Raw genomic sequence first — 144,179 nt, 5'->3', positions numbered from 1 at the left:
CCCCACTTACCTAACCGGGTGTCTGTTGTGGGGAGAGGAAGAGAAGGCGATTGTAAGCCAGTTTGATTCTCCTTAAAAGGTAGAAGAAGAAGAGTTGGTTTTTATATGCCAACTTTCTCTACCACTTAAGGAAGAATTAAACTGGCTTACAATCACCTTACCTTACCTTCCCCTCCCCACAACAGACACCCTGTGAGGTAGGTGAGGCTGAGAGAGTGTGACTAGCCCAAGGTCACCCAGCAGGCTTCATGTGGAAGAGTGGGGAAACAAATCTACTTCTCCAGATTAGCCTCCGCCACTCATGTGGAGGAGTAGGGAATCAAACCTGGTTCTCTCGATCAGAGTCCATGGCTCCAAACCACCGTGCTTAACCACTGTACCTCGCTGGCTCTCCATTGGCATATAAAACCAATTCTTCTTCTTCTTGCAGGTGGGTGAGGTTCCTCCAAATTGTCACAGGGACTGATCAGCGAGAGTCCACATTGAATGGGAGAGCATTCCACTCCTGCAGATAAGACATCTGACAATCAATCTTACTCTCCTTCCAATATCTGTTTCCTCTCAAGGTGAGCCCTCCCTAAATTGTTCTGATTTATCCACAATTCTAAATGAGCAGCACTTCAAGTGGTTTTACGTCTGCCCAGTTAAGCAGCACTGAGGACGGCTCACCGTTGGCTGGCTTGAACAGCTGGACAGATGTTGAGGCACCATTCCAAATGGGCTCCATTTCCAGGGCACATGCGGTGTTAGCCGCTGTGCAGCCGGTGGCGTTCATTGCACTAATGCTGCTCACAACTTACATGGTTGAGGGATCGATCTCTGGTGGCAGAGCATGAACCTATCCAGTGTTTGCAAGCTGAGCTGGCAGAATTGATTAACATGCTTGGTTTTAGACATCAGGAAGGCAAAATAAGTAAGGTCGGAATATAAGAGGTACATGCCATGAGTCCCTCACCATGACATATGCCCAGTACTTTTAAGAGAACCAAAGAAAGTATCTCTTTTGTAACTTAATTCATTTTTCTTTCAGGTACTCTGAGGCCATTTATGCAGGGTCAGTTTTGATGCTCGCTCAAAGCTCTTTTTTAAAATGTGACCTTTAAAATGCCTATTCACGGTCCCGACGCAAAAGGAGAAATTCCAACCCCCCACCCCCACTCGCCTGCTCCTTCGTTCCTTCCATTAGCAACCACCGTTTGCATAGCTAACGCACAGCTGTGATTTTGCATGCTTCCTTGAGGGGATTCTTCAAGACGGGGAAGGAGCAAATACAAAAGGTCGTGTTAAAGGGGCTCTTAAGAAATGCAAAGCAGGTATGCACCAGCTTCGCAGTCACTTCCTTAATGACAGTTCGTTGTGAAAAACTAAAAAAAGATATGTGGGGCACTTCAGCCTGGAACGCGCTGCTAATTACCATGCATAAATGGCCTGAGTGACTGAGACAGCTATGGGAAAGCAGTATGAGAATGGGTATGCATACACACACACACATACTCCCTTGAACAATTTCAAACAATTTTGAGCATTCACTAAAAAGCAAACATTTCATCTAGAGCTTCAGGGCACTACTTGTAGTTGGTGATGTCATTGCTGTTCAGGTGGGTAAATGGAAGACAGGGAAGCCATTGCAGAGCAGCGTAAGAATGGGCCCGTGCACAAAAAAAAATTCACCGATCAGTTGAGAACACTTCCGAGTATTCGCTAAAAAGCGAGCATTTCTTCTAGCGGTCAACAGGCAGAAACAGACTGTGGCATGGGGAGGAAGGTTGAGCTCTCCCCCCTGCCAGCACCATCTATACAAAATCAAACCTCCCTCCTGAGTTTATACTCGCCCTGTTGGAATAAACATAAAGATTGCTGTACATTCACTACCACCACCACCACCACACACACACAGGGCAAATATCAACTCGGGGCAGGGGGAACTGAGGCTGGGAAAATGGCCCATGTACCACAGCCTTGACCTTAAAGCTGAGCCTTTGAAGAAGAGAAAACATGGTGGAGATCCACAGATGGCCAAACTACATGTGATGTTGGTATTCCATGACTAGGGTTGCCAACCTCCAGGTGCTAGCTGGAGATCTGCTATTACAACTGATCTCCAGCCGACAGAGATCATTTGACCTGGAGAAAATGGCCGCTTTGGCATCGAAGTCCCTCCCCTCCCCAAACCACGTCCTCCTCAGGCTCCGTCCCAAAAACCTCCCGCCGGTGGTGAAGAGGGACCTGGCAACCCTATCCATGACTGGGCCTTCTGTATGTTGTGTAAGCCCGCTAGTAAGGGGGAAATGCTGGGACCTGAATTGGATCTTTGTTTCTTCTCCACAGAGGTTTAATGCAGCCTGGAGTGGCCGTTTTCCACCAGAAAAAAATTTGTAGTAGCAGAATTAACTCTCCAGCATCCCAAGGTTGTTACCTTGACTCCTGGTGGGGGCTTCCGTGGCCATTTTCACACTTGGATTATATGCCGGAGGGTGCATCGTGGATTGTCATCATCACCTGTTGTATTGCTTGGCTCTTAGGAAACTAGCAGTGAATGTTTCAAGTAAAGCTTGGAAGCACTGCCACCTTTTGGCAAGCCCATAGTGCTGCTCTTGCTTAAAGGGTCTTTCAGCTTGCCCCCCCAAAATTTCCTTGCAGGTTCAGGTCAAAGCCCTGTTAGCTCTGCATTCCATTTCATAGAGTAACTTACCAGATGCTTCTGGAAAGAAGAGGAAGAAGAGTTGGTTTTTGTATGCCGGCTTTCTCTACCATTTAAGGAGAATCAAACCAGCTGTCAGGACTCTGCTACAGACTATCAGGCCTGTGTTACTTCGGAGAAGAAGTTTGGTAATTGCAGGCTGTCAAGGCCAAGTGCTCAAGGCTATGTTTTCATGATAGAAAGCCTGTTTACCGTGCTCCCCTGCTGTGTCTTTGATTTGAACTGTTATCAGTGGTTACTATGGTTTCACTATGGTTTCACTTTGTCTTTCTTTGTGCCTAGAACGCTTTATTTTGTATCCCACCTGCATAGATCTCAGTAGCTTCCTTGCCTGCGTGTGCTGCAGTTGACTTCTGAAATCTGTCTTTTTTCTCCTAATAAATTAGCATTGCTTAGGATTTACCTGCCTGAGCGTGTTTGATTTTTGGGATGCTAGAGATGGACACCTGAGTTGACACCAGCTTACCATCACCTTCCCTTCCTCTCCCCACAACAGACACCTTGTGAGGTAGATGGGGCTGAGGGAGTTCAGAGACAACTGTGACTAGCCCGAGGTCTCCCAGCTGGCTTCATGTGGAAGAATGGGGAAACCAACCCGGTTCACCAGATTAGAGGCCGCCGCTCATGTGGTGGACTGGGGAATCAAACCCAGCTCTCCAGATTAGAGCCCACCATGCCTAACCACTACACCATGCTGGCTCTCCCAAACATGCATCAAAGTCATCTCCATTGACTGTTATTTCTGTCCCGTTATCGAGTACTCAGAGTTGAGATACCTCCTTGCTGGTATAGCTGATGGCCATTTTGCGTGCTGCTATCCATTTTGCATTTTTACAGACAGACAGATGGACGGACAAAGGGACAGAAAGACAGACTGCTGAATTACAAGTAATAATGAAGCTCAAGGCAATGCATTCTCTTGGACTGACTAGAGACATAGGATTCCTGTCTCATTAGGTCAAGGTACTGACCCATAGGGTGACTTCACATCATGACATTTACTAGGCAGACTATGTTTATGGGGTGGTTTGCCATTGCCTTCCAGTTGTCTACACTTTATACCCCCAGCAAGCTGGGTACTCATTTTACCAGCCTTGGAAGGATGGGAGTCTGAGTCAACCTTGAGCCGGCTACCTGAAACCGACTTCCATTGGGATCGAACTCAGGTCGTGAACAGAGCATTGACTGCAGTACTGCAGCTTACCACTCTTCGCCATGAGGCTCTTTCCTGCCTCATTACCAATGATGATTTCTCCATGCCTACTACTACCTACTAGTGCAGGGGTCTCAAAACTGCGGCTCCAGAGCCGCATGCGGCTCTTTGGCCTGTTGAGTGCGGCTCTCTGAACTTGGTTCAGAGCCCCTGCTCTTGCGCCCGCTCGAGCCGGCAGCCGGGCTGCGGAGCCGGCGCACCTGAGAGAGAGCGGGCAAGCGGAAGTGCTGTCTCTCCCCCCCCCCACTGTGGAGAATGGCCGGGTCCCCCTTTCCCTTGCCGTCAATGGTTGGGAGGCTAAAGCCTCCCCTCCAGCCGCGCGATTGCTAGGCGGGCGGCTCGACGGTTCCTGGCCCCCCACCTATCAGCTGTTGGACGGGCTTCCTTTGGTAGACCTGGCCTCCAGCTGAGTCCCATTGGGAGGCCATGTCTACCCACTGGCTTTCTTGGCGGTAGACCTGGACTCCGAGGAGGGGAAAAAGTCCCCCTTCAGAGGCCAGGTCTACCAATTGGCTTCTATGGGCCTCCGGAGGCCAGGTCTACTGCCAAGAAAGCCAATGGCCTCCCACCTGGCCTCCCAATGGGACTCAGCCAAAGGCCAGGTCTATCAATAGGCTTTTATGGCGGTAGACCAGGCCTCCAGACGAGGACTCCGGATGGGGAGGGGAAATGGCAGGGACTTACAATTTAATTTTTATCAATAAATAAGATCACTATTAAGTATATCAAGTTTTATTCAGTGTACCTATAGTTTAATTAAGACTTAAAACTTTAATTAAAGTTTATTGAGTTAATAAACAGTGTACCTACCTATATAGTTTAAGAAATTTGGTTCTCAAAAGAAATCTCAATCATTGTACTGTTGATATTTGGCTCTTTTGACTAATGAGTTTGCCGACCCCTGTACTAGTGTAATGTAGTGGTTAAGAGTAGCGGACTCTAATCTGGAGAACTGGGTTTGATTCCCTGCTCCTCCACATGAGTGGCAGACTCTAATCTGGTGAACTGGGTTGGTTTCCCCAGTCCTCCATATGAAGCCTGCTTGGTGACCTTGGGCTAGTCACAGCTCTCTTAGAGCTAACTCAGACCCATCTACCTCACAAGGTGTCTGTTGTGGGGAGAGGAAGGGAAGACAACTGTAAGCCGGTTTGAGACTCCCTAAAGGTAGAAAAAAATCAGGGTATAAAAACCAACTCTTCTTCTTCTCTCTGCACATCACACCTAATCCAATCACACCTGCTATTGTCATTTACCTGCTATTGACATTTACCTGCTATAGCCATTGGGTGTCTGAATTTACTCTCCTTTGCCTTTTGAGAATGAGCTGCTGTCAGCCAAAATCCATCCGTGATTAATGCAAAAACCTTACTGCATCGATGACTCCCGCAACTACCAGAATACAGGCAAAGAGCTGCCGAAAATGTCATCTGAAGGAAGAAAAAAAGCAAAACCAAGATGAATCTGGAGGCCCTAAGCAAATCATCTGCCAAGAAAGTTAAACAAAGAATATGAATAAGATTATTAACATTTTCTCTATGGGAGTTTGGAAACCATTTAGTCTGTTTGGAGAATTATTTTCCTGGGGCTGACATTCTCTGAATTTAATGGACTTCTCTGAAGCATTTCAAAGCACTGAGGCCATTTATGCTTGGTAATTAGCAGCGCGTTCCAGGCTGAAATGCCCCGCATATTTTTTTAAGTTCTTCATGCTGAACCGTCATTTTGGAAGTCACTGCAAAGCCAGCACATACCTGCCTTGTATTACTTAAGAGCCCCTTTAACACGACCTTTTGTATTTGCTCCACCTCCACCTCGAAGCATCCACTCAAGCAAGCATGAAGAATCACAGCCACAGGGTTACCTATGCAAACAATGATTGCTAATGGCTATGCAAACAAAGGAACAAAGGAGCAGGCGAGGGGTGTGTGGAATTTGTTTGACTTTCTCCTCTTGCATCGGGACCATGAATAGTCATTCTAAAGGTCGGATTTAAAAAATCAGCATTGAGCAAGGAGCAGATTCAACCCTTCATAAATGACTTGAGAGATCCTAGAAAGCTTGTATAAATAAATCCATTTTAACTGCATGGCCAGATGGGGACAATATGCTTGCCCCGGCCTGGCCATGGAGTTTGTTTGCATGTTAATCCTCTTTAAAAGATTTCTCCCTGACACAAATGCCATCTCTGAAGCTAAGCAGAAACATTAAGATGCACTATAGCCACCTTTGCTGTCTCTCAGAAACTGGAATCTGTCTAGACAGAGAGTTTATGGTTATGGGAAAATTCGTGTTGTAGGGGAAGCAACCACAAAGTAACAGTTAGACCTCGCCAAGTGTCAAGCTCCAGGTGGACAGATTCCAGGACTGGGGTAGAGGACAGATGAAGAACCATGCTGGATCAGACCTGTGGTCCATCTAGGTCAGTGAAGGCTAAACCTTTTAGAGACCAAGTGCCCAAACTGCAACCCAAAACCCACTTATTTATCGCAAAGTGCCAACACAGCTAGAAGTCCACATGGGGCTAGGGGTTGCCAGGTCCCTCTTTGCCACCTGCAAGAGGTTTTTGGGGCGGAGCCTGAGGATGATGGGGTTTGGGGAGGGACTTCAATGCCATAGAGTTCAATTGCCAATGCGGCCATTTTCTCCAGGTGAACTGAAATAGCAGATCTGCTACTACCTGGAGGTTGGCAACCCTGCCTGGGCGGCTGAGCGGGGGAAGGAAAGCAGCTGGAGCATAGCCCCCACCCCTTCAGTTTGGTTCTTTTTCCAACTGTTATCTTCATACGAATTTAAAATGACTGTTATGTGGGGGGGCTGATGGTGGGGACAGCCCTCTGCACGTGCTCAGAGGCACCTTCGGTTGCATGAATGAGCAGAGTGGAAACCCGAGCTAAGCGAAGGGCTTGGCTCCAGCACAAACGCCAGGCGGGCCCCCGTTCGGCCCTCACAGCCAACCCCCTGTGCTGCAGTCACCAACCAGCCCGCCCCAGATGGCCGCCCAGGCGTCCCACTCCTGGTCCAGCCCCATCCCAGCTCTGCCTCTTCCCGTCCTCGGCAGAAGGCTTGTCGTTGTCTTCACTTCCGGAGCGCGCATCCGGTGACTGCGGAGAAGGCACTGGGAAGGAGCCCTGCGCTTCCCGGAGGAGCCAGGAAGGCACTGCTGGTCCCCAGCCTCCTCAGCTGGGGGAATGAACTCAGGCAAACTCTGTGCTGGGGTGACGGCTCGCGTGCCCACAGAGAGGGCTCTGAGTGCCACCTCTGGCACGCGTGCCATAGGTTCGCCACCACTGTTCTAGGTCATTTATGCATGGGAGTTTTACCTGAGGCTCGTTGCTGGCTGGACCCACCCGCACTTTCCTGTTGGGAATCTATGCCCCAGCAGTCTCCAAGCTCAAACCAAGTCCCTGCCCCTTGAAATGCTGCTTTGTAATTGGCTTCCTTGTAGTGCTTATTGTGAAAGAAAATTACCCCCCCCCCAAACACAATTGCCATATAAAAAAGCATTTTAATTCTTACGTTACATTCAATATATGGAAGGCTGAATATGAGATTTATCTGAATTGTTTAATTAGAATATAATTGTGGGATGGATGGTAGAAATAATAAAGCTGTTATACCCAGACAAGAGTAAGGCATGTGAGTGGTAGTGTAATGCTTGATGTGTTAGGCCGAGTATGATTTTGAATGGTGTATTTATTTTGTGTATTGTGTTTGCTTTGATGTTCGTATCGATGTGGTAAGTTTACAATATTTTTTTAAAAATGTTCTGGCTGTGTTCTACTTGCCTGAGTGTTTCTGGACCAAAAGGAATTTTCCAACTTTTTTAGCAGACATTTTCTGAATGGGTGTCAGATATTATATCTGATTTTCCAATACCCTTTTCAACTAACATATTTGTGTTTTGTACCTTGTGTTGATAGCAATGGCCACCCTGAAGGAAAGTGAATCATGACAGAATGGGGAAAACCCTTTCTAGAATCCGTGCCTTGCCTTCTTCATACTGCTGAGAAGGAAAGCAACCTTTCTCTTATACATCATTGACGGCAGGTAAGCGTTATCCTCTGGTATCCAGGCAACTGGATCAGTAAATATTTCCATCTGGTACCCTATTTATTCATTCAGAAAATGGCAGGTCAAAAAAAAAATTGTTGGGTACGGTAATTCCTTTTGGTCCAGAAATGCTAAGGTAAATAGCTGGAACACAGGAAAGAGTTGACTGCCAAAATTGACTTCTGATTCGCCAACAGTTCTGAACCATTCATTAGACAAGGAAATTCACTGCTATTTGACCAAGAGATCAATCCCCCACAAAGTAAACCTCAGCTATACAGCCAGTTTCTGTAGTGTTAAATATGAAACCCAGGCTGGAAATACGGCATACATATAGCACGGCGATTCCCAATGTGCTGCCTGCGGGCGTCTTTGCACTTGTCCCTGCTTTCCATATACCCACTTTCTTCTTCCTCAAGCCATAGCCAGTCCTGGCATTCTTCCACCTAAATGTAGCAGGAGGTACTTCAGAAAAGCCCAGAAGCTATCACTGTTGTGTCTGCAGGGAACACCTATTACGAAAGGGCTGCCTCCATCTCAGGAGGATGTTTGGTTTGGGAAAGTCCTCACATTTTTGGTGACTGGGCCTAGTCCTCATGGAAGCCATATATATATATATATATATATATATATATATATATATATATATATATATATATATATATATATATATATATATATATATATATATATATATATAATTTTTATAAAGGGATACAGAAAAAATCGATTTCTGCTTCCAAGCATTACACAGTCTAGACAGTCGACTCAAAACAAAATAACATCAATCTTCCTAAACATATAACCATTGTTATACGCATTCAGTAAAGAATTTGTAGAATAATTTTCTAAACTTCTTATTTTTTAGTAAATAGTCATGGCACGCGAGTAATGGTCAAATAAAGGATGCCATTTTACCGTAAATTCATCCATTGAGTCCATTTTTAGTAGGTGAGTTAGTCTAGCCATTAGCGCAAATTCAAAGAGTTTCCTGCTCCATTCTGTAGTAGCTGGTATTGTGTTGGATTTCCTGTGTCTGGCATAGACAATTCTGGCAGCCGAAGGAGTATATTGATAAAGTTCTTTGTTAATGGAATTCACGGGGGGTGGGGGGCTATACCCAACAGCATAAATTAAGGTTCTAATCCAAAATTTACTCACAACTTTGTCTGAAGCTCTCTGTGAATTTTCTGCCAATATTTTTGGCTTTTGATGCAGGTCATGGATTGGTCTGACCATACCTACCATGGCAGCCCTCTTGTGATGACACTCACTCCTTTTCTCAAAATTCTAAAAGTGCTCTCAGGTTAAGGTTGGAGACCCTTAGACTTGAAAGAGAACATTAAATTCCATTAATTTCAGCAGGATTTAAGTGTGGTCAGATTTCTGTGGATTCATGTCCAGTCAAGACGTTTGCTACCAGTATGGAGCTTCCAAGGATACATGGGGCTCTCCCACCTATACGGACTGTTCCATTCATGACCCCGAGGGTCCTCGTGAACATGCCTTTGTGAAAGATCAGTGTTCTTCTCCAAACAAAATGAACATGGGATGTGTAAACATGCGGGAGCTCCATGTGCACATGGAAGTCCTGCATGTCTAGGTGCTGGATGTCCATTTATTTTCCTGATATTTGAAGAATACAGGAGCCAGTATTATTGGTTGATAGTACCATCTCTGACCTGGATGGCCCAAGCTAGACCAACCTTGGAAGCTAAGCAGGGTCAGTCCTGGTTAGTTCTTGGATGGGAGACCACTAAAAATGTCCAACTTGGAAGGCTTGAAGAGGGGAGTGGACATGTTCATGGAGGAGAAGGGTATTCATGGCTGCTAGTAAGAATGGATACTAGTCATGATGTATACCTATTCTCTCCAGGAGCAGAGGAGCATGCCAAATATATTAGGTACTGTGGTACACAAGTAGGACAATGCTGCTGCAGACATCTTGTTTGGGGGCTTCCTACAGCCACCTGGTTGGCCATTGTGTGAACAGACTGCTAGACTTGATGGACCTTGGTCTGATCTAGCATGGCCTCTCTTATGTTCTTATGTTCCAGGGTCACGATGCAAAGACAGGCAATGGGAAACCACCTCTGTTCATCTCTTGCCTTGAAAACCCAACAGGGTCGCTGTATGTCGGCTGCTACTTGATGGCACTTTTCACCACAACTCCATCTCAACATTTTCCTGGAAGCATTCCTGAGTCAGCAGTATGACTCCATTATTAAAAGAACTATGGTCATTGATGCAGGGGAAATTTGCGTTTGGTTTGCTGCACAGTTTTCTGCTCTGAATTCTGAAACATCATATGCATAAGGGATTCACACCCCCAATTCCAGGAGTACCTTGTGATTAATAAGGCATCTCCAGGGAATCACAGAGCTTCTGAGTCCCTCCCCCCTGAAAACACAGCCTTGTTGCATTTTACTTGGAGGGGGCGAGTCAGCTCTTGCAGGGGCTGTGTGTGCTTTTGCTGGATATTCCTCTCCATGTTGCTTCAACAGCCCCCTTCTGGGAGCTGCCTTCCAACCTTTTAAGCCTCTCTTTGGTGTCTTCCTGCAAATTTCATGAAGGTTTAATCCCCCTTTTTTGTGTGCTTTGCTTTGAGGGAAGGTGTTGGATGGGAGGGACAGACACGTGGGAGGGAGAAGCCAAAATGGGCATGGGGAGAGCAACCCCAAGTTAAGAGCTATGCAAGGAAATAGGGGGAATTTGTGTTGCTCTTGCCTTGATGAGCCTTGATGAGCAAAGCAGGATATAGGTATAGATCTTCCAAATCAATAAAAAGATCCCTCCCTCCCCTAAATTATTAAGCAATTAATAACAACTACTACAGTCTGATCTCCTCAGATCTCAGAAGCTAAGCATAGAATCATTATCAGCCCTGGTTAGTTCTCAGATGGGAGACCACCAAGGAAGTCTAGGCTACGCAGAAGCAAGCAATGGTAAACCACCTCTGAACACCTCTTGCCTTGAAAACCCCATCAGGGGTCACTATAAGTCGGCTGGGACTTGGTGGCACTTTACACATATGCACAGTATATTTCAGTTTGTGAATGGCTTTATAATGATACAGCTGGCTCATTTAAAATCAAATAATCATAGAATCATTATAAAGCCATTCACAAACTACAACCTATACATTTAAAACCTATTATGTACAAACATACACACAGAGAGAGATTTAATTTTAACTTGTACATTGTTGACCTGAGTAGCACCAACATTAATTTTCAGTTTATGTCAAATTAAAGGGTTGTCAGCTCCGGGTTGGAAAATCCCCAGAGGTTTGAACACATGAAGCTTCCTTATACTGAATCAGACCCTTGGTCCATCAAAGTCAGTATTGTCTACTCAGACTGGCAGCGGCTCTCCAGGGTCTCAAGCAGAGGTCTTTCACATCACCTACTTGCCTAGTGCCTTTAACTGGAGATGCCAGGGATTGGACCTAGGACCTTCTGCATGCCAAGCAGATGTTCTACCACTCAGCCACGGCCCCTCCCCCCAAAGTGAGGGGATGGAGCTGGGTAGGAGGGGGTATAAAGAGGGAAGGGACCTCAGCAGTGCATAACGCCACCCAGCAAAGTGGCCTTTTCCTCCAGGGGAACTGATCTTCAAGGGAACTGGTTTTTCTTTCTTTCCTAAGTGAGTTCTCCGATGGCTACTCAGGCACCTTATGCACTAGTGTTTGATTGCTGTAGGTGGCGCTCAAAACCAACATTCATATCAAGCAGCCGGGTCAATGTCTTACCTTATATATCTTGTGTGGTCTGTTTTGTGACTCTCTGAGCTGAAGCCACCATCCCTGACAGCCAAATTTCCCAGCAATCGAGGCAATGAATTCTCCTGAGACCCCCCACGACCACTGTACTTTGTCAAGCTGATGTGATAAGCAGAGGGAATGAATAGTTGCACTCCAGGCAGCTATCTGTCAGCAGACGGTAAACCTAATTAGCCCGCCTTGCCCATGAGAAGTGACTGCTTGCCCATTCACATTAAGGAGAAGGAGGTTTTCTTGGGAGGGGTAGGGGGAATCCTTCACGTTGAAGAAGAGAGAAAGTACATTTTAGCTAGACTTCTGACAATTACAATGTAGGGCGCCAGAAATAAGATAAATTAAAACCTGCTCGTACGTCGGGATGAGTTGTAGATGGTTCACAGACCCAGGGCTTCAGGCTTTGAAGGAATCAAGGAATATATGAAAATGTGGCTGGAAAGATAACCACGAATGGCATACATTTTCAGCAAGAGGCAGTGTGGTATGGGATGCCAGTGTGGTGTAGTGATTAAGAGCGGTGGTTTGGAGCGGTGGACTCTGATCTGGAGAACCAGGTTTGATTCCCCACTCCTACACATGAGTGGCGGAGGCTAATCTGGTGAACCGGGTTGGTTTCCCCACTCCTACACTCGAAGCCAGCTGGGTGACCTGGGCAAGTCACAGCTCTCTCAGCTCTACCTACCTCACAGGGTGTCTGTTGTGGGGAGGGGAAGGGAACGTGATTGTAAGCTGGTTTGATCCTTAAGTGGTTGAGAAAGTCGGCACATAAAACCCAACTCTTCTTCCTCTTCTTCAGGGTACACTCATGAACACAGGTGTGCAGGTTCTGGAACTAAGCTACCTTAAAGAGTTGGAAATCTGGGTTAAGTAAATTAACATCTGTGCTGTACTTGTTGAGCAACTCATTATTTATATCGAAAATTTGTACCTTTCCTTCGTACTAGTTTTTCCTCCAATACCTTTCCCTGTGAAGTATAATAAAATTCTGTTATTTTATTGTTGAACCCAATAAAGCCTCTGGCTTCTCAATTATCTGACGTAAAACAAAGTAGGAGATGTGGAAGAGATTTTCCCTACTCATCACATCTACATTTCAGTTACCCCCATTACAGATGGCCAGAAAGTGGTACTGCAGTTAGTATATCAGCCAGAGCCACCAATCTCCATATATCTGCTGATTTAACTTAACTGCTCCATCTGCCTGGTAGGTTATCTGCCTCCAGTCCTAATCGATTCAGCCCCAACAGGCAGCCGTGGACCACCCATCTTCTCTGAGCCTACCTCGCAGGATTGTCGTAATATTAAATTGTAATGATTCCCACGAAAGCAAGCACAAACTCCTCATAGGGAGCAGTCCTCAGCAGGTCGACTCACAAGCAAGCCCAATTTCATTCTATAGCACCTAATTCCCACGAAAGTGTGTTTTTTAAGGACCGTAACTATGTATACTGTGCCATTATACAAGAAAAACACAAGCCGCAGTAGTACAGAGGTGGAGAGATTCGCATCACACTCCACAAAGTTGTGAGCTCAGATCTTATCCGTATCACTAACTCCCTAGGCAGCCTGAGGTAAATCGTTCTCTCAGCCTCATTTCCACAACCTACGATATGGACGTAATACTACTGACCTACCTTACTGGGCTATTTTAAAGATGATGGTGCTAATATATGTGAAATACTTTAAACACTGAATGTGGTGAAGAGTACCCATTTGTGGCCCTAGTAGCGCTTTCTGTAATGTCTGAGGGGGCCTTTAATGCCAGTTCCACCTAATGACTGCAGTTCGCCACCTAATGACTGCTGCATCCTCCCATTTTCTTTCTTTTTCTTTTTCAAAAAAACTACTTATTTTAGTTTCTATAGATAAGACATAACAAGCCAAGGGAAGAAAAAACAACCCCAAATGCACCTAATTTAATGGCAACAGGTGATAACAATTTCCCTCCATATCTTTAGTTAAAATGTACGTACCAGTTCTTGCCACTCAAAGCCCCTCCGGTAGGGATGCCAGTCTCCAGGTGGGAACCCATCAGTGCAGTTTTGGGTTCCTTACTATTGCAATTTTGCACGAGGTTGTTTTGATAGCCTTCAGGCGGGACCTGGGGATTCCCTGGAATTACAGCTCATCTCCAAACTACAGAGGTCAGTTCCCCGGAGAAAATGGATGCTTTGGAGGGTGGATTCCCCCCCTTCCCCACATGTTCCAATCCTGATACAAATTGGTTCCCAGGAATTGAGTGTTTAATGAGGAACCCCCAATGCGCTTTTGTTGACAGACCACACAAAGAACACATGGACTTTGGAACATGCAAATGGTCCTTAAGCGAAATACCAGCAGGTATGAATCCCACTTTACTCCAATTCTTTCAGCTAGGGGTACCTGCTCAGATTCTGAAGATACCAGATGCCCGTTCAAGGAAGTCACATTCGGAGCAACCTGTGAGTAATTACTTGTCCAAACATTTCTGTTTTAGTCATTCTGGAAAAGTTGAAAAAAAGGCCTTCCGCCTTATAGAACAGAGCAGTTTAAAGAGCAGAGTCATTTCCTTACTTTGCAAAGAAACACACGTCCAATTAGATTTTATTTCTTCCTCGGGGTTTATTTTATTAAAGGTACTTTCTTTAGCACAGCGGCGATGCCTGCAGCAAGGGAGAGGGGGGGAAATCAATATCAGCCAGGGAGATTTTTGGTTAATTGCTCCTGGAATCCACATGAGGTCCATTTCAATGCAGACCTGAAAATCAGGGGTAAGTCCAACTCCTGTTGTGCTAGATTGTTCCGATCGGGTGACTATTCGCCTTCTCGAAAGGTCAATGGGCACAGAGGGGGAGGATATGAGCAAGGGCTGAAGAACCAAATGTAGAGAAGAGTCAAACTCTCCAAGTGAATAGTTCTGGCTATTGCTGTCAGAATAAGATAGAGAAGTCCTCTTTGGCTCTGCAGAAGGTCATGTTAAAAACCCTCGGGTAGAAGAAGAAAAAGAAGAGTTGGTTTTTATATGCCAACTTTCTCTACCACTTAAGGCAGAATCAAACCGGCTTACAATCACCTTCCCTTCCCCTCCCCACAACAGACACCCTGGGAGGTAGGTGGGGCTGAGAGAGTTCAGAGAGAACTGTGACTAGCCCAAGATTACCCAGCTGGCTTCCTGTGTAGGAGTGGGGAATCAAACCCGGTTCACCAGATTAGCCTCCGCTGCTCATGTGGAGGAGTGGGGAATCAAACCCGGTTCTCCAGATCAGACTCCACCGCTCCAAACCACCGCTCTTAACCACTACACCACGCTGGGTCAATGTCACATTTTTGAGTATCAGACTGAGGCTTTTTGATGCTACTTCTCCTTTTCTTCACCCACCCCCAAAATGGCCACTCCCTGCCATCCAGCACCTGATAGAAATGGAACCATTTAAAGAAGAAGGGGTGGTTTTATATGCCAATTTTTTCTACCTTTTAAGGAGAATCAATCCGGCTTACAATCGTCTTCCCTTCCTCTCCCCACAACAGACACCTTGTGTGATAGGTGTGGCTGAGAGAGTTCTGAGAGAACTGTGATTAGTCCAAGGTCACCCAGCTGGCTCCATGTGTAGGAGTGGGGAAACCAACCCGGTTCACCAGATTAGAGTCCACCGCTCATGTGGAGGAGCGGGGAATCGAACCCGGTTCTCCAGATTAGAGTCCACCGCTCTTAACCACTACACCACGTTGGCTGTCATTAGAACAGATTAGAACTCCAGCAAAAATACGGAAGTCGAAGAATTGTATGGGCACTATGAAGTGGTTTCATGGAAGCTTTTCTGCTTACTTTGTCTTTGTTAAGGTCCCTCCCCACAATCTGTACTGACTTGCCTTGGGGTCTTCATCCCCAAATAACACCAAGCCCTTTGTCTGGCCATGTGTGACACTCTCAGCCAATGCAACGATGGCTTAGCCCCCTTCACAGCTATGTCAGTTTTAAACATTCCCTTAGCTGGAAGGTGCTGCTGGTCTCTTCCTCAGCTGGAATGTTCCCAAACATTCTGTGACCTCAGAGCAGCTCACCCAATGGCTGCGTGGGAAGCAATTTGCCCAGCAGGGGCAACTCAGAATAATAATGATTTATTAATATGGTCACTGACCAGCAAAAGCAACCAAACAAACAACAAACAGCCACCATCGATAATAAGAAAACCACCATAACAGCTAATACTGCTGCTACAAATAATCTGAGCCTAAAAATTACATATTACGGGTTTGAATAAAATTTATATAAACAACGTATAACTTGGTGTGACCCCCTTAATGTTTTGAGTAATAAAGTATTTCTGTTACTCTTATCCTGTCAGGGTATGACGTATTTTAATAGCTGCAGCACAGAATTTAGCAGTCAAGAGTGTAAACTGTGATTTTTCATCAGTTGGGAGCTTCTTAGCCAGAAACTCATCTGGTTGGTCAGGGCGAGTGTTAAGCAAAGGGGAAAGAACCCTTGTGTGGACTTCTTGGTAGAATGAACATCTGATCAAGACACGTTCTGAAGTTTCTATATCCCCTGACCCACAAGGGCAAAGCCTTTCTGCTATAGGAACCTTCTTGTATCTTATCTGTCTATCTGTCTATCTGTCTATCTATCTATCTATCTATCTATCTATCTATCTATCTATCTATCTATCTATCTATCTATCTATCTATCTATCTATCTATCTTATTATTTCCATTTGTTACCCCGCTCTTCACGGCCAAAGCCAGGCTCAGAGCAACTTACAGAATATAAAAGTCATATTAATCAATAAAAGCATTTGAACTTTTTAAAATAGCCCTATAAAATCATAATCATTATACTAATTTACCTAGGCGCCTCTAACATACGAGTCACAATACAACAACCCAGCTAGGCAAGTAGATGGAAGGCACCAGATGGAATAAAAGGTGTTAACCACAATGGGAAGGTTAGGGAGGCCACTCTTTATATACAGGAACCGTAGCTGGCCTCAACCATAAGCCTGACGGAATAGCTCTGTTTTACAGGCCCTGCCGAACTCTTTGAGGTCCTGCAGGGCCCTGGTTTCGCTAGCGAGGCTATTCCACCAGGCAGGGGCCAGGGCAGAGAAAGCCCTGGCCCCGGTCGAGGCCAGCCGGACACTCCTTGGGCCGGGGACAACCAAAAGATTGTTATTAGCTGAACGAAGAGTCCTCCGGGGAACATACCAGGAGAGGCGGTCTTCCCTCCAATACCGACAAAGGTAAGACCCGGCACCTAGCGAGGGTGAAAGCTTTCCTATGATTGAGAAGTTCTAATTGGGAAAGATATGCTGCGGGGGAGACTATGTACCTAGATTTTTCAGGGACAACTCATTTTTCCATTTAATGGTCATTTTTCCATTTAATGTTTGGGAGAATGGAACCCAGAACGACTGATAAGCAGGGAATCTTAAACTTGAATTCTTTTTCACTTCCAGTTAGCACACACCTCTATGCCCTTGAATGGCTGAAGCCAGCCGTGAAGAAAGGGAACAAAATGTACCTACTGTCAAGGCAAAAGATGACAAACAGCAAAATAAATAAATAAACAAACAATTCATGTCACCTCTGGAACAATAATTTGCATCCTATCCACTGAAGGTCATAATAGCATATTTTACAAAAGTTATCCTTCACTATAATGTTGTGGATTGATTTGTATTAGCAACACTCAATGGGGAAAGTCCGGGAAAACAAGTGACATTGTGAGCATCACCCATAAATCACAGCCCAACAGCCCACATAACAGTATTAGATCTGACATGCAAGGGCATTATTATTTGACAATAATGCATATTTTACATGGCAGTATTTTTATAGTATTTGATAATAGTTGGCATGTAGTAGTATTTAGAGGAGCCCCGTGGCACAGAGTGTTAAGCTGCAGTACTGCAGTCAAAAGCTCTGCTCACGACCTGAGTTCGATCCCGATGGAAGTCGGTTTCAGGTAGCTGGCTCAAGGTTTACTCAGACTCCCATCCTTCCGAGGTCGATGAAATGAGTACCCGGCTTGCTGGGGGTAAAGGGAAGATGACTGGGAAAGGCACTGGCAAACCACCCCCAAACAAAGTCTGCCTTGGAAACGTTGGGATGTGACGTCACCCCATGGGTCAGGAATGACCCGGTGCTTTACTTTACCTTTAGCAGTATTTAGTGTTTAGCAATATTTTATTGCTAATATGCAACAGGAATTGGCTTTTGAAAGTTATTTAATAGATTAATTGCAATGGTACTTGGTATGTCACAATATTTGATATGGTTGGCAGCTTATGAGATTTCATTCATGTTTTGGGGGTCATTTTGAATTTTTCATCCCCACAGTTTTGATCCAAAAATCCCTGTTTTGAATCTGCTTCTCTTTTGTGCAGATCAAACCCCTGAATCTTTATCTTTGCACCGTTTTCTGTTCCTTCATAAGAACATAAGAAAGGCCCTGCTGGATCAGACCAAGGCCCAAGAAGTCCAGCAGTCTGTTCACACAGTAGCCAACCAGGTGCCTCTGGGAAGCCCACAAACAAGACGACTGCAGCACCATCCTGCCTGTGGTCCACAGCATCTAATATAATAGGCATGCTCATCTGATCCTGGAGAGAATAGGTCTGCATCATGACTAGTATCCATTTTTACTCCCCTCTTCAAGCCTTCCAAGTTGGCAGCCATCTCCACATCCTTCATGCTCATTTTCTCCATAGTATGCTGGCAATTATGACATTTGTATAATGTACAAATAAACATAGGAGCTGTTTGAGGCCAGTGTGGTACAGAGGTCAGCATGTTGGTCTGGGACCTGAAAGACCCAGGTTCAAATCCCCACCCATCCATGATGCTCACTGGGGGACCTTTCAGCCAGTCACAGTCTGTCAGTCTAACCTACCTCACAGGGTTATTGTGAGGATAAAATAGGAAAGGGGAAACCATGTACCCAACCTTGCAATTTTATTGTGAGGGTTATTGTGAGGATAAAATAGGAGGGTTATTGTGAGGATAAAATAAGAAAGGGGAAATCATGTACCCAACCTTGCAATTTTTTAAAAAGTGCTTGACAGTCATGTACAATGCCATATACATTGTGTATTACAAGCATACACAGAACAAATTAATGTACAGAACCCACAATGAAGTGCATGACCATAAATGCATATACTGTACAAGGAAACAAAATGGGGGATATTTATCCATCCTTATCACATTTCACAACTGCAAAAGTTAAAACATTCCAGAGAAACCAGCAAACCCAATGCCTTTAAATTTGAATTTTATTGTAAAATTCAATGTTTTATCTTTTGGATTTTCAGCTGGTGTGTGTTAAGTGCCGTCAAGTCACTTCTGACTCATGGCGACCCTATGACTCAAAGTCCTCCAGAACGTCCTACCATTAACAGCCTTGCTCAGGTCTTGCAAACTGAGGGCCATGGCTTCCTTTATAGAGTCAACCCATCTCTTGTTGGGTCTTCCTCTTTTCCTGCTGCCTTCCACTTTTCCTAGCATGATTGTCTTTTCCAGTGGCCCTTGTCTTCTCATAATGTGACCAAAGTACAATAACTTCAGTTTAGTCATGTTAGCTTCTAGGGACAGTTCAGGATTGATTTGATCTAGAACCCAGTTATTTGTCTTTTTGGCAGTCTACAGTATCTGTAACTCTCTCTTCCAACACCACATTTCAAAGGAATCTACTTTCTTCCTGTCAGCTGGCGCAACGTGTAGTTTTTGTCTCCAGTCTAAAGAGACTCTGCGATTGACTACCAATACCTCCTTGGGATCCGTCTGCAGGCTGCCTTGGCAGTACATCCCCAGATGAATCTCCCTCAAGGTGTTTAACACAAGACAAGCGTAGGGCCCTACTGAGACATAAAAAACATATTTAGATTGTCAGGGTATTATTAATAGACCGGGCACTGAAGACAACCTTCTATGGCTTTTTATATTTGTTGTTCCCTTAAGAGTCAGAATAAAGGAATGTTATGAAGACAGATGAAACGGCTCAACATTAGATTGCACACCACAGACTGGTGAAGAAATTTTTGCTAGAATGGTCCTGGAAGCATTCTGCTATTAACTTTGTTCATGGCTCATTGAAAGGTTTGCAAGACTGATACCAAAAAAATAAAAGCCTGACTTTGGAAAAAGTCAATTATGTGCCTACGGTGGCTTTTAAAGCTGTAAATCATGGCATGAGTCATGGACATCCTTATTATTTAGGTATTTAGAGCCTGCTTATCTCCCCCATGGGGACACGGTTCTTCCCTCTTCCACTTTATCCTTATAACAACAACCCTGTGAGAGCCAGCGTGGTATAGTGGTGAAGAGCGGTGGTTTGGAGTGGTGGACTCTGATCTGGAGATCTGGGTTTGATTCCCCACTCCTCCACATGAGTGGCGGATGCTAATCTGATGAAACAGGTTGGTTTCTCCACTCCTCCACATGAAGCCAGCTGGGTGACCTTGGGCTAGTCACACCCTCTCAGCCTCACCTATTCACAGGGTACCTGTGGGGAGGGGAAGGGAAGGTGATTGTAAGCCGGTTTGATTCTTCCTTAAGTGGTAGAGAAAGTAAGCATATAAAAACCAACTCCTCCTCCTCCTCCTCCTCCTCCTCCTCCTCTTCCTCTTCTTCTTCTTCTTCTTCTTCTTCTTCTTCTTCTTCTTCTTCTTCTTCTTCTTCTTCTTCTTCTTCTTCTTCTTCTTCTTCTTCCAAAGAGATAATGAATGACCCAAACTCACCCAAGCGAGCTTCCATGATAGAGCGGGGATTGGTTCACCCATACTCTAACAAGTACATCACACCGAGTGTCATGCTGGAAATCCTTGGAATTTGCCTTACCACTTAGCATTCTCAAGGCGCTTCATATGTAATACTGCCTTGATGCAGTCCCTCAAAACAGCCATGCAAGGTAGGCCAGCACTGTGACACCCATCTTGCAGATGGGTGGACTGAGGGCTTGTCTAAGGCCACCTAATGAGTTTGTGGCAGAGATTAGATGTGAACCAGGGACCTTAAAAGCTACTAGACTATCATTGCCATTCTAAGCTGGACAGCTTTAGGGTTGTCGACATCCTGGTGGGGCCTGGAGATCTTCCAGAATTACAACTGATTTCCAGATTACAGTTTCCCCTGGAGAAAATGACTGCTTTGGAAGGCGGACTCTATGGCATTAAACCAGGTTTAATGCCATAGAGTCCCTTCCCTCCCTAGACCTTGCCCTCCCTAAATTCCACCCCCAAATCTTCTAAAACTTCCCAACCCAGAGTCTGCAACCTGTATTTGCCCACTGACTCCACTGAAAGGTGTAACTCTGTTCAGAATTCCCTGTACATCAGTCCACTGGGAAAGCTGCACAATTTTTTTTCTCCACTCACCCTCCAATTTGCTTCACAATGAGATTCACAATGGGCCGGGCTTCCCACTTATATCATAAAAACATAAGAAAGGCCCTGCTGGATCAGACCAAGGCCCATCAAGTCCAGCAGTCTGCTCACACAGTGGCCTACCGGTTGCCTCTAGGAAGCCCCCAAACAAGACGACAGCAGCAGCACCATCCTGCCTGTGTTCCACCACACCCAAAATAATAGGCACGTTCCTCTGATACGGTTGAGAATAGGTATGCATCATGACTAGTAGCCATGGATAGCCCTCTCCTCCATGAATATGTCCACTCCCCTCTTTAAGCCTTCCTAGTTTGCAGCCATCACCACATCCTGAGGCAGGGAATTCCACAGTTTAACCCCTCATTTAACCCATGCATTTTCTGGTAGAAGAAGTGAGCTGTGGCTCACGAAAGCTCATCCCCCACCAGGAAATATTTTTGTTAGTCTTTAAGGTGCTACTGGACTCTTGCCCTTTTCTACTACTGCAGACAGACTAACACGGTGACCCACCGTGAATCATCTTCTTCTAAAGCCAGCCTCTTTAAATGGAAACTACAAGACGACAAGTTTCAAGAGACGGCTTATTTTTTACATCTTTTTTATTTTTATTGTATTTATTTTTTTTTTTTTGCCGGGAGGGGCAGATCCGTGTGCCACGTCGGGCCGGTTCATCCTCCCCTTCTCCCCCCTCCCCGGTCCCGCCTGCAATGATATTCAGCGCAGAGCCGCTCGGCCTCCTCGGGTCATTCCCCTCGAAGGCCTGCAGGGGGCGCGGCAGAGCTCCCCCTTTAAGACCGCGCTCTCGCTCCGCCGCCAGGACGCCGCGGCGCTCGTGCAGAAGCGCTGCGAAAAGCCCCCCTTTCCTCCGCATCCTGCAGCAGCGCCTCCGCCGCCGGGGGGGTTGGAGAAGGACACCCCCCCGCACACACACACACACACACACACACACACACACACACACACACACACACACAAATGGCTCCGCTCAGGACGCGCCTCTGACCGGGCAGGAAAGAGCCAGGGCAACCGGCTCTTTGCAAGAGCCGCGGATCTGGGGAGGCTTCGGGAGGAGCCCGCCGGCGGAGAGGTGAGTCGGCAGCCCTTGGCGGGGGGTGCATGGCATTGCATGGCATTGCATTGCAAAGAATTCGCAGTGGGTCGCCGTGTTAGTCTGTCTGCAGTAGTAGAATAGGGCAAGAGTCCAGTAGCACCTTCAAGACTAACCAGAATATTTTCTGGCAGGGGATGAGCTTGGCAAGAGTCCAGTAGCACCAAGACTAACAAGAATATTTTCTGGCAAGGGATGAGCTTGGCAAGAGTCCAGTAGCACCTTCAAGACTAACAAGAATATTTTCTGGCAGGGGATGAGCTTGGCAAGAGTCCAGTAGCACCTTCAAGACTAACAAGAATATTTTCTGGTAGGGGATGAGCTTGGCAAGAGTCCAGTAGCACCTTCAAGACTAACAAGAATATTTTCTGGCAGGGGATGAGCTTGGCAAGAGTCCAGTAGCACCTTCAAGACTAACAAGAATATTTTCTGGTAGGGGATGAGCTTGGCAAGAGTCCAGTAGCACCTTCAAGACTAACAAGAATATTTTCTGGCCACAGGCTCACGAAAGCTCCTACCCTACCAGAAAATATTCTTGTTAGTCTTTAAGGTGCTACTGGACTCTGGCCCTTTTCTACTATTGCACTGCAAGCGAGAGGAGGAGAGATGCCCTTGGATCGCCTGCTGGGATTTGCAGGGAGGGAGGCGGGCAGGCGCTTCCCGGGCTTCCCTCCGCCTGGGTGGCTCTTTGCAAGGGAACGGGGGTGGGGGGGAGGGGCAGGGGGAGGGGGGCGCGTGGGGTTGGGCGCCCCCCCCCAAGGTGGGGCGTGTTCATGCAAGGGGTTGACCCCCCCCCACCTGCTGCTCGCCCGACTTCGTGCTCAGCGCTTCGGGGCTCTGCATTTCGAGAAGGGGGTGGCATGTGCTGGGTGGGATGCTTGCACAGCCCAGCCGGCTTTTTGCCCCCAGCGGCGGGGGTGTGCGGGCTGCGATGAAACGCGTGAACCCATGAAGCTGCCTTCTACTGAATCAGACCCTTGGGTCCATCAAAGTCAATATTGTCTACCCATACCGGCAGCGGCTCTCCAGGGTCTCAGGCAGGGGTCTTTCACATCACCTACTTGCCTGGTCCCTTTAACTGGAGATGCCAGGGATTGAACCTGGGACCTTCTGCATGTCAAGCAGGTGCTCTACCATTGAGCCACTGCTCCTCCCCAAAAGGGGAGGCAACCTCTCTCTCTTGGGAAGGGAGGCCTTAGGGTGGGATGAACACATGAAGCTGCCTTATATTGAATCAGACCCTTGGTCTATCAAAGTCAGTATTGCGTGCTCGGACTGGCAGCCGCTCTCCAGGGTCTCAGGCAGGGGTCTTTCACACCACCTACGTGCCTAGGCCCTTTAGCTGGAGATGCCAGGGATTGAACCTGGGACCTTCTGCATGTCGAGCAGATGCTCTGCCACTGAGCCACGGCCCCTCCCCATGTGGGGGAGGAAATCCCTCTGCAGGCGCTCAGAGACACACTTGTTTTGTTCGTTTCACTGTACGCGTTTCTCAGGGCAACCCTAAAGAGAGTTCCTATGGTCTAAGGCCATTCATTTCTTTTCTTCCCCCCTCAAGATATTTTATTAATTTTTTAACAAGAAAAACAACAACACATACATTTACAATCACACAGCTTCTATTCCTTCGGGGAATAGATTTCTTCTTACATCTAATACCTCTTATAAGATTATTTCAGTGTTATACAATATACTTAATAAATCTTGTATCTATATAACCTAATCATTATCTGTATTATCACTATTTATGAAATTTTAATCTATTCTTTCCATTTAACATATTCAAAATAACATTGCCATTTCTTCCGTGTTTCTTCCATTGGCTTTTCTTTCATCATGTTGGTTAATCTGGCCATCACCACAAATTCTTCCATTTTCTGTTGCCACTTTTCCAAATCAGGAATGTCCTCTAGTTTCCAAAGACCTGCCAATATTAATCTGGCCGCCGTTGTCAAGTATCCAAATAGTTCTTTATGGTTACTTTGCAGATTCTCTGGTTCCATCCCTAACAACATAATTTCTGGACTCAAAGGGAATTTGATTTTGAGAATTTTCTGCATTTCTTGATGTATTTGTATCCAAAACGTCTTGACCTTTTTGCATGACCACCACATATGAAAATAAGTTCCATCTTTATCTTTACATTTCCAGCAACGGCCATCATAAGATTCATCCAACTTTTTAATGTCCATTGGAGTAATATACCATCTAAAGGCCTTTCTTTTCAATGGGTTTAGACTGGCATATCTGTGCTTAGGATGGCAATGTCTGCTGATGAAGCCCGGACACATTTATTTATTTGTGTTCTTCCTTCCATCAGCTCAGTACAGTGGGATTAATCCTCCCTTCCCTCATTTTATCCTCAAAATAACTGGAGATACTGGAGCAGATATTAAAGAGATCAGTAGGTGAGCATCTGAAGGGCAACTTGGTGATCCGAGGAAGTCAGTATGGATTTATCCCCAACAGGTCCTGCCAGACCAACCTTGTTTCCTTCTTTGATCGAGCATCAAGCTTACTGGATCGAGGGAAGGTGGTTGATGTTGTTTACCTGGATTTCAGGAAGGCTTTTGACAAAGTTCCCCATGATGATCTGATGGGTAAACTAGAGGACTGTGGACTGGACCCTAGGATAGTTAGGTGGACAGAGAACTGGTGGCAGAATCACACTCAAAGAGTAGTTGCTAATGGCATTTCATCTGAATGGAAAGAGGTGTCCAGAGGGGTGCCACAGGGTTCAGTTCTGGGCCCGGTACTTTTCAATATTTTTTATAAATAATCCGGATGAGGGTGTGGAGGGACTACTCATTAAATTTGCCGATGGCACCAAATTGGGAGGAGCAGCGAACACACCAGAAGATACATAATTCAACGAGATCTGAACACACTGGAAAAGTGGGCAGGTGTGAACAGGATGCAATTCAACAAGGATAAGTGCCGAGTTCTACATCTGGGTAACAGAAATGAAGGACATGCATACTGGATGGGGGATACACCTCTGGGCAGCAGTGTGTGTGAACAAGGTCTTGGGGTGCTGGTGGACTGTAAATTAAATATGAGCAGCCAGTGTGATGCAGCGACAAAAAAAAGCTAATGCGATCTTGGGGTGCATCAACAGAGGCATGACATCCAAATTGCAAGATGTCATTGTTCCGCTGTACACTGCATTGGTCAGGCCGCACCTGGAGTATTGTGTGCAGTTCTGGAGGGCCCACTTCGAAAAGGATGTGGACAGAATGGAGCGGGGACAGAGGAGAGCGACGAGGATGATCAGGGGCCTGAAGACCAAGCCCTATGAGGAAAGGCAGAGGGAGTTGGGAATGTTTCGTCTGGAAAAGAGGAGGTTGAGGGAGGACATGATTGCTCTCTTTCAGTAATTTAAAGGGCTGTCCCATAGAGGAGGGCAGGGAGCTGTTCCTGTTGGCAGCAGAGGTTAGGACTCGCAATAATGGGTTTAAATTGATGGCTGATCTTAGGGGGAAATTGTTTACAGTAAGAGTTGTTCGGTAGTGGAATCAGCTACCTTGGGACTTGGTGAACTCCCCCTCACTGGCAGTCTTTAAGCAGAGGCTGGACAAGCACTTGTCAGGGATGCTCTAGGCTGATCCTGCATTGTGCAGGGGGTTGGACTAGATGGCCTGCATGGCCCCTTCCAACCCTATGATTCTAACCCTGGGAGGTAGGTCAAGCTTGAAGACTGAGAGAAAAGTGATGGCCCAAAATGAACTTGGTGCCAGTCTGAATCAGGGTCCCTCGCTAAAAAGAAACCCAGTTAGGGGCTCTATATACAGAACTTCCATCTCCCATGACTTTTGGCATTTATTTTGTTATTGTTCCTGTATATTATATTATTCCCGAGAAACAGATCAGGAGAGCTTTAGCTGCAACTGTGACATCAGTAGTTAGATTAATGAGGTTTTTATACCACGAGCGATTATTAGAGATATGGGCTGTGTAATCTCCCTTTCAGGTGTGAGTATAAATCAAAGCCAGTGGGTTTCTTGGTTTTAAAAAAGTTATAAACAAATGGAACCATCATAAAACAAAAAACAGAGTGGAGAGGCTGTGGCTCAGTGGTAGAGCATCTGCTTGGCATTCAGAAGGTCCCAGGTTCAATCCCCGGCATCTCCAGTTCAAGGGACTAGGCAAGTAGGTGATGCGAAAGACCTCTCTCTGCCTGAGACCCCAGAGAACCGCTGAGCAGACAATACTGACTTTGATGGACCAAGGGTCTGATTCATTATAAGGCAGCTTCATGTGTTCATGGGAAATCACTGTTACTCAGTTGATCACAATATTCAGTTTTGGATTTTTAACACTCTTTGGACCGAAAAAGGGATTTTTTTCCCCCAATAGTTTGCCATAGTGGTTTGTTACCTTATTTCTTACAGTTGCTGGTCATCACAATATAATTGAAACTAGGGTTGCCAGGTCCCTCCTGACCACCAGCAGGGGATGGGGGGTAGGGTTGCCAGATCCAGGTTAGGAAACCCCTGGAGATTTGGGGATGGAGCTTGGGGAGGGACCTCAGTTGGGCACAGTGCCACAGAGTTCAACCTCCAAAGCATTCATTTTCTCCAGGGGAACTGATCTCTAGTCTGGAGATGATCTGTAATTCTGGGGGATCCCGAGGTCCCACCTGGAGGCTGGCGTCCCTAATTGAAATGTACAAAAAGGAAGCAGAACATTTTGCATTATAAGGGTTAATCCGACTGTCTTTTACAATTATTTTTCTCACCACAGTCCCTGCCAGATGTGACTTCTCTTCATGTAGGTCCCATGATCTCCAGCATAGTCTTTTCACCAGTCAGAAAGTTGATTGGAGTCAACCCAAAGTGTACCAAACCTTTCAAAGAAACAAATCAAAAAAGAGACCTGGGAAGTTTAATATTCCTAATTTAAATGACCCCTTAAACAGTTTGCAGGGATGATTCTGGAACATTTGTGATGAATTTGACTTCCTCGGGAGGTGGTGAGCTCTCCTTCCCTGGAGGTTTTTAAGCAGAGGCTAGATGGCCATCTGTCAGCAAGGCTGATTCTATGACCTTAGGCAGTTCAAGAGAGGGAGGGCACCTTGGCCATCTTCTGGGCATGGAGTAGGGGTCACTGGGGGTGTGGAGGGGGGAGGTAGTTGTGAATCTCCTGCATTGTGCAGGGGGTTGGACTAGATGACCCTGGTGGTCCCTTCCAACTCTATGATTCTATTCTAATCTTGTCTGCTGGCTGGAACCGAGGATGGTTTTCTGCATGGAATGAACATATCTGGGTCTGACTACTGCATTCATGATGGCATAATCAGGTCACCCATCTAGGGAGCCAAGTGCAGAGAAAGATAATTCTCCCTGGGGATATTATAAAAGAACTGCCTTCAGATGGATGATACGATAATTTCTCCATGGTTTACAATAGATTGAGAGGACATGTAAGTGAGAAAGCTGGTGTATCTGTCTGTAAGGGCGGGACTTGGAAACAAACTCCATGCAATAGCATTTATTAGGGCCAGATGTTACAAAAACATCCAAGTAACTTCAAGGATTCGAAACATCTAGCATCAAATTCCCACTCTGCTTTTTCCGCCTCTCTGGTTGACCTTGGAATTATCTTGCTTTCTCAGTGTACTTCGCAGGGTTGTTCTGATGCTAAAATGGAGGAAAGCAGGCCTGTTAGAGTTGCCAGCTCTAGATTGGGACATTCGTGGAGATTTGGGGGTGAAGCCTAGGGAGGGCAAGGTTGGGGAGGGGAGAGACCTCCCCAGCATATAATAATATATTTTTAAAAATTATATTCCGCTCTCCTTTTGACAAAGCAGGGCTCAGGGTGGCTTACAACAAAAATAAAGCAAATCTTCAATAACAACAGGTAACAAACTATAAAATGCTAGTGGTTAAGAGCGGTGGTTTGGAGTGGCCATCTAACCTCTTCCTAAAAACCTCCAGGGAAGGAGAGCTTACCACTCCCGAGGAAGCCTGTTCCACTGAGGAACCACTCTAACTGTTAGAAAATTCTTCCTAATGTCTAGACGGAAACTCTTTTGATTTAATTTCAACCCGTTGGTTCTGGTCCGACCTTGAGCAACAGAAAACAACTCGGCACCCTCTTCTATATGACAACCCTTCAAGTACTTGAACATGGTTATCATATCCCCTCTCAGTCTTCTCCTCTTCAGGCTAAACATACCCAGCTCCTTCAACCTTTCCTCATAGGACTTGGTCTCCAGGCCCCTCACCATCTTTGTTGCCCTCCTCTGGACACGTTCCAGCTTGTCTACATCTTTCTGAAATTGTGGTGCCCAAAACTGAACACAGTACTCTAGTTGAGGTCTAACCAGAGCAGAGTAAAGCGATACCATTGCTTCACGTGATCTGGACACTATACTTCTGTTGATGCAGCCCAAGACCGCATTTGCCTTTTTAGTTACAGCATCACACTGCTGACTCATGTTCAGCGTTTGGTCTACTAAGACCCCAAGATCCTTTTCACACACACTACTGCTCAAACAAGTCTCCCCCATCCTATAATGATGCATTTGATTTTTCCTACCTAAATGCAGAACTTTACATTTGTCTTCGTTGAAGTGTATTTTATTATTGGTTCTTGTAGGTTATCCGGGCTGTGTAACCGTGGTCTTGGAATTTTCTTTCCTGACGTTTCGCCAGCAACTGTGGCAGGCATCTTCAGAGTAGTAACACTGAAGGACAGTGTCTCTCCCGGATAACCTACAAGAACCAATGAACTCTGACCGTGAAAGCCTTCGACAATATTTTGTATTTTATTAGTTCTAGCCCATTTCTCCAGCCTGTCAAGATCATCCTGCATCTTGGCTCTGTCTTCTACCGTATTTGCTACCCCTCCCAATTTAGTATCATCTGCAAATTTAATAAGCATCCCTTCTATTCTTTCATCCAAATCATTTATAAAGATGTTGAACAACACAGGGCCCAGCACAGATCCCTGAGGAACTCCACTAGTCACTTCTCTCCAAGTGGATGAAGAACCATTAACTAGCACTCTTTGGGAACGATCTGTCAACCAGTTGCAGATCCATCTAACAATAATAGGATCTAACCCACATTTTCCCAATTTGTCAACTAGAATACTACGTGGAACCTTATCAAAAGTCTTACTGAAATCTAGATAAACTATGTCTACAGCATTCCCCTGATCCAGCAAGGTAGTAACTTTCTCAAAAAAGGAGATAAGATTAGTCTTGAGAAACCCATGCTGGCTCTTAGTGATCAGATCCATCCTTTCTAAATGCTCAAGGGAGGACTGTTTGATGATTTGTTCGAACACTTTTCCTGGTATAGAAGTCAAGTTGATGGGTCGGTAGTTACCCGGATCCTCCTTTTTCCCCTTCTTGAAGATGGGGACAACATTTGCCCCCCTCTAATCTTCTGGCACCTCACCTGTTTGGCAAGACTTTTCAAAAATAATGGACAGAGGTTCCGAAATTACATCTGCAAGTTCTTTGAGTACCCTTGGGTGCAATTCATTTGGCCCAGAGGATTATGTTTCATTTAAAGAAACCAGGTGTTTGTGCACTACCCCGATGCCAGTTCTAGGCTGCAAATCCCTTCCCTCATCACATGAAGAGGGGTGAGAGCCAGGTGTGCTGCCCAGAGTTCCTTGGAGGGAGGGTGGATAAAAATGTACTATATACAACAGCTCGATCTTGATAGAAGCTAAGCAGGATCGGCTCTGGGCTCTGATTGGATGAGAGACCAACATCTTCATTATCTTCAAGTACTTGAAGGGCTGTCATATAGAGGAGGTGCTGAGTTGTTTTCTGTTGCTCCAAAGGTCAGACCAGAACCAACGGGATAAAATTAAATCAGAAGAGTTTCCATCTACACATTAGGAATAATTTTCTAACAGTTAGAGTGGTTCCTCAGTGGAACGGGCTTCCTCGGGAGGTGGTAAGCTCTCCTTCCCTGGAGGTTTTTAAGAAGAGGTTAGATGGCTATCTGTCAGCAATGCTGATTCTATTACCTTAGGCAAATCATGAGAGGGAGGGCATCGTGGCCATCTTCTGGGCATGGAATAGGGGTCACTGGGGTGTGTGAGGAGGAGGTAGTTGTGAATGTCCTGCATTGTGCAGGGGGTTGGACTAGATGACCCTGGTGGTCCCTTCCAACTCTATGATTCTATGAAGTCCAGGGTAGCTACAGAGAGGCTGCCAATGGCAAATCACTGCTGCTCGTCTCTTGCCTTGAAAACCCCATAAGCCGGCTGCAACTTTATGGCCCTTTCCACCCACCAAATAAAATGACCACTCTCTTCCCGTTTGCAAGCAGGAATTCGCTTTTGTTTAGTTAGATCAGAAATAGCAGTTAAATAAGGAAAATGACCCTCTTGCCAACTTGTGGATGGGGCACTGGAATGGAGAAAGCACAATATCTTCTGTCTTTCCACCCCAGCGTCTTTGGGAGCAGGGGATGGACCCGAAACAGCTGACTAGTGCAGCAGAAGGCATTTGCTGGAAACCTGTGAATGTCAAGGCTGATGGAGAATGTTCTGTGCAATTGTTTGTCAGATTGGGAACCAAAATAGCCCTGCTACAAATTATTTTTTAAGTGACTTGCTTTTGACAAAGCCGCAAGTGGGATTTTATTGCATTGGAAAATCAGATGATAATTGTGTGCTGTTTGGGCATGAATTCCTTGAACATCTGCCGGTTGGGCGGACAGCTTAATGAATTGCCATATTGCTTTGCTAAATATTTGGAGAAGATGAGTTGGGTTTTATGGCTAGTCGCAGTCCAGACCTTGCAGCTCAGTAGACCAAGACTTTAGATCCAAAGAGCTATTTTTGGTCCTCCCAAACCAGATTTAAAAACAACAACATCAAACCTGACTTGCAGACTCTCCCACGTCAGCTCACAGACTGCTTTTGAAAGCCCGGGTAAAGAAGTTCATTACGTAGATTAGGGATGCTTTCAAAATGCTCTTTTTCTAAATTTCTTCTTGGATTTGGGAGCTTTCACATTACCTGGCCTTGTTTTCAAAGTGAAATCAGCACCTTTATTGTTTATTTTCATTTCTGAATTTTGCACATAACTGCGCATGAGTGTGTGGCTGCAGCTTTCCATTCCAGCATGGTGGTGTGGTTAAGAGCAGTGGTTTAGAGCAGCGGACTCTGATTTAGAGAACCGGGTTTGATTCCCCACTCCTCCACATGATCGGCAGAGGCTAATCTGGAGAACCGGGTTGGTTTCCCCACTGCTACACATGAAGTCAGCTGGGTGACCTTGGGCTAGTCACAGCTCTCTTAGAGCTCTCTCAGCCCCACCTACCTCACAGGGTGTCTTGTGGGGAGGGGAAGGGAAGGTGATTGTAAGCTGGTTTGATTCTCCCTTAAGTGGCAGAGAAAGTCAGCATATAAAAACCAACTCCTTCTTCTTCTTCTTCCTCTTCCTCCTTCGCATTGCCTACCCCATGGTGCCAATGTGCATGAGGGCGTCTGTAAAATGCATCCATAAAACACAACAACAACGACGAAACTGAATCTTGGCGTGATTGTGTGCGGCAGTATCTTGCGCATCACACGGCGCTCATGAGCAGAGCAGTGAAGCAAAAGGAACCTTGAAGCCGTCCTGCATTATGATCAGATTGAGATTGCCTGTCATTGTAGTGTTTTAAAGCACGCAAGCCTCGGTAGCACAGAGGGAAGAGAAAGGATGCAAACGAAAGGATGAAACTGAACATGCTGCAAACTGCGCGTGCTAGAATTAAATTTAGAAATTCTCCCGGGTAACGTGGAATTTAGAAGGCTTGGAAAGCAGCACAGCATAACATTCTGAAACAAAAGTTGAATTATTACTTTATTATTTTGCATTTACTTCATTTACATCCCACTTTTCTCTCCAGGCAAGCCCCAAAGCAAACAGCGTCTTCCCCTCTATGAGGTCGACTAGGCTGAGAGTGTGACCCAGGTCACCCAGCGTGCTTCCAAGGCAGAATGAGGGTTCAATCAAACCACTACACTTGCTGGCTCTCAAATGGGGTAGGAGCAATCTGCTCATCCATCCTAGTGCGGTATATGGTGGCGAGCTCCCCCTCACTGGCAGTCTTCAAGCAGCAACTGGACGAACACTTGTCAGGGATGCTTTGGGCTGATCCTGCGTTGTGTGGAGTTTGGACTAGATGGCCTGTATGGCCCCTTCCAACTCTATGATTTTATGTGTATTTGGGGGATCCTGGCCTTGTATTTAAATGGTTCATATGAAGGTGACGGCCGCCAACTTAGAAGGCTTTAAAAAGGAAATGGACAAATTCATGGAGGAATGGGGCTATCAATGGCTACTAGTCACACAAGCCTCGATATGCGACCTTCTCTACCTTTTAAGGAGAATCAAACCAGCTTACAATCTCCTTCCCCTTCTCCTCCCCACAACAGACACCTTGTGAGGTAGGTGGGGCTGAGAGAGTTCAGAGAGAGCTGTGACTAGCCCAAGGTCTCCCAGGTGGTGTCATGTGGAGGAGTGGGGAAACCAACCCAGTTGACCAGGTTAGAGTCCGCCGCTCATGTGGAGGGGTGGGGAATCAAACCCACTTCTCAAGATTAGAGTCCACCGCTCCTAACCACCACCCCACACTGGCTGTCACAATGGCTGCTCGTCCTGATGGACATATGCCAGTACCAGAGGCTGAATGCTTCTTTATATCAGTTGCTGGGGAGCACAGGCAGGAGGATGCTGTTGCAGTCGTCCAGCTTGTGGGCTTCCTAGAGGCGACTGGTCAGAGGCAGGTTGCCGATTCTGTTGTTGCCGGGTTTTCCTTTGTCTCAAGGGCTAAAATCTGCCCGCTTGTCTGTAGCACGCTGTTGAGAAAGAAGGGCAAGGGACCTAGCAACCATTCAGCTTCTCTGCGCTGTGGATAAGAACTCCTCCGCCAAACTGAAGTGCCTTCAAGCGGTGGAAGCGAACTTCTTGTGCCTTGTGAAATACCAAGACGCATTACCGGCCTCGTTTAATCCATCGCTCCGCTTGTTAGGCAGGGTTGCTCAGAAGAGCTTTCCGAGGAGTTTTTAGCATGCCGTTTTTTGAATAGGGAAAGTGTCACCGTGCGTACGTTCCAAACCGGAGTTGCTTTTCAAATGCGGCCCGCTGAGTAATCAAGGGGGTTACCGTAATCTGCAAGGAGTTGAGTCTCTGCAAAGGCGTTAATGGGTAGCTTGTTCGTGAGATGCAGGAATATAAAAACGTATCAAAAAGAAATGGCTTCAAGGCCGGCGAGGAGTGCGAATAATTGAAAAACTCTCTGCTGGGTAAGGTAAAAAGCACAGTACAACGTTTTTTGTAAATAGCATTATAAATGAAACGTTACGAAATGGTGTGTGTGTGAAAGAGAGAGAGAGAGATGGGCTGAGCTATTTGCTAAATTTGGGTTGCCAGCCTCCAGATAGGGCCTGGAGATTTCCTGGAATTACAACTGATCTCCAGACCACAGACCCCCTGGAGGAAACGGCTTCTTTGCAGGGTGGACTCTATGGAGGGGCCGTGGCTCAGTGGTAGAGCCTCTGCTTGGCATGCAGAAGGTCCCAGGTTCAATCCCCGCATCTCCAGTTAAAGGGACCAGGCAAGTCGGTGATGGGAAAGACCCCTGCCTGAGACCCTGGAGAGCCGCTGCTGGTCAGAGTAGACAATACTGACTTTGATGGACCAAGGGTCTGATTCAGTATAAGGTAGCTTCATGTGTTCACTGTACCCCACTGAGGTCCCTCCCCAAACCCTGCCCAGGCTCCACCCCCAAATCTCCAGGAATTTCCCAACCTGGACTCGGTAACCGTATACCAATCACAAGTTTTTTTCCCAAACATCGAAGCACCTCATTCTGTGTGCACTAAATGAGACCAAGCTTTTCTTGCTTGCCTTTGAAAAGACCTAAAATTAACTCTCCGAAATGTACTGGAAATCCTACGTAGAGTTTTGAACACCGAAAGCTAGGTACCCAAGGTTGGGTGGAGAAGGTAAAATGATATAATAGAGAAATATTCTTTTATTGTAAGGCACTTATATCAGGGTTAGGGGGCCTGTGGCGCAGAGTGGTAAGCTGCAGTACTTAAGTCAAAAGCTCTGCTCACGACTTGAGTTCGATTCCAGCGGAAGTCGGCTTCAGGTAGCCGGCTCAAGGTCGACTGAGCCTTCCATCCTTCCAAGCTCAGTAAAACGAGTACCCAGCTCCCTGGGGGTAAAGTGTAGATGACTGGGGAAGGCAATGGCAAACCACCCCATAAACACTCTGCCTAGTAAACGTTGGGACGTGACGTCACCCCATGGTAATGACCCAGTGCTTGCACAGGGGACTACCTTTACCTTTTTTACCTCTATCAGGGTTAAAAGCATTACAGCGTGGTGTAGTGGTTAAGAGCGGTGGTTTGGAGCTGTGGAGTCTGATCTGGAGAACCGGGTTTGATTCCCCACTCCTCCACATGAAGCCAGCTGGGTGACCTTGGGCTAGTCACAGTTCTCTTAGAGCTTTCTCAGCTCCACCTACCTCACAGGGTCTCTGTTGTGAGGAGGGGAAGGGAAGGTGACTGTAAGCTGGTTTGATTCTCCCTTAAGTGGTAGAGAAAGTTGGCATATAAAAGCCAACTCTTCTTCTTCATCTTCTTTGTCTTCATCATCTTCTTCTTCTAAACCAAGGCACAATGACAACTCATAAGGTTGGTAGACGTAAACCACACACCGTACGCGTTTCAGCCTACAGGCCTTCATCAGTGGTCAAATAAAAGTCCATTGAATGCCCACACAAGTAACATACAAATGTATCACCATGTATAGATAACTTTATACAAGCCCAGGCATGCATATAGGATGTACACCAAATTTCAAATCAGAACTCCCTCTAGGTAGAATACCTGTAAGTTGTTCTACACTGGGCTGTATTTGTCTCTCACACAGAGTGGGCATACAAGTATCAACCTGGTAAAGCTGCTGTGTCCCCAGCTTTTGGTTTTTGGAGGCTGGGTTTCCTCCCCCCTTTTTTTTGTTTGTTGAGTTTTGAACTCCCCCCAGCAGCTCCGTATACAATTAATTGTTAGAGTGCCGGATGAAAACGGAAGGGACCTGATTTCGAATCCTACCACTCTAGAAGAAGAAGAGGAAGAAGATTTGGTTTTTTATACCCTGCTTTTCTCTACCAAAAGGAGACTCAAAGCAGCTTACAATCACCTCCCCCCGCCCCCCGCATAACAGACACCTTGTAGGTAGGTGGGTCTGAGAGAGTTCAGCGAGAACTGTGACTGGCCCAAGGTCACCCAGCAGGTTTCACGTGGAGGAGTGGGGAAGCAAATCCAGTTCTCCAGATTAGAATCCGGTTCTCTAGGTTAGAGTCTGCCGCTCTTAACCACTACACCACCACACACCGAAAACTAGTACTTCGAGGCTTCCCCTTGAAGTGCTAGTTTTCTCTGTGCAGGGAGTTCTTTTGAGACAACAGGGAACATCCATTCCACTCCACTGAGATGCATTCTGGAGGGGGTGAATCCATATGTATCCTGGAAACAGATCCTTTTGAGTCTGGATCGGTCATCTCTTACTCTTCTCCATCAAAAATGGAGAAGAGCAACTCTGAATCTTTGGACTGGAGATTGTTGGAGTATGGCTTGGATCCAACCCTGATATCAAAATCTGAATGAAAAGTCTTTTATAGTGTGTATGGGGGGGGCAGATGAGTGGTATACCCCTGAACTGCCTGCCCAACGGTGCAATTCCATACATGGCTACTCCTGTTTGATAATCACTGCTTTCGGTGGGTTAAGTCTGGAGTAAGTCTGCCTAGGACGGCATAGGATTTGCCAGCAGATGCCAAGCCTTTTGAAAATGATCAGTGCATAGGCCGTCCTCCTCACTGTCTCTTGGTGTTCTTTCTCCCAGGCCTGGCTTTGGAAATCACAATGACATGGTGAAGCCAAAGAGAGGACTGAGACATTTATCCTCAACTCCGGCTTGGGTAAACCCGTGAAGTTGCCTCCAGACTCCCCGGGTTCCTCACCATGGCTAAGAGCGCCGAAGTGAAGCTGGCCATCTTCGGCAGGGCAGGAGTCGGAAAGTCAGGTACGTCGGCTTTCTCCATTCCCTTTTGCGTTCCTTTCTTTGATCCTGTTTGGGGGGAAAGCATTTTTTGCAAGCGGAAGGCGATTCTAGGTGGGTGAACATCCAGATGTGATAGTGGCTGATAAAACTCTTGTGGCGTTATGTGTTCTCTGCAAGAGATGCATTCCTTTATTGGTGTACAAGGTACTAGGGGGTACTGAGTGATCTTGTGGAAACTACGTGGGTTGGGGCAGTGTCTGGACGGGAAACCTGGTAGCTCTGTATAAGCCAACACAAGGAGCCGTTCCTTTCTAAAAAGTTGGGTTGCCACTCAAGTGGATTTGGAAGTCTTGCTTTCATCCTAGACTGTGAAATGTGGTTGTGGTTACTTGGATTTGAGAGTCAAGGTGTGGGAACGGCTCTTGCTAGCCTGAACCGCTTCACACTGAAGGCCTCGGAGGACTATTTCAAACAATCCCTGATGTTAGAAACCTCTCCTCAACAAAGATACTTTGTGAAGACGAAAACTAGGCTGAAACCCTTCACCTGGTGTACGTTTTTGAGGTGCTGAGATTTTTTTTTTAATAAGGAAAATCGAACATGGAACTCTCCTACCGACACTCTGATGTGGTATAGATCAGTCATATTTACATCTCTTATACACTTTCCTGGGTATAAGCCACACTGAATATCATTGAACATAGATCTGCATAGACCTACTTTATCTTGCTTTCTGTGTAATCTACTTCTATGTACCCATGCCTGTTGAAAATCGGACTATGCCAACATCACTTGGTGATGATGATCCAAACAACCCATGGCCATTTGCCCCCTGTTGAACATCCCTGCTTTTATTCTGGTTGATCATGTGCACCCCTGAGCATCATTATTGTTTCTGTAGTGCCATTAATGTGCATGAATATTAGAAAATCCCCGCTTACCGTCCAAACGCATAATACATGCCATGCATGGGATCAAGATGTTCAGACGCTTGCTGTTTGCTAAAGCATGAAACCATCTTAATGGTGTGAATGGAGTCTGGAGAAGAGGAGGTTGAGGGGGGACTTGATTGCTCTCTTTAGATGCATGGCGATCTAAAAATATTACAGCTTCAACAAAATATGGCAGGGAGCTGTTCCTATTGGCAGCAGAGGATAGGGCACGCAATAATGGGTTTAAATTGCAGGAGGAATGGTACCAGCTGGATATTAAGGAAAACATTTTTACAGTAAGAGTTGTTCAACAGTGGAATCAGCTACCTAGGGAGTTGGTGAGCTCCCCCTCACTAGCAGTCTTTAAGCAGAGGCTGGACAAACACTTGTCAGGGATGCTCTAGGCTGATCCTGCATTAAGCAGGGGGTTGGACTAGATGGCCTCCATGGACCCTTCCAACTCTATGATTCCATTCTATTCATACTACTAGCTTGTCTTTAGCTAGTGGGAGGGAAGCTGAATGCTGAGGATTTTCAGGCAGTTACCGTGCGTCTAGAGGTTGTGAGAAGTGACTGAACTGGGTTGCGCTGAAGGATCTGCAATCTCTTGTTTCTATAAAGAAGTTGTCGGAGAAGGGGTTGAACAAACACATGCAACCTTAGACCACCAAGCCAAAGGCAGCCGCTTATTGTGGGTTAGGACTCGAAGGCCATTTATTCATGGCTGTTTCCTTGCGGTCCCCTGCTGACTAATTCAGGGCTTTGCTTGGATTATGCTTGCATTTTCCCACCGCCAGAGGTTGCCTTGCTCTCCCTGTGTATTTCTGCGCACTTTGGCCACGTTTTCTGGATTCGTGCTTAGCCAGCATCTGGAAAACGCGCGGAGATGCACGGGGAGAGCGAGGTGACCTCTGACAGTCAGAAAATGCAAGCATAGGAGAGCCAGCGTGGTGGTGTGGTTTACAGCGGTGGACTCTGATCTGGAGAACTGGGTTTGATTCCTCACTCCTCCACAGGAAGCCTGCTAGGTGACCTTGGGCCAGTCACAGTTCTCTCCGAACTCTCTCAGCCCCACCTCTCTCACAAGGTTTGTGTTGTGGGGAGGGAAAGGGAAGGCGATTGTAAGCCGCTTTGAAATTCCTTAAAGGCAGAGAAAAGCGGGGTATAAAAACCAACTCTTCTTCTTCATTATACCGTGCTGAGGTTCCTCCCCTTTCCAAACCCTGCCCTCTCCAGGCTTCACCCCCCAAATCTCCAGGAATTTCCTAACCTGGAGCTGGCAACCCAAGTCACAGCTCCTGCCTCCTGGAGGAGAGAAATCCTTCCCGCTGCCTGAAGAAAGCGGAGTGGCATGAGGCGAGCTCAGCTCTGTGGAGTGGCTTTATGTTATCTTAACCTTGGAGTGGTTTCATAAATAAATTAATAAAATATGTTCAGCGAGGTCGGCATGACTCTTTGGAACGACCCAGCTTTGCAACAATTCTCTTGAGTTATGGCGTTATCCTTTTGGACCTGAAGGGGGTATAGAGAGAAGGGCTGTGATGTTACTGTGGACGCAATAGCTCCCTGCCTACTGCTCTACATGTGAAAAACAGTTTTGAATGAATACTCTACCAATGAAGGGCCTGAGCCTGTGAGAAGGGGAACGGTGTTAGCGCAGGCATTTCCAGAAGAAGAAGAAGTTGGTTTTTTATGTGCCGATTTTCTCAGCTTACAATCACCTTCCCTTCCCCTCCCCACAACAGACACCCCGTGAGGTAGGTGGGGCTGAGAGAGTGTGACTATCCCAAGGCCACCCAGCTGGCTTCATGTGGAGGAGTGGGGAAACAAATCCAGTTCACTGGATTAGCCTCCGCCGCTCATGTGGAGGAGGGGGGAATCCAACGTGGTTCTCCAGATCAGAGACCACTGCTCCAAACCACCACTCTTAACCACTACACCATGCTGGAAAGAGTCGGTCCATGACTAACTCTCTGTAACAATACGGAGCATGTATATAGCACTTTGGAAACTGGAAATATTTTTCACAAACGTCTCCATAATTATGACACCAGTCTTGTGAGGTAGGCCAGCATTATTATCCCAGTGTTGCAGATGAGGGACTGGAGGTTGGGGGGGGGATCTCAAGGCTCCCCAACCTTTTTGAGCCTGTGAGCACCTCTGGAATTCTGACACAGGGTGGTGGGCGCAACCACAAAACGCCTGCCGTGGGAGATGGCGCCAGACAAACACACACACGAAGCCCAAGTGTAGGGCAGAAACAAGAGTAATTTAAAAAATACACTGGGAACGAGGGGTGAGAGAATTAAACCAACACTGCAGTAGCAGCTGCCATTGAAACATTTTAATAGTATACCCAGCCAATCGGGTGCCCCACCTGTCCCCACCCACTTTCTAAAAACACTTGACAGGCGTCATGATGTCAACAGGTGCTATGGTGCCCATGGGTGCCATGTTGGGGACCCCTGTTCTATCTTGTATATTTGTACGCTGTCCTTCTCCCAAGGATTACCAAGTAGCTTATATGGTTCTCCTTTCCCTATTTTCCTGGCAGAGAGGGAGCTTAAACCAAGGCCTTCCAGTTCCTTAGCCAACACGCTAGCTGTCACTCCACCCTGCCTCTCCATGAGCTGGTGGCGATGGCGTGCTTTCGACCAGAGATTTGGGGGAAAGAGGAAACCCTGCAGACCTGGAGGGAGGAAAAAACCTCATCTATCAAACTGCAGTGTCATCTTGAACAACAGCTCCTTTACTGGCAGAAGGCCTTGTCGTCCGTGATTAACAGGACATTGAATAGCTAGGCTGGATGTGTCCCCGTTCTGCCAGAGAACCTGCTGAGCTGTTGTCTGTCACAGTAGATGGGGGTCCCCGACCTTTTTGAACCCACGGGCACATTTGGGATTCTGACCCGCCATGATGGGCGCAGCAACAAAATGACTACTGTAATACATGTTTTGCAATTTATTTGAACCTTGGTTGTTACTACTGTTTTGTATAATTTTGGAGTAGCTACAATTTACTAGATAAAGGCCATGTAACCTCTGGTAACCTCTATTTCTATTCCTTGGCTCCATCATCAACCAAAAGGGAGACTGCAGCCAAGAAATCAGAAGGAGATGGAGACTGGGAAGGGAAGCCATGAAGGAGCTAGAAAAGTCTCTGACGTGTAAGGATGTGTCACTGACAACCAAGATTAAGTTAATTAATGCCATTGTATTCCCTATTACTATGTGTGGGTGTTAAAGGTGGACATTGAAGAAAGCTAATAGGAAGAAAGTAGATTCCTTTGAAAAGTGGTGTTGGAGGAGAGTGTTACAGATACCGTGGACTGCCCAAAAAACCAATCAGTGGGCTACAGATCAAATCAGGCCTGAACTGATCTTAGAAGCTAAAATGACTAAACAGAGGCTATTGTATTTTGATCACATTATGAGAAGACAAGAGTCACTAGAAAAGACACATGAACACATGAAGCTGCCATATACTGAATCAGACCCTTGGTCCATCAAAGTCAGTATTGTCTACTCAGACTGGCAGCTGCTCTCCAGGGTCTTAGGCAGAGGTCTTTCACATCACCTACTTACCTAGTCTCTTTAACTGGAGATGCCGGGGATTGAACCTGGGACCTTCTGCTTGCCAAGCAGATGCTGTACCATTGAGCCATGGCCCCTCCCAAGACAGTCATGCTAGGTAAAGTTGAGGGCAGCAGGAAAAGAGGAAGACCCAACAAGAGATGGATTGACTCAATAAAGGAAGCAACAGCCCTCAATTTGCAAGATCTGAGCAAGGCTGTTAGAGATAGGACATTGATTCACAGGGTCACCATGAGTCAGAAGCAACTTGATGGCATTTAACACACACACACACACACACGCATGCACAACCTCTGGTGAGTTGCACATTTTTTCTGTCTTAGATATCGACCAAGAATCCTCCAGCTTTCTTGTCTTCCCTTTCCGATCTCTCAGAGCTTCTTTTCCACAGGCCTGATATTCCCTTTGGGAACCGGGAGTCTCTAGCTTCTGAAATCTGCCACTGGAGAGTCTCCTTGGAGCAGTCTGGGGCCTGGGCATAATGGATGTCCTCGGCGCTCGGTCTTAGTGGGTAGTGTGGTCTGATGCGCGAGCTTCTCCCCCACCCCCTGCTCTGCTGGGTTTCACCATCAAAGGCAAAACCCTGCTTAGCTCAACGCTGTCTGAAGGAGAGCACGTCTGGCCTTCATGACACATGTGGTATAGACTGCTTGCAAACATCTTCCTTCTCTGTACTGGCCAGACAGCTAGAAATCCATGCCAAACAGTATCAGCCAAAACGTTAGCAAGAATAGGCTTGATCCACGGTAAAGAACAAAACACACACAGCAATAAATAATAGGATTGTGACTGCCAGAAGTCCCTGCCAGGGTTTTCTACTGGCTTTGCTCTTCTTTTGCTCATCCACATTAATTTCTTTTTTTGCCCTCGAGTCAGACATGGGTCTTAGACCTTCACTGATGCATCTGTCTCTCTGCAAAGTTAAAAGACACACTGGACAATCCTAAGCAGACTTAGAAGAACGGGCTTAGAAACATGGTGTCTCTCTGTTTAGGATTGCTCGGTAGGCCAAACAGTTGAATATCCTGAAGCAATTCCTCATCTTGGTGCTTCTTCCAGGCTCGGGGCAAAAGGAAAAATTGATCTTTTGAAAGGTCCGTCTGGATATGGTTTTTTTGGGAAAGGGAGTGAGCAGGAATAGTTTGTGTATCATAGAGCAGGGAGTCTTCAATCCATGGCGCTAGAGTAGGGTTGCCATTCCTGGATCTGTGGGGGTAGAGCCTGAGGGTGGTGTTTGGGAAGGGGAGGGAGCTCAGCGGCAGAAGAAGAAGAGCTGTTTTTTATATCCTGACTTTCTCTACCACTTAAGGAAGTGGCTCAAACCAGCTTACAATCACCTTCCCTTCCCCTCCCCACAACAGACACCCTGTGAGGTAGGTGGGGCTGAGAGAGCTCTAAGAGAGCTGTGACTAGCCCAAGGTCACCCTACTGGCTTCACATGTAGAACTGGGGAAACCAACCCGGTTCACCAGATTAGCCTCCGCCGCTCATGTGGAGGAGTGGGGGAATCAAACCCGTTTCTCCAGATCGGAGTCCACCGCTCCAAACCACCGCTCATAACCACTATGCCACACTGGCTGTGATGCCATAGAGATCACTCTCCAAAGCTGCCATTTTCTCTAGAGGGGCTGATCTCGGTGGTTGGGAGATCAGTTGTAATGCTGGGAGAATTCCAGGCCTCTCCCGGTGGCTGTCAGCCCTACTGTAGAGCTTGTTGCTGAGGAATGCGTGGACAGATCCCACAGGGCAGGGCAGTTTCCATAGAACTGTGTTTATTCCCTCTCTCGTAATACTGTGCTTTTCTCCCTCATAAAGAGTTCCGCAGGGCCTGCAGGACTGAGCTCTATAAAATTGTGCATAGTATGGAGAAAGTGGACAGGGAGAAGCTTTTCTCCCTCTCACATAATGCTAGAACGCGGGATCACCTGCTGAAGCTGGAGGGTGAGAGATTCCAAACAGATAAAAGGAAGTATTTCTTCAACACAACGCATAGTTAAATTGTGGAACTCCCTGCCCCAGGATGTGGTGATGGCTGCCAACTTGGAAGGCTTGAAGAGGGGAGTGGACATGTTCATGGAGGAGAAGGCTATCCATGGCTTCTAGTCAAAATGGACACTAGTCATGATGCCTACCTATTCTCTCCAGGTTCAGAGGAGCATGCCTATTATATTAGGTACACTGGAACACAGGCAGGATAATGCTGTTGTCTTGTTTGTGGGCTTCCTAGAGGCACCTGGTTGGCCTCTGTGTGAGCAAACTGCTGGATTTGATGGACCTTGATCTGATCCAGCAGGGCCTTTCTTATGTTCTTATGTTTTTGTTACAAGGTTTACCACAAGTTACGACCATTGTCAAAGGGAGAGGCACGTCTGTGAACAAGTGTTAGACATGGGCCTGAATGTCCTGATGGATTTCAACACCTGCTTTTATGCGTCCCATTTCACAGCGTTGAGTGGGAGACATAAGGAGTACCTGTGGCAAGCGCATGCATTGCACACTGGCGTGAAAGAGCCTTTAAATAGATTGAAACTCTACAATACACTCCCAAGAGTTGAGAATAATGGGGAGAGGGGGGCACAGAGAGAGAGAGAGAGAGAGAGAGAGAAACTGAATCAAGTTAATGCATTGAAGTAATTGGCTTCATTATTTAGTTAAAACATGCATTATAGCGCATGGTAGAGAACTGGCTGCGGAACCCTCTGCATTATTCACTAATTGCATGGTGTGGGTGAAAATTGCTGTTTGTTCCTCCCTTGGGCAAGTAAGTATAGACCATCCCTTAATTGATTTCTTAATTAAAGGGGATTTGCCTTTAGTGAAAGAGTGCGGCCAGTGGAGGACTCTGGGCTGGAGTGAATTTGGCGATCTCCCTCTCTTTCAGCCCTCACACGTTTTCTAATCCTTTGGCCTTCTTGAACGTCCTTAATTAATTTCGCCGTTTTGACTCGGTTCTTGGCCGCTTGTTATACAAGTGCGACATTGTTTAACAACTGTAAAGAAGCACTTTGGGTTGGCACCATTCATTCTTTGGATCTCTTGCCTTGGTCAGGAGTGCATTTAAGGAGTCTCAAAGTGGCTTAAAATCACCTTTCCTTTCTCTCCCCACAACAGACCCCTTGTGAGGTAGGTGGGGCTGAGAGAGTTCGGAGAGAACTGTGACTGGCCCAAGGTCAACCAGCAGGCTTCATGTGGAGGAGTGGGGAATTAAAGCCGGTTCTCCAGATTAGAGTCCACCGCTCTTAACCACTACACCACGCTGGCTTTCAGAGAAACCTATGTAACCTTACTGCCAAGCCCAACTGGTCGTGTTTAGGATCCCTGAAGTGAGAGAGTTGGAAATATGTATGGATTACAGATGGTTATTTTTTGTAAACTTGAAAGCTTCTATTACCTTATAGCCCACCTCCCTAAATAGGTAGGAGTTTTCTTAAGTATATTCTACCCCTCTCATTCAGCCCTCTCCTGTCATATTCTTAGTAATAGTAGCCAAATGGGGAGTTATTTCTCAGATCCTTTAAGCATCATGAAAGTTACAGAGCCCTTGAAAAATCCGCCCTAATGTCCATTTCACATGGTATAAAGTATTCAGCCCTGACCATCCTAGTTTCTATTTTTTGGGTATCTCACGTTGCTTTTTGTTCCCTCAGTTTAGATGCTGTTGTGGCTTGTTTATTTTACACCGTTTTGATTCCATTTATACACCACTGATGTGCAATCGATGCAAAAATAACGTGGAAAAATGTATAAATATCATGAGAAAAAATTGTTATTGGTATCCAGTGTTTACTTCACATGTAAAAGGTAAAGGTAAAGGTCCCCTGTGCAAGCACCGGGTCATTCCTGACCCATGGGGTGACGTCGCATCCCAACGTTTTCTAGGCAGACTTTTGTTTTACGGGGTGGTTTGCCAGTGCCTTCTCTTTACCCCCAGCAAGCTGGGTACTCATTTTACCGACCTCGGAAGGATGGAAGGCTGAGTCCACCTTGAGCCGGCTACCCGAAACCAACTTCTGTTGGGATCGAACTCAGGTCGTGAGCAGAGTTTGGACTGCAGTACTGCAGCTTTACCACTCTGCGCCACGGGGCTCTTTACTTCACATGAGGGAGAAGCAAAATTGACTTGCACCACTAGGGATGAGAAATTCATTAGCATCCTTATTCCCATTCATAAGTCACTTTTGCAAAGGTGGGGCTGCGTAACTGGGTTCCTTCTGTATTTACACTGAGCTGTTTTGAATCTCTCCCCCTCCAGCTTCAGCAGATGACCCCGCGTTTTAGTGTTATGAGAGAGGGAGATCAGGGTGGGAGCTGTTAAAATTGAGCCTTGTTCTGCCGTGCCTCCTTTCTGTCTAGCAATGATTAAGTGTTGTCAAATTGCAAGTGACTTGTGGCAGCCCCTCTTGGGGTTTTCAAGGCAAGAGATGAGCAGAGGTGGTTTGCCATTGCTTTCCTCTGCATAGCAACCCTTGTCTCCCTTGGGGGTCTCCCATCTCAATATTAACCCTGGCCACCCCTGCTGATCTTCCAGGTGCTGATGAGCTCAGGCAAGTCTGGGCTATTCAGGGTGCTTTCTTTCTGTCTCAGTTTTGCTAAACAAAGGTGCAGCCCCTTTCTATTAGGGAGTAAGATGCTAGCCTCCGAGGACTGCATATGCTCCCCTGCTTCGTAAAAACCTGATGGTTTAGTTAATTGTTATGATGGCCTGCATCATAGAATCATAGAGTTGGAAGGGACCATTAGGGTCATCTAGTCCAACCCCCTGCACAATGCAGGAAATTCACAACTACCTCCCCCCAGTGACCCCTACTCCATGCCCTGAAGATGGCCAAGATGCCCTCCCTCTCAAAACCTCTCATTATGTTGTCCTCTGAAAACTGATCTACAAATTGGTAAGTTATATTTCTTCTAATATTGTTGATAATGGTCTTTTATGCATGGCTGTTTCCCTCGCCGTCACCCCTCCAACGCCTTTGGGTCTTTGTGCTTATTATGCATGCCTTCGCTCCCCCCCTGCATTTCCCTGCGTTTTGCTCGCGTTTTCAAGGACCTGTTTTATCGCGAATTTGAAAACGCAGGGGGAGAGAGAGGCGACCTCTGACGGAAACAGCATGCATAATCAAAACAAAGACCTGAAGTCCTCGGAGGGGTGACTGCGAGGGAAACAGCCATACATGATAGTTTACTGTCAGGGCCCAGTTGTGAAGATCTGTTTGTTTCAGCAGGCTTTTTGGTGCTAGTGAATTTCCTGTAATTTTTTTGTCTCCCGTTTAACTGTTGTCCCTTTGCCTTTAGAGTCATGGTTAAAGGTTGGGCAGGACATTTTCTGAGTAAATTTTCTGAGTGTTCTGAACCTTCGGGTTTTCTGTCATCTTAGGATTGTAGGTTATTTATAGGACAGTTTCACATATGCATATATCTTTTTCTGAAATTCCCTTTTATTGGATGACTCCCGGCTGAATATGTAAACTGACTCCTTTGAAGAGGTCATTTGTAAGTTCTGTCTGTGATGTATCTTGTAAGCTGTTTCACATGCGCTAGCCGTTGTCTGGTCGCGGTTTTCCCCATTTCACTGTTGAGTCAGCACCTTTTCTCATATTACAGCAGTTGATGAAATCTTTAGGAGCCGACTGAGAGACCCAAGCAAAAGTTTGGAATCTGTGTCTGGTGCAAACTCTGCTCCCAGATCCTACTCTGACACTTTAACCCACTGGTTCCCAACCAGGGTCCGTGGACCCCCAGGGGTCCGCGAGAACTAAATTAAGGTCCGCAAAACAAAGTTATAAACCCATAATAAATTAATATTTTCAATTAAAAGTTCTCTATTATAAAATATATATATTCAAATATTATTCTAAGTTTAATGTTTAACTAACAGCTATGATTAAAGTTTATTTTCAAATTCTCGGAATTTTTATTTTGAACCTTGGGGTCCCTGCACCGAACAAAAAAGTCCTAGTGGTCCCTGGTCAAAAAAAGGTTGGGAACCACTGCTTTAACCACTACAGCACACTGGACAAAATCTGGCTTCCTAACATACCCTCACAGACGTGAAGGCAAGCAGGGTACAACCTTTTCAAATCAGCATCAGTCGCAAAGTAGCGGGTAGGAGATGCAGCGACGGTCCCTGGCCCATTACTGGTCCTAATGGTGTTATTGGGCCACGCTTGGAAAAAGACTTGTGCCAGACGGTAATACATAGGCTAACTTTATAGGGAACTGGACCACCGACCACCTGACCAGTAGAAGCCAATCAAGAACGTGGTCCAAAAGACGATTCTCAAAGAGGAGCAAGATTCTCCCCTCCCAGCTGTCATCGCTGATCACAGTTGAGTCACGTCGCTTTGATCGCAAGCTCTCTGTCTTTTCTTGGGAACAGCAGAAGTGTTTGTATGCATTTGATATGGAGCTCTCCCTGTGTTATTCTTTAACACTTCAGGAAACAGGCTGCCGCTTTAAATTTATGACACGGCCAAACCCCGATGTTTATAAATTGTCAGGTCGGTCTCTACGGAGGCGACCATTTCTCTTAGCAACTTGTCTGCTTGTGATTCAGCTGCACACAAACGTCGTCCTTCACAAAGACATCTCTTCTCCCCCATTTTTCCTGTTCTGGGTGTCCTTTTAGGTTATTTGAATCGATCGGGTTACAATAAATTCCAATTTGAGAATGTGATCGAATGTTTTCAGAAGAGGGGGGGGGACCAAGTTCTCCATTAAACGGCCTTTGCTCCAGGATGCCCTGCAGTTATTATTTTGTATTATATTTGTCTTGAAGATACTGTGATCTACAGTTAGGGTAGCCAGCCTCCAGGTGGGGCCTGGAGATCTCCTGGAATTACAACAGATCCCCAGATGACAGAGATCCGTTCTCCTGGGGAAGATGGCTGCTTTGGAGGGTGAACTCTATGGCATTTATACTTTACCGAGGTCCCTCCCCTCCCCAAACCCTGTCATCCCCAGCCTCTACCCCCAAATCTCCAAGAATTTTCTAATCTGGAGTGGGCAACCCTATTTGTGTATGTGTTAAGTGCCGTCAAGTTGCTTCTGACTCATGGCAACCCTATGGATCAATGTCCTCCAAATCATCCTATCTTTAACATTGCTGAGGTATTGCAAATTGAGGGCCGTGGCTTCCTTTATAGAGTCCATCCATCTCTTGCTGGGTCTTCCTCTTTTCCTGCTGCCTTCCACTTTTCCTAGCATGACTGTCTTTTCCAGTGACTCCTGTCGTCTCATGACGTGACCAAAATACGATAGCCTCAGTTTAGTCACTTTAGCTTCTAGGGTCAGTTCAGGCTTGATTTGATCTAGAACCCACTGATTTGTTTTTTGGGCAGTCCACGGTATCCGTAACGCTCTCCTCCAACACCACATTTCAAAGGAATCTACTTTCTTCCTATCACCTTTCATCACTGTCCAGCTTTTACACACATATATAGTAATAGGGAATATTATGGCATGAATTAACTTGATTGAACCCCACCTACAGTATATGTATATTAAGGTGCTTTCTGTGAATTCAGCACAAGAACAGAACTTCTGTATTTAAACTGCATGCTGTTCTTTTTTAAAAAAGTCTACAAGATAGTGGTAGTAACTTAGAATGCGTAAGAGAACAAAGACATCTCTGCCTAGCTCGATTTAGGAGCGTAGCCCACGGATTCATTACCTGAAGCTTTCGTTGGCGTAAGCCAGCAATTAAACAATGCTTGAATTAGGACAGGGAAAGTAAGCAGTCCCTTGATGCATCACAGCCAAACCAAAGCTTTCAGAGACTTCGAAAAACAATGGCAAAGGGGGTCAGTCACAAAAGAATGGCAGCTAGACCACCTTCTTCCGATTTTAAGGGCCAAACTAGGAAGGATGCTGAATGGATCCATGAATGGATCTGAGCTTTTTAAATGAAACAGCAGATGGGGAGGGCATTGCTCACATCAGGCGAAGAGCGAGATGAATACTTTCTCCATGTGCTTGAGAGCCAGCGTGGTGTCGTGGTTAAGAGCTGCGGACTCTAATCTGGAGAGCTGGGTTGGTTTCCCCACTCCTCCACATGAAGCCTGCTGGGTGACCTTGGGCCAGTCACAGTTCCCTCCGAACTCTTTCAGCCCCACCTGCCTCACAAGGTATCCGTTGTGGGGAGAGGAAGGGAAGGTGATTGTAAGCCACTTTGAGACTCCTTAAAAGGTAGAGAAAATCAACATATAAAAACAAACTCTTCTTTGAAGTCTCACCTAGAGAGGAAGGCCAGCTACAGCCACAGACCGCCAGGGGAGCAGCTATTAAAACACTTTTCCAAGTCCTATTCCATCTTTGACCAACAACATCAGCAACCAATGGGCTCCTGACCAAGGCAAGGGATCCAAAGAATGAACAGCGCCAACCCAAAGTGCTCTTTCAGCCCCACCTGCCTCACAAGGTGTCCGTTGTGGGGAGAGGAAGGGAAGGAGATTGTAAGCCGGTTGAAAATCGGGGTATAAAACCCAACTCCTCCTCCTCCTCCTTCAGATAGAAATTGACATATTTCCTCTGCCCCCCCAGTATTATCAGCTATGGCGAAGAGTGGGACTGTCTTTTTTCAGTCCCAGGAGCTGGGGGGTGGGGTCCCCCTCATTCAAACTAAAGCATTTCCATTGGAGCATTAGGGGGACTGGTAAGCAACTGGTCTTTCCTCAGTCGGCATGTAGTTCCAGTCCTCATTCAGGATTTCCTTCTTCCCAGGAGGTGTGAGGAGGGAGGTATTCCATCTGGCTCCACCTCCAGAAGCGGTCATTTTGGCCTTGTCTCTGCCTCCTATGGTAGCCAAAGGTCTTCACAGCCTTAAGAAGTTTGTGAAAAGGCAAAAAACTTTTGGGATATGATTTATAATGATCTAAGGTTGATAATACAACAGAATATACCTAAAACACCGGAAATGATGTTGTTAAGTATAATACCAGATTCTATAGTGACTCAGGGGTCATTTTTGATACATGCCACCACTGCTGCAAGACTGGCTTATGCAATGAAATGGAAAACTTCTGAGATACCAGACAAGACCGTTTGGATAGATAAAATGATGGAACTGGCCGAAATGGCAAAATTAACGGCATTAATAAATCGAAAAGAAAATACTGAATTTTTGGGAGAGTGGGAGGCATGGACAACATATTGTGTAACTTAACTTAAATTGGGAAATATCAAGGGATATGAATTGCTCTAATTCAAAATGTTAGGAGTAATTAAATTACCAAAGTTAAAAAATTTATTGTAGGATTGACAGATTTGGTTTATTATAATGAATTAGAACTGAATACAAAGAGAGAAACATGGATATTAAATGGACTGAGGAGGGGAGAGGGGAAGTTAAATATATGTACCTGCTTAGAGATAAGATAGAAATCTTTTATATTATGTATTTTGTAAATTGAAAAATAATTAAGATTGTAAATTAATTTGAAAATAATAATAATAATAAAAAGAAGTCTGGAGACCCCTCCCCTCCATTATGGCCTGAGTCTCAGTTGGGAACCTGCATGCCGCTAGGGTCGCCCAGTCCCTCTTCACCACCAGCAGGAGGTTTTGGGGGCAGAGCCTGAGGAGGGTGGGGTTTGGGGAGGGGAGGGACTTCCATGCCATAGAGTCCAATTGCCAAAGTGGCCATTTTCTCCAGGGGAAGTGGTCTCTATCGGCTGGAGATTAGTTGTAATAGCAGGAGATCTCCAGCTAGTACCTGGAGTTGGGCAACCCTAATTTATGCTGTTTCCCATTAATACATGCTGACCCTGAGCCAACCAGCAAATTAAACCTATTAAAGCTTGCAATCCCTCTTTCAAGCAGTGCAGAGACAACCCAGCCAACATCAAGCATAATTTTTCCTCGGTACATTAAAATAACAGCTCACAGACAACTCAAAGATTTGCACCGCTGTTAACCCGCCTGTAAATTTTTGCACAGTCTCGGGTTACGTGATATTGAATGTTAAATACTTCACCTTAGCCAATTTGTGTTGGAGCTGCAAGCCGTGTGAGGAGGTGGTAAATAACTCAGGTTTGCGTGGCTCCTCCGTCTGCTGGACCCACAGCTCCAAAGGCTATTAACAAGAGGAGAAGTATTAAGCCCCAAGGACGAAGGAAGCAGCCGATATCTATTAAACATGTGTGCGGTTTGAAGACCAAATTGCTATGGAGAGCAAGCTCAGCAGGAGATTGGATTTCCAGACCAGAGCCGGTGTACAGAAAAGCCAAAAATGTGTTGAAAACATCAGACCGGTTTTGAAAGTGCCCTAAAGGCCTCCCTGCCTGTAGGTCTCTGATTCTGTTTCCATGTGGGAACTGGACAGGAAGCCGGGCACGGAAAAGGGCAGGGGCTTGTGGCAGAAGCAAATGCCAACGTGGAAATATTTCATCAGTGGGATATGGCTGCAGAGGGCAGGAGTTGCATCAAAAGTGCCTTGCAGGATTGCGGGGGGGGGGGAGTAATGTGTAGTCTGGTGTGCCATTTCCAACAGCAGTCAATCTTTTGTGCTTTTTCCCCACGTATCTGGTACTTCCTGTTTCCAAGTTATCCTCAGAACAACCTTGTGCAGTAGGCTAGGCTGAAGAAGAAGAAGAGTTCATTATTATACCCTGATTTTCTCTACCTTTAAGGAGAATCAAACTAGGTTAATATCACCTTCCCTTCCTCTCCCTACAACAGACATCTTGTGAGGTAGGTGGGGCAGAGAGTTCAGAGAGAACTGTGTCTAGCCTAAGGTCACCCAGCAGGCTTCTTGTGTAGGAGTGGGGAATCAAACCCAGTTCTCCAGATTAGAGTCCACCGCTCTTAACCACTATACCACACTGGCTGTCTAAGGATAAGTGAACAAGTGAGTAGGCCAAAACTAACCAATAAGCTTCAAGACATTTGAGCCTAGACCTCTCCAGGGATAATGCAATATTTTAACCACTATACCATCACAGCTCTTAATGAGGTGCCTCTGGAAAGGCACCAAGTAGGAAGCTGCTGTCCTTTATTCATCCCTAAAATCTGGTATTCGCAGGTATAATTCCTCTAACCATGGAGGCTCCATTTAGCTATCATGGTGAGCAGCCACTGATAGACCTCTCCTCCGTCAATGTGCAGACTTGTTTTTGAAGCAAAGTAAATCAGTGGCTGTCATCATATGCCGTGGCAGTGGATTATTTGTTCATTTCAGTGTGTCTCTTCCAGTCTGTATCTTAATTTATTTCCTGCAATCCATCAGTAAGCCGCCGGGCTTGAAGAAAATTAAATGCTTCACACATGAGAAGACTGAAAAGGCTGGTTATATTAATGTGATTGGGGGGAGAAGAAGAAGAAGCATTGGTTTTTATATGCCAATTTTCTCTACCTTTTAAGGAGAATCAAACCAGCTTACAATCACCTTCCCTTCCTCTCCCCACAACAGACATCTTGTGAGGTAGGTGAGGCTGAGAGAGTTCAGAGAGAACTGTGACTAGCCCAGGGTCATCCAGCAGGCTGCATGTGGAGGAGTGAGGACACCAACCTGGTTGACCAGATTAGCATCTGCTGCTCATGTGTAGGAGTGGTAAATCGACTCCAGAGCCCACCGCTCTTAACCACTACAGCATGCTGGAGAAACCAACCCAGTTACCAGATTAGCCTCCGTCGCTCATGTGTAGGAGTGGGGAATCAAACCTGGTTCTCCAGATTAGAGTCCACTGCTCCTAACCACTGCACCACACTGGCTTCTGTGCACAGAAATAGAAATCAGTGATAATGTTGTTCGGCATAAACATGAACTAAGTATTGTGGTTGGAAAAGAACCCTGTTAGGCACATATGTGTTGAGTTGCTTTCACCCCTTTCCCTCACTGCCCTGAACTGGCAACAGAGTGCCAATGAAGACATTGTATGGCTACCAGCGTGGCATAGAGCCAGCGTGGTGTAGTGGTGAAGAGTGGTGGTTTGGAGTGGTGGACTCTGATCTGGAGAACTGGGTTTGATTCCCCACTCCTCCACATGAGCGGCGGACACTAATCTGGTGAACTGGGTTGGTTCCCCCATTCCTCCACATGAAGCCAGCTGGGTGACCTTGGGCTAGTCACAGCTCTCTCTGAGCTCTCTCAGCCTCACCTACCTCACAGGTATCTGTTGTGGGGGAAGGGAAGGTGATTGTAATCCGGTTTGAGTCTCCCTTAAGTGGCAGAGAAAATTGACATATAAAAACCAACTCTTCTTCTTCCTCTTCCTCCTCTTCTCCTCCTCATCCTCCTCCTCCAGAAAAATGGCCAGAACTGGCTTGTGCAGTTTGAGTCCAAGAGTTGGGGAAAATTTCATTCGTAGTAACCTGCCTATCTAACCAACAGGGTGTGTGCAGCTTGGTTGGTTTTTTTAAAAAAATATTATTATTTGCTGCTTTACAAATACACACTTCTAATAATTAAATTTGATATTAGTTGTGGATGCAGATTATGATGCTAAAGTCAAGGCCTTGCAGATAAGATGGGATGTGAAAGAAGAGAGAGAGAGAGAGAGAGAGAGAGAGAGAGAGAGAGAGAGAGAGAGAGAGAGAGAGAGAGAGAGAAATAACTCTGCCGACGTGTTCAAGGCAAGGATGCCAGGCGGAGGGGGCAGCAAAACAGAATGCATATTATAAATTTAATTGATTGGGTTACAATGCAGTTTTATAAAGAATTACACCTTCTAAGCCTGTTGACTTGTAAGCGACTGTGGTATGAGAAGTAACTGTATAGGAATTCTATTCAGGTGACTTTTTGGATCAAGTAACTGAAGAAGCTAGAAGCGCAAACGGAGTCTAATTATTATCCGGAAAGCCCGTCGTCTTGATCTGCTTCAAGCCGTAGGTCTCTGGAGACTCTTGGATCATTATATTTACCTGGCCCGCTTGGCACTTGGCACCTAAGGAGGAAGATATTTCACTTGGTTCTTTAAAGATATGGACTTTTTGATTTACCTGTTGAACCTTGTTGGTTTACCTGTTGAACTCTCGGGTTTGCCTTTACCTCTGTTGGAAGATTGGGCTCTGTGCAATTGCTTATAAAATATTGTACGACTACTTTAGTTTCTATACATTACTGTCATGTTAGATTGAAATTTGTAGTGAACATAGTATATAATATTACAATAGCCTAGTGTATTTTTTGGTTACTGTGGTATGAGAGCCAGCATGGTATAGAGCAGGGGTGTCAAACATAAGGCCCGGGGGCCAGATATGGCCCCTTGAGCAGGCTTATCCGGCCCGCGAGGCAGCCATCCTCCCAGTCCCGATCTGGGCTAGCAAGGCATGGCCCAGCCCGACCAAGTGACATTTGTGTCATATCTGGCCCTCGTAACAAATGAGATCGACATCCCTGGTATAAAGGTTAGACTAGGTAGGATCTGAGTTTGAATCGCCACTCTGCTATGGAAGCACGCTGGGTGATTTTGGGCCAGTCATTCTCTCTGAGCCTCACCTGCCTCACAGGGTTGTCGTTGTGCAGGTGAAACGGAGGAGAGGAAAACAATGCTTTGGGTCCTCAGTTGGCAATAAATGGATAAATAATGGACTTACAAAGGCATAACTCCATTTAGGATTGACTGTAAACTGGTTTGCATCGGGGCAGATTTAGCTTGAAAGACAGCTGTAGTCAGGCAGTTAACCAGAGTTGTTTAATTTTTGTTTTTTGCCCTGACCTCAATAGAAGATTCCCTCAGGACATTGTCAGTTGTTGGGGGGTGGGGGTGGAAACAGCAGGATTTAATCTTCATTCCACATGATGATAAATGTATTCCTTAAAGCACATGGATTTGATTCCTGTGTAATTCTTATTCTTCTGTCTGCAAAGCACAGCTGGAGGAATGGAAATGGAGATGAAAAGGCTAGACAAGCTCCTGGTTGTCAGCACATGCCGTGGTCAGGCTCAGTCTGGGTATTTTAAAGCACATATGGATAAAGCTGATAGTTTTGTGGCTGCAGAACTGTGGGAAAACTTGAAGCTAAGACTGTGTATTTATGTGTGTAATATATATATATATTCCCTACCTACCCGTTGCCCTGACCTGGATGGCCCAGGCTAGCCTGATCTTGTCAGATCTCAGAAGCTAAGCAGGGTTGGCCCTGGTTAGTATTTGGCTGGGAGACCACCAAGGAATACCAGGGTTGCTGTGCAGAGGAAGGCACTGGCAAACCACCTCTGTTAGTCTCTTGCCATGAAAACCCCAAAAAGGGGTCGCCATAAGTCGGCTGCGACTTGACGGCTCTTCACACACACACACACACACACACCTACCCGTTACAATCCTTCTCACAAGCCCTGCTCTCCAGGGTCAGAGGAGCATGCCTGTTATATTGTGTGTGTGAAGTGCCGTCAAGTCGCAGCCGACTTATGGTGACCCCTTTGGGGATTTTCATGGCAAGAGACTAACAGAGGTGGTTTGCCAGTGCCTTCCTCTGCACAGCAACCCTGGTCTTCCTTGGTGGTCTCCCATCCAAATACTAACCAGGGCAGACCCTGCTTAGCTTCTGGGATCTGACGAGATCAGGCTAGCCTGGGCCATCCAGGTCAGGGCGCCTGTTATATTAGGTGCTGCCTGTTATATTAGGTGCTGCCTAGAGGCACCTGGTTGGCCACTGTGTGAACAGACTGCTGGACTTGATGGGCCTTGGTCTGATCCAGTAGGGACGTTCTTATGTTCTTATGACGATTGCAGCAGCATTGTCCTGCCTGTGTTCATTTACAGCACCTGGCAGTGCCTGTTATATTAGGTGCTGTAAATGAACACAGGCAGGACAGTGCTGCTGCAGTCGTCATAAGAACGGCCCTACTGGATCAGACCAAGACCCAACAAGTCCAGCAGTCGGTTCACACAGTGGCCAACCAGGTGCCTCTAGGAAGCCCACAGACAAGACGACAGCAGCAGCATTATCCTGCCTGTGTTCCACAGCACTTAATATAATAGGCATGCTCCTCTGATACTAGAGAGAATAGGCATGCAGCATGACTAGTATCCATTTTAACTAATAGCCATGAATACCCCTTTCCTCCATGAATATGTCCACTCCCCTCTTAAAGCCCTCCAAGTCACCTTGTTTGTGGGCTTCCTAGAGGCAACCGGTTGGCCACTGTGGGAACAGACTGCTGGACTTGATGGGCCTGGGTCTGATCCAGCATGGCTTTCCTCGTATTCTTATGTTCTCTCTGTGCCCAGGGATGGTCTTGGCCTATGGGCAGCAGGGGCAGCTGCCCTGGGCCCCGTGCTGGGAAAGCGCCAATCACCCCTGGCCCCACTGCACTCTGACAGAGTGGGGGAAAGAAGAAGAGTTGGCTTTTATATCCCTTTCATAACGGGCCTCGTTTCCTTAAAGAAAGATTAGAAAATTGTTTCTCCCCCCACCCCGCCCCGAGTTCTGCGCACCCAATTTTACACGTGCTCTGTGATTGCACAGAACAGCAGGAATCCCAGAAAGATAGGGGATTATTCCCAAATACGCAGTTGTTCCTAGAAAAGGGGGGGGGGAAATGTCACATTGTAGATAGGGAGGAAAGCCTGAGGCGAATCATTGGTGCGTGGGCAGCCGCTTGCCAAAAGTACAGAGCCGAATGATGCGGTGCGGTAATTCGAGCCCAGGGTTTCAGATAGGAAAACGGGGGGGTTCAGATCCAAGGAAAGTTTTCTTCAGATTGCAGCCCAAAGCGCTGTTTTGAATTCTTCGGAAGGAAGGAGGAGGGAAAACGCTGCAAGATGATATGAGTCTGCTTGAGAATTCTTTTCCTTTGCCTCCAAAGGTCCCCGCCGGTATATCCTGGGAAATATTAATATAGCGTGTTGACTGATACGGCCGAGGGTGAGATGAAAGTTTATGATTTATGAAGATTTGCACAATAGGACAACTTTCATATTAAGAAAATTGACTAAGCAAGGAAAAAATAAGAAAAAAGTATAAATCCTGGAACAGTTATATACGAGTTCACCTTTGAGACCAACAAGATTTTCAGGGTATGCGATACCTGACAAAGGGACCTTTGACTGTCGAAAGCTCATACCCTGAATATCTTCTTGGCCTCTAAGGTGCTACTGGACTCGTATTTAGCAGTTCTGCCGCACCCCAATCCTGTTTAAGTACAATATTTCATTTATAACCATATTCACTTTCCTTGGCTGCTCTGCTAACCAAGTAACCGGGTCTGGTTTTCTTTCTTCACTGTCTTTTTGTCAGCTCTTCATTTGCCCAACTGCTTCCAACTGCCATAGAAGAAGAAGAGTTGGTTTTTATATGCCGACTTTCTCTACCACTTAAGGCAGAATCAAACCAGCTTACAGCCACCTTCCCTTTCCCTCCCCACAACAGAGAACCTACCTGTGAGGTAGGTGGGGCTGAGAGAGCTCTAACAGAGCTGTGTCTTGCCCAAGGTCACCCAGCTGGCTTCATGTGGAGGAGCGGGGGAACCAACCCGGTTCACCAGATTAGCCTCCGGCGCTCATGTGGAGGAGCGGGGAACCGAACCCGGTTCTCCCTATCAGAGTCCACCGCTCTTAACCACTACACCATGTTGGCTCTCCTGACGTCCTGTCAATGGTCGGTGCAGTTTACCACCCCAACCTTTCACCGGCAAGCCTTTGACGTTCCACACCACCTGTTTCGATCCTCGTGTCCTCTGCTGATTTTATTTCTCCTTCTTTTAACTTTAGAGCATGGTGTACAAACAAAAACCCTAATTTTTTGTCATAGGTGACACAGATCTAGATCTAGATTTATACACTGGTTTATACAAGTCAGTATTGGGGTGAATTTCTATCATTCGACTGAGGAAAGTTAATTAATATATTTATACCCCACCTTTTCTTTTGGCTCAAGTTTGAAACCTTCCTTCAATCTAAAGAGACTTCGCTCAACTTAAGTGGCTTTTCCATTGGTGAAAGAGCCACTTTCCTACGAGGAAGGGCTGAGGGACTTGAGAATGTTCCTCGTGGAGAAGAGGAGGTTGAGGAGGGACATGATCGCTCTATTGAAGTATTTGAAAGGCTATCAGAGGAGGACAGAGAGCTGTTCCTGTTTTCAGCAGAGGATAGGTCTCGTAATGATGGCAGCAGAAGATAAGATTCATAATACAGGTGAAAAGGTACCTGATGGACATTAGGGGGTTTTTTTGAGTTTTTTTTTTTTTTTTTTTTGCATCATTTGTGGAATTAGCTGCCTAGGGAGGTGGTGAGCTCCCCCTCGCTGGCAGTCTTCATGCAGCGACTGGACGAACACTTACCAGGGATGCTTTAGGCCGACCCTGCATTGAGCAGAGTTTGGACTAGATTGCCTGAATTGCCCCTTCCAATTCTATGGCCATTTATTCATGGGAGGTTTTGCCTTGGATTTGCCGCTCTCTAGATGCACGTTTTCCCAATCCGGATTCTCAAAACTCTGCACGGGGGCTTATTTTTGAGTTTTGAGAATTTGGATGGGGAAAATGTGAATCTAGAGAGCGGCAAATCCAAGGCAGAACCTCCCATGCATAAATGGTCTATGATTCTAAGTTGGAGGAAGGATTAGAGCACTGGTTCCCAACCGGGGGTCCATGGACTCCCAGGGGTCCGCAAGAACTAAATTAAGGTCCGCGAAGCAAAGTTATAAACCCATAATAAATTACTATTTTCAATTAAAAGTTCTCTATTATAAAAAATATATTCAAATATTATTCTAAGTTTAATGTTTAACTAACAGTTATGATTAAAGTTTATTTTCAAATTCTCGGAATTTTTATTTTGAACCTTGGGGTCCCTGCACCGAACAAAAAACTCCTAGTGGTCCCTGGTCAAAAAAAGGTTGGGAACCACTGGATTAGAGGGAAGAAAGGTTACTGGGAGGAGGGTTGGCTCCACGCCACCTTCTGCTCTGACAGGCAGCAGCTCTAAAGGGATCTTCGGCTGAGGTCTTTCACATCACCTCCTCCCTGCTCCTTTTCACTGTAGATGCTGTAGACCTCGGGCCTTCTGCAGGCAAAGCAGGTGCTCTTCCACTGAGGCAGATCCCCTCCAGGATTGAAGAGTTATTATCCGGGGGGCCTCTGAAAGCAGTCGGGAGGGGGGGGTGCTCAATTTTTGCGCTGCTCTTTATTCGCTCAGGGGTGCACTTTTCCGAGAGAATCTGTCCATGCGCTTCGCAGCTTCAAAGGGTTGCATTATAATCCATTAACATAGACCTTTCAGGCCCTGAAGGCTTTTATCATCCTGTGGCCTGAATCCCTTCCAGTGATTTTTCGTCGTCTTCGCAGTCCTTCAACATTACGCCCCGCTCCTGAAGGGTGAGAAATGGCTCCTTTCATGTGAGACAAAAGGCTTGTGTGACTTCCTTGGCCTGTTTGAAACGCGGCTGTTTGACACTTCAGAGGAGACATTTAGACTCTGAACAAAGGGCCTTTTTGATATTGGGGTTTTTAACACCTTAGATGACCCAGATGCCACCCTCTATTTTTTCCTTCAGACTGTCAACATGATGTAGTGTACCATTCAAACGTACCGAGTCCTCTTGCGTTGTCTTTTCACGACCCCCATGTAGCCATCTGCTGCAATAGTGGATGGTCGATATAATAAAGTACCGATAGCATAATGTATTTGCATATGTGGCTCTCCTATAGAGGATTTACCCCATTATATTTTAGATTGTCCTCTTTACACAATACCTAGGGAAAAATTCCTTTGTACGATATTAACTGGGTTAAACTTGCTTCCTGATTCCAATAAATTTGTATTTTTGTTGTCAGACACTGATTCATTTATCACTTATAGGCTGTCACTTTTTGCTTTAGCGGCAAAAAAGAGCTAAATTGGTGCCAAAAAAATGTAACCAGCTACAACTAATGGTCAGCTAGGATATACTCCAATTATACTGTATTTTATCATAATTTATATGGCATCTTGCTTTTTATTGTATAATTTTCTTGTTTCATTGTTTAATTTACTTCGTAAAGTCCTTTGGCTACCTAAAAATATTTACTTACTTACTACCTCCAAACGAGATTTTTTGTCTGGAGGGTGAGAGACCAGAGAAGAGGAGGGCAGTTATTTTTAGCGATCCGCTGGATAGTCCCAGTGAAAATTTAAACCCAAGAGCTCCATTTCAAGCCATATAACCTCCACCATCGGGCCAGAGAAAACAGATCCCGTTGTTTGATATTATAGACAAAAAGGCCCCAAAGGATGGTATTGAGTTACCAAAGAAGTCAGACACATCCGTGAGTGCTGAAGAATGATTGGATTGTGGTTTTAGAAAAAACCGTCACTAGCCTTGTGCTTATGAAATGTGTTATATAAGGGCCATCCCACATAAGAGGGAACAGAAGTGAGTGCCTCACTCAACTCCCTGCACCTGCTTTGCATGTAGAAGGTCTTGGGTTCAATCCTTGGAAGTATTTCTTCACACAACACAAAGTTAAATTGTGGAACTCCCTGCCCCAGGTGATGGCTGCCAACGTGGAAGGCTTTAAGAGGGGAGTTGACATGGAGGATAGGCTATCCATGGCTACTCGTCAAAATGAATTCTAGTTGTGATGCATGCCTGTTTTCTCCTGGATCAGAGGAGCATGCCTGTTACATTAGGTGCTGTGGAACACAGGCAGGACGATGCTGCTGCAGTCGTCTTGCTTGCGGGCTTCCTAGCAGTACCTAGTAGGCCACTTTGAGAACAGATTGCTGGACTTGATGGACCTTGGTCTGATCCAGTCAACTCCATCCTGGGGTAGTCCTAGATCCACTCATCTGACCCACTGAAGGGCACAGGTTCTAAGCCCTGGGCCAAGAGCCCTTGGCCTCCTGTCTCTGGCCACCCGCAGGGTTTTATCCCTGCAAACAGGGAGCGAAACAGAAGATCAACCCTGACCTTTAAGCAGCTGGCAAACACTTCCCCAAGAATCCCCCCTCCCTTGTATCCTGCCAGGAAAAGTAAATTAATACGTTCCCTTCATTCTCCTACACTGGAAGGTGGACATTTGGGTGGGGGGGGGGGAGAAGGTGCTCTGTCAGGGTGGGTATATGTAGCATTCAGTTTTTTTTAAAGGGGGCTTTGTGATCAGCTAGGGTTTTGGTGAAACACTACCGCTCTTGGAAATCAATATGGTGTGATTGTCCCGGCGATAAGCATGCACAAGCGCATCACGGCAGACCCTTGGCCGTCTTTGCTGTGCTGCGTGAAAGAGAGGCTTTGGCCTGGAAAATCTAAATCGATAAGGGGGCAGGTTCTCTGGAGTGCAGCCCGGTTATCTCAAATGGCTCTCCAATCTTTCAGAGACCGCCAGGCAGGAGACGGGGAAAGGGCCCCTTCGGCTGAGTGTACCGCTTGCTGTGAGATTAGATCCTTCATTTTTGCATTTGTGGAAGAGCCTCTTAAGTGGATCTTCCGATGCACAATGTGCTGGAGAAAGACACTGGCATCAGCAGGGCAGGGTTTAACCCACAAGGACAAAGGGTATCTGGGGAGGTCCTAAATAGGACCACCCCAAACATCCCCTCTTCCTTACCCACACATTAAAAACCTTGTGACTATAGTCCACTACTGCTAGGCATGTGTATAGTCCTTGAAGGTAGCCAAGGTTGCCAACTTCCAGGCCTGGAGATCTCCCGGGATTACAACTGATTTCCAGGTGACAGAGATCAGTTCCCCTGGAGAAAATGACTGCTTTGGAGGCTCCCCTTCTATGCTTTATACCCCATTGAGGTCCCTCCCCTCCCCCAGTCCTGCCCTCCTCAGGCGCCACCCTGAAAATCTCCAGGAATTTCCCAACCTCAAGTTGGCAACCCTAACGGAACCTATGTAGTTGTTCCTTTATAGTTCTGAGATTCTCACATGAATAGAATACTATTATCTCTCTTGTTTTTAAAATATCTGGGGTTCTCTAAGGGCTTATTTTTGTAAAGGTAGATTCAGGTAAAATGCTAAAAACCAACATACACATACAGCCATATTTCTTATCACTCCTTGCTGCTAAAGAAAATACCTTTTGAAGAAATATGGTGGGTTTTTTTTGTTTGTGTGATTTTAGATTCAGAATCTTTTTTCCCTGACGGAGGGAAAAGAAATTAATATTGGCTTCCTGTCCACATGGCATGATTTCCAAACATTTCCAGCAATATTTGTAACCTAATTTGAAACTGACGGACAACTGGAAAGCAAAATCCAGGTACATAGAATTTGTGTGGCCCAGGGCCATCGCCTCATTGTGGGAGGTTCGTGGTGGTGGGGGGAGCACTTTGAGGGAAAAGAAACAAGAAATGTACCCAGTGGACTATTCTTTGAGCAAGTAACTCGAGTAATAGAATTCACGCTTGGCTTCTGACCCATATTAATGTTAAAGTGCCAGTGTGTCTAGTAAAACCTGTATGAATGTTTAGAGTTTCTGTGTGTCATATATACAGTGGATAAAGTCAGATAAAGAAGATTTAGTAGGGGAGGAAGGCTTTTCATAACCCTCCAGCATCTCACAAATGAAAACAGAGACGCCTTTTTAACACCCCTAATCTCCACCCAGGTTCATGCCTCATTAGTAGGCTTGCCAACCTCCAGGTACTAGCTGGAGATCTCCTGCTATTACAACTGATCTCCAGCCGATAGAGTTCAGTTCACCAGGAGAAAATGGCCGCTTTGGCCATTGGACTCTATGGCATCAAAGTCCCTCCCCTCCCAAAACCCCGCCCTCCTCAGGCTCCGCCCCAAAAACCTCCCGCCGGTGGCGAAGAGGGACCTGGTAACCCTACTCATTAGGAATTATGTATTGCTGAAGTCTCCACTCCACAAATCATTTGCTGTAGTCCTTTGGCTACTGCACTATAGTAGTTATTCACAACTGCATTCTCCTGTGTGGAAAATACAATCCCTTTGCAAATTATTGTTGCAGCAAATCAATATTGCTGTATCCGATGATGCGTGGATGTAGCCTCCATTTCCAAGAACCCAGGGCTGCCACTCATTTAGAAGACAAGAGAATGTTTGTTCTTTGTGTTGAAGATACTCTACAAATTGTCCATCATCCTGAAGAACTTGAGGAGGGAGATGAACTCCGATGCTAGGAAACCGCATGGACAAATTGTATAATAGCCTCTCCCAAAGCAAAATCAGGACGGTGATTTACCAGTGACAACCAGAAGAAAAAACGACCATCCCTAGGAAAGACAAGCAATTGTCAAATGCATTTTTCAAATTGGTTGAACCAACTGCTAAATTCAGTACAGACGTGAGGGTGCTTAAATCCACTGAAACTGATAGACTTGCAGTCCATAGGAGCGCAAGGGCCCGTGCCGGTGTCCATGCCGCTGGCGCCCAGGCCACTTGCGCCGACAAGAGTGGCACGGATGCCAGCTTTGGGGCGCTCACACTGGCCTCCCTGCGCTGCTGTTGCAGCACTGCCCTGGGATGCCGACTCGGCCTCCCAAGAGCATCCTGACGGCGCATGGAGGGGTGCCGGCATTCCAGGGGGCATTCCAGGGGCGGAGCTTCCTTTAGGCAGATTCCTAACCCCCCCCCTTCAGGCCGGGAACACCCCCTTTGCCCTTACCTGGAGTTACACCACCTTTTTTGGTATCATATCCCTGTGGACCCCTAAGGAGCGGTTCCACGGGTCTCGCAGGTAAGGGCAAAGTGCTGGAGGGGGGGTGACTCCTCCTTTGCCACTAGCTCAGCCCTCCCCCTCAGGAATGGGCTGCTCGATTGACACATTAGAGAACACATAGGTATTTGGGTTCTGGGGACCCCATCATGTTTAACAGTCAAACACGAATTCCTGTGTGCACGGCGTTCAGTTTGGATCAAGGCTGTGGCCTTCCCCTCCTGTGCTATTTTCCCAACCTGAAACAGTCTGAGGTAAACCCACACGTTCCCTGGAACACACATGGGTTTCCCCTATGGGCCCAATAGTGCCCCCCCCCAACCATTTAAGGTTGGGAAACCAGGGTGGGGAAGGAAGACTGAAATCCACACAAGCCACTGCTAGAATTCAGTCTGGAAATTGTGCACAGGAATGGGGGAGAACCAATAACTCCCATCTGATTGCTCCATAGAGGGGGGGATTCCCAACCCTCTCTGTATACTTCGTAATGTAGGAATTAGTCATAAGTCTGTCTCTAGTTGTGGCCAAGTAGTAGAATTTCACAATCAAAGGCATGAGCCAGCATGGTGTAGTGGTTAAGAGCGGTGGTTTGGAGTGGTGGAGTCTGATCTGGAGAACCGGGTTTGATTCCCCACTCCTCCCCATGAGCGGCGGAGGCTAATCTGGTCAACTGGATTTGTTTCCCCACTCCTCCACATGAAGCCAGCTGGGTGGCCTTGGGCTAGTCATACTCAATGTAGGCCCAAACGAAATAACAGCAGAACACCACTAATAGGGTTGCCAGGTCCCTCTTCGCCTCCGGCGGGAGGTTTTGGGGGCAGGGCCTGAGGAGGGCGGGGTCTGGGGGAAGGCTGGAATCTTCCCAGCCCTGATGTGCATGCGCTCCAAGTGCTCGCACAGCGGGGCTGGGACTGGGAGGAAGGCTGCAGCCTTCCTTTCCACGTTACAAGCTTGTAGCGTGCGGGGGGAGGCTGGAGCGTTCCCAGCCCCGATGTGCGCGGCACTGCGCGCTCCAAGTGTGCGCACAGCGGGGCTGGGAGGAACGCTGCAGCCTCTCTTTCCATGCTACAATCCCGATCGGGCTTGCAGGGTGGAACAGGAGGCTGGAGCCTTCTCGGGAGTGCGGTGGGGATCGTTCCCACCTTTCTTGCCACAACCGGGCAGTTGGCAGCCCTAACCACTAATGGTTACATAAAACTCTCAGTTCAAACTTAATGACCCACAACCTGTGGCGGAGGACGTCTCTAGGATGCGCCACAGTTAATTATTACCTCTTTTGTGGCCTGTGAGGTAGTCCTTTGCATTTGGTTCGCGATGAATGATTAACTTAGAAAGGGTTGGCAGAAAGACGCGTTCCCTTCATTTAATAACTGAGAAATATTGGTTCTCTGAACACCTGGGTAATCATGTCCAACATGAGAATCTATATCCACAATGATACCAAGGTGCTTTGGATAAATGAAACCGCCTCCTGCCTTTTTCATTTTGTAGCACAGATATGAGGGGAAAAACACTTCTTTTGTCACAATAAATGCCTGCATTCGAGATCATTTGGTCATGCTCGGAGGTGTGAAAAACCCGCTGTGCTCTAGAAAACGTTATCAGAGGCGGCTAGAGCTGAGCTTGCCAAGGTTGGGCAAGTTTGAGGAGGGGAAGATCCCACCAGGAATTCTGAACCTTGGCCAGGCTCAGGGCGGGTAACATCATTTAAAATACTTCGATAATAATAAACAATAAAATTGACTATACATTCTCAGTTTTAAAACAATAAAATCGGTTAAAGTAGCCCTCGAAACTCAAATAGCCCTCAACTTGAAACCCAATCTACATATCTAATAATCAAGTCTTCCACTATGACAACCCCCCCCCCCCCCGGAGGCATCTGTCTGGCATGAGAGGATATCTGTTCATCTACCAAGGAAGGAGTCTCTTCTCAGGGATCATATCCCCTTTCCTCAGAGGGATCCCCTTGTTCCAGCTTGGCGTAGTGCTTAAGAGGGGTGGGTTGGAGCAGTGGACTCTGAGCTGGAGAACCCGGTTTGATTCCCCACTCCTCCACATGACCGGCGGAGGCTGATCTGGTGAACTGGATTTGTTTCCCCACTCCTACTCATGAAGCCAACTGGGTGACCTTCGGCTAGTCACAACTATCTTAGAATTCTCTCAGCCCCACTTGCCTCACAGGGTGACCTTGGGGTAGTCACACTCAGCCCTACGGTGTCTGTTGTGGGGAGGGGAAGGGAAGGTGATTGTAAGCCTGTTTGATTCTTCCTTAAGTGGAGGAGAAAGTCAACCTGTAAAAACCAACCCTCCTCCTCCTCCTCCTTCCACAAGGCCCTCATTATCAGTGAGTGGTGAGGAGCTGTCACCTGAGACTGGGATGCCTCTATCACATCCCTACCACTTGGTGGAGGGGCTCAGTGGGTCAGAGCACGTACCACTGCACATACCCAGTGCAAACATACCCAGTGCAAACACCTTGCATATTCAGGGTATATGTTAGGGGTAGGGATGCCAGCCTCCAAGTGGGAGCTGGGGATCCCCCAGAATTACAGCTCATCTCCAGACTGCAGAGATCAGTTCCCCTGGAGAAAATGGATGGTTCGGAGGTTGCTGTATGGCGTTGTACCCCAGCGAGGTCCCTGTCCTCCCCAGGCTCCATCCCCAAGTCTCCAGGAGTTTCCCAAACTGGATCTGGCAACCCTCCCCCCCCCCGCCGCCCCAACCCCTTCTGGTGGCCAAGGGGGACCTGGCAGTCCTAGTTCGGGGGCATCTGTGTGCTCATTTTGTTTTTCCAATGAATGGTATAGATGGAGCCCTTTCTTTCCTTCTTTACTTCTTTTCCTTCTTTAGTTTAGAAACTAAAGGTCAGTTTGGATCAGCCTGGGATTTGAAGGAAACCAATGAATAGTCATAGAGGGAAGATTTTGAGACCCCCAGAAGCACATTTCTATGCACACCCGGAAGGAAGCCCCCCTGGGATACAGTGAGACTTACTTCTGTGTCCACCTGCGTAGGATTGTTCTGTGAAAGTGTTGGATGAAGATGCTGATCCTGCCTGCCTGTTTCAGAGCATTAAAGAGTCTTCAGTGTGCCTCCTCGCAGGATTACTGTAAAGCTCTTAAAATAGAAAAGCAATTCCAGTTCCTCGCATTGGATTCTGCTGGGTCAACCGGGCCTGCTCTTTGAGAGCTACAGTTTATTTCATATCAAGAGCTGAGCGTTCAGCAAGACCTCAACAAACTTTCCAAAATGTCCATCTGGCTCAGTCTTGGTTTTCACAATCTTAGCCTAAAACCTGGAATGACTTTCTACCTGGGCCACAAAACCTCTTGAACAATGCCTAAATATGTCGATTTGGAACCTGAGATGGGCTCTTTCTGATTCATACTTTTTTCCCGTGTTCCTAACAATAGGTGGCCAGAACCTTAGCAGATAGGATCCATGATTCCTTATGTTTATTATTTATTTATTTGATTCATTTATACCCCGCCTTCCTCCCCAATGGGGACCCAAAGCTGTTTACATAAGAACATAAGAAAGGCCCTGCTGGATCAGACCAAGGTCCATCAACTCCAGCAGTCTGTTCACAAAGTGGCCAACCAGGTGCCTCTAGGAAGCCCCCAAACAAGACAACTGCAGCAGCACCATCCCGCCTGTGTTTCACAACACCTAATAGGCATGCTCCTCTGATACTAGAGAGAATAGGTATGCAGCATGACTAGTATCCATTCTAACTAATAGCCATGAATACCCCTTTCCTCCATGAATATGTCCACTACCCTCTTAAAGCCCTCCAAGCTGGCAGCCATCACCACATCCTGGGGCAGGGATCACTCTCCTCTCCTGGTATAAATCCCTTTAAAGAAAAAGAAAACAAAATCTCACCTAATTAGGGATGCCAGCTCAGGGTTGGGCAATACCTGGAGATTTTTGGGGTAGAGCCTGAGGATAGCAGGGTTTGGAGAGTGGAAGGACTTCAATACCATAGAGTCCAGTTGCCAAAGTGGCAATTTTCTCCATGGGAACTGACCGCTGTTGGTAGGCGATCAGTTGTAACAGCAGGAGAAGAGAGAGGCAGAAAAGTTGGTTTTTTATATGCCAACTTTCTCGACCACTTAAGGTAAAATCAAACCGGCTTACAATCACCTTCCCTGCCCCTCCCCACAACAGGCACCCTGTGAGGTAGGTGAGGCTGAGAGAGCTGTGACTAGCCCAAGGTCACCCACCTGGATTAATGTGGTGGAGTGGGGAATCAAACTCGGTTCTCCAGATTAAAGTCCACTACTCCAAACCACTGCTCTTAACCACAATGCCAAGCTGGCTCTCCAGCCACCACCTGGCAACCCGCTGCATTAAGCATATATGACATGTTGAGTTGCGCATTCCTGTAAACACAACTGGCTGATGTTCACCACTGTTTGTAAATAAGAGCCATGAGAAGTGAGCCTCCCTACCCGAGAGTAGGAATGAACGAACCGGTGTCTAATAGTGCCATCCTAAGCAGAGTTGCACTTTTTAAATTCATTCACTTCCGTGAGTTTAGAAGGGTGTAACTCTGATTAGGATTGCGCTGTAAGGAAGTTGCCTTCAGTCTACAAATACTGAAAGGAATCAATCAATCATCAGGGGAGGAATTGGCTCATAACCTCCCCGCCCCCCCGCATAAATGTTTTAATATATTTACCAGTAACAATGGGGTACTGTTTTTTCATCGCAGAGAAGAGATGGAGAGTGCTCTTGGTAGAGTTTGCTAAAACGATCGGCTTGACAGGAATATTGCTGAGCCCAGGCGACGTTATTGCGGTTTTTCTTCCCAGTGGCGCTCGATGAAGATGCAGACTAAACAGCTGTGCGCTCAGCATGGAGCCTCTTTAGGTACTAGCCTAAAGTGGCTCAGCATGGAGCCTCCAGGTACTAGCTGGAGATTACAACTGATCTCCAGCCGATCAAGACCAGTTCCTCTGGAGAAAACGGCCTCTTTGGCAACTGGACTCTATGGCATTGAAGTCCCTCCCCTCCCCAAACCTCAGGCTCTGACCCCAAAACCTCCCACCAGTGGCGAAGAGGGACCTGGCAGCCCTAAGCCTCCCGCACACCCTGGAGTTCGGTAGTGCTTGGATGCAGGGAGGCAGCAGCATCAGGATTCCCTGCAGCTGTGGGCCCCTTTTGCTGAACGTGTGTTGGCCATGCGTTGCTTGCCCTAGAAGCATGTGGGAATTGCTGCAGGAATAAGGCAAGACCGGTGCCAACTCTCCATGTTCTTGGTTAGGTGCTTATATATGGAGTGGACTCAGGGGGAAGCACGCAAAGCAGATGTTTGGGGGAGGGACATTCTGGGGAAGGTGTGCTGCGTTTGCTATGCAGGGTGCATGGCGAGGGTTGCCAACCTCCAGGTGGCACCTGGAGACCTCCCACTATTACACTTGATCTCCAGGTGACAGAGATCATTTCCCCTGAGAAACTGGCCACTTTGGCAATTGGGCACTATGGCATTGAAGTCCCTCCCCTCTCCAAACCACGCCCTCCTCAGGCTCTGCCCCCAAAATCTCCATGTATTTCCCAGCGCGGATTGGCATCCCCAATTAAGTGAGATTTTGTTTTCTTTCTTTTTGTTTAAAACTGGGATTTATACCAGTAAACCTGGATGCAGTTCCAGCTATCTTTTCATATGATTTCCCCCCACCCACCCTTGTGATACCAATGACACCAGTCTGTCAGCATATGGGAATTTTTAATATTTATCTTACACTCGTACAAAATAACTTCTGGCTTCAACCCAGTTCCCAGTGGACAAGAATCCACAATAAATAAAAATATCCTGTTGCAATAGTCCATTCTTGGCGATGACAGGGGCAGCTAAGGAAACAAATGCTTTTCATCCTGACCGTATTTCCATCGAACGAAGTCTCCCTGAAACAAAGGGGGCATTTCTAAGCAAAGTTAAGCATTGGATTGGTGGAAGGGGTGGGGCAGGGTTCACTCCCCACTGGAACCCGCGCTGGACTCATGGAATATGCCGGGCGCAACATCGACTGTGTTTCTGCATCACTGCTGAGAAACCCCCGGAAGTGACGCACGGTAGCGGTAGGAATCGCCAGAAATTCTGTGGCTTTACCATAGCAATTCCTAGAGCTACCCCACATCACTTCCCGGTTTCCCCTGGAAGTGAATAACAATGCAGCTGAGAAATTCCTCCTGCCACTACTCAGTGTGGTAGTGAGCAACTAGGGCTGCCAGCAGGAAGTCTAGGGTTGTCAGCTCCGGGTTGGGGAATACCTAGAGGTTTTGAGGGGGGAGCCTAAGAGTGGTGTTTGGGGGTGGGAGGGGCTTCAATAGGGGTATAACGCCATAGTTTCCACCTTCCAAAGTGGCCATTTTCTCCAGGTGAACAGATCTCTGTCGCCTGGAAATCAGTTGTAATCCCAGGAGATCTTCAGCTGCCACCTGCACGTTGGCCACCCTAGGGAGATCCGGCAGCCCTAATGGAAGTGGCAACTGTGGATTGGGTTCTAAACTATGGTTAATGCAAACCGCAATTAGGTGTGATGTCCAAACTGAGCCATTAATTTCCAACTGGAAGGGAGCTGCATTATAAATAGATCACTGATCTTAAAAAAAAAAAACATCAATTCCGAAGCAAATCCATCGGCTGAAATTTTCCAAGGCGTAAGAAGCTCTACTGGTGGCTGCCGTCCACAAAGAGCTGAAGCTGTCTCTTTCCCCAACTCTTGACGTCAGGTAGGTCGGTACGAGCTGTGGTTTACATTAATCTCTTCATGGCAGCAATCAATATGTTGTTCCATTATCTTTAATGGTCACCTGTTAAGAACAGCAAGGTTTGTTCTCAGCAGTGAGGCCATGCTTTATCTATGGGAGCCAGGCACAGCAGAATTCCACATTAGTGTTCCCCCCGCCCGAGATATTTCTTAAGTTATCAAATTGTCTCCATGATGGAGGCCGGCAGGGGACTAGATGCAGAAAGGAACAGGGATTCCCTCTCCCTCTCGTACATGTATGCATTTTTTTATTTGCGTATGCGTAGGCCCTGCTTTTCAGGTACAAATGTTCAAAGCAGCTACCAACGCATTTTCAAGTAATAAAAGTCACAATCACAGTGACACGTACCGCCGAACAGAAATAGTTAATACAAAACTCTGTATAAAAACAGCCAGTTTTCATTTGATTCATGGGAGGAGGAATAACATCCCATTGAGTCCAATCAAGGTTCAAAAGCTTTCCTAAACAGACAGTAGTGCTTACGAGTGGTGGTTTGGAGTGGTGGACTCTGATCTGGAGAACTGGGTTTGATTCCCCACTCCACATGAGCGGCGGAGGCTAATCTGGTGACCTGGGCTGGTTTCCCCACTCCTCCACAGGAAGCCAGCTGGGTGATCTTGGGCTAGTCACACTCTCTCAGCTCCACTTCTCTCATTAAGTGTCTGTTGTGGGGAGGGGAAGGGAAGGTGATTGTAAGCGGGTTTGATTCTTCCTTAAGTGACAGAAAGTCAGCATATAAAAACCAACTCTCCTTCTCTTTCTCCTCCTCCTCCTCCTTCTTCTTCTTTAACATGGATTTCCCTAGGGTTACCAAACCCTTTTCCTTGGTTTGTTGATAACCTTAGCTCACTTCCAGCCAGCTGCTGCAAGACAGGCTTTGTACCCAGTCTCTGTCTTGGCCCTTTCTGGTAGGTAATCTAGGGTTGCCAGATTCCATTGGGAGGGCTCCTGGAATTACAACTGATCTCCAGACGACAGAGACCAGTTCCCCTGGAGAAAATGGCTGCTTTGGAAGATGAAGTCTATGGTATTATTCTCCACTGAGGTCCCTCCCATCCCCAAACCCTGCCCTCCCCGAAATCTCAAGGAATTTCCCAACACAGAGTTGGCAACCCAAAGGTAACTGTTTTAAGACTGAACTGCCCCAGAGGCAAGAGGAAGAGAAGGATATGGAAGACCTTCAGCTCTTAGTCTGTTGGTTGTAGCCTGGAGTTTAGGAAGATCTGCTGGTGGAGAGAGAGAGAGAGAGAGAGAGAGAGAAAGAAACTGTGATTTCTTTGTGATATCTGCAAACGGCCCCAGAAGCTTTTTATATAGGTCAGGCTGTAGCTCATGCCTTATTCCTACTGTATAAATATTACTTATGCCCACAGGGTACGTCATGCAGTCTATTACTGTGCCAGTCCGCACTTTTCATATTGCAAACAAAACCAAACAAAAGGGGCAGAAAAAACACCTTCAAATATGTAAACAGTATTTATTCGATGATCCCGACGCATTTTGCGTCAAAACGCTTCCTCGGGGGATCAAACCTTGCTTTCAACAACTGCTCAAAAAGTTTGCCGTCTGAGAAACTTTTCGAGCTGTTGTTGAAAGCAAGGTTTGATCCCCCGAGGAAGCGTTTTGACACGAAATGCGTCGGGATCATCAAATAAATACTGATTACATATTTGAAGGTGTTTTTTCTGCACCTTTCGTTTTGTTTGGTTTACACCTTTGCTGGCGCATCCCATCTGTGCACACTTTTCGTTTAACAGAGCCTCATTAATACCCCAGGAGCGCCCTTACCTGTTCTCCTTTGAGGGCCCGTATCCTTTAAGTCCATAAAACTGCTGCTTTTCAGCTGACCCTCACGGCTCAGAAAAAGCCAGATAATCGCCCGCCTTTTGAGTCGGCATCACATTTCAGTTGCGCTGCCTGAGGATCTGATTTCGAGTTGAAGTAAATCGCATAGCAAGATCCACTGGAGAAAAATGTGAGGAAACAGGGGGGTTATTTACACACACCAAAACCTGAAATTCTCATTTGTTCTATATCCCTTAGAGACAGAATAACATTTTTACTGGATGAAGGCCTTTGGCAAACAGTCAAAGTCAAAATCTCACCGAAAAAGCAAATAATAATGTAAACGTGCCGAGAACTAAATCTTCCCCGTGGAACATTTTCTACCTGGCAAAGTTAGTCAGTGTGGGTTTTCTGCTCTCAGGCAGTGTTCCTTAGTATTAATAACAGCCGTTACAAATTCATACAGATGTCAATTAAAATATAATTTTAGTGAGGTCTTGGTCCGGGCATGAGGGAAGGATGCCTACTATATGTTCTTCAGCTGGCTTCAGAGAAAGGAGGGCTAAACTGGAGCTCAGGCGACAATTCCAGGCCCCACTCAGGGCTAGGGCTGTTAGGTGCCCGGTGGTGGCAGGCAAACCCCCGGGCATTCACCCCTCTGCCCTTCCAACTCTGATTCTATTGTGCGCTGCCCTTGAGCGCCACCACTGTAGATGGCCTGAGGATGGTATTGCAGCAACTATCTGGGTAGGTTAAGTGACTCAAGAGGCTCACATGGTTCCATCGGTGTCCTGATTCTGTCCTGGCTCTTCAGTCTGAACAACCTGAGGTCAGGCACAGACTGGGCTGCTGATGGGCTGCCCATCTCACCTTGCTCTACCAGCTCAGATCATCAGCACTATATTGACGGTCCATGCCATTCTTCTGTTTTCTTTGAGATAATTTCTTCCAGACTTCCCATTTGGTATTAAAAGCTTAGGCCGAGAGCAGAGCGAGCTCCACGGGATATTGAGTATGGTCACTTGTGGATAGTTAGAAACAACTTTTTCTCTTCTTGACTTGGTTTGACTTGCCAGGATAAGAGTTTACAAGTCTATCTAAGAGAAGGTTTCAGAGCATGTTCTCATAGTGGCAGCAGAAGAAATGAGATCAAACATGCATTTCTTTCACCATTTGACTGGTCGGATGTGAAATTTTGCTTTTGCTGTTTTAATGGATAACCCTCTACCTACTCGAGATCATTTCAGCGGGTTTTTTTTTTAAATTGCTAAACAGAAAAACAAGTTACACCTATTTTTACCTTTGTGCGAATAGGTGTCCGTTTATTTTGGCATTGGTCACAGTGAGAGAGCTTTGAAGGTTGAGCTACAAACTATACACAGTAACAAAATAATTACATTTATTGCAAGGTGTACACTATAAAATTGTTAAAAACGCAGGGCCAATTAGATTTATCACAGGTTGATGTACACATATCCGGAAGCATTGTTAATTCGGTATCAGATTGTGTGAGCAATTGTCCATGAGGCAAGACCCACAATTTGGGTTACAAGTTTACAGCAAGCCACACAAAACATTAGATAAAAATATCTCATAAGGTTTATTTCCAGATGTGTTTTTTAACTTTCTGTATTTATGACCACTGAGGAAGGCCTATTCAGGCCGAAACGTGTCTGGTTTAGCATTGGTCAGTTACATTGATTGTATATCAACTGTGTATAAGAATTTTACAACTGATATTTTTATATGTAGCCTGTATTCCAGGCCCTGTGTTTTTAGTTATAGTGTTATATAACAATGTTATTATAGTGTATAGTTTGTAGCTCAACTTTGAAGCTCTCTACATATTTGGTTGAGTCCCCCCCCCCTTTTTTATGCTTCTATTGGTCACAGTGACCCATGAAGACCGGTTACACCAAAAGGAAGCCAACAGAAGGACCCTCTCTGCTTTATCTCTTCACTCAACATAACTTAGCAGTGTCTGCTTTTTTTTGGAGATGTCATCCACCATAGGAGAGATCATCGCTTCCACCATTATCTATCACATTACTGTTTAAACAGACTTGATTATCTCATAAAGCTTGTTTCAACAGTGTCCAGACGCTGGGAGAAGCAAGCAAACAGAGCCTGCCAAGGGGGATCTGGTTTAATTCCACGGAAATGTCAAAGTCAAAGACACTGAAGCGGGGAGAATTGCAAATCCCCCCCTGGCTAATCCCGTCAAAATTGGTACAGATGTAATGACCATTAAGAGGCAATCTTTGATAGATCCTGTTTTGTGAGTGTGCATGTTCCAGGCATGAAATAGTTTCAGCCACAGAACTAAACCTTCCCTGGGGAGATTCAGAAGGCTGCATGGTATTGGTTTTTAGTTAATTACAACCGGGTGTTTTTTTTCTGGTGAGCATGCAGAAGGGAAAGCTGATTGGAAGAAAGTAGATGTGGTGTTGGAGGAGAGTGTTACGGATACCGTGGACTGCAAAAAAATAATAATCAGTGGGTTATAGATGAAATCAAGCCTGAACTGACACTAGAAGCTAAAATGACTAAACTGAGGCTGTCATACTTTGGTCACATTATGAGAAAAGACAAGCAAGCTAGGAAAAGTTGAAGGCAGCAGAAAAAGAGGAAGACCCAACACGAGATGGATTGGCTCTATGAAGGAAGCCACGGCCCTCAATTTGCAAGACCTGAGCAAGGCTATTAAGGATAGGACGTTTTGGAGAACATTGATTCATAGGGTCATCATGAGTCGGAAATGACTCGATGGCACTTAACACACACACATGCTGAAGGGAGTACTAGTGGCTTTATTCTTCTTAAAAGTAAAAGTAAAAGTTCCCTGTGCAAGCACCGGGTCATTCCTGACCCATGGGGTAACGTCACATCCCGACGTTTACTAGGCAGACTGTGTTTATGGGATGGTTTGCCAGTGCCTTCCCCAGTCATCTTCCCTTTATCCCCAGCAAGCTGGGTACTCATTTTACTGACCTCGGAAGGATGGAAGGCTGAGTCAACCTTGAGCCGGCTACCTGAAACTGACTTCCGTTGGGATCGAACTCAGGTCGTGAGCAGAGCTTGGACTGCCGTACTGCAGCTTACCACTCTGCACCGCTGGGCTCCTTATTCTTCTTAGACATACTATAATTAAGTGCCATCAAGTTGCAGCTAGCCTGTAGTGACACCTCAAGGTGTTTTCAACCCGAGAGATGAGCTGAGGCCTGACCAATGCAGTGTACAGCGGAACTATGACATCTTGCGATTTGGATGTTATGCCTCTGTTGATGCACCCCAAGATCTCATTGGCTTTTTTTGTCACTGCACCACACTGGCTGCTCTCATTTAACTTATGCTGGCCAATGGCCATAACAATAAATTACAAATTACATATTTAACTTACAGTCTATCCGTGCCCCAAGATCATGTTCACACACACTGCTACCCAGAAGTGTATTCCCCATCCACTATGCATGTCCCTCATTTTTGTTACCCAGATGTAGAATTCGTCACTTATCCTTGTTAAATTGCACCTTGCTCGCATTCACCCACTTTTCCAGTTTGTTCAGATCTCACTGAATTCTATATCTTCTGGTGCGTTCGCTGCTCCTCCCAATTTGGTGTCATCTGCAAATTTAATGAGGAGTCCCTCCACACCCCACCCAGATCATTTATAAAAAATACTGAAAATTGCTGACATCCTTCTCAGTCCACTGAAGTCGATGGGCTTAGCAGGGTGTAACTCTGCTTAGGACTGCCATATCAGTTTGTTGATCTTGTTTTGCCTTTATGGATTTAATAAACTGTCACGCCCTCCTGGCCCTGTGCAATTAATTGCATAGATACATAAAGGTTCCCCTTCCAAAATCTAATATAACAGCCTAATTAATAATCTAGAGTACTCGTTTTCGTCCACACTTTGGGCTTTACTGTTTTGGAAAAGTGATAAGTCGTCTTACTCAGCCTTTCTCATTTTGCAATTAAAAAGCAAAGGATCATCCATATTTTTTCCCCAAAGCCACTTCCCCTCCTCCCCCTTGTGTTTTCTGAAACCTCACAACCACTTTATAAATGTTTCAACAAGAATGGCTTATATAGGCAGAGTGCTCCACATGTTCCGATTTGTCATGTTAATGAGGCAGGATTGGAAGTGCTTGAAAAATGGAATACCAGGAAGAGAGGAAAATGTAGGTCAGGAAAAGCTTATGCAAAACTGGGGTGGGGGGAAGACATTGCAATTGTAAGTGGACTGTGTGATAGTATAGGACAGGATTGTGTGATAATGTGGGAAATTTTTTGAATAAGGTTAGAAAGCTCACCTTTAGGGCTGTCAAAAAAAAAAATTCGGTACAGTTCGGATTCGGCCGAATTTGGCCCTTGTGGGTTCGGTACGTGCCGAAGTCCGAACTCCCCCACTTCGGATCCGTTCAATTCGGCGGGAATTCAAAGTTCGGGAAAAAAATTCGGCCGAATAAAGCCATTAAAAACACAACCGCGCCTTTCCGCGGCTCTGGGGGGGGCATTTTTGGGCTTAGAGGTCCCAAACTTTCAGCAGAGCTTCAAAGGACGTATATTGAAAGACTCCCCAAGTTTTGTAAAGATTGGGTCAGGGGGGGCTGAGATATGGGCCCTGAAAGGGGTCCCCCCACCCTTAATGTGGATCTCTCCGCAGAGCTTGCTGCCCACGCACAAAGCTCCCCGCCCGACAAACAGCTGATGAGAGCAAGGGCGGGGCAGGTGCTAAGAACTTTGCAAAGCAACACAACTGCAGAGCAACCCCTTTGCAAATATGCAAAGGGCGGGGCAGGTGTGAAGAATTTTGCAAAACAATACAACTGCAAAGCAACACAAGCACGCAATGCAAAACCTTTGCAACAGTGCATAGCAACACCTGACACCTGGGAGTTTGCATACCATGGAAAGGGACAGAGGCAGCTAGCTATGCATAATGAGCAGGAGGGGGTGGAATGTCTCCTTTTGCATTGGACTTGGGACCAGGCAGATGCATTCTTTAAGTCACCATTTGAAAACCAGTTTTGAGCAAGCATCAATAACCTAACTGATCTTATGAATGAGGAAAAACCTGAAGAATAAAAATGAAGCCCCCCCTCAAACCAGGGAGAGAGAGACTGGAGGGGGAACACACACCCCAGGCAGAACCGGCAAAAGCCCCCTTTGGCTTCCCCCCACCCACCCACAGAAACTGCTCCCTCCCCACACACACACACAGACTCTGCTTTCCCCCCCCCACACACACAGAAAAGAAAAAATATAGATTAAAGCCCCCAAAGGGGTCTTACTGTGGCTGTCTTCTGTTCCAGCAGGAGGGGCTGGGAGGCTGGGTAATCCAATATGATTCCATTTGTATCCAATATAAGATCCATATGTATGCATCTCTCGAGGGTGATCCATTCATCCCAATAGGGGAAAGGGGAAAGCCCATATCTCGGGGGGCCCTGACCCAATGTTTACAAAACTTGGGTGGTCTCTTAAAAAGCCTTGACTGAAGCTCCGCCGAAAGTCTGGGATCGGCACACCCAAAAATGCGCCCCCTGCAGCCATGGAAAGAGAAAAGGGGGGGAGAGCCAATATTTCAGCCCCCACTGAACCCATCTTTACAAAACTTGGGTGGTCTCTTAAGAGGGAGTCTCTGAAGCTATGACAAAAGTTTGGGGGCTGAACCCCCAAAAAAGCGCCCCCTGCAGCCACGAAAATGGAAAAGGGGGGAGAGGAAAAAGGGGTGGAGCCCATATCTCGGGGGGCCCTGACCCAATGTTTACAAAACTTGGGGGGTATCTTAAGAAGCCTAGTCTGATGCTCCGCTGAAAGTTTGGGGTCGGCACACCCAAAAATGCGCCCTCTGCAGCCATGGAAAGAAAAAGGGGGGGAGCCCATATCTCGGGACCCCCTGACCCAATGTTTACAAAACTTGGGTGGTCTCTTAAAAAAACCTGTCTGAATATCCCCTGAAAGTTTGGGGTCGGTACCCCAAAAAATGCACCCCCAGCAGCCACGGAAAGGAGTGAATGTGCACAAGCACCCCCTCACACACACATGAGGATTTCCCTCTCTCTCTCTCTTTCCCCGGCCGGCCGCACATCAGCTGATTCCTCCAGCACTCAATCCTGACTGATTGGCCAGAAGAAGACCCAGCTTGGCCACCGATTGGCCGGGGGAGGAGAATGCTGCTTACTGACGGTTATGCTGCTTACTGACGGCCGAATTGGCCGAATTTATTCGCCGAACTCCTGAACTCGCTGAATTCGGCCCCCCCGGTTGCCCGCCAGTTTTGAGTTCGGATCCGTCCGAATTAAAAACCGCCGAATCAAGGGAAATTCGGCTGATTTTCAGTTCGGGCCGAACCGAATTGACAGCCCTACTCACCATTATAGCGTTGCCAGCGTGGAATAGTAGTTAAGAGTGGCGGACTCTAATCTGGAGAACCAGGTTCTGATTCCCTGCGCCTCCACATGAAGCCTGCAGGGTGACCTTGGGCTAGTCACAGTTCTCTCCGAACTCTCTCAGCCCCACCTACCTCACAAGGTGTCTGTTGTGGGGAGAGGAAGGGAAGGTGATTGTAAGCTGCTTTGAGACTCCTTAAAGGCAGGGAAAAGTCTCCTCCTGCTCCTTCTTCAAAACCACTCTAAGAGGATGCCTTAGGTCAGGGGTCCCCAACCTTTTGGAATTCTGGCATGACATGGTGGGCGCAAAAACAAAATGGCTGCCACAAAATGGCTGCCACAGGAGGCGTTGATCACGGGTAAAGTCAGAGGGAACTGTCATTAGTCAGCCTGCGGAGGCCTCCTCAGACAAAAAGGGCCTCGAGGCAGAGGAAAGCAGTGGAACAGAGCAGCTGCAGCAGGCTGAACAACCACAGGCAGAAGGGGCCTCTCCGTGTCTACAGCCGCCCAGTGCAGAAGACTTACTTGTGCCAGAAACTCAGCCTTAGGCAGTGCCCCCAGAAAGCCCTCCAGAGCTAATGGAGCAGAGGTGCAAAAGACTCGGCACAGCTACATGAAGTACCAGACTACAAACTCAGCAGCGGACACTCCCAGATGACTGTAAAGAGGCTAATGAGCTTCACCAGGCAGAGAATGTTGAGTCAGGGTAATGCACAGCAGCTGATCCACTTCAGGGCTATTTAAGCAGGCCACTGTGGCTGATTCATTGTGGGAACAACTTGTTGCCACCACTCCATGTTGACTTGGAACTCTGGCTGTTTCTGAGACTCTGACCCCAGACTGATGCCTGACCCCTCGTTTAGATTACACTTTTGGTACTGCCACTTGGACCTGGACCTGCAGACAACCCAACATTCGACTTGGACCGCTCCTGATCATGCCTCACACCTCTGGCCATCCAATCTGCCGCTGTACAGGACAGGGACTCTCCAGTCTCACCCTGCAGTGATCTAAGATGTTCCAATCGTGAGGGAAATAAGCAGGAAGTGCACGGCAGGCTGTCTTCACTCCTAGATTGCCTTTGCAACCAAGTCAAGTGAAGAAAAAGAACGTGCCGTCGAGTCACAGCCAACTCACGGCGGCCCCCTTTCACAGGGTGTTCCAGGCAAGAGACAAGCAGAGGAGGTTTGCCATTGCTTTCCTGAACTACATAACAACTTCTGTCTTCCTTGGGGGTCTCCCATCCAAGTACTAACGGTCGGCCCTCTTAGCTTCCATCCCCAAATGAGCCCAGGCAAAGCTAGGATATTTGGGCTGCTAAGTCAAGGGGAAAGTGTGGGAAAGACCAAGCTAGCAGAGGGGGGCAAAGTCTTTGGAAATCCTATTTCCCTCATGATCCGAAAAACTTATTTATTTATTTATTATGGATTTATACCCGACCCTCTATCACTGACCATTATCTGATTTCACCCAGAGTAATTCATGTCTTTCCAATCTTGAGGGGAACAATAGATATGCAATAAAGAAAGAAATACTGGCATATATCCTATTCACTCCTTTATAAGAGGTGGGGGGACTCTTGTAGTTAGCCAGAAGAGGGAGAATCGAGTCACCAAGCTGGAAACTTGCAAGCTGGTCACCCTGACATATGCTGTATACTGGTTGCTATCAGAGCTTGAATGTAAAAGGAACGAGGGGAATATTTTTCAGTTACTACCTCAGGGCGACAAGAAGGCAACATTTTCTGAGCTCCTACAAGTGGGCCACAGTGCATTCAGAACACGAATGACTACCAATGACTGCCTGCCCACTGAATAGCACTCTGTAGACCGAAATCTGCAAGAGCCCTGTTCAAATCCCCACTCTGCAGTGGAAGCTTGCTGGATGATCTTGGGCCAGTCAGACGCTCTCAGCCTAACCTACCTCAGAGGGTTGTTGCACAACTAATATGGAGAAGAAGAGAAAGACATAAGCTCCCAAAGGGGAGAAAGATGGGGCATGAATAAAAAGCTAAAATGGAGGCTTGTTCGTGAGTGTGTGTGTGTGTGTGGGGGGACACTTTGTATGTTGTATACTATTGGCTTTTGAACCATGGAATGTCTGAGGGCATTTCAGCCCTCTTGCAGATTCATCCTGAATAGTTCTGCAGTGTCAGATGGATTCATGCTTGCCAGGCTATATTTAAATGACAAAAAGTGAGATGCAGATGGGATCGCGGAAGACCAAATGCATTCTCATTACAGATTTCATAGAATCATAGATTTGGAAGGGACCACCAGGGACATCTACTCCAACGTCCTGCACAATTCAGGAAATTCACAGCTACCTCCCCCCCACACACCCAGTGACCCCTACTTCATGCCCAGAAGATGGGCAAGATGGCCTCCCTCTCCCTGAGAGCCAGCGTGGTGTAGTGGTTAAGAACGGTGGTTTGGAGCGGGGGAGTCTGATCTGGAGAACCGGGTTTGATTCCCCACTCCTCCACAGGAGCGGCGGAGGCTAATCTGGGGAACTGGATTTGTTTCCCCACTCCTACACACAAAGGCAGCTGGGTGACCTTGGGCTAGTCACACTCTCTCATCCCCACCTACCTCCCAGGGTGTCTGTTGTGGGGAGGGGAAGGGACCCTTTTTTATTTCCTTTTTAAAACTTTTTTACGTTTTTCACATTTCCCACAAATGCAAGCAACAAAATAAACAGAATTTGTCCCCCATCCCTCAGATATATTGTTATAGACCTGATTATCCTTCAAATATATTGTTATAGACCACCGGTTTTTAGGATGGTGCTGAATATTCTCCTTTTTCAAGTTTTGAAGTGCGAGGGAAATTTCTCCCCCAAAAAACCATGGCCCACCAGCGTAAATATGTGCCTTGTAAAAATCTTGCTTGGCACCGTGAGTCCTTCAGATGCTGCTTTATTAGTACCATTTTCAGCATCGCTGCTTTTTTATCAAGATCCCCAGCTGTTTCAGAGATACTTAATGAAAGAGATGACGTCACAACACTGAAGCCAATCAGATTTGGCTATCAGTGAAGGCAAGTGAGGGCAACTGCAAACATAACACCAATGTAAACAATGAAATGAAAACAAGCGCAAATGAAAATCATCAGGGGTGGGTGGGTAGTGGTTTCTGATGCTGATTGAAAGTATTTGCGGAAAAAATATGGATAATTTTGACTCGGCATTAGTCTGTTGCCTTTAATTTCACGTTCCTGAAGTGAATCTAATTATGCAATTATCCTCAAGGGGTGAATTTGCACTTTTGCCCGGCATTTTTGTAACAAAAATTTAATTTGTAATTTTTTTAAAAAAGATGAAGTTTCTAACCCATATGGTTGTAGATACACTTGAAAATCTCAGAGGGTAGCCAAATAAATAAATGTTGGTCTGCAGTAAAACAACTAGATTCAAGTCCAGTAGCATCTTGAAAACTAACAGGATATTTGGGGTATAAGAAGAAGAAGAAGAGTTGGTTTTTATATGCCGACTTTCTCTACCCCTTAAGGAAGAATCAAACCGGCTTACAATCACCTTCCCTTCCCCTCCCCACAACAGACACCCTGTGAGGTAGGTGGGGCTGAGAGAGCTCTAAGAGTGCTGTGACTAGCCCAAGGTCACCCAGCTGGTTGCATGCGTAGGAGTGAGGAAACAAATCCAGTTCACCAGATTAGCCTCCACCGCTCATGTGGAGGAGTAGAAAATCAACCCCGGTTCTCCAGATCAGAGTACTGCTCCAAACCACCGCACTTAACCACTACACCACACTGGCTCTCTATAAGGTTTTGAGAGTCAACACTCCATCAGAAACAAGTTAGAAACTTGTATCTTTCTGACTTGTTTCTGATGAAGGGAGCTTTCCAACTTGTATCAAATGAAGGGAGCGTTGGCTCTCAAAAGCTTATACCCCGAAAATCTTGTTGGTCTCTAGGTGCTACTGGACTTGAATTTACTTGAAAGTCTGTGAACAACACAGACTGCCGCCCTCTTAGAAGATACAGTAGGACTAAGAAGGGTTTATCACAGCCAAGGGGCTAGGTTATGTTGCCCTTGGCAGTATTTTGCTGAGCTTCAGAGAAGTGGCATCAATAATGAAAAATAAACGTAGATAAATTAGTTTACGCGCTACGTACTATAGCATTCAGTTTCAGGGTGCATAATTTTTTACGCACAATCCGGGCTTGTGTCATCACTGCTGTCATAACTCCCAATCTTGGCTGTGTGTATATATATCCACTGGCCAATATCTTTCCATTGGCTTCAATTAAATGAAACGATTTACGATAACGCAAGCGTTCCATTTTTTTAACAGTATTTCTTCCACATCACCCATGCAATGATATCCAATGTGACCGCTTTCTTAGAATAATTGCATCAATATGTTGGGTTCAGTCCTGAATTTTGGATATGGACGCTGAAAGCTGTTTCTTGAAACCAGCACGTACGACACTGGGACGTTTTCTTGGAATATCGTTTTCTTGGAAAATTGCTTTCAGTATATTTGTCCAAAGACTAATGGTTCGTCTCTGGCTTTCTACTGTTTCAGTTAACGGACAGTAATGACCTGGACAGGCTTCTACAGTAGAGTCGGCTCTGCCTAATCCCCGCACCTCCAAGTGTTTGAGTGCCTGTCTGGTCTTCTACCATGGCTAGGAAGACATCCAAACAGGTGTATATGAAGCCATGAACTACTTTGCAGTATCACCCTAAGCAGAGTTTAGGGTGGCCAACCTCCAGGTGGTGCCTGAAGATGATCTGGAATTCCAACTGATCTCCAAATTACAGAGATCAACTCCCCTGGAGAAAATGGCTGCTGTGGATAGGGTTGCCAACATCCAGGTCCTGTCTGGAGCTCTCCTGGGATTATAACTGATCTCCATGTGACAGAGATCAGTTCATCTGGAGAAAATGGCCACTTTGGAAGGTGGACTCTATGGCATTACACCCCATTGAAGTCTCTCCTCTCCCCCAAACCTCTCCCTCCTCAGGCTTCACCCCCCAAATCTCAAGTATTTCCCAACCCAGAGCTGGTGGCCCTAGCTGTGGAAGATGGCATCACACCCAGCTGAGGTCCTTCCCTTTCTCAAACCTCTCCTTACCCAGGCTCTGACCCCAAAATCTCCAGGAATTTCCCAACCCAGAGTCGGCAACCCTAGCAGAGTTACCCTGTTCTAAACCCATTGACTTCAATGGATTTAGAATGGTTCAACTCTGCTTAAAATGACACAGCTTGAATGCAGTGTTGTGTGTGTGCCAGTTGAACACACATGAAGCTGCCTTATACTGAATCAGACCCTTGGGCCATCCAAGTCAGTATTGTCTACTCAGACTGGCAGCGGCTCTCCAGGGTCTCAGGCTGAGGTCTTTCACATCACCTACTTGCCTAGTCCCTTTAACTGGAGATGCTAGGGATTGAACCTGGGACCTTCTGCATGCCAAGCAGATGTTCTACCACTGAGCCACAGCATCTGCTCTTAAAAATGTTGCAGAGAAATAGCTTTTGTTACGATAGGCTTGTAGTTTTGCTGCCAGCGCATGTCAAACAGCACATGCCTTTCCCCTTTGCAACAGTCTAGTTAAGTGTACATATTCCAAACCACTATGGTCCGCACTTTGTTGTTGTTTTTTTATGGGTGTGACACCCTTTGAGTTGGCTTCAGTATGGAAAAGACAGAATTGAAGCCGCAATCTTTAAAGAGAAACACTGCTCCAACACAAATGTTCCTACGAGAGTGAAAAAGAAATATAGTTTTTTGCTTTTAAAATAATAATAATACCTTGGGAATCATTATAGTTTCAGGGTATTTAGACATTATATCTCTTATTTATGTTTTATTCTGGTAAGCCTCCTCTGGCAGGTTCCCTGGAGAGGCAGCATAAATGTTTTCAGGATAACTAAAGCCTATTTTGAAAGCAGGAGTTTTAACGCAGCAGTTCCCACGAAATGTGTTTTATTATTATCCATTCTAGGAATAGTTTACACTATGATACAAAAGAGATCTAGGAAGGCCAGGAGATCACAGTTTGTGAACAACAGAGCGGGTATGTGTTTGTACGTATGGGAGTATGATGCTCAGTAATTAACCATGCAGCAATTAGTTTTTGAGAAGGTGGCAAAATGGAATCCACAAGAGAGGTCCAGCATTGTTATTTCACACTGACCTGGTCACCTGTGGCAAATAAAAATCTCCGCCAGGTGACCAGGCACATCCCCACTGCTGCAGAAACAGTACCACATACCATACAGTATTGAGAACCAGCCTGGTGTAGTGGTTAAGAGCAGCGGTTTGGAGCGGTGGACTCTGATGTAGAGAACTTGGTTCAGTTCCCCACTCCTCCACATGAGTGGCGGTTGCTAATCTGGTGAACCGTCTCAGTTTCCCCAGCTGGGTGACCTTGGGCCAGTCACAGTTCCATTAAGAGCTCTCTCAGCCCCACCTACCTCACAAGGTGTCTGTTGTGGGGAGGGGAGGGGAAGGTGATTGTAAGCCGGTTTGATTCTGCCTTAAGTGGTAGAGAAAGTCGGCATATAAAAACCAACTCTTCTCCTTCTTGTACGGCAAGCATGAGGTGGTCTAGGGTTGCCAACTAGGCACTGGGAAATTCCTTGAGATTTTGAGGAAGGCACGGTTTGGGGAGGGGAGGGACCTCAGTGGGATATAATGCCACAGCCATTTTCTCCAAGGGGGGGGGGATGATCTCTGTAGTCTGGAGATCAGTTGTAATTCTGGGAGATCTCCAGGCTCCATCTGGAGGTTGGCAACCCCAGAGAAGTGGGAGTTAAACTCCACCCTTCCTGTTTCTCTCACATTATTCAGCCGAGAAAAGCAGCCAGCAAGGTGTCAGAATAATGGTCATTTCTGGCCATTTCTGGAAATTCCCACCTATTGTTATTTTTAGCAATTTGATTAGTTATACTGAAGATATTAAAGAGAGGGGGTTCTGTTCATATTTTGATTAGTTTCTGTATGCACGTCTCTTTTGGCCTGCTTTTCAGTCTTATACATTTGAGGGAATATTCTTATTCACAAATACCTGGTCGGTAGATGAATAAGATTGCCAACCTCCAGGTACTAGCTGGAGATCTCCTGCTATTACAGCTGATCTCCAGCCGATAGAGATCAGTTCCCCTGGAGAAAATGGCCACTTTGGCATTGGACTCTATGGCATTGAAGTCTCTCCCCATACCCTGCCCTCCTCAGGATCCGCCTCAAAAACCTTCCGCCGGTGGCAAAGAGGGACCTGGCAACCCTAGAGAGCCAGCATGGTGTCGTGGTTAAGAGCGGTGGTTTGGAGTTGTGGACTCTGATCTGGAGAACCGGGTTTGATTCCCCACTCCTCCACATGAGCGGTAGAGGTTAATCTGGTGAACTGGATTTGTTTCCCCACTCCTACACACAAAGCCAGCTGGGTGACCTTGGACTAGTCACAGCTCTCTTAGAGCTCTCTCAGTCTGACTTACCTACAGGGTGTCTGTTGTGGGGAGGGGAAGGGAAGGTGATTGTAAGCCGGTTTGAGTCTCACTAAAGTGGTAGAGAAAGTCGGCATATAAAAACCAACTCTTCTTCTCCTCCTCCTCCTCATCGCAGTGACGTGAGGACTCTGGTAATTCAGCATGTGAAAAGCCTGGTAGCAAGCAATCCAGGTAGATTGCAGGAAGCCATTCCGCAGTCCTGGAACCACTAGTGAAAATCCGATTCCCTAACAGAGTTGCTGTTCTTGTGAGGTACTTTTTTAAAGCAAAAGGAACAGCAGCTGATGCTGTCGAAATACCATTTCTCCTCCTTTCATTATACCCTTGGGTTCATTTTGCACTCCGGCCACACTCCCACCCACCTCCTACAGCCATACGAAAGGGCCCCCCGCGAATGAGGGCTGGGAGGCCAGCCGCTGAGCGGCTATTGACGAGCCCTCTTAAACACCACATGAGTTCCCATTGTCAGCGCCTTTCCGACCTGAGTAGAAACACACCCACACATGACGCTAATAAGGTAAGCCTTTCGGAGCAAAGGGAAAAAGCAGCAATGAGTTTGCCATCAGCACTGGCATGCTGCAGGGCCAAAATTAAAAATAGCACCTCCTTTTTTGTTACTCACCGGTCATGATTTCCCTTTTCTTTTGGTGCCGCCAGCTTTTTTCAGTGCCTCAAAGCAGGTTGCCGGAGAAGCAGCAACAATGGGAAGCCGAATTGCAAATGGATCCTGTTAGGCTCTGGCTGCGTCACCAAAGCTATTTGCCTTCATCAGGTGGCTTGTTCACCAGGCTGTTTCTAACCCTCATTGTCACACGTTCAACGAAGAAAATGAGGAGAAGCTGTTGTAATAGTTCACCTAGAACTTGCAAAGCCAAGATTCCCTCTTCTAATTCCCTCTTAAAACCCTCAATGTTCTTGGTCATCACTACGTCCTATGGCAGTGAATTTAACTGTGTGTTAAGTGCCGTCAAGTCGCTTCTGACTCATAGCAACCCAATGAATCAATGTCCTCCAAAACGTCCTATCTTTAACAGCCTTGCTCAGGTCTTGCAAACTGAGGGCCTTGGCTTCCTTTATAGAGACAATCCATCTCTTGTTGGGTCTTCCTCTTTTCCTGCTGCCCTCCACTTTTCCTAGCATGACTGTCTTTCCCAATGACTCTTGTCTTCTCATGTGACCAAAGTATGACAGCCTCAGTTTAGTCATTTTAGCTTCTAGGGTCAGTTCAGGCTTGTTTTGATCTATAACCCACTGATTGAGTTTTTGGGCAGTCCACGGTATCCATCACACTCTGCTCCAGCACCACATTGGACTAGTTAAATAACAAAAGGAAATACTGGTAGGCCACTGTGTGAACAGACTTCTGGACTTGATGGACCTTGGTCTGATCCAGCATGGCCTTTCTTAGGTTCTCATGAGCATGCCTATTATATTAGGTGCTGTGGAACACAGGACAACGCTTCTGCAGTCGTCTTGTTTGTGGGCTTCCAGAGGCACCTGGCTGGCCACTGTGTCAACAGACTGCGGGACCTGATGGGCCCTGGTCTGATCCAGCACGCCTTTTCTTATGATATTACGATCTTATAAATCCCTTGTTCATTCTAGGATATCTCTCTGGACAGTTTCCTTCCTTGGCTGGGAAGGAGTCGAAGAGTTTTGCAGCAGGAAAAGTCGTACAGGAAAACATGCAGGCTCAGACATGGCAATATCATCCCCCCCCCCCACATCCTGTTTAATAACCCCTTGGTGATGGGCCACTGAGATGGAATTCCACGAAGCATGTCGAGAGGACCAGTTTGCTGGCAGTTCTTAAGCAGGACTCCCACTGCCAGTGTGCGTGCTTGTGGGAAAAGAAATGTTCTCAGCCCCACCCAGGCACTTTGCTGGAAGCTGATGTGGGAGCTGGAATGGCTACCTCTGCTTGCAACCCTGCAGCTCGACCGCGTCCTACTCAACAAAACCGTAGCCTGTCTGTCAGGAAGATGTTATTCAAAAAGAAGTGGGTGGGAAACTCTTAAAATAATATGCACAAGTCTGCCAATATGCAGAACCGGGGCGGGGGGAGGGAGAGAGGTCAAAAATAGCTCAGAGAAAAATCCCCATGAGTTCTTTTTAGCTTTTCATACCCAGTTTTAAAAACATAACATAAGAAAGGCCCTGCTGGATCAGACCGAGGTGGCCAACCAGGGGCCTCTAGGAAGCCCACAAACAAGACCACTGCAGCAGTGTTGTCCTGCCTGTGTTCCACAACACCTAAGATAATAGGCGTGCTCCTCTGATCCTGCAAAGAATAGATATGCATCACGACTAGTATCCATTTTGACTAGTAGCCATGAATAGCCCTCTCCTCCATAAGCATGTCCACTCCCCTCTTCAAACCTTCCAAGTTGGCAGCCATCACCACATCCTGGGGAAGGGAGTTCCACAGTTTTGCAGTGTACCACATGGCACAGCCCGATCTCATCAGATCTTTGAAGCTGAGCAGGGCCGAGGCTTGGATGGGAGACCAGGAAGGGAGGCTCTGCAGAGGAAGGCAACGGCCAACCACCACTTCTTCTCACTTGCCTTAAAAGCCCCTTGCTGGGGTCGCCATAAGTCGGCTGCAACTTGACGGCCCTTCACACACACATTTTAATTTATTGAAATGTTTATCCCCCCTCCTCATAAGGGGTTCAAGGCAGCTCCTGTATCCCAGATAGGCATATGGCCATGAAAGCATGCAAAAATACAAATTCAGGTAAACACCAGTTCAGAGCGCAACATACATAAGACATCATTATCAGCCTCAGCCCAAGTCCCACCACTGAATGTTAAACTCCACCCAGATGCCTTCTAAATGGGAAAAGTGACTTGCTGTCCTCCTTTTCGAAGGCTACTCCAAAGAGTAGGGGCTGCTGTTGAAAAGATTTCCCATCTGTAAGAGATGAAACAATCACTTATAGGCTTTGGAAGGGCGAGGGCTGTCAGGTGGGTTCATATAAGGACCAATGGCTCTTGAGATTACATGCAGAGTCCCAGGTTCAGTCCCCGGCCTCTCCAGTTAAAGGGACTAGGCAGGTAGGTGATGTTAAAGACCTCTGCCCGAGACCCTGGAGAGCTGCTGCCGGTCTGAGTAGACAATATTGACTTTGATGGACCAAGGCCCTGATTCAGTAGAAGGCAGCTTCATGTGCTTACGTGGGATTGGCCCTGCTAAAAACTCCTACTGTAAAGGAAGCGAAGGCAACCGTAGGGATGCCTTAAGGTTCGGGAGTGAGAACGTGTTAAGACTGAGGACATCCAACTGTGTTCCTCTCTCTGGCCTTGAAGAAGAAATGTAGAGTGGGAAGATATCCACAGCTGGTTTAGCAACCTTGGCAAACTGCCTTACTGTTTTGTTTTTTTCCTGCCAAATGTTACGGTTGTGTTAACAGTTGCGTTTGCCAAGGAGTAGAGCCATCAGAAATCCGACGAGAGAACGGTTGAAGAATGATTCGAGGTAGCTTTGAAGGCTGGAGCGGGTCACCGGTGGCGGTGTCCCACTGCGGTGCTGAAGAAGGTTCTAAGTTTCAGGAGTCTCAGGGGCTTGACCGAGGAAAACTGCAACACTTCTAATGAGAACGCTGCTTTTGAGATTGGGTCTTAGTGTGCGAGTTTGAATCTGTGGCATGTTGCGCGGTTCAGGAACTGTCAAGTGCTGGAGTACACAGGCAGGTGTTATTATTACAGACTCTGTTGTAAGCAATAAAAAATTGACAGGGAAGGCTGAAGGTTTGTCGGCTGAAACCTGGAAAGCACCATCATAAAAAGCTGGCAGTCTGTGTGATGCTCGCGTCCTGAAATAACCTAAGCATTGTTCAAGGATACATGAGGTGTAAACATTAGGCCGTTTTAGCAGCAACAACAAAGGATCTTGCATCTCATTCTTCCTCTTTAGAGGTTTAAGTTTGCGATTCAACTTCTTTTGAGAGTTGCCAGCGTCGTGTAGTGCTTAAGAGCAGTGGTTTGGAGCGGTGGATTCTGATCTGGGTTGGTTTCTCCACTCCTACACATAAGGCCAGCTGGATGACCTTGATCAAGTCACAGCTCTCTCAGCCTCACCTACCTCACAGAGTGTCTGTTGTGGGGAGGGGAAGGGAAGGTGAAGAAGAAGAAGAGTTAGTTTTTTTTAATATGCTGACTTTTTCTACCACTTAAGGAAGAGTCAAACCCGCTTAACAATCACCCTCCCTTCCCCTCCCCACAACAGACACCCCATGAGGTAGGTGGGGCTGAGAGTGTCTGACTAGCCCAAGGTCGCCCAGCTGGCATCACGTGTAGGAGCAGGGAAACAAATCCAGTTCACCAGATTAGCCTCCGCTGCTCATGTGGAGGAGTGGGGGAATCAAACCCGTTTCTCCAGATCAGAGTCCACCGCTCCAAACCACCGCCCTTAACCACTACACCACGCTGGCTCTCCAACAACCACAGCAATGTGTGAATTAGTAGTCAGCTCTTGTATGAACTGTAGCAGAGAGGACATTAAATATTTAAACATGGGGAGATTATCCAGCAGAGCCTGGAATCGGAGACTGCACCATGCTGTAATTAAAGCGCCATGCACCAGGTTTTCGGAAATCAATGGTTATTTAATTAAGCTATCTTGCCACATCTAAATGAAACTCATATTGAATTTACACGATGTTTGCACGATGCATAATTCCATTTGGAGGGTTTAAACTATGTCAGGTTTGCAAGCACTCATACAGGGCAACCAGTCAGCTGTTGAATTTGTGCATTTGCAAACACCTGAGTGACATTCATTCTTGTGCTGAATTTAGAGAGTGAAGACTGGTTGACATGTGACTTTGCCCTCCTGCCATGCCCCTCCTGCACAGTGCCTCCTCCATTCTGCAGAGGTCAGTCCAGCACGGTGTAGCGGTCAAGGGAGCCAGCGTGGTGTAGTGGTTAAAAGCGGTGGTTTGGAGCGGTGGACTCTGATCTGGAGAACTGGATTTGATTCCCCCTCTCCGCCACATGAGCAGCGGAGGCTAATCTGGTGAACTGGATTTGTTTCCCTGCTCCTACACGTGAAGCCTGCTGGGTGACCTTGGGCTAGTCACACTCTCTCAGCCTCACCTACCTCACAGGGTGTTGTGGGGAGGGGAAGGGAAAGTGATTGTAAGCCGATTTGATTCTTCCTTACATGGTAGAGAAAGTCAGTACATAAAAACCAACTCTTCTTCCATTGCCCTTTGTCAGTTCTGAGACTCATAAGAACATAAGAAAAACCTTGCTGGATCAGACCAAGGCCCATCAAGCCCAGCAGTCTGTTCACACAGTGGCCAACCAGGTGCCTCTAGGAAGCCCCCAAACAAGACGACTGCAGCAGCACCATCCTGCCTGTGTTCCACAGCACCTAAGATAATAGGCATGCTCCTCTGATCCTGGAGAGGATAGGTATGCATCATGACTAGTATCCATTATAGCTAGTAGCCATGGATAGCCCTGTCCTCCATGAACATATCCACTCCCCTCTTCAAGCCTTCCAAGATGGCAACCATCACCACATCCTGGGGCAGGGAGTTCCACAATTTAACTATGCATTGTGTGACAAAATGCTTCCTTTTATCAGTTTTGAATCTCTCACCCTCCAGCTTTAGCAGATGACCTCACGTTCTAGTATTATGAGAGAGGGAGAAAAGCTGCTCCCTGCCCACTCTCTCCAAACCATGCATAATTTTAGAGACCTCTATCATGTCTCCCCTCAGCCGCCTTCTTCCCAAACTAAACAGCCCTAAGCGTTTTAACAGTTCTTCACAGGGCAGCTGCTCTAGTCCCCTGACTCACCTCTTTTTGTTCATAAACAACAGAAAACCTGAGAAGAGCGTCTCCAGAGTTTTAAACCAGACGCTTCTGTCCAATTTACTGTCTCCTTCAGGTCCTGTTCCAGTTATTGTTGCTTTCAGACCTTTTGCAGAGAAATCTGTCCCTCTCAGGCTGGGCCATGAATATGCCAACTTTTATAGCCGTAGGGAAAAAAACACACATGCAACGTCTTTCTTAATACATTTCCTCTGAAAGACACCAAGATTACAGCTGCCTCCATAAATTCCTTAATCACTGAATGCCCAAGTGGAAAAAATAAATAGCACGGCTGCTTTTGGCAGTAAAAATATGTGTGAAGAAGACAGAGGGAGCATTAATGTTCTGCCCAGGACAGTGGAATTTGAGCTAAGCTGACCACATGGCTTGACAGTTGTTTCTATTTTTAATCAAAATTATTACTCATGGGCTCCTATGCTCCTGGGTTACCATCTGAACCTGAAGCAACACAGTCTCTCAGAGCTCAGTCCCATCTCGTTTTTCCTCTGAGAGGCTGAGGAATGGTGAATGTACAGGTTTGCTAAAAAAAAATTCACCTTCAAGTTGTTCGAGAGGTTTGTGATCCTCATTATCCTCCAAGTCACCTTTGGAGGATAATCTGGAGAACCAGGTTTGATTCCCCACTCCTCCACATGAGTGGCAGAGGCCAATCTGGTGTACTGGATTTGTTTCCCCACTCCTACACATGAAGCCAGCTGGGTGACCTTGGGCTAGTCATAGCTCTCTCAGACCCACCTACCTCTCAGGGTGTCTGTTGTGGGGAGGGGAAGGTGATTTTAAGCCGGTTTGAGTCTCCCTTAAGTGGTAGAGAAATTCAGCATATAAAAACCAACTCCTTTTCCTCCTCCTCCTCCATCATCATCATCATCATCATCATCATCAAAACACTGCCAGGAAAAGCAGGCCTAAGGGCCTGTGTCTGATAAACAGGAGGCTAGGTTAGTTGTGACATTAACCTGGGAGTATCTCTGCAATATTAACTGGCCAGTCACCATGTTTCTGGACAGGCAGATAGTATTACGATCACTAATCTGGATCTCTGGACTTTCTTAGAGGGAAGAGGTCAAAGAAGAAGAGTTGGTTTTTATATCCTGCTTTTCTCTACCATGAAGAGACTCAAAAGTGGCTTACAGTAGCTTTCCCTTCCCCTCGCCCCAGTAGGCACCTTGTGAGGTAGGTGGGGCCGAGAGAGTTCGGATAGAACTGTGATTAACCCAAGGTCAAGTAGCAGGCTTCATGTGGAGGAGTGTGGAATCAAACCCAGTTCTCCAGATGACAGTCTGCCACTCATGCGAAGGAGCAGGAATTCAAACCCGGTTCTCCAGATTATATCATTCTGGGAAATGGATCTATGGATAGCCCTAGGCCTTCTATCAATTATTATTCCATAGTCACCTTTTTAAAAAGTTACAACCCCCCCCCCATTCAGTGATTCTCAAACCTTCTTAATTAGGGCTTACAATCATCCAATAAATTTCATGACTGGCAGGATTTCTTGAACCCAGATCTCTCTCATGCCAGTAGAAATCTCCACTCAGCCATAGGGTTGCCGGCCTCCAGGTGATGGCTGGAGATCTCATGGGATTACAGCTGATCTCCAGGCGACAGACATCAGTTCATCTGGAGCAAATGGCTATACTGAAAGATAGATTCTATGGCATTATACCCCATTGATGTACCTCTCTCCCCAAACCCCACCTTCCTCAAGCTCCACCCCCAAAATCTCCAGATACTTCCCAAGCCAAAGCTGGCATTAAAAGACCCTCTAATGCAGTCCCTGCCCAGGGGGTCGGATCTTGGGATGAATCCAGCCATCCTCCAGGGAGCCTTCCTCCAGTTTAAGGAGCTTTCCTCCAACCCAACTAGTTCTTCCATTGGAAGAAGACCCACTTAAATTAGACGAAGTTACCTTAAACTGGAGAAGGCTTCAGTCTTTGCTCAGTAGAGAGGCGGGGTAGGATCCACCCCATTAATTCATGTACCACCCCTTCAGTATTTGTAATGTCTTCCTGTGAGGAGATCAGAAAGGGACCCTATTTTGTCCTTATGACAACTGAACAGGATAAGGTAGATTTTCCTAAGCCACTGGGAGAGCTTCACAACCAAGGAGGGCTTTAAACCCAGGTCTTCTTGAGTCAGGCTTTGAACTCTGTGCCCTTTGCCATATTCATTCTATGACTCATGCCGGTGAGCCCACCACCTCCCGAGGAAGCCTGTTCCACTGAGGAACCGCTCTGACTGTTAGAAAATTCTTCCTAATGTCTACACAGAAACTCCTTTGATTTAATTTCAACCTGTTGGTTCTGGTCCGACCTTCTGGGGCAACAGAAAACAACTTGGCACCCTCCTCTATATGACAGCCCTTCAAGTACTCGAAGGTGGTTATCATAGTAGCATGCAATCCACATCTGAGAGATTCAGGCAGGGTTGCCAGGTCCCTCCAGGCACTAGCGGGGTTGGGGGGAGTAGGGTTGCCAGATCCAGGTTGGGAAACTCCTGGAGATTTGGGGAAGGATGGAGCCTGGAGAGAACAGGGACCTCAGTGGGGCACAATGCCATAGAGTCCACCCTCCAAAGCATCCCGTTTTCTCCAGAGGAACAACAGATCTCTGAAATCTGGAGATAAGCTATAATTCCAGGGGATCCCCATGTCCGACTTGGTGGCTGGCACCCCTAGATTCAGTGGTTTTTGGGGTGTGGCTATCTTACCTAGGCCCAATTACATGAAACCCACATGACCATAACAACTTATTCCAATTTGTCACTTCTGATGGCATGTTTTGAGTGCTTCTCTGAGCTGAGAAGACATTTCCCATAGAAATATATATATCAAAACTGTAAAGTATTAGGCCACCTCATTCAGAGATTTTTCTGGGCATCTGTCCAGCTGTTCAAAGTTATCTCTTTCAAGGATGGGACATCGAGTACACAGCTGAGAAAGTAGAACTCGTGCATTTTTTGCAAAGTTTAAAACTAAAGCCTGTTTGTCAAGCCTGCTGTTTGTTCAACCAGTGTGGTGTAGTGGTTAAGAATGGTGGTTTGGAGTGGTAAATTCTAATCTGGAGAACCGGGTTTGATTCCCCGCTCCTCCACCTGAGTGACGGATGCTAATTTGGTGAACAGGGTTGGTTTCCCCACTCCTCCACATTAAGCCAGCTGGGTGACCTTGGGCTAGTCACAGCTCTCTTAGAGCTCTCTCAGCCCCACCTACCTCACAGGGTGCCTGTTGTGAGGAAAGGAAGGGAAGGAGATTGTAAGCCGGTTTGATTCTCCTTAAAAAGTAGAGAAAGTCAGCATATAAAAACCAACTCTTCTCCTTCTTCAATGTCTCCAACAGACAAGAGTCTGCGACTCCGTCATCTTGGCAGCTGTGCTTCGATTTCTTCCATTAATTAATTGTGGAGACAAAAATGAGACACGATATGGCTGCTGTCATGTAATCAGCTGTATTTTGCATCACGCTAAATAGAATAATCCTTTGTGCCATTTTTGCTGGTCTTGAGTAATGCAACAGCTACTCCCCTGATTAAGAGTGATCTTCAAAAGCTAAGCTGCTGTGATTTCCTGACTAAGCCCTACTATGTCGCACTAATCTGTTTCTTTTTTTGGTTCATGAATACAGAATTTTTGGGCTGAGTTGAGTCAGCCGGGGGGGGGGGCATGTGGTGTGAGTCTTATGGGGATTCAAGAGGGGGTGGAAATGTTTATATGTTCACACACGGACACAAAAATCCAAGTAGGTATGCTGTCCAGCGTAAGTTCTTCCTGCTTAAAAAAACCCCCCAAAACCAACCTTTTCTAAACTCTTGGACTTTGCAGGGAGCAAACCCATCCCCTCGGGTGACAGTGGCATTTGAACTTAAGCCCACTTTGCAGCCCCAACCTGCTTGATTCAAGGGCACCAATTGGGGTTGCCAACCTCCAGGTAGCACCTGGAGATCTCCCACTATTACAATTGATCTCCAGGTGAACAAGATCAGTTCCTCTGGGGAAAATGGCTGCTTTTTGAGTGTGGACTCTATGGCATTATACGCTGTCAGGTCCCTCCCTTCCCCAAACACCACCCTCCCCAGGCTCTACCCCCAAAATCTCCAGGTATTTTCCATCCCAGAGCTGGCAACCCTAGCACCAATATACTCCCCTTTAAAAGTCACTGTTGACCCCAGTTTCTGCAAAATTGGGTTATGCGCTTGCATTGCTGAGTGGGACATAAAGCTAATACAAATTAAGGAGGGGTGCGCTTCCTGCAGAAGGAATTGCATGACCTCTAGGTGTGTCGAGAGTCATGGCGAAAATGTTTTGATAAGCCTGTGCCCAGTTGGTTTCCAGGGTGTAGCTACCCAGTTTTGTTCACATCAAATTTGTTCTTTGCCATGGCACAGTGGTAGAGCATCTGCTTGGCATGCAGAAGGTCCCAGGTTCAATCCCCGGCATCTCCAGTTAAAGGGATTAGGCAAGTAGGTGATGTGAAAGACCTCTACCTGAAACCCTCTACCTGAGACCCTGGAGAGCTGCTGCCGGTCTGAGTAGACAATACTGACTTTGATGGATGAAGGGTCTGGTTCAGTATAAGGCAGCTTCATGTGTTCATGTGTACATTGGATGTGTCCCTGAAGTGCCATTTGCAATCTGAAACCTGCATATAATAATAGATGAATCCAGTCCTCTGTTATGTGCAGATCCAGCCGTGACTTCTGTGAGCTCCATGACTTGACAGAAAGGCTTCTCATTCAATCCCTACAAGTTTCAGTTGAAAACTTGTTCCTGTTCAAACCCATCAGGAAGTTGGAGCGTCATGACTTGGCCCAGTTTCCGAACATTTCCCTCTTAGCAAAATCAACATGTTGAATTTTGGTCTTTACGAGAGGTGACGAGATCGCCCTCCTAATGCGCAGTGACGTCCGCCCATAAATAAAAGGTCCACTCTAGCCTGCACTTAACTCTAATTGAGCAGCTCTCCTGCAGGATCAAATTGCTCTCCCTTCAGTGCTGACATTTGGAAATGAAAGAAATTTTCCCCATACGTCTTTTTTTCTTTAAATTACGGGGCCATCGCAAGAGCAGCTTTTTGCCTGCCGGTGACCTACTATGATGCAGCCCTGAGCCTGATATTTGGGAATGCTTTTCCGAAGAAGCCGGTGGAAGACAGGAACAAAAGCAGGCAGCCTGGCTGAATTCGGACATTCCACGGAATCACCCTGATGCACATCCAGCTGCAGACATGCCTAGCGTGAACACATGAACAGATGAAGCTGCTTTATACTGAATCAGGCCCTTGGTCCAGCCAAGTCACTATTGTCTACTCAGACTGGCAGCGGCTCTCCAGGGTTCTCAGGCAGAGGTCTTTCACATCACCTACTTGCCTAGTCCCTTGAACTAGAGATGCTGGGGACTGAACCTGGGACCTTCTGCATGCCAAGCAGATGCTCTACCACTGAGCCACAGCCCCTTCCCAAGTAGTGTTTAAGTGGTGTAGTGGTTAAGAGCAGTGGACTCTAATCTGGAGAACCAGGTTCAATTCTCCACTCTTCCGCGTGAGTGGCAGGCTCTAATCTGGAGAACTGGGTTTGTTTTCCCCACTCCTCTTCATGAAGCCTGCTGGGTGACCTTAGGCTAGTCACAGTTCTCTCCAAACTCTTTCAGCCCCGCCTACCTCACAGGATGTCTGTTGCGGGGAGAAGAAGGGAAGGTGATTGTAAGCAGGTTTGAGACTCCTTAAAGGTAGAAAAAATCAGGGTATTAAAAACCAAGTCTTCTTCTAACCAGTGCCGCTCAGACTAGCATTCATCAAGGCAAACCAGGATTTATTGATTGTCTGAATTCTGAACCCCAGGTTCTCAAATAAACAATACTTTTAAAAGTAATGGTTTCAGATTATGTCAGAGGTGAGCCATTAAGATAGGTGAGCATATGGCACCCTCAAGTCCCTTCCACTGTCCTACTATTTTTTGAATAAGCGCCAGTCATCATTAGGGATAGGCACATCTTTTTCACTGTTATTTATTGCCTTCTTTTTTTACTCCGCATTTCTTCCCAGCGTGGATCCAAAACAGATTACATCATTCTCCTCTCCTCCATTTCATCCTCACAACAACCCTGTGAGGTAGGTCAGGCTGAGAGTACGTGACTGGCCCAAGGTCGCCCACCCAGCTTGCGTGGCAGAGAGGGGATCTAAACCTGGGTTGTTATATTGCTTTTATTTCCAAAGCGTCATTCATTTTCATTATTATATTCATTTTCATTTCACTCGATTTCATTGAGAAGCAGATCAGTGTGAGTTTCGTATCCCCTGATCTCTCCTGACACCTTCCTCTGATGGCTTGAATTCTCTAAACCAGACTGCAAGACACCAGGGAAATAAATTAAACAAATGTCTATTCATGCGTTCTCTCTATTTCCTGCATTGTAACGTTCTGAATTATCTTGTCTTATTTCTCAAGTGGAACTCATTCATCAAGGATTCTTTATTCTGAAATTTTAAACAGAGCATTATGCCTGAGTACCTTTGGATTCCTTCAGTTTGTTTGCATCTATTTCCCCCCCTATGGAAAAAACAGCACCAAAAAGCATTCTTGGTGTGGTTGGGCATCTAGCGATTAGAAGCCAGTTTGCAGGTCCTAACAAACAAAGCTGCGACTAGTAGCTAATAACATACAGAACTGAACACATTATTTTAGATAATTTGATTTTGTAAAGAAAAAAATACGTGCCGCTGCACAGCCCCAGCAGCAGATAATAGGATTTCTCTGCTTCTTTTTCACAGGCAAGTTTTATAAATATCTATATAGCATCCAATGAGGCGATTACGTAAATGAGCTCTAGGCTGGCATTTCTTTGTCAATATATGAGCCGATTGTATTTACCACGCTCAGTAATCATGTATGAGGTCTGAGCTAATGCTAAGCAACAGTGAAAGTTCAAAGACTGCAGTGTAGGAATATGCAACCCCAAAAGGAATCCTTGCTAGGTTTGTATGCTGTCTGTGGTTTCAGCAGTTGTGTGTTTGACGTGTTTGTGTGTGAAAGGTCCACTGTATGTGCACAAGTGTTCTCAACCGATTTATGAGGACCCCAGCAAGGGGCTTACAAGGCATGCGAGAAGCAGAGGTGGTTTGCCATTGCCTTCCTCTGCAGAGTCTTCCTTGGTGGTCTTCCATCCCAGTCCTTACCCTTCTTAGCTTGCGAGATCTGACAAGATCAGGCTGTACCGCCTTCCTTCCCTGGGTTCACTGCAACTCCAGAAGAACTACAGCAGTTAGAACTGCAGGGATGGATCTCACCATCTTCCAACAAGCCTTCTACCACCCTAACTAGCCTTTCGTCAACTGAAGTGACTCTTCCACTAACGGAGGAGCCGCTTCAATTGGAGGAAGTCTTCTTAGGCTGAAGGAAGGCTTCATACTTTGCTCAGTGGACTGGTAGGATAGAGGTACACATGAACACATGAAGCTTCCTTATACTGAACCAGACCCTTGGTCCATCAAAGTCAGTATTGTCTACTCAGACTGGCAGCAGCTCTTCAGGGTCTCAGGCAGAGGTCTTTAACATCACCTACTTGCCTAGTCCCTTTAACTGGAGATGCCGGGGATTGAACCTGGGACCTTCTGCATGCCAAGGAGATGCTCTACCACTGAGCCACAGACCCTCCCTGAAAGGCTGCCAGTCTTTGGAACTGATGTTGAAGAGGCTCTGCCTGGCCGGTGACCAGTGGGACACATTTTCACCCCCAAACCCATCTGGATATTCCCTGTAGTCACCAGGGCTAGTAGCCAGTGATAGACCTGTCTTCCATGAATCTGTCTAATCCCCTCTTAAAGCTGCCTATGCCTGTGGCCATCACTATATCCTCTCTTATCGATTTCCACATTTTAATCATTCTTTGTGTAAAGTACTTCCTTTTGCCCAACCTGATTCTACTGCCTGTCAGCTTTGTCAGATGCCCTTAAATTCTAGTATTTTGGGATATATTTATTTTTTTGCTGCCAAGTCACAGCTGACTTATGTTGTTCCCGTAGAGTTTTCAAGGCAAGAGACGTTGGGAGGTGGTTTGCCATTGCCTGCCTCTGCGTCACGACCCTGGTATTCCTTGGAGGTCTCCCATCCATAGACTAGTTAGGGTCAGGGCTGAGAGTATGTCACTGGCCCAAGGTCACCCAGCAAGCTTCCATCATCCAAGTGGGGATTTGAACCTGGGTTTCCTAGGTCCTAGTCCGAAACCTTAACCACTACACCACGCTGGCTCTCCCCACTCTTTTTACCCTGTGCATATAGGAAGCTCTGCCTGCTCATTCACCTGCATGCGTGAAGCAGGCCCTATTACAGCACTTATCACGATATTCCTTTGTGTGGGGTTGGATATTTCTACCAGTTTGTCACAAAAAGATAAATATCTGAACCAATTTAGCTATGTAAAATCCACATACTTGTTTTGTCATTATGCCTGGCCAACTGAACAGTCACACCAGTATAAAATATTGTCGAAGGCTTTCACGGTCAGAGTTCATTGGTTCTTGTAGGTTATCCGGGCTGTGTAACCGTGGTCTTGGAATTTTCTTTCCTGACGTTTCGCCAGCAACTGTGGCAGGCATCTTCAGAGTAGTAACACTGAAGGACAGTGTCTCTCAGTGTCAAGGGTGTAGGAAGAGTAATATATAGTCAGAAAGGGGTTGGGTTTGAGCTGAGTATTGTCCTGCAAAAGTATTGTCCTGTAAGTATCAAGATAATGTGCTAATGAGGGTATGGTATGTTAATATGGAACCATTGTATCCTGAAGTGATCTGTTAATGTGTGTAATCCAAAACTAATCTGTATGGCTATTGTTGAATGTTGTCTTTGTCTGGAGGTTTTTCAGGGCAGGAAGCCAAGCCTTATTCATTCTTAAACTCTCCTCTTTTCTGTTAAAGTTGTGCTGATGTTTATGAATTTCAATGGCTTCTCTGTGCAATCTGACAAAATAGTTGGTAGAATTGTCCAGTCTTTCAGTGTCTTGGAATAAGACCCTGTGTCCTGTTTGTGTCAGTCCATGTTCAGCCACTGCTGATTTCTCAGGTTGGCCAAGTCTGCAGTCAGGAAAGAAAATTCCAAGACCACGGTTACACAGCCCGGATAACCTACAAGAACCAAAGTCACACCAGTAAGCTGATTCATATTTTTTGCTCTAACATGCTTGCTGTCTTCATAATGACAACTGTATTTTAAAGAAGAAAATAAAAGGGGGGGGGGAGAGAAATACAAACAGAGGCTCACAATTTGCCCAAACTCAAAGTTACTACTCCAAATGTTACATCTGGAACCGATTTGTGAATGCATCTGCACAAAAGGGTTTTATTGGTTTTCAGTGTGATATTTGAGTCACAACCCATTAATGTGGGAGGATATTAGCGGTTCTTTTGAAGATGCCTATAGGATACCCAAAGATGGTGACTCATCCACAGTGAAGCAGTCAGTATTTCTCTGACTCACAGATGCATTTTAGCCCTTGCAGGGGGTCAGAAATAAGCTAAAGAAAATAGAAAAGTCAGATATAAGACTGCAGCAACTTGGACACATGAGCACATGAAGCTGCCTTATACTGAATCAGACCCTTAGTCCATCAAAGTCAGTATTGTCTACTCAGACCGGCAGTGGCTCTCCAGGGTCTCAGGCAGGGGTCTTTCACATCACCTACTTGCCTATTCCCTTTAACTGGAGATGCCAGGGATTGAACCTGGGGCCTTCGGCATGCCAAGCAGATGCTCTACCACTGAGCCACAGCCCCTCCACTTCTAGTTGAAGATATGAATCTTCTTGATACTACGTCACAGCGAGCAATCCAGGTCTACTTGCAAATAAGTCCCTTTCTAATCAATCAGGTTTACTCCCAGGGAGTGTTCTTAAGACCATAATGTCCTGCTGGGGAAAGAACCATAACTCAGGGTCAAAGCACATGTTTTGTATGCAGAAGATTCCATCCTTCACATCCACAAGGTCAATCTTGGACCAGCTACAATCCATGGCATCTCCAGTTAAAGGATCTCAGGTAGTGAGGATGATCTTACTCTGCTTGGGTCCCTGGAGATCTGCTGTGAGCCAGAGAAGACAATACTGAGCTACCTGAGATCTTTTCAACTGAAGGTGTCTAGGCAATCGGCAGATTTCAACAGGAAAGTGATTGCCAAGCGGACTTACCTTGCTTGGCTGTTTTGTTGACATGAGAGGCTAGCTGCTGTCAGATTGTCGTGATGATTGCAGTCCAAATTCATCTTGAACTTGTTTGGAGGTTCTAGCAGGGGAGCGCAGCTATCATATACCCTTGATCGAAGAACGGTACACTCTTTCTGTCTAGGGTGGTCATCCTCTTCCACTGAGTGCGCAACTTCAGGAGGGACGCACAAGAAGGTAAGGGACACCCCCTAACCAGCCAGATCAACTGAATCAACTGCTGCCAGTTGTAGGCAGCAAGCCGCTTGTTCAGCGAGTTGTTTGAATGTGTCTGCTTGCATGATTATGCTGCTTTTTCACAATTAAAAACCTAAACATTCAGTTTGAGACTTCTGAATTGAGACTTACTACCAGGGTCTGCAGGCCTTCCATGTCTGCCCATGAACCCAGATAATCTTATGATCATTTCTAGTGATCACTTATTGTGATTCATTTCTTGAACTGATGCCTCTGTCTGGGCATGCACAAAACGCTGGCAATGAACATCTAGTTCATATTGGTTATTTAATGGGTGTGTCTGACCGTGCAGGTGTAAGGAGGGACAAACTGCCGGTGATTCCCTGTTTTTCAATACAAGTAGGTAATTTGAATGACCATGACTCAGAAGGACATGTCTCTTAATCATCAATAGAAAAAAAAATGTAGTTCATACATAATACATGCAGTTTTATTATATGGTCAGCAGACCTTTCCCAGTAATACAATACTGTCATTTAAACAAATTAGAGTGTTTGTACGTGTTTGGTTAACAGAATTGTTTCAACGTCCTGGATCTAGTTTCAAGGGCTGCATTAAAATACAATAGCCACTCTTTCGGCAAATGTATTTTCCCCAGCAAGGAAAAGGGCAACTAGAGAATTTAGTTCTTGGACTGGGCAAAAAACAGCCGGAAGCTGCAACCCCCTGGCCCTGAAGACAAGCGGCATGCACAAAGCCGCTCAAAATAAAATTGGATGTGAGGGGATGTGAAAGACCTCCACCTGAGACCCTGGAGAGCTGCTGCCGGTCTGAGCAGACAGTACTGACTTGGACGGACCAAGGGTCTGATTCAGTATAAGGCAGCTTCATGTGTTCACCTCAGAGATGAATCCTCTTGTAGCCACACGGTTTGGAGACTATGGTCTCTTATGCATGGCTGTTTCCCTCGCCGTCATCCCTCTGATGACTTCAGGTCTTTGTTTTGATCATGCATGCCGTTTCCGCCAGAAGTCGCCTCACTCTCCCCCAGCGTTTGCCCGCGTTTTGCCCGCTTTTTCAAATTCGAGCTAAAACAGGTCCCTGAAAACACGGGGAAACGCAGGGGGAGAGCGAGGCGACCTCTGACGGTCGGAAACGGCATGCATAATCCAAACAAAGACCGGAAGCCGTCAGAGGGGTGACCGCAAGAGAAACAGCCCTGCATAAAAGATGTATGATGTCACTGCTCCCCCTCCCTGCAGTTTGGCTGGGGAGGGCCTGGCTCCACTTGGAAACATTGCTGTCGCCTTACGTGAGGAAAGGCTGCCTTAATGGGCCTGCTGAGGTAACAGCCACCTGTATCATGGGTTGAAAATCAAGCCGGCTCCACAAAAGAGCAAAGGGGTGACCCTTTTTCCACATTGTCCAGCTGGTTTTCATTTGGGTTCCATCTTTTAAGTGCTCTTTGAGTGACTCCTGGTCTTACTGTCCTAATTGAACAAAAGGTGTTACATATTTTAAGCCTCAAGACAAGAGTGGGAGACATGTGATATAGGAACGGTCTAGAATTTCTTTAAAAGGAGGTTATGATGGCCATTGTTTTTTTTTTGGGGGGGGGTTGCTCCTGGATATGGCAGGCTGCCTGTTGCCAATGAGGTCAGGCAAGATGGATGAGTCACTGGTAAAGATTTGGAAGAATTATTAACTGGTTATAAATACTAGAAACAACAGTAACCTATCATTTGGGTCAACCGCTTAGAAAGTTCCAAATGTATCCCTCATCTAGAGCTGAATTCAACACACACGGGTCAGGCAGTCCCTCAGGGCAAGACAAATTGCTCAGAGTTGAGTCTTACGCCTGAAATTTGCAATGCGTTTTTGCAGGGCTACATCTTCTTTGCAGGGCTCTCCTCCTCCATCTTCTTCTTCCCTTCCCTTGCCTTTCCTCTTGGCTCAAGGTGGCTTACAATTAATAATGACAACATTACAGATTAAAACCAAATAAAACCTCCAAATACGCCCCTCCTCTCCCTTTAAAGATGCCTGCCCTTTGCTCTCCCTCAAAAGACTTGGCAAACAACCAAGAGACACAACAGAGAAGACCCAGGCTCTGTTTATTCACTCTCATGTTGTTTGGCAAAGGGGTACTGATGTCATAAACATTCCTGAGTCTGGTGGCAACTCCCAAGCCAAGCGTCCAAGAAATCCCCTTGGTTATCGGCCTCGAAAGCCAATCCTGACTGTTAGGATCAGCCTCCAGAGGGAGGAGGAGGATGTTATATAAGGACATAGGAAGGCTACAGATGTGAAAAACACATTAACTGTCACGGCCTTCCCACTCAAGAATCCAAAGAACTGTAGTTCACTGAGGTCCAGAGTTAAGGTTCCCCACCTCCAGGTAGTAGCTGGAGATCTCCCGCTATTACAACTGATCTCCAGCCGATAGAGATCAGTTCCCCTGGAGAAAATGCAATTGGACTCTATGACATTAAAGTCCCTCCCTTTTCCAAACCCTGCCCTTCTCAGGCTCTGCCCCAAAAATCTCCAGGTATTTCCCAACTTGGAGCTGGCAACCTTATCCTGAGTATTCCCTGATTGACCACCATCATCATCAAAACTACAGTTCCCAGAGTTCCCTTGGAAATGGAGGAAGACCGTGATACCAGTTTATTTTCATAGTGTAGATGCAACTGAACAAAGAGCCCCCCCCCCCCGGACCTCTTTCACTTTTGCGGGATGGTCCATCTCTTGCCAGCAGGAGAACCTCAAGATGAATGTCCTGCACCTGGAGCATCCGTGGCAGTGAAAGTTAGAATTTGCGACTTTCCATGCCAGATTTAATTTGGTTTAAAAGTTTTTCTGCATTTTGACTGAATCTGTTGCACAGAGCAATTGCGTCTGTTGTCCCTGGGTTCCTGTTCTGAAAAAAAATATATTCATAAAGCCATCACGTTTTATGAGTCCCTTTCCAGATCTGGTCACACACAAACATGCACACTTCAAAAGCATACTATGCAGAAGGGAGCAGTGTTCTTGGTGTGATATTTCTGTAGCCCGCGTCAGGCTCAAAAAAGAAGCATATTCTTTGCTATTCCCGATTCCCTTTTGCATTTTTTTTTTTTGTCAAATCAATCTGTGATCCACCGTTCACAGACCGCACATATCAGATGAGAATGACCATTTGGGGACAGCGTTTTGACGTGTTAGTGGCAAACATCCCTCTGTAGGTAGGAAATAAAGGAGCAAACTCTTGCAAATGCTTGATATATCTCGAAAGGAACGTTCAGTGAGCTGGTTGATGCGGAAAGAACTATGGATGGACCTTGAACTGCACCGAGACATGAGATACCCCATGACGAGCAAGCCAGCCTAGCTTAGCAGTTAGACTGTCAGACTAGGATCCAGCCTCAAATTCCCACACTGCCTGGAAGCTAACTGGGGGACTATGAGCCGGTGAAACTCTCTCCACCTAACAGGGTTGTTGTGGAGATAAAATGCAGAAAGACAGAAGGAGGTGCAAAATCTCCTTGAAGCAAAGCCAGGTTAATGCTTGTTGGCATGCTTCATTTATACCCCACCTTTCTCCTCCAATGAATGCCCAAAGCGACTTACGTTGTTCTCCTCTTCCTCATTTCCTCGCAATGACCCTGTTGAGATAGGTTAAGCTGGGAGAGAATAATTGGCCCAACATCCCCCATTGACCTTCATGCAGAGTAAGGATTTGAACCTGGGTCGCCCAGATTCTAGTCTGACTGACTAACCATTACTCCGCACTACTCTCAACTGGTAATATCCCCCCATTCTGATCCCATCCCACCCATAGGATCTCATAAGTCATGAGAGGCTTGCAACCTAGGGTTGCCACCCTCCAGGTACTAGCTGGAGATCTCTTGCTATTACAACTGATCTCCAGCCAATAGAGATCAGTTCCCCTGGAGAAAATGGCCGCTTTGGCAATTGGACTCTATGGCATTGAAGTCCCTCCCCTTCCCAAACCCCACCTTCCTCAGGCTCTGCCCCCCACACCAGCCCCAGGAACTGGAAATATATATCCATTTCCTCCCTGGGCCCTAGACACAATGATGAGAGGGAGGGCATCTTGGCCATCTTCTGGATATGGAGTAGGGGGTCACTGGGTGTGTGGGGGAGAGGTAGTTGTGAATTTCCTGCATTGTACAGGGGGTTGGACTAGATGACCCTGGTGGTCCCTTCTAACTATGATTCTTTGTAATAAGTGTCATTTGTTAATTGCATGTGTAACGTTGATAGAAACGTCCCAACCGTATAATTGTTAATTAGCTTTAGACTATTGATACTGTGCCCATTGTCCCATTTATTCCGACTTTCTCTTTCTTCCTTATTCTACTTTAGATGAGTAACGACTCACAGGAACTTTATTTTGTCATAACAATCCATTTCTCAGGTCTGGAACTTTTGCTTCTGTAATCCCTTTTCTCTCTACCTGTAATTTGATTCTGATTTGTAGCTTGTATGCTTTTCTGAATTCTCAAGCCAAGTTGCTCGGTGGTTAACGTGGCAAGCCGGCAAGGAGATCACTCCCCAGTATGGGAAGTCCCTCTGAACCCAGAGCAGTGAGCTAGTGTGGCGCTTAGCTGCAACGAGTGGATATTAAGGACTAAGGGCCAGCAGGGTGTAGTGGTTAAGAGCAGCAGACTCTAATCTGGAGAAGTGGGTTCGATTGCCCGCTCCTCCACAGGAAGCCTGCTGGGTGACGTCGGGCTAGTCACAGTTCTCTCAGAGCTCTCTCAGCCCACACAGAGGCAGGCAATGGCAAACCACCTCTGAATGTCTCTTGCCTTGAAAACCCTACAGGTTCGCCATGAGTCCCTAAAGGAAAATGGTCAGTTTAAGGAAATGTTGTGATTTCATCTTTTATAGCTTTGCAGTTAATAGCTTTAAAGAAACAAAATAAACCCTCAATGTTATATTCTAAGGCTCAATAGATCCAGAAAAAGATATTTTTAAAATGGTTGAAAATAATCCGGGAGCAGTTGGAGCAGCTAACAAGAAAACTAGATAGACAGATTGTATATAGTGTTTCTTCACCATTAATATTAACTATCATCTGGCATTAGTGCATACTGAAATGCATCCAAGTTTTAGACGTGTGTGTTTAGGTGTGTTGTGGTGTGCTTGAATCTCAGTGTAGCTACACTGCTACCTTTGTTAGATCCATTTTCTAAGTAGGCCATTTGGCCAGGTACTGGCCTACATTTGGGAGATATTAGGTGCTGATCCTGGACACCTCAGAAGTCTGTATACAAAGAGCCTCTTTCAGCTTCTTTGTGAACATGCAGCTTGGCAAAAATGTGACACAAACCTCTTCGGCAGGCATGCACTGCTATTTGCCATGAACCAAACAGGCTGGTGATCGGCTCACCTCAGATCGACACTTTTGAATGTGGTAATTTCATGTGCCGAACACATTCATGGTGAAATCCACAGCATCCCTAGTGGCATGTGATTGAATTAATTCTGGTGGCGGGCATGACTCAGATCCGTTGATGGCCATGTACGGTTGCCATTAGGGTTGCCAGGTGCCCGCTGGTGGCGGGCAAACCCCCGGTAAAGTGCCCCTCTGCCGCCGACCAGCTGAGGGTTGGTGGGCAATCGTGCACGTGCACACCCATGCGCCGGCCGGGAAGCCTCTCCTCTCCCTCCCTGGGGCGCAGGCCCGTGCGCCAGCGGGAACCTTCCATCGCCCACCCTCAACCGGAAGTGCCGCGTCAGGTCCCACCGAAGGTAAGTAGGGACCTGGCAACCCTGCCATCCTCCAGATTGTGAATTAATGCAAAACACGAATCAAATCTATATAAGTGCAAGTGTTAGACACAAAGTTTACTTAGCATAACAACAACCAACACAAAAAGTGGATAGTGCAAGAAATAGACACAATGTGTACATTCAACAAAACAGGTAGGACGGAACACAGGGTCCTGATTGGAATACGAAGTCACTGTAAGTATTTTGCTGCAATTTTTTCTTTCTTATTTCTTCTTGTTACAGGTATCTTAGTGTATTCAACAATATCATGTCTTGCACTATCCACTTTTTGTGTTGGTTGATGTTATGCTAAGTAAACTTTGTGTTTAACACTTGCACTTATATAGATTTGATTCATGTTTTGCATTAATTCAGAGCTTAGTACAAACAAGGGGAAATGTATCTTTACGAGGAAAAGGGCTGGAGAGCCAGGGGCCCATAAAGCAAGGAACTCCGGTGTGGCCCTTCGAAGCTCTTCATACCCAGGCCACGGGTAATGATCCAACTTGGCAGGAGAGCCAGTGCAGCGTAGTGGTTAAGAGCGGTGGTTTGGAACGGTGGGCTCTGATCTGGAGAACCGGGTTTGATTCCCCACTCCTCCACATGAGCGGCTGAGGCTAATCTGGTGAACCAGTTTTGATTCCCCACTCCTACACATGAAAGCCAGCTGGGTGACCTCTCTCAGCCCCACCTACCTCCCAGGGTGTCTGTTGTGGGGAGGGGAAGGAAAGGTGATTGTTAGCTGGTTTGATTCATCCTTAAGTGGCAGAGAAAATTGGCACATAAAAACCAACTCTTCTTCTTGATGGAAGCCGTGAATTCAGAGAATCTAGTAGATCATGGCAGTAGATCTTTAAAACATTATTGTGCTGTTAAAATCTGGGGTTTGCCAATTAAAAAAAAATCAAAAAAAGTGTTCAGGTAGCATGGGGGAATCTTGCATCTGCAGAGGGCTGAGGCAAGGAAACCAGGCCATGCAAGCCAGGGCCTGCATTCTGCACCAAGGTTTTTTTTATATATCACATGGCTTCTCTGCCCAGAGGTCGGTCAGCTTTTACATGTTTGAGTCATCTGTGTGCATGGCAGGAATACCAATACTTTCCTGAAAATGAAGGAACATTTTGCTCTCTCACGTGCCCACCTCCACTGCTTGCTGCATGCTATAATTTGGTTCAAACACAATGCCGTCTATGATTATAAAGGACAAGAAAATAATATTGTAAGCCAAGTAAAGAAGTTCCTTGGAGAAAGTCATGTTTTGAATTTGGAGGTTTTACACTGAGCTATTGCACAGTTTCTGTTATAAGACAAAAATAGGTAAGCTTAGGTTTACAATACACGAAAAACAACTGCATCTCTTGTTGCAATAGAAGTATATGGTGGATCTCCTACGGACCATGATAACCACAAATCTCTGGCGGAGGAGCACTTCTCTCATTTCTTCTTCTAAAGATAGGATAACCCACAGATTATTTACTTGTGGCTTCCATCAGTTGATTATACTTAAATAAACGTACAGGCCATTGAGTTCCTAAAACTACCTAGTACTGAGTCAGGCTATTGGTCTATCAAGATTGGTATTGTCAGCTCTGACTGGCAGCAGGTCTCTCTTCAGGGTCTCAGGCAGAGGCCTTTCCCCATCACCTACTACCTGGTCCTTTTCGTGGAACACAGGATCTTCTGCGTGCAACACCGATGCTCAATCGGTGAGCCAGCGTGGGTAGCCAGCGTGGTGTAGTGGTGAAGAGTGGTGGTTTGGAGCGGTGGACTGTGATCTGGAGACCGGGTTTGATTCCCCACTCCTCCACATGAGCGGCAGAGGCTAATCTGGTGAACAGGTTGGTTTCCCCACTTCTACGCATGAAGCCAGCTGGGTGACCTTGAGCTAGTCACATACTCTCAGTTCCAGCTACCTCACAGGGTGTCTGTTGTGGAGAGGGGAAGGGAAGGTGAGTGTAAGCAGGTTTGATTCTTCCTTAAGTGGCAGAGAAAGTTGGCATATAAAAACCAACTCTTCTTCTTCTTCAGTCACTGAGTCCTACTCTCCACACTTCATGGAGTCAAACATATCTACAGGCCTCTCCTGTTGAAACAATGCCTCGCACTTCCATACACATGATGACTTATCAGCTGGCCACTTGTTACAGGGAAAGTACTCTTTAGATTAGGTTTATCTCTCTCCCTTTGACTGCAACCTGAAAGTGAACAGAATCTAATTGAATAAAGCTTTACCTTTTGCAATACTTGGGAGATTCTATTTACTGCACTCAATAGCACAATTCCATGACTGAAGAAGAAGCGTTGGTTTCTATATGCCGACTTTCTTTACCACTTAAGGAAGAATCACCTTACAATCACCTTCCCTTACCCTCCCCACAACAGATACCCTGTGAGGTAGGTGAGGCTGAGAGAGTGCGACTAGCCCAAGGTCACCCAGCACGCTTCATGTGTAGGAGTGGGGAAGCAAATCCAATTCACCAGATTAGCCTCCGCCGCTCATGCGGAGGAGTGGGGAATCAAACCCGGTTGTCCAGCTCAGAGTCCACCGCTCCAAACCACTGCTCTTAACCACTATACCACGCTGGGCAAACTTTGCTGTATTAACCAAATATCCCAATAAATGCAGCACATGTGAGTTCTCTGGAACGCTTAATCAGGCTGGAACAGAAAAATGATGGAGTGGGAAGAAAACCAAGAGGTTTCTGGCACTGATCTTGAGGTTCTTTGTTTGTTGCACTTTAGAATGCCCTACCAGCTGTATAGGTGCTGGGATGCTGTGTAGAGTTGGTTTCAGGCTGCCCTCTTTGGCCTTCTGGGGGGAATAAGGTGGGACACCAAGGGCAGTCTCCATTGCTGATGGAAAGGCCAGGGGCTAAACAAATGTTCCTAGAACACCCAGCAGAATGTCCAGATCCTTTAACAGGCTGCAATCAGAAGAAAAATAGGGTACTTCTTAATATTGACAGTACTGGTGATGAATGTTAGTTGATGCGCTTCCTAAAGAGTCAGTGGAAGCCAAATCTGGGGGAAACACCTATTTGGGAGGGCATACCATCCTTTCAGCTCCATCTTTTCCCAGTTCATTTTCCTGCTGTCGAAAAATTTCCCTGTGTACGGGTTTTATCCAGGCATTTCCACAGAAGATAGTGTGATTCTTCATTTTTGCACTGTTTTCCTGTAGTACTTAAAAAAAAAAATATCATATGCGCATTACTAAATCTGCATTATATGTTATACATATAAAAAGGTATAGCGTGCATCCAACCTGGATGGCCCAGGCTAACCCGATCTTGACAGATCTTGGAAACTAAGCAGGGTTGGCCCTGCTTAGTATTTGGACAGGAAGTCCAGGGTTGCTATGCAGCGGCAGGCAATGGCAAAACCACCTCTGAATGTTTCTTGCCTTGACAGCCCTACTAGGTTGCCATAAATCGGATGTGACTTAATGGCACTTTCCAACACCATGCATCCAACAGAAAAATGAATCTGCAAAACAAATCAACATGTTAACATTAATATATTTAACACAGAGACACATATGTGTGTGTTAAAATTTTAATATTAGTGTGTGTGTGTGTAGACCAGTGGTTCCCAAAGTGGGCAGTACCACCCGCTGGGGGGCAGTGGGATTACCTAGGGGGGCACTAAGAGACAATAGGGCAGAAGGGGGTGCTAGAGGTGGGCCCCTTCAACTGTGTTGTTCACTAATTTACAATAGATCAAGCTATGGCACTATGCTGGCAAATTTGGTGGAAATGATCAGAATCTTTGAAGAGCTGGTACCACTGGATCAAGTTCATCAGTTTTGGTGAATAAATTTCCACTAAAAAGTTGTAATTTGATTTTGAAGAGATGTGCAGTTAATTGCTACTGTTTTGAAATTTTATTGTTATTATCTTCTTTAGTGTTATGCAAACCCCTATTTTGAATAATGCTTTTTATAGGGTAGGGTAGGGGCCCTGGGGTTGTTTGTGGAACCAAGGGGGCTGTGGCCTGAGAAGTTTGGGAACCACTGGTATAGACAGACCGACAGACAGATAGATCAGCCTGATAGCCCAGCCTTCCCCAATCTCACCAGATCTTGGAAGCTAAGTACTTGGATGGGAGACCACCAAGGAAGGCTGAGGTTTCTATGCAGAGGCAGGCAGTGGCAAAACTACCTCTGCACATCTCTTGCCTTGAAAACCCCGTGGTCCTGGGGTTGCTATGAGTCGATTGCAACTTGATGACACACACGCTTATATATTTAAGAAATAAGCTGAGTATCATTTGCTCATTCCTAGCTGAAATCTGTCCAGATTCTCAAGCCTGGGCTCTGAATCTCCCATCATTTATCCGAGTAATTTGTCACTTCTTTTTTTTCTGGCCTCCCCCCAAGAAGAGATCCATGAAATACTGAGAAAATGTAACTAAACTATTTTGTTTTTGCATGACAAACGAGCATATTTTTCTTCTGCTCTCAAATGGAGAATATATGCTAATGAGCTCACAATTTGCCTTTGCATGCGTACTTTTTTAATTTGGGGGGGGGTCCCCGCAAAACTGTGTACAGCTGCAAACTTGCTGATTACATGAAGAAATGCTCTGTTCAGCCAACTCCTTTGAAAGCACGGGAGAAGCTTCTGGGGAAAACAGATACCATGAATTATAAAAGGATATTTTAAAATTAAAATACAGAAATGTGGAAAAAGGAAGGAGGGGGGAAGAGTATTGAAATGCATCCTTTTTTCCCATTTACGGCTGACTCTTCCAGTGAGCAAAACATAACACTGTAAAATTTGCCTTGTGGAATCCATCTAAAAAGTACCCTGCTCCCCTCCCTGAAACACACAAAGAGGGCAAAACGGTGAGCCGTTAAATTAGAGTCCCCTAGGAGATTGAACTAGGAGCCAGTGTGGTATAGTGGTTAAAAGCGGTGGACTCTAATCTGGAAAACCGGGTTGGTTTCCCCACTCCTCCACATGTAGCCTGCTGGGTGACCTTGGGCCAGTCACAGTTCTCTCAGAACTCTCTCAGCCCACGCAGAGGCAGGCGATGGCAAACCACCTCTGAACGTCTCTTGCCTTGAAAACCCTATGGGGGTGGCCATAAGCCAGCTGTGACTTGATGGCACACACACACACACAGAGAGAAGATTGAACTACAGATCATAAAGTTCCTTCTTCAAATTTCCTGTCTGCCAAGAAGTCAATAGCAATGCCATCCTAAGCGGAGTTACACCCTTCTAAGTCCATTTCCTTCAGTGGACTAGGGTGTAACTCTGCCTAGGACTGCACCGCCAGTAGCTTTTGACGTCTTCCTCCATTGGAGGCCCACCACTTATACAAGAAATGTGATTTGTATGACCAACAATTGTTTCTCCCTTTTGAGATTATAGATAGAAGGAAAGGGTGACATTATTTTTGATAGAAAGATATGGGCATTGATTTTTTTTTTTTAATGCTGTTCTTTAGACTTACGAAGCAATTTCCCCTGGAAAAAGACGGGTGAAACACTTTGGGAATTGAAAACCTTTGTTTGTTTGTTTGTGTAGCTGGCACTCTTGCCAATTTTAGACCTGTAATTTGTATAACTGTTGGATCTTTCATCGCTTCTAACTAATGATACTGCCCTATCTTACAGAGTTGTTGTGATGAATACAAGAAGACAGTGTTTGAGGAGTGCTTTTAAAAAACACATTTCCCCTGCATGTTGGAAACCTTTTTATGATTTCTGGTATAAGGCTTTAAAACTGCACTATGGATTTATATAATTGTGCAGTTTTTCTGTAAATCTGATGCGATCGGGCTAGCCTGGGTCATCCAGGGGAGGCTGTGTAGCTTAGGACTCCAAATATCACTTCTAGGATGCTTTCCCCATAAGACTTAATGGAATAAACATATATGGGATAAAATAAAGGTGTACTGTTAGCGTAGGGTTGCCAACCTCCAACCCAGAGTTGGCAACCCAGTCTTAGGGACACAGTTGAGGTAAGAGTTACATCCACTGAGAGCCAGCATGCTGTAGTGGTTAAGAGCGGTGGTTTGGAGTGGTGGACTCTGATCTGGAGAACCAGGTTTGATTCCCCAGTCCTCTACATGAGTGGCGGAGGCTAATCTGGTGAACTGGATTTGTTTTCCCCACTCCTACACATGAAGCCAGCTAGGTGACCTTGGGCTAGTCACACTCTCTCAGCCCCACCTACCTCATAGGGTGTCTGTTGTGGGGAGAGCAAGGGAAGGTTTGATTCTTCCTTAAGTGGTAGAGAAAGTCAGCATATAAAAACCAACTTTTCTTCTTCTACTACATCTGCTGCCTGTAGGGTTGCCAACCTCCAGGTAGTAGCCGGAGATCTGATGCTATTGCAACTGATCTCCAGCCAATAGAGTTCAGTTCAGCTGGAGAAAATGACCGCTTGGCATTGAAGTCCCTCCCCTCCCAAAACCCTGCCCTCCTAGGCTCTGCCCCAAATACCTCCCGCTGGTGGTGAAGAGGGACCTGGCAACCCTAGCTTTCTGCCCTCAAGGACCCCAGCTACTACAAACCAAGCCTATTCTTATTTGCATTGTCCGGCCCCTTGGTCTGCATAGCCCCAATCCTGGGTTCTGTCACTCTGACACTGTGACCGAAGGTTGGCATCATGTTTTGATAGCGAGATCCTCGGCTGGTTTGTTCTGCCTGTCAACCCTACCGTGCTGCGTGTGTTTTAACTCGGTCTGAAATCTGGCCTGCACTTGGCTTATTTGGACACGGCTCTCCCACTCTTTGGGTCAGGCCATGTGAGGTGGCCGTCCGGAGTGCTGCGGTGTTCAGCAGGTTGTTGATCTTTGGAAAGGCCAGGCAGTTAACCAGTCTTGCCGCTCACCCACATCTGAACTGAAGAAAGGCAGAAGCCAAACACTTCTAAGAAACAGCATCAAGGAGGATAGCCGCAGGCATTGTATCCTCTGCCTACAGCAAGTCTCTTACTTTTCCTTAAGAGGCTGTTACAACAAGTTAAGCGAGTCTCTGGGCACGAAGAGATGATTTTCTGGTTCTGATGGCTCTCTATAAGTGGGGAGAAACCCAGGGGAAGAGTATACTGACAAGAAAGACTCCGCAGTCAAAAATGGGTGCTTATTTACTGATACAACAGGTCAATTCTACTTGATCACAACGGAATGACTATCACAGCTATCCCTGGGAAAAATCAACCCACTAGCTGAGAATTATCATTGCTATCATGGGACATCATGGGATGGGTAAATAGAGTAAAGGATGCAGATAACTTGGTTCTTTTCTGATTCTTTCTGTTTGCCAGCAAATTTGTTTCTGTGCATTGCATTTTTATTGCTCTCGCTGATTGATTGTTCTTTTTGTGACATTTTGATGCCACTGGTATGCAAATAACATAGAAATTGTTATCTTCATCCTCACTTGATTATAGTCGTGAACTGACTCACTGGCCTTGAGTAATGCACAATCACACTACTTCAGTTCCACAGCTAGTAAAATGGGAGCAATAATGGCAAATCTTGAGTCTCAAGAGACAGTTGGGTGGAACTGGGAAGCCCAGGTTCAAATCCCCACTGTACCACTATGTGACCTTGCGCTTGTCAATGTCCCTTCTCCTAACCTACCTCACAGGGCTGTTGTGAGGATAAAATAGAGTAGGGGGGATAGATTATGCTGCCCTGAGCTCCTTGGAGAAAGGGTGGGATTAAAATGTACTAAATAAATACATTTTAGTGAAAATTAAAGGGATCAAGATCATCTGTTACAGACTGGGAAAGTGTGTAACAAAACCATTGGGTTTTCTAGTGATTTCCCATACACTGGCACCTGACTAGGTTTGCCAACAACCTGGTATCCTGCATATTAAGCGGTTAAAGTGGCAAGACTTTCTCCAGGTTGTTGTCAACTGGAGAACAACTACGCCTGACAACTATTGGAGGAGAGTTCTTTTATCCTTGCTGGCCTTGCCTTGAACTTAAAACCCCCAGATGCTAGTTTTCTCCTCCTTCAAATTATGTCCCACAGCAAATTGGAACCAGACTTTCCTTGGAGGGAAAAAAAAAAGCCAAAATAATAATACTCCTTCCGAGAAACTAAATTTGGGTGACAGGCTTCAACAAGAGGACAACACAGATTGCTCTGTAATAGCGGCGATGTCAAGGGAGAAAACGAGTTCTCCAAAAAGGGCTGATCAGACTGAAATAAAATGTGGCATTTTTTTGTTTGAAAAGCTGTTCCTTCCTTGTCTGTATATTTCATCCATATACTATATAAATAGAATTGCTTTGTCTGATTCTGTCTTGTCAGAGGTGAGAGGAATTTGATTATAATGTTGCATACTTGGGAGATGGTAGTAGATTAAAGGGTAAAGAGCTCTAGAAGGAGAAGAGTTGGTTTTTATAACCCGCTTTCTCTCTACCGTAAGGAGTCTCAAAGCAGCTTACAATCACACTCCCTCCCCACAACAGGCACCTTGTGAGGTAGGTGGGGCTGAGAGAGGTCTGCGAGAACTGTGACTAACCCAAGGTCACCCAGCAGGAGTGGGGAATCGAACCCAGTTCACCAGATTAGAGTCCGCCGCTCTTAACTACTGCACCACGCTGGCTCTGGAAGTTGTAGGGATACCTACTGATTCAAATGTTCAGGGTTCATTGGGATTCTTGTAGCCCCCAGCTGTAATCACAGCACATTATCTCGTTCATTACGTATATGTAGTTCGGTAGTAAAATTGATGTCAACATTGGCACTTATTCAGGGTTTGGAGGGGGCTATAGGTTGATCTCCAGCCAATGGTCTGGTGTGTGACCATTTATTTATTATATCTAGGGTTGCCATCCTCTAGGTCAGTGGTTCCCAAACTTTTCGGGCCACCGAAAAACTTGGTTCCACAAACTCAACCCCAGCGCCCCCTACGTTATCCAACAACACAATTGAAGGGGCCCACCTCTAGCGCCCCCCTGCTGCCCTCTTGCCTCTTATTAGTGCCCCCCTAGGTAATCAGCTTAGGCTAGGTAACCCCACCGTCCCCCAGGAAGTGGTACTGCCCACTTTGGGAACCACTGGTCTAGGTGGAAGCTGTTCTCCCAGAATAACAGCTGATCTCCAGACTATAGAGATCCATTCCCCTGGAGGAAATGGCAGGGTCAGAGGGTAGACTTTATGGAATCAAATGCCCACTGAGCTCACTTCCCTTCCCAAACTTTTCTCTCCTCAGGCTGCGCCCCCAAATTTCCAGGAATTTCCCAAGACACAGTTGGCAACCCTAGTCATATTGATAACTCAGAATGATCAGTTTATGTGTCTCCAGTGAGTGTTAAATTGTTAGGAGATAGCCTTCCTAAGCGTGAGAGCTTGACCTTTCCTGGGCAAACAGGAACGGCGGGTTTAGTTTCAAGTAAACCGAGAAAGAGGTAGTCAAGAGCGTGCCGTGAGTTGTGTATTTCTACAGGAACCAAACATTGCAAAAATGGTACAAGGTTCCATCTATCTCTCCTTCTTAGGAAACCAAAAATCCACGTCCTTAGAGCCTGAAAGGCAAAATGTACTTGCAGAAACTGATCTTCTAACCGCTGAGATGACTCAGGGGTGAACCAGAAGGGTAATTGGATAATCACACACCATTTGCCATCGAGAAGTTAAACAGTTGTAAAATGGAAGTCAAAACAGTTGTAAAATAGCCATACAAGAGATTTTTAAGAAATATGAGGATGAGAGACAGTGAACTCTGTGAGTTCAGTATGTACATGTTGAGCCAAGTATTTACGAGAACCAAGTATTTACACGTTGAGCCAGTGCGGTGTAGTAGTTGAAGTGGTGAACTAGGATGTGAGAAATCCCTGCTGTGCTGTGCAGCTTGCTCTGTGATCTCTGGGCACTTGTTCACTCTCTGTCTATCCCACCTCACAAGAATAGGGTTGCCAACCTCCAGGTGGTGGCTGGAGATCTCCCACTATTACAGCTGATCCAGCCGACAGAGATCAGTTCCCCTGGAGAAAATGGCTACTTGGGCAATTGGACTCTCTGGCATTGAAGTCCCTCCCCTCTTCAAACCCCGCCCTCCTCAGGCTCCGGCCCCAAAACCTCCAGCCAATGGCAAAGAGGGACCTGGCAACCCTACACAAGAATTTTAGATGACAAAATGGGGTGGGTCAGCTTAGCCTAGCAATTCCTTTGATTCTTTGCAGTACTTTCTCAACAATCGGTTAATAAAGCGTGGATGGAAAAACCATGTGCGTAATCTTGATCTTCCCGACTGGAACTTCTCCTGGTGCATCTGTACTAGATATTCAGTTCTTGTCAGCTCTTGTCAGAGACTATGGCTCAGTAGTAGAGTATCTGCTTGGCATGCAGAAGCTCCAAGGTTCAATCCCCACCATCTCCATTTAAAAGGATCAGATGGTAGGTGATATGAAAGACCCCTGCCTGAGACCCTGGAAAGACTGCCAGACTGACTAGACAATTAGGGTTGCCAGGTCCCTCTTTGCCACTGGTGGGAGATTTTTGGGGCAGAGCCTGAGGAGGGCAGGGTTTGGGGAGGGGAGGGACTTCAATGCCATAGAGTCTAATTGCCAAAGTGGCCATTTTCTCCAGGTGATCTTTATTGGCTGGAGGTCAGTTGTAATAGCAGGAGATCGCCAGCTAGTACCTGGAGGTTGGCAACCCTATAGACAATAGTGACCTCAATGGGCCATATCTAGGGGACCTTCTCTCCCAGTATGCCCCCCAGAGAGGTCTAGGTCCAGAAAGGCTGCAGACTACTGCTATGAGTATTCTGGAGCCGTGTGGTATATAGTCAGCAGCAGATAAAGAAGTTTCTGCCTCTCTCACGACAAAACTCATCTGCCTTTTGGAATATTACCTGCCCCTCTTTGTGAAATAGATCTGATATGGAGCTGCCCGATACTTACGAGTTCTGGGATTCACGCAGACTGAGACTGGTTGTGATGAATTGAGTTGCGTGCGTGTGTTTGTGCGTGTGACAATAAAAGATGTTTACAGGAAGTGGTTATTTTACAGACGGCAGATTTTCGGTTGCTAGGTGGTAAACCGTGTGTCGGAAGGGACAGATGTCTTGATTGTAAACACGAGTAAACAAATGCGAAAGATGGGCAATTTAGGCAGCACGCAGATAATTTTTCAGCGAAATTAATACAGAACAGATTAATATATAACAGAAATTGACTCCAGACAAGAGAGAAGTGATGCTGGTGCGGAAGGCTGAGGTCTTGGACGGCGTCGTGCTTTCCACAGCTGATGGGGTTAGGCTGACCCTCTCTAACTCATTTAACAGACTAGGGCAAGGGTGTCAAACTCATTTGTTACGAGGGCCGGATATGACATAAATGTCACTTGGTCAAGCCAACGATGCCTCGCTAGCCCAGATCGGGAGCAGGGGGAGGGTGGCTGCCTCGGCTGGCAAGCCCACAGTGGGCTTACAAGCCCAGAACAGGACTGGGGGGGGTGGCTGCCTTGGCTGGCTCGCGGGCCAGATAACAGCTCTCAAGGTGCCAGATCTGGCCCTCGGGCCATATGTTTGACATCCCTGGTCTAGGGGTTATACTGAACCTAGCATCGTTGCCAAAGAAGCAAGTTAATTCCACTGCAAAAAAAAAAAAAAATGGTTTCTTCCATCTTAATTTATCTCGGAAGATTGCTCCCTTCCTCGACCCAGTTGATCTAGCCACGTGGATCCATGCCATGGGAAACTCAAGGCTAGACTATTGTAATGCACTCTATATGGGTCTGCCTTTGAAGACAACCTGAAAACTGCAACTGATATGAGACACTAGAGATTAATTACTATTGGGAGCTAGGTGGGAGGAACGTATGCTCCAGTTCTCTTCCCAGCCAGCCCCCTTGTTGTTGTTTTTTATTAGGTATGTAGATCGTTTGCCTCCCCAATATATTGCTTATAGCAGAGGTTCCCAAACTTTTTGAATCATGGACACTTTTCAGGAGAGAAATTCATCATGGAGCACTAATTTTCACCTAGCACCTATATGCTAACCCAGGGGTGGGGAACCTTTATTCCGCCAAGGGCCATTTGGATATTTATAACATCATTCGTGGACCATACAAAATTATCAACGTAAAAATTAGCCGACCAAGCCCCAAGCAGGCAGCTGTCCCAGATGACCCCCCCAGGCGCAGGCAAGCAGGCAGGCATCCAACCAGTGGCGCACTCGCCTACCTGGTGGCACAGGATGGTCTGTTGCACCAGCCGGGCGTAGCCATCCAGCCACACGCTGGAGTTGCTCCTGGTCCGCATGGTCGGGGCCGAATTCTACAGCTGTCTCCTTCTACCTCCACCTGCAGGGATGAAATGAGGACACACTGGCTAAGAATCCCCCCCCTTCGCGCGCGCATTCTGGCCCTGCCCCCATTCTGGGCCTGCCCCCCCCCCTTTGTCGCCACTTCTGCCCTCAGCTCTCTTGTAGTACAGAGGGAATACATTTCTCCATGGCCCAGGTGGGAAAGGGTTAACACAGTTTCTTGGGCGGTCCTAGCAGCTCCGTAGCTAACAATTCTTCTGCAAGGGGGAAAAAGGTTCTTTTTCTTGGCAAAACAAACTCACATCCGCCTTGAATAGAGGCTATTCCTGCCCGAGGGAGAGAACGGATCACCAGTCTTAGATCCTTCTGAGCTAGAGATCTGCCAGGACCCACAAAGGGCCAGACCAAATGATTTTGAGGGCCTTAAACCGCCCCCGGGCCTGACGTTCCCCACCCCTGTGCTAAAACAAATGACAGTAGTATTTTTCTTTCCAATCTCTTAACGGAGCACTAGGAGATGCTTTGTGGAGCACCAAGTGCTCCTTGGAGCGCAGTTGGGGAACCTCTGGCTTATAGTATTGTATAGGTGCTGGTTAGTATTAGGGAGGGCATTGTTAAATAGGCACTATTGCAGTAGTCTTGTTGCGATGCTTTGGTTTTATTTAATTTATAATATTATTATGGTTTTATAAATTACTGATGTATTTTATGTTGGGGTCTGCCCTGAGCCCTTCTTTGTCAGGGAGAGGGCAGAGTATAAATGCAATTATTATTACTGTTGTTGTTGTTATGTTACATCAGCCCTGCAGTCACTCCATTGACTACAAGTTAGTTTCCAGGTTCAATGGATGATGCTGGGTATCACCTACAAAGTCCTCCATGGCCTAGGACCCAAATATCTCCAAGATGGCCTCTCCCACTGTGCTCTGCTGCAACAGCTTTGCCCATGTGAGCAAAGTCTGCTGAAGGTGCCACCCTGCAAATGGGTAAGATCAGCAGCTTCCCGTTCCTGAGCAGTCTGTGTCATGGCTCCCACTTTGTGGGATCACCTGCTTGAAGAACACACAAAGACTGTTATAATTCCACAGAATGGGTAAAACTGGAGTGGGTCATAGGGACCGTATGACTTGTGTCTTGGCTAATCTACACGGTCTCCGAATCTCTTGTGGATACAATTGAAGGTGTTGACCTTTAAAAGTCCTACACGGTTTGGGACCATCATACCTGAAAGACCACCTGCTCCCTTATGAACCCAGCTGACCACTGTGATCGTCTTTCGAGGCCCTGTTTCATATGCTCCCACCTTCTGAGATTAGGCAGGTGGCAACTCAGGCCTTCTTGGTTGTGGCACCAGAATTCTGGAATTCTCTCCAAGGAGAAACTCAGCTATCCCCATGACTTCAAGAACTTCGACTGAACCATCAACCTACGGATGTATCCATGCAACAAGTATATTTTCTGGGCATAACAGTACAAATACAGGATGGACACATAAACTCTACCTTATGTTGAAACCCAATGATAGATCTATACTCCAGAGCATCTCATGAAGTGGACTCTTCTCACAAAAGCTTATGCTGTTTCCATGGGCAGCAGACTCTAATCTGGTGAACCGGGTTTGTTTCCCCACTCCTACACATGAAGCCAGCTGGGTGACCTTGGGCTAGTCACAGTTCTCTCAGAACTCTCTCAGCCCATCTACCTCACAAGGTGTCTGTTGTGGGGAGAGGAAGGGAAGGAGATTGTAAGCCGGTTTGATTCTCCTTAAAAGATAAAGTCGGCATATAAAAGCCAGCCTTCTTCTTCTTCTTCTACATCATGAGGGCAGCTTTCATGTTTTTATTTTATCACATGAATGTTGAACAGAGACATGGGTCTTCTGCATCGAACTTGGCTGTGTGAATCTTTCCCCAAAAAGCCATATGTCCAACACATGTTTATCTAGTCTTCATTTAGATTTCACCAAGCCAAGGAAGCATAAGAGGAAATGACCCAGCCATACAAATGGAAGCAGCTGCCTTCCGAAATCCTGTTAGACACATTTTCAGCGCACACTCTTGAGAGATACAGTAACATTTGCCAAGTGTCCCATTTGGGGGATCAGATGAATGAAAGAATCATAATAGTAATGCTGTACCAAAATCCTGTTCCTGTCCTTATGGATTCCTCCCATTCTAAGTCTGTCGTATTGTAAGTCTGTGTCAATACACAGTGAGCCCCCGGCTGCTAGAAACCACAGCATTTGGGGATGTTTGTGGTGTATAGGATTCTGATGTCGAAAGTGTTTACCTGATGTCCTCCAGGTTCCCGATGCATTCAAGTGTCACACAGCAGATGTTCTCACAGGATTTTATAGCTCATCCTGCTGACAGATGGACAGTTTATGCAACAACGGAAGACATTCTCTGGGGAGTTTGTTTGATCCGGCTCTGATACCAGCCAAGACCAGGAAGCAAAGGTGTACATTTTAGGGGGGAAAATAACCACAGCTGTGAACCGTTGTAAATATGTGGTCAGGATTTCAGTCCATCTTCCTTCGGTACAATCTGTATCCTCTCTCGAACCACAGATGGATGGGGTGCAAATGCGATTTAAGGAAAACTGCTGAGGAAATGCAGTCAGTATCTTAGCCGAGTATCACATTTCTGCCTGCCATTTAGGAATGAAGCAAGGACAAATGTTCTGCCTACATACAGTGTTATTACTTAGCAAACAGTACATCTGATTCTGAACCATGGCTTCAGGGTATGGATCAAAAAATCCACACAATGGGTCCATCTACAGATGGGGGAGGGTATTTTTGGAAGAGAATGCTGGAGCGTCCCGGTGCGATGCCGGGGCTCCCAGGTAAATGTGGAAGTGATGTCATTGTGCCAGGCGCGTGGATCACTCCCCCCCCTTTGAACTTCTGCCCACTGACCAGGGAACCCAAACCGCAAGCAAGGTGCTTGTGTTTTTAATTGGACTGCCTGACTGTGCCATGAGGCCATAATTCAAACAAGGGTTCTGCAGTGTAAATGTGCTCTGCAAACAGGATTCATCGGTGGGCATGCACTGAAAGTAATGCAGCTGTCAAGGTTCATGTGGATTAATATCTGGGCAATTTCTGCACCTTGAACATTTGCTCTCCCATGGCAGTAAACAATTAAGAAAGCATTATTCATCCGATGCACCTCTGCTCTGTCACAGGAGGCCACAGGACCGCATAGGTCATTTACACAGAGCTATCTGTGGCTTAGCGGCTGTGTGATTGAATTCCCATTTCTCATCTCTATTATGAGTATAGGCGAGCCAATGTTGTCTCAGCTTCAGCCCTTCTCCCCCCCCAACACACACACACACATCGCAATATCATCCCTGCAAAAACTGAGTATCAAAGCGAAGAACAGTAGGATGGTGAAACCATACCAAGATAGGTTTGCTGCTTATCCCAAGTGTGCAAAAGAATATATTTTTAAAAATATTTTAAAAAGAAGAAACCTCCCCCCCCCAACTGATGTGGGCTGAGTATGCTTCTTGCCATTGTAAAGTTGAGAACAACTGAGTCAACTAAAAGAGGAGAGAAGGAAAATTGGAGTAGGCTGAAATTGGCCTGCTGAAGGTATCTTAGAGGGGAAGATATAAATCAGGGAGGAATATTCCAGTTGTTTATCTACCTGTGATTCCTTACAGGACCTCAACTTGTAGGGATAATAATAAATAATACTAGTATTACTAAACTGAGGGTTGGCGGCTCTGGGTTAGGAAGTTCCTGGAGATCTTGGGGTGAAACCTTGGGAGGGCGGGTTTGGGGCAGAGAGGGACCTCTGTGGGGTATACTGCCCTCCAGAGCAGCCGTTTCCTCCAGAGGATCTGATCCCTGTCGTCTGGAGATCAGTTGTAATTTCTGGAGATTGCCAGGCCTCACCTAGAGGTTGGCAACCCTAAAACTGATGGTGCTCTGCGCCGTTATGTAAAAGCGTTTTGATAAGCATCCCCTGTTCCTGAGCCTGCCTGGGGGGCTGGGCCAGTGGCTGTAAGTGGGTTGAATTATGGGGATTGGGGAAGGGGATTCAGTTTCCTCCCAAACCCCTTCAGGATCCTTTGTTATAGTTACTAAGCGTTGGGGGGTTTTTAGCCTCACAAATGAATTGTACAATCAAAAATGCGATATTCTGGGTTTGTATTTTTTTTTTATGTGGCTTACACATTTTAAAAAAGTTCATTTGGGTTTGAGCTATGAACCTGGGACACTTGGGGAAACACTTGGGAAAATACTTGGGAAAACATGACAAATTTAGCATATACTGAAATCTGTGTGAGATCCCCCTCAGCCTACATTGTCAACATGCCAGGCTGGTTGCGTGAATTAGTCTAAATCTGACTTTAAATTGTTTGTGCCAGGGGTGGGATTTTAAGTGTTCAGGTCTGCCTTTACCCCGTTGGGGAAAAAAACCTGGCATTTCTAGAAGATGTGCCTCAATGAACGATCATATTTCTCTAAAGCGTAATTGTTATGGTTTCATCTGAAGTTCTTTTCCTTCTGTTTCCTATAGCTCTCGTCGTTCGCTTCCTAACCAAGCGGTTCATCTGGGAGTACGATCCGACGCTTGGTAAGTGGTGTTTTATTGTCTGTAATCACCGAAATGCCTCTGGGAATGTTAGAAAGACGATGGATAATACTCAACCGGTCCAGTCCTAATCATTTTGGCATTTGAAACCACATTCTCTTCAGTTACTTAAATAGCCTGAATATACATCTTCGAAGAGCAGGTGAAATGCACAGGGCTTTGTCATTCTGTTTAAGTGTTTAGCGGGCCCAGAATTTAGCCTTCTGAGGATCTCTGGCAATTGTTATTCAAACCTTTGCCTGAGAACATGTTCACGGCTGAATGTTACTTTCAAGGGGGGGTTAAACGCCAGCGTGGCGTAGTGGTTAGACTATCGGACTCGGATCTGAGAGGCCTGGGCTCGAATTCCCACTCAGCCATGGAAGCTCACTGGGTGACCTCAGGCCAGTTGCACTTTCTGAGCCTAGCCTTCCTCTCAGGGTTGTTGTGAGGATAAAGTGGAGGATAGGAGAATGATGTAACCCACTTTGAGTCCCCATTAGGGAGAGAGGAGGGGTATAAATGAAGTTAGTAAAATAAATAAATGTTCACCAAACTTTTCAGTGCCATTTTTAATTATTCGTTTGTTTCATGTGTACCCCACCTTTCTCCCCAATGGGGATCCAATTCGTAATTACATAATTCTCCTCTTTTATCCTCATGGCAACCCTGTGAAGTAGGTTAGGCTCAGAGTGCGTGACTAGCCCAAGAACCCAGAGAGTTTCCATGTCAGAGTGAGTATTTGGACCTGGCTCTCCCAGAACCTAGTCCAACACTCTAACTAGGGCTGTTGAAAAAAACAATTAGGTAAAATTCAGATTCGGTAAAATTCGGCCCGTTTTTATTCGGGAAATGCTAAAGTCCGAACTCCCCCACTTCGGGTCTGTGCAATTCGGCATGAGATCCGGAGTTCAGGGAAAAATTCGGCCGAATAAAGCTATTAAAAACACAATTGCGCCTTTCCGCGGCTCCGGGGGGCATTTTGGGGGGTAGAGGTCCCAAACTTTCCGCATAGCTTGAGGGGACCCTTCTTGCAAGAACCCCCAAGTTTTGTAAAGATTGGGTCGGGGGGGGGCTGAGATATGGGGCCTGAAAGGGGTCCCCCTCCTTAATGTGCATCTCTGACAATGGGGGTTTGCAATTAGCAGAGCTTGCCGCCCACTCCTGAAGCTCCCAGCCCCGACAAACAGCTGAGCTGCAGGGAGCAAGGGTGGGGTAGGTGCGAAGAAGTTTGCAAACCATGGAAAGCAACACATTTGAGCCATGCAAACCGTACAAAGCAACACATTTGCAACCATACAAACCATGCAAAGCAACATGTTTGCAACCATGCAAAGCATGCAAAGCAACACGTTTGCAACCATGCAAAGCAACACCTGACACCTGGGAGTTTGCAAACCATGGAAAGGGACAGAGGCAGCTAGCTATGCATAAGGAGCAGGAGGGGGTGGAATTTCCCCTTTTGCATCGGACTCAGGACCAGGCAAATGCATTCTTTAAGTCACAATTTGAAAACTAGTTTTGAGCAAGCATCAAAATAGACCTAACCGATCTTATGAATGAGAGAAAACCTGAGGACACACAACTGAAGCCCCCCCCCTCAAACCAGGGAGAGAGAGACTCAGGGGGCACCCCCCCCCCCACAGAACAGGCGAAAGCCCCCTTCGGCTTCCCCCCCACCCACAGAAACTGCTCCCTCCCCACACACACACAGACTCTGCTTCCCCCCCCCACACACACACACACACAGGAGAAAGATTATAGAGAAAAGCCCCAAAATGGGTCTTACTGTGGATGTCTTCTATTCCATCAGGGGGCACCCCCCCCCCGCAGAACAGGCGAAAGCCCCCTTTGGCTTCCCCACCCACCCACAGAAACTGCTCCCTCCCTCCCCCCACACACACAGACTCTGCTTTCCCCCCACACACACACACACAGGAGAAAAATTATAGAGAAAAGCCCCAAAATGGGTCTTACTGTGGATGTCTTCTGTTCCATCTTCTTCGCACCTGCCCCACCCTTGCTCCCCGCAGCTCAGCTGTTTGTCGGGGCTGGGAGCTTTGGGCATGGGCGGCAAGCTCTGCTAATTGCAAAACCCCATTGTCAGAGATGCACATTAAGGGTGGGGAAGAAGACCCAGCTTGGCCACCGATTGGCCGCAGGAGAATGCTGCTTACTAACTGACGGTTATGCTGCTGCGCCGAACCCCGAATTTGCTGAATTTATTCGCCGAACACCCCAAACTCGCTGGATTCGGCTCCCCATTTTCCCGCCTTTTTTGAGTTCAGTTCCATCCGAACTAAAAACCGCCGAATCAGGGGAAATTTGGCTGTTTTTCGGTTCGGGACAAACCGAATCGACAGCCCTAACTCTAACCACTATACCACCCTGACTCTGTATGGTTTCTTTCCATTCCCACAGCAATCCAAAGCCAATCAGGGACTCCCATAATGAGCACAGCGGTGTCACATAGCTGATCAGGTGTGGCTACACGATAAGGTCACTGAGGACAAGCCAGGTCATTGGTTCTCACATTGTCCTCATTCTGAATGCCAACCAGTGGCGGACTGGCCAGGGGGTCAGCTTGCCCAATGGCAAGTGGGCCCTGTGGGCCCCTGATGAAGTGGGGGGCCCTTAAACATTAGACAATATGTTTAAAACGTGAATGCCCTTTTAGTAGCTTGAAAACATAACAGAAGTTTTAATATTATTACTGTGTGCAACTAAAATTTACGTTGTATTACTATTTTAATTTTTTTTAAAAATTCATAAAATCATTTTTTGAGGATACTTTATATTTAAGAATATAATAAACAACTCTGAAAAAATAATTCTGATTCGGGTTATGTGAGGCCGATGTGTACGTTATATAGGCTCGGATCTTTACTATTGCGACTTATAGTTGTGGGTGGGCCCCCTTTGTGTCCTAGCAACTACTATATTTAGACCCAGTCCGCCACTCATGCCAACCATCACAGTGGTCGGGGAATTTGGCCAGCATTTCCCTGCCTGCCACACAGAAGGAGCTATACCTCCTGTGCCCACATGAGCGCTCTTGCCCCCCCCCTTTGAAATTACCTATTAGTCAGTCATTAATAGGACCTGAGGCCCTGCTTCAGGTGTCCCTGCAACCCACAAAAGGGCCTTTTTAGTCGTGGCACCAAAACTGGGGAACTCCGTTCCCAGGGATCAGAGCTTGTCCCCTTCCATCGCTGTGTTCCACCAGTGGGGGAAGGCTTTTTTGTTTTGTCTGCTGTTCCCTCAGTGGCCTCTCCTTCCTGCCCTGTGTTTTAATGCTGGTTTTGTGGTTTTAGATATGTATTTTCAAGCAGATCTCTCTAGGGCCCCAAATTTTAAATGTCAGCTGAGCATTAAATATGTGGTTGCCCCGGCAGCCTATTTAACTAAACTAGAATCTAACAACAGCAGAAGAGCATTTACCTTGGCAATTCCTTCTGCCATGCTGGTAGGCACTTCCTTTTGCCATGCTGGTAGGGAGATTCAAAAAGATCCCTGACTCAGAAATATTATGTTTATGCTCGATGGGGGAGGTGGAAACTACGGAGCACATGAGCTTCTGAGATGTCCATATTACAAGGAGGCCAGATCAAAATATCTCCAGCCAATGTTAATTGGGCTTCTTGGTGAATCTGATGCGGCTAAACTGGAATATCTGTTGTCTGATAGAAACCACTGGGTATCCAGACAAGTAGCCAAATTCTGTCCAGGGATATGCAAGACACCGGGAAATGATATTAAAGCTGACGCAGAGTTTTAAACCCATTTGACTAGCTCAAATGTTCATGCAGCTATTTTTGTTGTTGTATTGAACTATTGTTTTAATGATGTTTTAACTTTGTAATACTGGTCAAGGACCGCAATAAATTATAACGAACGATATGTATTTTACTTTTGCTTTTATGATGTCTTTGAATCCTCTATTTTAAATTGTTAGTAAGGTTGCCAACTCTGGGTTGGGAAATACCTGACAATTTGTGGGTGAAGTCTGGGAAGGGCAGGGTTTTGGCTAGGGGAGAATCTCATCAGGCTATAATGCCATGGGCAAAAAAGAAAAAGGTAGTCCCCTGTGCAAGCACCGGGTCATTACTGACCCATGGGGTGACGTCACATCCCAACATTTACTAGGCAAACTATGTTAATGGAGTGGTTTGCCATTGTCTTCCCCAGTCATCTCCGCTTTACCCCCAGCAAGCTGGGGTTAGTCGCAGCTCTCTTTGAGCTCTCTCAGCACCACCTACCTCACAAGGTGTCTGTTGTGGGGAGAGGAAGGGAAGATGATTGTAAGCTGGTTTGAGACTCTTTAAAGGTAGAGAAAATGGGGTATAAAAACCAACTCTGCTTCTTCTTCAATGGTCTGCATGTATTTCAGAATGTTTTACTGGTTTGTGGATGGCTGCCAAATACACTAGCTACAAGCATGGGATAAAGCATGCAGAAGGCTCTTTTGCAAATGAAACTTACTTTTTTTAAAAAAAAAACCTACATGTTTAAATCATTTCCTTTGCCCCCAGAAAGAGGTCTCTCAAGGCCTTTGGTTTGTTACAGTGGCAGCTGTACAATGTTGTGGCAAGCAACAAGATACGTGGAATAAGCATTAATTGTGGTCGTAAAAATATGTTTGGGCTCTCACCAACAAGTATTACTTGGCCATCTTATTTCTTTCTCAGGCCGCTGGGAAATAGCCAGAATAGCTTTTTTGGGGGGTGGGGGGTAAGGGACCAGTTTCTAAAATCATTGACAGCAGTGTGTAAATATGGAGTAAGTGTGGAGTTCTTAACAATAACAGTTTGCGGTAGGAAGTTTCAGTATGGAATTTCCAAAGTGCCTCGGCCAGTGAAATCAAATCCTGGAATGGTTTTGGAATCCGGTAGGAGCAGATTGTGCACGTCAACCTTACAAGTTTCTGATCTAGGCATTTCTCCTTTCATTTTTTTTTAATTAAAAAAGGGAGACCAAAAGAAATGATACTGTCCATTCAGAAGGGAGGACCATTTCACGATACCAGGAGCTATTGAAGGTTTGCTCCGTTTCCAGTTCAGACTAGGAAGAGGAAATGTGTGCAGAGATGTGGAGTCATGGTTGTTTAGTGTCTCAGAGCATGTTTTGAAACGGTACCGCAGATGTGGATCTTTTTTTTTAATCAATTTTTTAAAAAATCTCATACAACATAACAATAAACACATACAACATTACACATACATTCCACTACATACTTAACAGTTCACGCCGACATCAAGATCTACATTCAATACCTCATGGAGAGGGTCAAATTTGTTACTATCTAATCGTAGTCTTACAAGTAATTAGCACTTTATCTAAGGAGGAGCTAGCTTGCCAAACTTAATTGTTATTATCTCATACTCTTTACCTTTAATAGGACCCTTAAACCGTATGTCTAAAAGACAAAAAGCACTACCTTTTTATTATAGCAATTTTTTAAATGTACCTTCACATTTAAATGAAGCCATGTTTCATTTATATGAATACTTTACCCATTGCATACTTACTATACTATGCCATTAAACTGCTACATAATCATAGTGCAATTTCCAATTTTTGAGAAATTCTTCCATTGGTCTTTTATTCACGATATTTGTCAGCTTAGCAGTCAGAGGAAGAACCTGGTCCATATCTGATGGTCCATATCTATTCATGGGTGGACCTTGGCAGATATGGGAGCCAAAATATGTATTGGGTGAGTCATCTCTGGGGTTAACTGGGGTTCAGAGCTTGATGCTCGGGTTTGCTAGGATATGCTTTTCCCCCTTGGACCAGCAACCCTATCCCACATGAACACATGAAGCTGCCTTATGCTGAATCAGACCTTGGTCCATCAAAGTCAGTATTGTCTACTCTGACCCGCAGGGGCTCTCCAGGATCTCAGGCAGGGGTCTTTCCCATCACCTACTTGCCTAGTCCCTTTAACTGGAGATGCTGGGGATTGAACCTGGGACCTTCTGCATGCCAAGCACATGCTCTACCACTGAGCCACAGCCCCTCCCCGAGGGCAGTTATGCATTTGCTCAATGCAGTGTTTCTTCTTCTTGTGTGCTATCCAACCCTGTGGATTGCCAAGCACAGGGGTCCCCAGCATGGTGCCCCTAGATGCCACAGCACCTGCCAACACCTTTCCTAGTGCCTGCCAAGTGCTTTGAGAAAATTGGTATTACCAAGTGGGGTTTTTCCCAGGAAGTCTTCTGATTGGCCGTTGGGGATTACCATTGGCTTTGCAGATTTTTTAAAATGGTGCTTTGGCAACAGCTGCCACCACAGCACAAGGATCTTCACTGTGTGACCGAAGTAAGCTGTGGTAGCCATTTTATGGTTGGCTCCACCCACTGTGGCAGCCATTTTATGGTTGCACCCACCATGTTGTGTCAGAATTCCAACGGTGCCCGCAAGCTCCCAAAGGTTGAGGACCCTTGGCCTGGCCGATGTTGGATCCTTGATCTCTGGTGCACCCAGTACTTTTTTTTGCGCGCGTGCACACACAAAATGCCAGTACTCATAAGGTTACACCAGTTTCCACCCATTCTGCCCTCAGTATTTTGGAGTGCCCTGAAAAAAGGTGCCGGCACTCAAAACTAGCGAGTACAGTCATGAAAAATCCCTGGTTCCATCAATATAGACTGGCATGTTCACAAAATGATATTGCATGAAATAAATATATCACTCCCTGGATAAAACAGCTAATGACACTTTCTGAGACGCAGATAACCGCGTTATCTGCTATTAAGTAGATCGGTGAGTTGCGTGAGAGACATGACTACTATTCTCCTTAGAGTCAAGAAGAACTTAATCTTCATTTCCCCCTTTTTTTAAAAAACAGTGAAATGGCAGATAATTAGCTAACGGCTGTTAAATCTAGGGAAAGAAATATAGACTGGCAGTGAACTGCATGTACTTCCCAACATCAGATCCTAAATTAATCTGGAAAAAGTATTCAATTAGTTTTGGATGCATAGTTTTATTCAGAGCATTCGGCAAACAATGCACGGAACATGAAACTTTCATGCATTCCTGCAGGCCTTTCGGACTCTCGGAAAGGTGATTTGCAGGGTCCTGGGACCCTGTGACAGAATGGCTGTACAGCAGGGGTTTCCAAAGTGGTGCCTGTGGGTGCCGGGGTGCCCGCAGACACCTTTCCTGGTGCCCACCAAATGTTTTTTTTAGAAAGTGGGTGGGACCAAGTGGAGCTTTTGCCCAGCGGGGCTTCTGATTGGCCATCGTAGATTTGATTGGCTGTGCAGATTTTTTAAAATGTTGCTTTGGCAGCAGCAGTCACAACAGCATAAGGATCTTTACTGTGGGACTGAAGGTAAACTGCGGCAGCCATTCTGTGGCTGGCTTTTGTGGCCGGATTGGCCAACCACGGCAGCCGTTTTGTGGGGGCACCCACCACGCTGTGTCGGACTTCCAGAGGTGCTCATGGGTTGAAAAGGGTTGGGGAATCCCTACTGTGCACGTTGGGGAGGCTAGAGTGAGAAAGGACAAGGGGGCTCCCCTCCTAAATCTGCATGGGCAGCTCGTCCCCTTGACCCTTCTTTCTACAACCCACATATCCATACGGCCGTTTCTCTGCACAGATCCCCCAAAGCCAGGAATGACCTTCCCAGGAATCAGAAGAGGCTGCAGGAATGGCGGGGAACGTGGGCAAATTTCCAGGCACGAATGGATGGGTGTACGCTACGGATTTTGTTTTTCAGATTTTCACAGCCAACTCCGAACCCATAACTTTCTTCCTGCTACCACATCACCATCTGTGTCTCAAACACTATTCCAGTTGGCAAAGGGGGTGGGAAGAGAATATTCAAGTCTCGTTTTGGTCTCTCTTCTGTCGCTGCTGCTCCTCTCCACTCTCCTCCACCCAAGGGAACTGGTACAGCATCTATTATGGAAACCAGCATTGGAAATGTACCTTCATTTCTCTCCCGTATCGGCATGGAAACAGACAGGAGGCATTGCCTCGGGCTCCTTAAGAACCCGGCTGAAAGCGCCAGATCCTCAAATGCCCCACAGGGACTCGCAGAAGCGAGGAGAAGTTCGAGGCAAATGTGAGAAAGAGCCTGGGGGTCTTTCTTTCATGCTTGCCTCAAGATGCAACTTTCATTTGTGGCCGGAATAAAACGAATTCAGCTTGAGAACTTTTCCGCAGTGCCGCACGAGCTGAATAATGCAAGGCAGTCTGCTGCAATAAACGGTGTTGGAAGTGAGTCCATAACGGTTTGCGAGCCAAGGGGGAATGTTCCTTGGCTGCTTCTCCACATCTTTTTTTTTTGTCTTTAATATCCACCAGATGGTCTAAAAGGTATTGAAAATCACAGCCTGAATTACTGCACGTGCAGGCATCTGTCCCTTGTTTCTTCCCCCCTTCCCTACCTTTCCGCCGTTTGGTCCTAAGGCAGCTTATACAGAGTGGACGTGAAAAAGCAGCTCCTGTTGTCCCGGCTGTACTTTTGTGCTGTCTTTGAGGCAGAGAGGAGTTTTCCTCCCTCTCCCAAAATACTAGAACTCGAGGGCATCCAATGAAGCTGGCGGGCAGTAGATTCAGGATGGACAGAAGGAAATACTTCTTTACGCAGTGAGTGATTAAGATGTGGGATTAACTGCCAGAGAATGTACTGATGGCCACGGGCATAGACAGCTTTAAAAGGGGATTAGGCAGATTCATGGAGGACAGGTTTATCAGTGGCTACTACCCATGGTGACTAAAGGGAACCTCCATGTTCAGAGGTAGTAAACCTTGGAATACCAGTGCTAGCAGGGAACATCAGGGGAAGGTCTTGTCCTCTATGCCCTGTCAGTAGCCCTCCAGGGGAACCAGTTGGCCTTTGTGTGAGACAGGATGCCGTGTGCCGCACAAATCTATTCCGTCCGTTTTCTGCTTTTCATCTCTACGCTTCATCTTTGTAAGGACTTCGTGTATCTAGCAGTTTAGAGGTTAATTAATTGGTGGGGAGGAAGGTACAGTCGGTCATTCCAGTATGCTGTAGCCTGAAGTTTTCTTGCGATGGTGGTTTTTTTTTTTTTTTTAATGAAAAATAAGGATTTTGGGCATGGATCTAAATATTTAGTGTGAGTTGGACATATTTCACAATAATGGCTTTTGAGCGCCTTCTGGAACCCGATATGGTGGAATCGAATCAAACTCGTTAAAATAACAACACTGATAAAAATATCCCAAGTTATGCCAATGACCAGTCAAATGTAGCTACCAAGGACACAGAGAAGATAGTGAAAGAACAGGTGTGATGTGGGTAAATCTGTCTAGGCCACTTTATGTTTTAAAATTGGAAGTGGCAGCTATGGGGGGGAACTGATTTGGGTCAGTGGTAAAACTGTGTGGGAAGATGATTTAACCCTTTCACCCTCAGCCATTTCCCCCACTTCCGTTTTATGCACAGATAACAGATACCCTGAGTCGCTGCCGAGATGGCAAGAAAGTATACAAAGGCATATAAATATTTGTACAGCACATGATCCCTCTCCAGGGAGATGGAGATGCATCTGTTTCCCTCTATCGTTCCTTTCACCAGTAGGTGAAGACTTTCGGTTTTTGTTTGGTATACCCCCAATAATTCTTATTGGCCTTCCTCCCTGGTTCTGGTGTTGTCTGCTTGTCTGTTTAATTGTTTTTTTTACTGAATGACATTATATAATATTTGAAATGCTGCTTGGATATTCAAAGGTTTGAAAGTCTGCCACCTCGGGGGACTTGCACCTGGAGGTCCCTTAACCCTTTTTTTGGAAAGGTTGGATAACTAAGAGGAAGCAATCCAGCCGCCCCTTATGGTTATGGAACCAGTGGCCAATGAAGCAGAATAAGGTCACCTGACCACACCATTCCCGAATCCTCCTCGGGGGGTTCATCCGCGATGGAACTACAATAAGGTTGCCAGCTTTGGGTTGGGAAATTCCTGGAGATTTCAGGAGGGGGTGGAGTCTGGGGAGGGGGGGTTGGAGAGGGAAGGGACTTCAGCAGGGTATAATGCCATAGAGAGCAAGGTAAGGAGATTGTAAGCCGATTTGTTTCTCCTTAAAAGGTAGAGAAGGTCAGCATATAAAAACCAACTCTGATCTCTGTTGGCTGGAGACCACTTGTAATTCCAGGAGATCTCCAGCCACCACCTGGAGGTTGGCAACCCTAGCCTACAAACAAAGATTCCTATTGTAACCACTGAGTTTGGATTTTGAAGGAGGTGTCTGCAGCCCTGATAATAAATCTGCAAGTTAGCTTTGTATTTTTGCCAAGCTGGGGGTTCAAACATTATCAATCTTGCTTAAAGAGTGAGATGTTAAGATAAGACCAAGAAGATTGATTAGCAGCCTGAGTTTCTAGGCCCAGTTCATTTCCCTTGACTCAGAGGCATGGAGGGCTTGCAACTCTGGTAGTGCTCCCATAAATAGATCAGTCATACGTAAGGAAGCCGTTACTTGGAGCTCCTACTTGAGATAAGTGAGGGGAAGAAGCAATAATTTCAGCAAGTTGGGCAATGAGACAGCCCTTAAAAAAATCCATCTGTTCTTTTATGACTAACTCCATGGCTACACTTGATGGTTGTCTTGGAGAGGTCCTTGGGCAGAAAGAAGCCTTATTATCTTGTGATGATGTTACCGGTCCTAATAGGTAGAATGAGAGGCTTGGCCAACTCCTGGGCTGTGTGGTCCAGCAGATGGCGCTGGTTCATCCTGCATCATAACAAGATTACTACAGTTGCAGGTTGTCGATTTCAGTTTCCAGCTGGTGCTTGAATCCTTATATAACCCCCCAAGGCATTAAAACCCTCCAGGGCACACCCAAGAAGACATTTTCCTGCGCTCTTGGTTCAGTGCGTTCTCAAAACGAGAAGACCCGTATAAGCAGAGCCAAATAAGCGAAAGCGGGACTCTTATCTTTCGGCATCAAAACTTTGCAAAATAAAACTTAAGATTCCCCCCCCCAAAAAAAAACGAATTTAGAATAAGACATTTCAAATCTGAAATTCAAATTTTGAAACTTTCCCTCAGAACGATATATATCAGTTGCCACATACTAAATGCCACTGCATGTCACCTCTCAAATACCATCCAATAACTCGCTGAGTGCTAGCGAATTATGCTAGCAAATATTTTATTCGTTTTCCGTGAATGTTCGAATAGTCAGAGAAAATTCATTCACAGAGGAGAAATTTGAGGTAAACTTGTTTCTGCTCCATTTCCCCTCTCCCTCTGATGTTGCACTGTAACTCTTGTCAGGGGAACTGCACAGTTCCTATTGTCTCAACTGTCACAACCAGCTGCCATGTCGACTGAATGTGGACCAGCATGGGGTGGAGTTGCAGTCACCTGTGGACCTCAGCATGTCCATTGGTTGCCTACCCACACACACAGTGGATGTGCCCTAATTAGGGATGCTCAAACATCCACCATTGTGAACAGGGAGCTGGTATTTTGTTGATTAGTTTGCCTGTTTGCCAACCTATTTATGGCTGTTCGACAGGTTGTTTCGCTGTATTCCTTCCTAACAAGAAGAAGAAGAGTTGGTTTTTATATGGCGACTTAAGGGAGACTCAAAGTGGCTTTCAATCACCTTCCCTTCCCCTCCCCACAACAGACACCCTGTGAAAGAGGTGGGGCTGAGACAGCTCTTAATAGAACCGTAACTTGCCCAAGGTCTCCCAGCTGACTTTGTGCGTAGGAGTGGGGAAACCAACCCTGTTCACCAGTAGACTTCTTCTCTTGGAACAGTGGGTAGTAAAGGGCATCAGAACTAGTGGGCAAGACATAGAAATATGATGTACCCTCGCTGTTTCGCTTTGCGGTCTTAACGTGTTTTCCTCGTGTTTGTTCCAAGAGTCTACTTATCGCCATCAAGCCACCATAGACGACGAAGTTGTTTCCATGGAAATACTAGACACAGCTGGCCAAGTGAGTATGCATGCTACTCATCCTTGCAACAGAGCTTTGGCACTACTCAAGCGCAATTAACACCATGGGAAAGTTCCCAGGTGTTTCTGTTCACGATACTAGACACTGGGATGTATCCAACTGTGCGGTTTGTCTGATGGAATGGCATTTCTGTTTGTGGAAATGGGAGGAGGAGCAATTTCTGCCAATTTCTGATTCCCACTGCCGACCCCCACTTTGTCCCCGGTGTTGTCCCAGAGGGGTGGTCCGCTAACACCCACAAGAACAAAATTGTGGGGGTACCAGTGGGCTGCGGTAGCATGGGGAAGTGGGAAACGCCCACCTTGTGGGGCCAAAGGAGGTTGGATACCTGGCAGTCTTCTTTGAGGAGCAAAGAGAAGTGGTCACGAGCCAGGAAGGCCCTTGGGAGAAAAGACATCAGTAGCTTGTTTCTCCCAAGAGCAGGAGCACAGCCTGGTCTCTTAAACCCCCAAAAGGCAAGCATGCTGGACCTCTTCCTCTCAGGCGACAGGCCTCCCGAGAAGTCAGTGTGTGAACAAGTTCCAGAAGGGTGGCCCATGCTAGACTGTTGTAGAAAGAAACTGTAAAATGGATCCTGAGGTACCTTCAAAGACTTAACACATTTATGATGGGACACACAGTCAGGGGACAGACGCTGCATCATCGGAAAAAAAATGGTCTTCCGAGGGCCCAAACTGAAATGATAAAGATCACAGATCCCTCTCAGTTCTGTGAAAAATATGTTTCACCTTCAGCTATGAGTCAGACTGGGGATGTACAGAAAGGGAAGAGGGGGTGGAAGCTTTCATCTTCTCCCTCAATGACACCAATAATAATCTGTCTCTCCTCAAATTTTTATTTATTAAACGAAAAGATCTTTTACATACCGAAGAAGATCTTTGTCATATTTCTTTGGCTCCTAAATTGGTGGGATTGTAGACACGTAACTTCAAAAAATTATGCAGTGGGGTGAAAAGGTGGGAAAAATCATGAGGGAGCAATTGTTTGTTGTATCCTATACCTTTCAGATAACTCATATGGATGCATGTATGTATAGCCACTATGAAAATGATATAGTATGTTCTATCAATCAAGTTTATTTCGATACAATATCAGCTCTGAATAGTATGTTCTAATAACTTCACCTAATAGAAAATAACGAATTGGAGAACATGGAACCCAGATGAGCATGAAGAAAGGACACACACATACACAAAACCTGACAGTTAGCATTTGGGAAACTCTGAGATTTCACTTGTCATATCTGTTTTCCAGCCAATTCACATCATTCCCTCACAGCGGGGTGTAGTGGTTAAGAGTGGCAGACTCTAATCTGGAGAACCATGTTGGGTGACCTTGGGCTAGTCACAGTTCTCTCAGAACTCTCTCAGCCCCACCTACCTCACAAGAGGAAGGGAAGGCAATTGTAAGCTGGTTTGAGACTCCTTAAAGGTAGAGAAAATTGGGATATAAAAACCAACTCTTCTTCTCTTCTTCATAAAAACACACACTGCCTATTTAAATGTTTGAATCTCCTAGATAAGAAAGATAATTTGGAGCTATTGAAACCACAATACAGAGTTCTTCCAGGTTCTCAACAATGTTCCGGAATTAACATGGAGAAGAGGAATGGAATCATTTTAATTATTCTATCTAAGGGCGCTTTCACACATGCTGAATAATCCACTTTCAATCCACTTCCAATGCACTTTGCAGCTGGATTTTACTGTGTGAAATGGCAAGAACCACTTGCAAACAATTGTTAAAGTGGACTGAAAGTGCATTAGTCAGCTTGTGTGAATGCCCTTAGTAAGAGTGAACTGTATGGCCCCTCTATGGATGGTAAAAGCAGCGCAGTAGGGCCACCTACAGACTCCCTGTATAGGTATAAAATGGTTTTGTAAAGTTAACATTAAAAAATTAAAAAATGGTCCGTTGAGAACTAAACATGCTCCAGAAGGGAAGGAATATTGAGATCTGATGAGATTCAGTTAAAAGAAGAGGGAGGAGAAATGAGCCAACTCCCTGAGTACTTCGAGAATCCTGGAAGGGAGAGATTTTGAGGGTTTCCAAATTATCTCCTTCCCACATACTGCAATTTCTCAAGGTCCCCCAGCCTGTCGTTATATGTAAGAGTAAAGTTTATGGCCACCATTATGACAACCAAAGCAGGAAAAACAGGTCATCAACAGACAACGCAGAGGTGTCTCAAGAGATGGCCCGTGTATCCAGGAAAAATGACTCTGTAAATTAACTAAAATCCTATAAAATGGTCCAATGAGGGCTAAATATGGCCCAGTGGCACAGAATGTTAAGAGCAGCTAAATATTAGTTAAAGCCAGTGTGCTTTCTCAGTTAGAGTGTTTGACGAGGCCTGCGGGGGACCTAGATTCAAATTCCCACTCATTGTGAAACTCATGCAATGAGAAACTTATTCAGCCCATTGTCTTTTATAACCTACCACACAGGGTTGTTGTAAGGATAAAATGGAGGAGAGGAGAACTATGTTAATTACTGTGAGTTCCCAGGAAGAAGGGCAGGATACAATATACTAAATAATATATAAAAGGGAAAGGTGGAGGAGAAATCACCCTACTTAGTGTCCAGAAACCTAAGAGAATCCGGGGGGGGGGGATTTTAGAGATGGGGTGCAAATTTCTGAATTGCTGCCCTCCATCACAGTTCTTTGCAGATCTCTCCATATGTTATCAATATTTACAAATGCAGAGACTAGGCTGAGATTTTGAAGGTATAAAAAGCAAACATTCGTGCAGGATGGGCTAATCTCCCCCCCAAACCCACGTTGTGATTTTTGCTTTCTTTGCATGCTCTCCATCTTCCACCTGGTCAAGCCAGATCCAGGCATGTATAATTCATATTCTAATATGCTGAACAGCTGATTACTCATTTTGGGGTTGGGGCCATACCGAAAAGGGAGGGAACCACCGCATAACTGCACAACATGTCAGAGTGCTTTAAGTGGTCTCTGGGAAAAATGCATTTCTTTGGAGGTTTGGACTGAACAAAGCCTTTGCCTAGAGTTTTAAAAAGTTTCTCTCTCTCTCTCTCTCTCTCTCTCTCTCTCTCTTTTTGCAGAGTACAGGTGGGAGCCGGGGGGTGGGAGTCAATTGCCCGCCAGCCTCACCCACTAAAGCCTTAGAAATGCCAGTGGCATGTCAGGCTGGATATAATGAAACAGTCAAATCCCCTTCCTCCCCCCCACCCCACACCCCTTCTCTCAGAAAGGTGACATCTGGCAGGGAACCGAGTTTTGGAGGTTGAAACCCCTAGAGAAGTCTTTTCCTGGAGACTTCAGGAAAAGCTTCTTTGATTTGACCTGACCTGCCCAGTAGCTGGGGAAACAGAGATATTAGAACTCCTTGGCATAAGGAGAAGGGTCTCTTTCGTGCTAATTCCACCAAGGCAGACTCTTGCCCAGGGCCTGCTGACGATAGCCAGTGCCATCTTTTGGGCATGAAGTATGGGTCATTGGGGGTGTGGGGGGAGGTAGTTCAGAATTTCCTGCATTGTGCAGGGGGTTGGACTAAATGACCCTGGTGGTCCCTTCCAACTCTATGATTCTACATGCAGAACCGCAGGCCTGAGCAGAGGCGCCAAGATAACGGGAACTTTTTAGAACCACTGTAACATTTAAGCTAAACAGCCTTCCTTAGGTCCATCCACTAGGACACATACAGAGGGAGGGACAGAGGCAATAGGGGAGTGGACAGAGGGAGAGAAAAGCCCCTCTGGGTGTGAGGAAAGACTGGTGGATGGCATGTGCCAGGCGGATGACCACTGGTGCCCAGATGCCTCGGAGGGAAGGATGGAACAGGGCCCGCAGATCAGAGCAGGTCTGTTCCACGATAGTCCCCAAGATGAAAAAAAGAGAGTTAGTAATGCTCCTTTTAAAAACATTTTCTTGTGCATCAGTTGTAGCCTCTCATTGTTCACACTGGAAAATACCAGAAAGCTATTGATAATTTTGGTCACAAAAGAATGCAGAAGAATGATGTTTTCCATTGCTTTGTTTCGTTAGTACCTTGGCCCCGGAGAGCTTCCTCCCGCTTTTAAGGGTCACAAGCATTATCCAAAGCATGACACTGCTAAATCAGAATAAAAATATCCGCAGGCCAGAACAAACCTTTTAACGTCTCTTTTTCTGTCTGTTCACCACAAACCCGCTTCCGTCCTTTCTGTTTCCAAACAGGAAGACATTATTCAGAGAGAAGGACACGTGCGATGGGGCGAAGGCTTTGTGCTGGTTTATGACATCACCGACCGGGGGAGCTTTGAAGAAGTCCTCCCCCTTAAGAACTTGCTGGATGAAGTCAAAAAACCCAAGAACGTCACTCTGATCCTAGTCGGGAACAAAGCGGACCTGGACCACTCCAGGCAGGTCAGCACCGAAGAAGGGGAAAAGCTGGCCACCGAACTCGCTTGCGCCTTTTACGAATGCTCCGCTTGCACGGGGGAAGGCAACATCATGGAGGCCTTTTATGAGCTCTGCCGGGAGGTGCGGCGCCGGAAGATGGTTCAGGGCAAGACCCGGAGACGGAGCTCCACCACTCATGTCAAGCAAGCGATTAACAAGATGCTCACCAAAATCAGCAGTTAAATATGTTTCCCTCCCCCAAATATTATTGTAAAGCAGGTTAATCTTGGGCGGAGAGAGATTGCAAGGCTAGGCGGTAGTCAGTCGGCAAGATTGTTAAAGCTTTGTGCTTGTTTAACTATCCCATGTTCCTCCTCCATAGGTTAAGTGAAGTGAAGCCAGTGGTTGGTACGGGAGCACATGCTCATCCTCCAGTTGACCCTGCGAATTGTATCTTTCAAAATCAATTCACACTAGGGTTGCCTACTCTGAGTTGGAAAATTCCTGTAGATTTGGGGATGGAGCCTTGGGAGGGTAGGGTTTGGGGGAGGGGTGGGACCTCAGCAGGGTCTAATGCTGTAGAGCAGGGGTGGCAAACTGATTGGTTACAAGGGCCGGATATGACATCAGTGTCACTTGGTTGGGCCGGGGAAACCCATCCGCTTCACCAGATTAGCATCTGCTGCTCCTGTGGAGGAGTGGGGAATCAAACCTGGTTCTCCAGATCGCAGTCCACTTCTCCAAACCACCTCTCTTACGCTGGCTCTTGGGCCAGTCACAACCTCTCTGCCTCAACCCTGGCAAGTATTTGGATGGGAGATCTCCTAGGAATACCTGGGGCGTGACGCAGAGGCAGGCAATGGCAAACCCCCTCTGAACGTCTCTTGCCTTGAAAACCCCACCGGGGTCTCCAGTAGTCAGCTGTGACTTGACGGCAAAAAGAACGTGAATGGGGTCAGTTATATACTCTCAGCCTAACCCACTTCACAGGGTTGTTGGGAGGATAAAATGAAGAAAGGGAGAATGTTGTAAGCCCCTTTGGGTTCCCCACTGGGGAGGAACGTGGGGTGTCAGTGAAGTAAATAACTAGATCTTCAACATCCTCAATTAATAAGGACAAGGAGTTCAGGCTGGTCTGTTTGGACACCGTTGTCCTGTGCGTTGTGTTTAGGATCCAGCTCAGTGGTTTCCTGTCTGCCTCGCCTCTAAGCAGAAGGCAAAAGGAAAAGAAAGCAAGGAAACTCTACACCCGTTCTGGAACTGCAAGCTCTGCTGAATCAGCCTGTCTGCTGAACGTGCGATGTGGCTGCCAGTCGTGACGCGGGCTGGCTTTGCCAAGCTCCAGTTCAGACCTGAGTCCCCTGCAGTTTTATCCCATCTACAGGACTGCCCCTTCTGGCCTTTTCTTCGGGTGTGCTGCGCCTCCAGGGATTTTGCCTCTGCATCTTTCCTCTGCGTTGTCAGCAGAAGTTGCTGCTCAGACCCTTCAGCTGATTTTGTGCTGCTGGAAGGCTGGATCCCCCCCCCATCCCCCCACCACAAGGGCTGAATCAGATTAGGGGAGGAAACAAATTCCCACGGAGAATTATCCTGGCTCAAATCTGCGTGCAAAAATGCAGCCGTGTCTTTCACCCTCTCCTCTCCGGCTTCTCACCCTCTGGCTGCTGATGCCGTCTGCGTCTGCTGCGTAGGAATCAAAGGCCCTTAAATCTGCACATGGCCAGCTGATTAGCATATGCCTGTCCTATCCCACCAATCAGGAGGCAGTGTGTAGGGTTGCACAGGGGCGTGCCCAGAACCCCTGGGAGACTCCAGGGGTGCAGGGCATGAGGAAAAGGACATTGTTGAAAAATCGATGTCACTTCCAGCTAAAACCCGGAAGTGATGTCGCCAATGCTTTAGGATTTTACTGATCTCCAAGACTGGCAAAATTGTAGCGCATCAGCAACATCACTTCCAGGTTTTAGCTGGAAATGCCATCGACGCATCAACAATGCCTCCCCACCCCACACATTTTTCGTACCACTCAGCATTGCCAGGGAAAGGGTTGCCGACCTCCAGGTACTAGCTGGAGATCTCCCGCTATTACAACTGATCTCCAGCCAATAGAGATCAGTTCCCCTGGAGAAAATGGCTGGTTTGGCAATTGGACTGTATGGCATTGAAGTCCCTCCCCAAACCCTGCCCTCCTCATGCTCTGATCCCCAAACCTCCCGCCGGTGGCGAAGAGGGACCTGGCAACCCTAATCGGGGAACAGGTGTTTCTTCAGGTGTTTGCCCGCTGAAAACAAGCAAACGGTATCCCTACTGTAGATGCATCTTTAAAAAAAAAAAAAAAAAAAAAAACAGCTTTTGGTCCGTCAGTGTGCAAATGGGACACAGCCCAGTTTTATGCATGTGTGCTCAAAAATAAGGCCCACCTGCAGGACTACCAACTCTAACTTTTTAAAAAAATCTTTCTTAGGCAAGGCTGGGAAAGAGGTCAGGGAGGGACCTAAAGGAGGGCCCTCAATTATTTCTGGCAACTTTGGGAGCAGAGCCAAGCTACTTATTCACTTATGGCCCTGGTTTGCTACCTATAGCTCTAGAGCAAAATGCGGCTTAGTGTGGAACCAAATATGGCTTTAAAAAGATAAAGAAAATGAACCCTTTATGTTAAGGTACATTGGAGGAGTAATTGGGAGGCTAGAATAACCAGCATGGCCTAGGTCCAGAATATGCCACGGGGGAACTACTCCCATTAAAGGGAATGTCATCTAAAGCTACCAAGAAGAAGGCATTTTCTATAGCAGTGCTCAGACTTTGGCCCACTTTCCCTAGGTATGTTTTCCCACCACTACTAAATTTTTAGGGTTGCCAACCTACCGGTACTAGCTGGAGATCTCCCATTATTACAACTGATCTCCAGCCGATAGAGATCAGTTCCCCTGGAGAAAATGGCCGCTCACTTTAATTAATATTACCAGTCACTCATAATATATAATTTATTAATATGGTCACTGACCAGCAAAAACAAACAAGCAAACAACAAAATTACCAGTCACTTTTGCCCAATGACTGGCTAAATTGGTGCCCAACTTTGAAGCGGTTGTGATGAATTTAGGCTAGGGTGGCCAGCCTCCAGGGACTAGCTGATCTCCCACTATTACAACTGATCTCCAGCCAACAGAGATCAGTTCACCTGGAGAAAAATGGCCGCTTTGGCAATTGGACTCTACGGCATTGAAGTCCCTCCCCTCCCCAAACACTGCCCTCTTCAAGCTCCGCCCCAGAAACCTCTCGC

At 46.3% G+C, this 144,179-nt stretch overlaps 1 protein-coding gene across 1 annotated transcript; it reads left to right on the top strand.

Moving 5' to 3' along the window:
• Nucleotides 1–36,181: 36,181 nt before the first annotated feature.
• On the top strand, nt 36,182–141,189 carry RERG (RAS like estrogen regulated growth inhibitor). Its single transcript, XM_056847350.1, has 4 exons — nt 36,182–36,268; nt 124,540–124,596; nt 136,448–136,521; nt 140,732–141,189. The coding sequence occupies exons 1-4, from the start codon at nt 36,208–36,210 to the stop codon at nt 141,137–141,139; spliced, it is 600 nt and encodes a 199-aa protein (XP_056703328.1). The 5' UTR covers nt 36,182–36,207; the 3' UTR covers nt 141,140–141,189.
• Nucleotides 141,190–144,179: the final 2,990 nt, after the last annotated feature.

This window comes from Euleptes europaea, chromosome 3, assembly GCF_029931775.1.
Source record: "Euleptes europaea isolate rEulEur1 chromosome 3, rEulEur1.hap1, whole genome shotgun sequence".
NCBI classification, from domain to species: domain Eukaryota; kingdom Metazoa; phylum Chordata; class Lepidosauria; order Squamata; family Sphaerodactylidae; genus Euleptes; species Euleptes europaea.
This window is presented reverse-complemented; position numbering and strand designations above follow the sequence as displayed.

Excerpts from the sequence above, each read along its gene's own strand:
- RERG (XM_056847350.1), top strand. The coding sequence starts at position 36,208 with ATGGCTAAGAGCGCCGAAGTGAAGCTGGCCATCTTCGGCAGGGCAGGA. Across the intron at positions 36,269-124,539 it reads GGCAGGAGTCGGAAAGTCAG|CTCTCGTCGTTCGCTTCCTA; the intron begins GTACGTCGGCTT and ends TGTTTCCTATAG. Across the intron at positions 136,522-140,731 it reads TACTAGACACAGCTGGCCAA|GAAGACATTATTCAGAGAGA; the intron begins GTGAGTATGCAT and ends GTTTCCAAACAG.